The following is a 114,083-nucleotide window of genomic DNA, read 5'->3' on the forward strand; positions in this document are numbered from 1 at the left end:
AGGGGGGGGGTCCCCTCTTCAGATTATGACTGTTGCATTGTAATAAAAAGCTCCTTATAATTCCTCTTTCTTTCTTTCTTCTTCCCTTCCCCACAAGTGTGGATATTTGGGTTTTAACTATTCTACATGGACCTGTCTGTATGTTATAATATCCCACCTCCCCCCCCCTGCCCCATGGAGCCCGTCTTCCCCATCTTCACGACCCTGCGAGGTCGGCCAGGGCTGAGGGTGATCGCTTCTGACGCAAGGTCACCCCTAGCAAGCTTGGCGGCTGAACGGGAGGATTCGAACCCTGGTCTCTCTCGGGTCCTAGCTCAAGACCCAACAGACACACACACACACGATATCTGGCACTGCTGTCTAAAGGGTCCAGCGATGTCACACATGGAACAGACCACCTGAAACCATTAGGTTGTGTCTGACCTCAGCTGTCCTCCATCCCTGGCATCTCTACATAGGGCTGCAAAGGATTCCGTGCCAAAAGTCCCAGAGCTTGTTTTTATTCAGTATAAGGCAGCATCCTCTGTCCTGGGCCTTTTCTTTACAGAAAATCTGTGTTGCCCAGGTAGCCAAGAACTGGGTCCAGCGTTGGGAATTAGCCAGCATTCTGCAGAGCCAGATATCTCTGAACTCCCCATTACCAAGTCTGGATCAAACATCCTTTGGCATGCTCTCATCCCCATGCCTTCCTCCTAAGCTACAGCAAAATCACTAGCACAATTTATTGGGGGCTGTTTGCAGACATGAAGAATGACACGGGGTGGGGTGACATATCTAGAAGACACTTGGTGAAAATTGGGGGGGGGGTGTTTTTAAACTCGTTGCATCCTGGTGAAATGTCATCAGAGACTGGCGTTGCTCATGCCCTATCACTTTGCTCTTAACAGTGGTTCCCAAACTGGGGGGCGGGGGGCTCCTCCTCGGTTCTAATAATAGTAGTAGTAGTAATAATACATTTCTCATACCCAGCCCCAGCTTCCAACAAAATACAGCATCAAATATTAAAAGTTTCCCTGCCTTCAGATGTCTTCTAAAAGTCAGATAGTTCTTTATTTCCTTAACATCTGCTGGGAGGGCATTCCACAGGGCAGGTGCCACCACCGAGAAGGCCCTCTGCCTGGTTCCCTGTAACCTCACTTCTCGCAGGGAGGGAAGCGCCAGAAGGCCCTCGGAGCTGGACTTCAGTGTCCGAGCAGAATGATGGGGGTGGAGACACTCCTTCAGGGATACTGGGCCTAAAAGACAGGATTACCTAGCAGGGTCGGTTATTTCCAACAAGCCAATAAAGCAGTTTTTCAAGTGCAGATCATCCCACTCCGAGCAGACCCATAGAAATTAAAAGGACGTGGCTTATTTTTACCTATTCATTTCAGTGGGCTTACTAGTCTAGAGCCTTACTAGTTCCAGTTCAGCTCAACAGAATTGTAGCGTAGGAAGAGGGCGCTGAGGGTCATCCAGCCAAACCCTCTGCAGTGTGGGGACCGCAGCTAAAGAATCGCTGGCATATGGCAAGCCAACCTCCAAGGAGAGGGAGTGTTCTGAGTATTTCTGAACGTGCACAGAGTGCATTTAAAATCTTAAGAACCGGCAATAAGTAACTCTTTGTTCCTGCACTGCGGGGCGTTGGATTAGAGGGCTTCTAACAGGACGTCTAACTAAGCAGGGCAAGGACGTGCCTCGTATAGTTGTAGAAGTTATTTAAAAATAATCGGGAGCCAATGAACACACACACCCCAAAAAAGCATCCAGTACCTTAGCCCAGTTTCATTTCATCTGCCCTTTGTCCCTTTCTGTTAACATCAGAAATTTTGATGATCTGACTGGCTGCTTCTAATTTCTGTCTCCGCATTAGCTGTTTTGAGGAGTCATTTAAACCCTGTGACGGAGGCTATTTATTAATTATCATTAGCTATCATTATTTACATTTATATACTGCCTTTATTTTCCAAGGAGCTCACGGTCGTGTGTTTGGTTCTACTCCTACCTATTTCATCCTCACAACGCTCCTGTGAGGTCGGCTTCGGTGGGGAGAGGCAAAGCCCCACCCAGTGAACTTCATGGCTGCAAAGGGGGATTGGGACCCTAGTCCCTAACCACTACACCACACTGCCTCACATTGTTGGACTCCAAGTCCCATCACTCCTGACAATCCCTGGCCATGCTGCCTGATGCTGATGGGAATGTTGGGGTTTTAAAAAAAACAAAATTGTATATATGTGTTTGTGCGCGTGTGCAAAACAAACTGAAAGGCATAATAAAGGAATACTGTTACAGCAGGTTGAGGACAGCATAAAGTTTGACATTTCATTTCCATTTCACTTTTAATTTGTATCCCGCCTTTCTATATTTCTATAGAAAGGTGATTAACTGAAGAAACAACAAAATAGACAGCAAATATAAGACACGTAATAGACAATCTGACCCAATACAAGAAAGTGATGATTAAAACATAATTTTTAAATAAACAATTTGTATCAACTAAAGCAGTATTCAGTAATTCATTAGAATGTAATAAACAGTGAAGTATCAAATAAAGGGACGTGGGTGGCACTGTGGGTTAAACCACAGAGCCTTGGGCTTGCCAAAAAGAAGGTCAGCGGTTTGAATCCCCGTGACAGGGTGAGCTCCCATTGCTCGGTCCCTGCTCCTGCCCACCTAGCCGTTCAAAAGCACATGAAAGAGCAAGTAGATAAATAGGTACCGCTCCAGCGGGAAGGTAAACGGCGTTTCCGTGCGCTGCTCTGGTTCGCCAGAAGCGGCTTAGTCCTGCTGGCCACATGACCTGGAAGCTGTACGCCGGCTCCCTCGGCCAATAAAGCGAGATGAGTGCTGCAACCCCAGAGTCGTCCGCGACTGGACCTAAGGGTCAGGGGTCCCTTTATCTTTATCAGCAAATAATCATTAAATGATGTTGTTTAGTTGTCTTACTCATGTTTGACTCTACGTGACCCCATGAACCAGAGCATTAAATAGTTTTTTAAAATTACTAATCAATAAAATAGCAGCAAATCACAATGCATGAAATTCCACAAAATATACAAAACCATGGAAAAGGATCAGATTGAGAAACAAGCACACACAACTTAATTTAGGGATATTATATTTTTTTTTATATAAAAAAAACATTATCATTGAACTTGTTCCGAAACATTACCAAACGTACAATATTCTGCCTGAACCTGTTTTTTTTTTTTGTTTGTTTGTTTTTTGCACATGGGCAAATTTATCCTTTTCTCCTGGAAAGCAAGCCCTCTGAAGGCTGGCCAGGGTGGCGTGGCTGGTAGAGGGAGACCGCTGCCCACGTGCTTGGCATGCAGAAGCTCCCGGGTTCAATCCCTGCTGATGGTCTCCTCGCGTAAAGAGAATCACAGAATGGGAGAGTTGGAAGGGACCCCACAGGTCATCTAGTCTGACCCCCTGCGATGCAGAAATCGGCTGAGGGCGGGGAAAAGCCCTTTCTCTGCGTGGAGCCCTGCAGAGCTGCCAAATGGCTTGATGCGCTAAATAAAAAAGCAACTGCCCCTGTATTTCAGTTACAATCAGGGCCAGATTTAAGTTTGATGAGGCCCTAAGTTACTGAAGGTAATGGGGCCCTTTATATGTCCAGCTGTCCTTTGTCAACAACAAATTGCCGCTGTTTTTGTGTTGAATATATGCTATATGGTAATTTATGGGCCTCATAGGTATCTCAAGCCATTTGCACATAGCAAAATATGTATTTTATCAAAATAATTGTTGAACTGAAATACAATTAAGAAGTACAGTATATTAATAGTGAAATAATTATTAAGCTTGGCTTTGGAACAGACTTCGGGGTGGGATTTAAGTTTGAGAGCCAAGGGACCACTGTATATAGAAATGAGCAAATCAGTGATATTTTATGTTATGTACTGAGTTGAATAGGATCCAAACTGCAGCAGTCTGATTGGTCCTAGAACAATAGGATTCAAATTGCAGCAGTCTGATTGGTCCTAGAACAATAGGATTCAGAATGCAGCAGTCTGATTGGTCCAAGAACAATGCAGCAGTATGATTGGTTGGCAGGAACCACCCAATCCTGCTCCAGATTGAAGTGAATCCACAACCTGATTGGCTTACAGTATAATTCCGGAATTAGCCAATCATGTGCAACCCATTGTGTAAATAATGTATATAAAGCAGATACTGTGAGGGGACTTTCATTCATTCCTCCTCACCACTATGAGCTGAATAAAGAGCATGAAATCACTTTGCGACTCTGAGTATATTTCATTTTAGGAAGCAGGCGGGGCCTATTACTTACATCATAGTTTCTGAGCACAATTCAAAGTGTTGGTGCTGACCTTTAAAGCCCTAAACAGCCTCAGCCCTGAAGGAGCGTCTCCACCCCCATCGCCCAGCCCGGACACCAAGGTCCAGATCCGAGGGCCTTCTGGCAGTTCCCTCCCTGCGAGAAGCGAGGTTGCAGGGAAGCAGGCAGAGGGCCTTTTCGGTGGTGGCACCTGCCCTGTGGAAGGCCCTCCCACCAGATGTCAAAGAGGTAAACAACTACCAGACTTTTAGAAGACATCTGAAGGCAGCCCTGTTTAGGGAAGTTTTTAATGTGTGACATTTTGATGTATTTTTAGTCTTTGTTGGAAGCCGCCCAGAGTGGCGGCTTATTATTATTAGAGCCTACACAACACAAAACATGGTTGCTGCATGTGAGCTTTATTTTATTGGGTTTTTTGTCTTATATTTAGGAAATCTACATCCAGTGGTTTTTTCCTTTCAATTTTATGGGGGCCCCAAGAGAGCGGGACGCTAAGCTAGAGCTTATTGAGTTTATGCGTAAATCCGGCACTGAATCCGAGTCCGACACCCTGCGATGCAGAAATCAGCTGCTTGTTGAGTCAATTAGTAGTGTCGGACTCTTCGGGTGACCCCCTGGACCAGAGCACGCCAGGCACTCCTGTCTTCCACCGCCTACAGAAATAACAACAACAACAACAACAACAACAACAACAATTTTATTTATACCCCGCCCTCCCCAGCCAATAATAATAATAATAATAATAACAATTTTATTTATACCCCGCCCTCCCCAGCCAATAATAATAATAATAATAACAATAATAATTTTATTTATACCCCGCCCTCCCCAGCCAATAATAATAATAATAATAATAATAATTTTATTTATACCCCGCCCTCTCCAACCAATAATAATAATAATAATAATAATAATAATAATAATAATTTTATTTATACCCCGCCCTCCCCAGCCAAGACTGGGCTCAGGGCGGCTAACACCAGGTATAAAAACAATTGATTAAAATACAACTTAAAAACAAGATTAAAACACAACATTAAAATGCAGCCACATTTCAGTAGAAACTCAAATCAAAAACTTTTTGGGGATGAAAAAGTCAACTCTTCACCAAGGCCAGCTATCCTGACTGGTCCTACGAGGGCCAGAAAAAAAGCCAGGGAAACCAGCTGAGGGCGGGGGGAAAGCAACGTCTTTGTATTTCAGTTGCAAGCCTTGGCTAAGAGCCACGAGGGAGGGAGGGCGGGGATGCGCCTGCTCCCCAGAATGCCGCGCGCCTCTGCTCGTGTGGTTACGGTAACACGGAGAGGGCGGCCGGGGTTCCGATTGCTCCGGCAGGGGCGACGTCACGCCAAGGCGCCCGGCAGCGGCGGCTCTGACGTCAGAGGGCGCCGCTGCCCGGAGCTCTGGTCCCGCTTCCAAGATGGCGGCGGGAGCCGGGAAGGTGAAGCAGGACATGCCGCCGCCGGGCGGATACGGCCCCATCGACTACAAGAGGAACCTGCCCCGGAGGGGGCTCTCGGGTGAGGAGACTTGCCCACCCCGCCCCGCCCAGGGAGACGCCCGGACGCCTGGGTCCCTCGGAGGGGGGGGAGCGGGGGCGGAGGGGGGCTCAGGCAGCTGGGTCAGAAAGGGGCGGGGGGAGACCCATCCCCAAAATCAAGGAAAACAAGAGAAAGACCTAACTACCTGCCCACCCCCAACACAAGTCCTGGCTCCCCGAGTGGTGGGGTCCACTCTCAGTCGGCCCCCCTCCCCAGCCTGGCCCCCTGCATGGGGGGGGGACCCCTGAGGGTCGCCTGGGGGCCAGGATTCCTCTGCAAGGGGGAGGGCAGTCCGGGCCCCTCATGTCGTGGGAATGCAGTGGGACCTTGGTTCTCAAACAACTTGGAACCCAGCTTTGCCTTTTATCCTTTTTCATATAGCCCACTTGGTATTCGTTTCATTCAATTTTGTGCGACAAAACCATGGTAATGGAAATAGTATAATGAGAACGATTGGAAGTTTTAAGCAGTAATTTTTGTTTGATGAACATGATTTTGTATAAATGTTTCCCTTTTCCCTTCATCTTTTCTTTCTTTTCTTTTTCATCTTTTTAACTTTTTTCTTACTCTTATGTCATGATGTTTTTTCTTCTGTACAGAATTGTTCTATATTTACCTTCATTGTAAATGATCATTTACATCTGTATTTTAAACCAATAAAGATTTACCGGGGTGGGGGGGGGGACTTGGAACCCAAACACTGCAAACCTGGAAGCAAGTGTTCCGGTTTGCAAACTTTTTTCGGAAGCCAAACATGCTCCATTGGGAGTGTTATGCTTCCGATTTGAATGCCACACTTTTGTTTGGAGTGTTACGCTGAGGTCTGTTTGTTTTTGCTATTTATTTTGCATTTTTGTTTTTGCAGCTCTCTTTTTGTTTTTGTGACTCTGTAGAACCCAGTTCAGCTACTGATTGATTGATTGTATGACTGGAGTACATTATTGCTTTCATTTTATGGATCAATGGTCTCGTTAGATAGGAAAATCCATGTTAAATTGCTGTTTTCGGGGTTGTTTTTAAAAGTCTGGAACGGATTAATCCATTTTGCATTACTCTCTATGGGAAAGTGTGCCTTGGTTTTGGAATGCTTTGGTTTTGGAACGGACTTCCGGAACAGATTAAGTTTGAGAACCAAGGTACCACTGCATAGAGGTCAAGTCCTGCTCTCTTTTTCTTCTCCAAAGGGTTGGGGGAGACAAAATGTTCAGGGGCTCACATGTGTCCTCTCTTTCTTTATCATCTATCATTTGTTTGCTCGTTCTGCAAACGAAGCCCAAACAGGGCAGCATCTAAAGCCAACCAAATAACAATGAAAAATGCCCCTAAAAGTACAAGGAAAAACCTATAAACAAACATTTTAAGGCAGCACATACCAGTTCAGTAAATCAGTGATATACATATGCAATTCACAAATGATAGGGAGTGCTCAGAATCAGTTTTCGGGTACAAAGACAATAATCTTTACTCGGTCGAGCATTATAGTACTAGAACTGGCCATTGGAACAGCTTCTCAGCTTAATTTCGCCATCCAAAAGGGAATAGCTGTCAAAGCAGCCAGAACCTCAATGTGGACTAGTAACCTTAATTCAAAGGATCTTCGTATAGGCAATTGCTGAATGCTCTCACCCTTTTGTTTTGTGTTTCTCCTTCCCCAGGCTACAGCCTCTTTGCGATTGGATTGGGGACCCTCATCGTCGGCTATTACAATATAGTGAAGTGGAACCGAGAGAGGAGGTGAGTTTCTCTAGCCTTTCTGCTAAGTAGACGCTGCGTGGGAGATGAAAGAAGCTGAAACGACCCTTTTCTCTTGCAAAATCTAAGCCTCCACATCAGACTTGCCCACCTTCCATTGGAATCCCAGCAGCCAGCGGTCAGAGAATCGTAGGGTTGGAGGGGAACCCAAGGGTCATCCAGTCCACCCCCTGCAATGCAGGAGTCTTTTGCCCAGCATGGGGCTCGAACCCATGACCCTGAGATTTAAGAGTCTCATGCTGTACAATGAGGGTTGGGCATTGAGCCACCGATTCCCTGTAACCTCAGTTCTCACAGGGAGGGAACTGCCAGAAGGCCTTCGGAGCTGGACCTCAGTGTCCGGGCAGAACGATGGGGGTGGAGATGCTCCTTCAGGTATACTGGGCCAAGGCCGTTTAGGACTTTAAAGGTCAGCACCAACACTTTCAATTGGACTCTGAAACGGACTGGGAGCCAGTGAAGATCTTTCAGGACTGGTATTATATTATTATTATTATTATTACTACTATTACTGCTATTACCATCTTCTATTATTTATACCACACCCACCTGGCTGGGCTTCCCCAGCCACCCTGAGCGACTCCCAACAGATTAAAAACAGAAAAAAACATCAGACATTAAAAACTTCCCTAAACAGGGCTGTTTCCAAGTCACAGAGCGCATGGCAGTAGTCCAAGCAGGAGATAGAATCATAGAATCATAGAGTTGGAAGAGACCACAAGGGCCATCGAGTCCAACCCCCTGCCAAGCAGGAAACACCCTCAGAGCACTCCTGACATATGGTTGTCAAGCCTCTGCTTAAAGACCTCCAAAGTAGGAGACTCCACCACACTCCTTGGCAGCAAATTCCACTGTCCAACAGCTCTTACTGTCAGGAAGTTCTTCCTAATGTTTAGGTGGAATCTTCTTTCTTGTAGTTTGGATCCATTGCTCCGTGTCCGCTTCTCAGGAGCAGCAGAAAACAACCTTTCTCCCTCCTCTATGTGACATCCTTTTATATATTTGAACATGGCTATCATATCACCCCTTAACCTCCTCTTCTCCAGGCTAAACATGCCCAGCTCCCTTAGCCGTTCCTCATAAGGCATCGTTTCCAGGCCTTTGACCATTTTGGTTGCCCTCCTCTGGACATGTTCCAGTTTGTCAGTGTCCTTCTTGAATTGTGGTGCCCAGAACTGGACACAGTACTCCAGGTGTGGTCTGACCAGAGCAGATAACCAGGGCATGGACCAGCCTAGCGAGACAGCCTTCTGTCCCTTCCCAACTTCCTTGCAGATGCCTTCCTCTGTGTTTGACTACAGACTTATCAACTTTAGTGACCAATGTCATGGGGATATAACACTCCACTAATACGTTAAAAGCAAGGTTTCTCAAACTTGGGTGTCCAGCTGTTTTCAGACTACAGTTCCCATCATCACTGCCAGGGTTGATGGGAGTTGTAGTCCAAAAACAGCTGGAGACCCAAGGTTGAGAAACCCTGGTTAAAGAGTACTGCTGGAAAAGAGAAACAAGGGGCAGGATTCACCTGTTGTTTCATGCGCAGAACGCAACAGGATTCCTCCCTCCCCATTGTCAAACCCAGAAGCTGGACCAATCAGATGGGTGGGGCGTTGTTACTGTTGTGTTTCTCCCCTCGCCAGACGTCTGAACATTGAGGATCTGGAGACACGGATTGCCATCTATCCTCTTCTATTGGCGGAGAACGACCGGAGGTATGTGTGGATCCCATGGGATTCCTCTGAAGCAAGTGATCCGCCCCTCCTGGGTCCTTCCTTTCTCTATGGACATAGACCTCAGAATTCGTGAAGTTGTGGTGGGTTTAGAAGCCCCAGGGGGCTGGTTGTGATAGCCGCTGTGTCACTGCCCCTCCCCGAGGAGAGCCCCAAACGCACGTATTTGCCTTGAATCCAGTAAGCACACCCATAAACAAACCAGGGAGCAGTGTGTACTTCTTCTTCTTTTAAAAAAACTGTATATTGCTACATCAATAAAAAAATATATATCAAGGTGGTTTGCATCATTAAAACCATTGAAGTGTTTTAAATTGTTGTGATTGGGAGCTGAAGGTGCAGGGTGGGTAAGAAAATGGATTATTGTTGTTGTTATTATTAATAATCGTGTGTTGCTGTGTTATTTGGGTCAGTAGGACTGTGATCCTTTGCACAGCTTCCTGGGAGTAAGCTTTGTTCAGCTCACCAGCGTTCACGTGCAAATGCCCTCGTTCATTTTCTAAAACACAGAAGAGGTTTAGCCGAAGATGCAACCTTTAGCTCTTAATGCAAGTGTGTGCTTATTTAAACTGCCAGCGATTAGCAGGGACCCTATCAAAGGAAAGGAAAGATGTGCCCGGCCTCTTGCTCCATGCTTTTCGACATTACCTGGCTGTCTCTATCTATGCTCATCTATAGCAAGCGAACTCGAAAGCCTCATTATTGCTCCATTCGCTTGTTTGAGCTGGGAGAGTCTTATCAATGTTGTGCATGACAGTACCCACGTTCCATCAAAAGAGCGGGGCCCGGGCTCTCCTCAGAAATAATTATAGTCTGGGAGTCAAAGCACTGGCTCTGCCAGCTTTTTAGGTTTTTCCCCATAGAATTGTAGAGTTGGAAGGGACCTAAGGGTCCTCTAGTCCAACCCTCTGCAATGCAGAAATCTCAGCTGAAGCAGCCATGACAAATGGTCACCCAACCTCTGCTTAGTGGCCAGTAGCCTGCAAAATCCTTGCGTTATTATACCCAGGTCCTTCTCCAAGCAGGTGTTGCTGTGATAATTAGCAATGGATCAAATAAAAATGCAGATAAGCCAGCCTCCAACCCGCAGAAATAACCTGCTGACACCCGAGTAGATCCATTGAAATCAACAGACTTGTGCAACTCGGCTGTTTTCATTTTGTGCCTCACTTTCTTGTCCGTCTCTCATCTTCGCTCTTAAAGGACCCTGCGCCTCTTGCGGCAGAATTTGGACGAGGAAGCCAAGATCATGAAGGACGTCCCTGACTGGCAGGTGAGGACCGGCCTGGGGTTGCTTCTGGGGTGCAGTGTTAAAAAAATGGGGTTGCTCAAGCACTTTCCCACCCCCGTGGCCTTAAAAGAGCCAAGTCCCTTGTACAGTGGACTGAGAGCGTCCTCTTTTGAATTAGCGCTCCCCTGTGGCGAGCTTAGGGGCTCTCCCAAGCGACCAAAGAAGGAAGCTGCCAGACTGAGCTGCAGTGCCCCCACGATAAGTGGTCAGAGGTGGTATCACTTATCATAAGGATATTGGGGTTTTTTTTGTTCTTTTAAGTTCTTGTTGCCTGACCCAGGTGAGGCCAGCAGATTGTCAATAGCTTCTCCTCTTCCTCCCTGCAGGTGGGCGAGTCCCGCTACCACACCACCCGCTGGACGAACCCCACGCTAGACGAGCTCTACTTCCTGCACCCGCAGAGCAAGCAGGAAGAAATGAAATTCGGGTGCCAGTTCTACGTGTGAGCTGCCAGGAGGCGGGGAGAGAGGGCTGTGGGCTGGGCAGCCCGTTTCTCACGATATATTTCTCAATAAACAAATCTGGAAGGGAACACATTTTCGTTGTGTGTTTCTGTTGTGCTCCTTTAACCACCCTCCCTCTTATATCATAGAATCACAGAGGTGTTGGGAGCGGGCAAGATCTTGACCGGGGCTCCACGGATAAGGGTGATGGGTGAGCAGCTGAGAGGCCAAGAGAGAGGCAGCAAGGTTTAGTGCTTAGAGCAGGCATAGGCAAACTCTGGCCCTCCAGATGTTTGGGACTACAATGCCCATCACCCCTAGCTAACAGGACCAGTGGTCAGGGATGATGGGATTTGTAGTCCCAAACATCTAGAGGGCCGGAATTTGTCTATGCCTGGCTTAGAGCATCGGTCTCTGATCTGGGAGGCCAGGGTTCAAATTCCAGCTGAGCCACGAAGCTCCGTGGGTGGGACCTTGGGGGACGATCGCCGCCTTTCAGCCTAGTCTACCTCACAGGCCTGTTGTTCTGCAGATAAGATTCTCTCTTTTTCTTATTTGCCAATTCATATTTATTGGTATCTCCACATTTTTAACGGATCAATGCCAAATTACATCAGATTTAATGTTCTGCGGATGTGGTTAAGGGTTGTTGAGGAGAACTATCTTGAACTCTTTGGCGGACTAGGCAGAATATGAATGCCCCCAAAAGAGAAAAACATACAGAGGGACTGAAATTGGAAAGAATGCCATCTGGTGTGCTTTCACCACTAGAATAATGAAATGTGGTATGTGTGTGTTTACAGACTTGCATCCAGAAATTATGCAGCTGCTCAGGCACTGATCCTGTACACACTTATTCTAGGAGTAACTGCTCAGCCTTTGCCTGAGTAGATGTGGATAGGATTGTGTGGTTAGGAAACCTGTCTAAAGATGGTGGACTCTGCTTCCTTGGAGGTTTTTAAACCAGTTGGATGGCTGTCTGCTTGGGATTCTCTCTTTGGCTTCGCAGCGGGTTGGGCTAGATGACCCTTGGGGGCCCCTTCCAGTTCTATGAACAGTCACAGTCAAAGGTCCAAAAAGCAAAAAAGTAAAGCCAGCACACTGGACTTTATTTTATTTATTTAAGAAAAAAACAGACCCCCACAATCATGAATATATATATATATCTAACCTTGCAAAATAATTGGTTCAGCTTCAGTAGTAGAGCTGTTGAGATTCAAAGACATTGACTGGCTTGGGTTGATAAATTTTAGTGGGTTCTATTCTGAGCAGAGTAAAGTTCAGTTCAAACCCCTGTTATCAGCAAAACTTCTATGGGTCAGAATGGACCCATAGAAACCAATGATCTTAAGTTGTTTGTTTTGTAACAACAGCAACATCATCTTTAATAAAAGACCTTGCCGCAACTCAAAGGTCTGTGGCTTGTGGGGCTGAGCCAGCCCCATAGACAGACCTGTGGCACCTGCGCCAGGTGAACTTGCCAAGCATCCTTTCGGTGGTCACTTGGCTGGGCTTGAAATGCCGGCCTCCCTTCTTCCTTTCTGGAGCTTTGATGCTGGGCAGCTGCAGGAGGGAGCTTGCCTTGTCCCTGGAAGTGCAGAGAGAGAGAGAGAGAGGATGAATCTGTTCACCTTGTGGTCCACTAAGACCCTAGATCCTTTGCAAGCCAGGTGTGCCCCATCTTACATTTGTGCGCCTGGGAGAAATAAGTCTCCTTACCCACCATCCAGAGGCAGCTGCTCTTCCATCAAGAGTTCCTCCCGCAGCGAACTCAGGACTTGCGCGATCAGCGAGTGATGTCGGCTGGTGGTCGTCTCCTGCAGCCTCTGTAGCAGCAGTTGCGTGGGGAGATGGAAGTCTGGGGGGGAGGCAGGAGGCTGGGGAAAGTGGGTCAGGAAAGCGGGGGGGGGTGTGAAGAGAAAGAGGCAAGATAGTGTTTTAAATTGGGGGCATGTCCAACGCTTGACCCAAGAAGGTAGGAAGAGAGGCATGACTTTGCAGTGACAAGGGCATACCCTCCAATATTTCTCTGATGAAAATAGGAATGCCCTATTCAATAATAATAATAATAATAATAATAATAATAATAATAATAATTTTATTATTTATACCCTGCCCATCTGACTGGGTCGGCCCAGCCACACTGGGCAGCTTCCAACATATATGAAAACATAATAAAACTTTAAACATTAAAAAACCTCCCTCTCCAGGGCTGCCTTCAGATGTCTTCTAAGGGTTATCTAGTGACTTATCTCCTTGCTTCAAGGGTCGCATAACCCCCATATCCTCCCACATTTCTCTGATGAAAATAGGGACATCCTAAGGAAAAGCAGGACATTCCAGGATCGAATCAGAAACCAGGACGGTTTCTGTAAACGTGTGACTGTACCTGGAAAATAGGGACAGCTGCAAGGGTCTTCCCTTGAACATGTTTAAAGTGCATTCCGGTTGCACTAAGCAACCAGGCCTTGGATGGTGAGGGTACCAAGAAGAAATCTGATCATCCCTGGTTGAAAACCCATCCCCATCCTCATGCACGGACAAACTTGGGTCACAGCAGCACCCATATTGGGTGTGTGAATTTACCTTGATCGATTGCAATAGGTGGTCTTCTCCTAACTCTTGCGGCATAATCTTAGGCAAGGAAACAGCTTTCGGTTCATGGGTCAACGCGGCCAGCAGCGTGGTTTCCTCAAGCTCAGTCGAGTCGTCCAACTGAGGACAGATCTCTGGGGCCTTGCGGGTGCTCTCGGCGTAGGCACTGGGTGCTCGGAAGGGATCCCTGGGGAGCGGTGGCAAGATGTCCTCAGGGATGCTGGTATCTATGGAAGCAGCAGTGGCCATCTCTGAGATGTGTCCTCCTCCTTCAGTGGGGAGATCTCCAGTCTCCATCTGCAGATGTTCTTCATCGTTTTGGGAGTCTCTCTCCAGCATCTCTGGAGAAGAGTCCGAGAGGTCCAACGCTTTCTCCAGGATGGGTCTCAGGTCGACGAGGATCGTTCGGACGGCACGTTTTTCTTGAGAGTCTCCATTTTCCGCAGCGGACGAGGGAGGCACTGTGTGGCAGGCCGGGGCAATGGGCTCCCTTCTGTCTTCCGCCTCGGCTCTTCGGGTGCAATCCTGGCAGCGTAGGGGCAGATGTGTCCTCCTGCTCCTTTGGCCCAAATTGTGACCCTCGCTTCCTGGGTGCTGCTTCATGGCTGCCGCAAAGGTCGCGTCTTGCATCTCTTTGGGTGCCACTGAAATGGCAGATAATATTCTTTTCCATTTCATTTTGCAATGTAGTAAAAAATGATTTATTAATTTATTATTTTCACCCCACCCATCTGCCTCGGTTTCCTCAGCCATTCTGGGCAGCTTCCAGCATATATAAAAACATAAGAAAAATTAAACATTAAAAAAACTTCCCTCTCCAGGGCTGCAGAGAGAACAGCTGTAATGACAGATGGAAATTGAAACAGGAAAAAAACGCAACAAAAACAAGCACATGTACAGTTGCGCAGGGGTTACCTTTGGACCGGCCCTGGCGCAGAGGGACCCTGATCACGAGATCAGCCCAAACGATGCGCGGCGGCCTCGTTGTCTCATGGGGGCTCCAGCCGGCTGGCATCATGGCTGTCGTCTTCTTCCAGGGAGCAACGCACTTTACTGGTTTGGGCAACGACTGGTGGGAGCTGAGCGCAACGAGCATCCGTGCTCATTCACCAGCGAAGCAGCTGATCTCTGGAGAGATGCTCCTCCACGCAGCTGACCTCTAGCACAGCTGATCTCAGTGACCACTGCTTAGCTGATTTCTGTGCATGAGATGATGGGAAAGGAGGCGATAAGGGAGACCAGGAAAGATGCAAGGATGGCGTTGCCCACTTCTAAAAGATAGTCTGCCTTTCGGATAATTTTTTGGGAGGATGGTATTGGGGCTGGGACCCTTCAGCTTGTGTGGCCCTACCAGATCCGTATTGTGTGGCAGATTTCCTGCTTTCCGGGGCTCCGTTCAGTGTCCCTTTTTCACAGAGATTTTCTCTGCTGTGTTCAGACCCAGCTAGTATCTAAGCAATGAGGGCTGGAGTGCTTCAAAACACTCTGCTCACAAAGCCACAAAGGAAATAATGCTTAAATAATAGCTTGGCCACCCCGTGGAACAATATTTGTTTTTTCTTCCTGCAAGAATTGGCAAGGTTACCAAGGATTAAGGTGCGAGTCAGGACGGACAAGAGCTCTTGAATTTCATTCTGCTCCTTATGAGGATACATTATCTGCCTGTGCAAAATTAACAGCAGGATTAAGAGAAGCTAATGGTGTGTGTTCTTATGGAATAATGGTTGCCTTTTTCGGACTATATAAAGAAATGTTATGGTATGATGGAGTTGCAAACAGGATTTGAGCAATGAGCAGCAGGAGGAATTAGATTATAATAGAGAGGAAGAGCAACTCTGGAAAACGGGTGGGAAGTCAACAAAAATAAGAGAAAAGATTAAGTGTGTTTGGATTGTATAGGTTTAAAAAGTTGAAATTTAATAAAATATAATTGGGGGAAATATTATTAAGTGTTCAATAAATTTATTAGTTGCTTTTTCCTTTTTTGCCACAGCACTTACAATACTTTAATCAGCAAAACCAAACCCACGCAAGCATGAAAAAGCCAATCTAAAAGACAATTCTATTTTTTAAAAACCCAGATTAAAACATCCTACCCATAGACAGGTAAATGCCAAAGGTCGGTTTAAAAAGGAATGTTTTTTCCTGGTGCCTGAAGATCATGTAGCAATGGCGCCTCTGGGGAGAGCATTCCACAAGCAGGGAGCCACCACAGAAAAGGCCCCGTTCTCGTGCCCCTCAGAAGGGACACATACAAAGAGGGGATTCAGATGACAATCTCAGGGTCTGGGTAGGTTCATATGGAAAGAGTATTGTGGTCCTGAACTATTTAAGGCTTCATCGGTCAAAAGCAGCACTTTGAATTGGGCCCAGTGCAGCCAGACCAGGACTGGTGCAATATGCTCAAACCGTCTTGCAACCTGGCCGCTGAATTCTGCACGGCTGACGTGGCCACTAGAGCCCAGATAACAAAATTTGTATATATTCAGAATGATGAGGATTGGAATCTCACTTCTGGGGAAGCTTGCAGCTGAGCAGCTGCTCCCCCCCCCCCCAACAACCAAAACACAGACAGTGAAAACAAACAGTGAAAACCCCCCAGGCAGCTGATACATTGGATATACATAATCAATATAACATATTCAAATCAACCATATGTACAATTCTGTATACATTAGCACTCCTCCCTCCACAAGGTTTATTTAACTTTTAACATTTTAATTGCCCCAAATTGTTCAAACCTGCCCAAATAATTCAATATTTTCTCAAACCAATCCTCCTCCTTCTCGCTGACCTTAAACCCTTTCATTCTGTGTATCTTCACAGTTAGATATTCTAAAATTATAATATTTTTCAGTTTTTTCCTCCATTGGTTCACCTCTAGCTCTTCTGCATTTTTCCAGTTACTCGCTATAACCTGTCTGGCTGCAATTACCAGCAATTTTACCCATTTGCATTCCTCTTTCATTTCTAACTCGGTGCTACTCAGGCTAATAAGAACCATTAATTTAGATATTTCCACCTTCCTACCCACAATTCCCGCTATTTCTATACCAGTCTGTTTCCAGAATTCATTAACTAGCGGACAATCCCACCACATATGACTGTAGATATTTTATCTACTTCCCTTTTCCTTTTCCTCCTATCGAATATTCTTATTTTCCCTCCTACTACTTCCAAATTCTCCTGCTCAATACACCCCAAATCTGAGTGGCTGCTTTGTGGTAATAACTAGCTGCTAATAATTAAAGACATTTTGTGTTCTGACATTTTTCCCAGCTGGATGAATGGGTTTTGGCCATGTTTAGGGAAGCTTTTAATGTTTAATGTTTAATAGTCAAAATAAAAAATTCCACACTGTGTATCTGAAGAAGTGTGCATGCACACGAAAGCTCATACCAAGAACTAACTTAGTTGGTCTTTAAGGTGCTACTGGAAGGAATTTTTTTATTTTGACTATGGCAGACCAACACGGCTACCTATCTGTAAATGTTTAATAGGTTATTGTATTATTTTAGTGTTTTGTTGGAAGCCACCCAGAGTGGCTGGGGAAACCCAGCCAGATGGCCGGGGTATAAATTGTTGTTGTTGTTGTTGTTGTTGTTGTTGTTGTTGTTGTTATCATTATTCTCTTGGTCAAGGAGGGGGTCGCTTTTCCCAGCCCTCTCTCCAAGTCCATCACACCATAGCTGTCAACTTTCAGATTTGAAAATAAGGGATCAGCAGCCTCACCTGTCCCAGGGACAGTCTATGGGCTATCTAACAATCCGGGATAGCAGCGGGAAACGGCACTGGAATAAGGGAATTTCCCGCAAAAAAATGGAAGGTTGACAGCTATGCATCACACCATAGCTGTCAACTTACAGATTTGAAAATAAGGGACCAGCAGCCTCAAAAATAAGGGATCAGCAGCCAAAATAAGGGATTTTCAGAGCGCAGGTATGTTCGACTTCTGAGCCCCTCTGAGCCAAAGGCAGAAAGCCCAGCCAGCAGCCAAACGAAGCCTCAAGCGGTGGTTCCCACAGCGCAGCAACCCGGCAAAGGGGATGCAGCCAGGGAAACCACCGTCACCTCTCCGCTGGGAAGCGCTGAGCAAAGGCGAGTCCCCAGGCAAGGCGGCCAATTTGACTGGCACAAGGCATGCAAGCTCCACCCCCCAGTCGTTCTCAGACTCCTTATTGGGTGAGCAATACAGTTGGAGCCTCCCTCCTCCCTGGCCGGCAGGGAGGGAGGGAGAGGAGCTGCTTCCTTTGAAACCCGGGAATTTTAAGGGACATCATCAATAAGGGACAGCAGCAGGACACGGCGCTGGGATAAGGGACTGTCCCGCCAAATAAGGGACGCTTGACAGCTACGCATCACACACAGGAACCGAAGGGGTTCTGGGGCTTTATTGGCTTCTTCTCTGGCACCAGCTACAGAACATCAAGCAGCAAGTCCAAAACGTGGCATGTTCTCTCCCCAGGGCAGGCTAACCCCAAGATTTATAGGGGCTGGGGGATGCTGGCAACCAGGCGGCCCCATCCCATGCTCCCCCTTTGGGGACTGTGGCTGCCTGCCTGAGAGGCCCCATCCCAGGATCCCTACTGCCTGACAGCCTAACCTGGAGCTAGAGGCCCACCTGGCAGGGCTGTTGTGCAGGGACAAACTCGGGGAAAGGCAGGGGAAATGAATTGAGTTTGGAGGGGGAAAGAAGATCGGAATAGAGGAAAAAAGAACCAAATAAGTAACTGATTTAAATGGGCCTACTATGCAAATACTACGGCAGAGCCCTTCTTCCCCCCATTGAAAGCAAGACATTGCAAAAGTGGTTATGAGGTTAGCAAAGTGGAGAGGGGGAGGAAAGAGAGGAGGGAGGATGCATTTATTTTTTAAAAACACATATACATGTATGAGTATATTTTGCATGTGGATCACGTAGCTAGAATTGCAAAATGTCCCTTAGCAAGAATTGCAAAATATGGAACGCTTCACGAATTTGCGTGTCATCCTTGCGCAGGGGCCATGCTAATCTTCTCTGTATCGTTCCAATTTTAGTATATGTGCTGCCGAAGCGAGCACGTATGCTACATGCGCGCAGTTGCTATATAAACCTCGGTTGGTAGAAATGCTGTAAGGTCATGGTGATCACCAATGGAAAGCCATTATTTCCCTTTAGAATTTTTCTCGCATTTTTTAATCAAGGGAAATGATTCTGCGGCTCTTCTCCTCTGGAGTGAAGTTTTTTAAAGGAAAGTAGCAAAAGAATGGGAGAAACATAAAAGGAAACTTGGCATTGCTCTGGCGATGCATGATGGGGAAAGGAGGCGGGGTCTTCATAATAAGGCTGACGGGGCGGGTGAACCTTGGGACAAAGAGGTAGGAAAAGTGCTTCTGCGATGGGACATCATTTCCGGTTTTCGACCGCAGCTTCCGGTATTAATAGGTACTGGGGAATCAAAGAGGTCAAATGACGGGGGAGGGGGAGTTCTCCTTCGGCATCTGCAATAGCTTTCTTCACGACGCAGGTAGAAATTCAACAGGTGGAGGTGCATTCATGAAAAGTATTGTGTGGGTGAGTGGAGGAAGTAAAAGAAAAAATTCATTTTTTGAACATTTTCCCCCAACGTACCCAATCACATTCAGGGAGAAATAAAAGTGCTTTTTTTAACAAATAAATTGATCAGTCAAGACTCAAGCTCAGCTCATCTCCACCCTCTAGGACACATATTAATTCAGAGCCGGAAGCGTTGTATTACAGCCTCTCAATCTTGACCGCATCCCCTTTGGAGCTCCTCCTCCTCCTCCTCTTCCGCAGTTTAGACATGACGTTCTGCTAGAGGGTTTGCGTCCTTTGCGTGCTTTCCCAGAATCCTCTCCGTCCCCTCCCATTCTCCCGGCTCGGCGCTTCTCTCTCTACCTCTCTCTCGCCCCGCTGACGTCACCGCGCCCGCCGTGGTGGGCGGGGCGAGGAGGAGGAGGAGGAAGAGGAGATGGGAGGGAAGAGAACCAAACAAGATGGCGGCGGCCGTCGCGGACGCGAAGGGGGACTGAGAGGAGGCAGCTCGGCGGCGGGGCGCTCCTTCGCCGGCCCCCCCTCAGAGGAGGCGCCCCGAAAAGGAGGGGAGAAGCCGGCCCAGCTCGAGCCTCCCTCCCCGTAGGGCCTCGCTCCCGCCCCAGCCTGCTTTCCTGTCACCCCCCCCTCCCCACACCTATTGACATCTGTGGGGCGGCTCTCTCTCTTTTTTGGGGGGTGGGCCCATTTTTTTGGGGGAGAGTTAGTCCTCCTTCCTCCCTCGCCCCCTCCCTTGTATTTCTTTTTTTTTTTTTTTTTTGGAAAGGTGTCTGTTCCCCCACCCCCCAGTTCTGAAGGGGAAGGGTGTATATGTGGGGTTTGGGGCCCCCCGCAATCGCCCCACATCCATCTTCCTCCCCCCCTAGATTGGGGTGTTTTAAAATAGGCATATTCCTCCTCCCATTAATATCTTCCTTATATCTATCTTTCACCCCCACCCTTCGATTTTGGGGTCTGCTTAGCATTCCAGCCAACCCCCCCCCAAAAGGAAGGGGCTTTAAGACTCCTTTTCTCTTTTTGAGGCTGGCATCCCCCCCCCCATTCAACCTGTGCCTCTTCCCACAACGGTGGGATTTGGCAGCCCCCAACATCTAAGTCAAAGGTTCTAACACCCCCACCCCTTTTTCTTTTCCTCTCCCCAGCCCAACTTGGAGTGTTTTAAACTTAGGCATTCCCCCCCTAATTATTTTGCTAGCATAGTCTCTTCTTTGTCTGACCCTTTCCCTAATTTAAAGAAAGCTCCCCCCCCTAAGAAAACCCACAACTTGATCTCTTTAGGATCTCTCTCTGCCTCCCCCCTCGGAACCCTACCGTGTTGGACCCCCCCCATCGACTCCCTTTTGCTCTGTTGTCTTGGGGCAGCTCCTCTTCTTTCTGGGGACTATTAGTGTTGCACCCCTCCGACCCAAAAGTCCCATTTTATTCAGTCTCTCCCCGCCCCCCACCCCCGCTACCTTCCAACATTATATAAATTGCAACCTAGGAAGCTTAACATTCCCCCTCCCTTGCTTTCTTTGGGTGACTTTTCAAACCACTATTCCCCCCCCAAAAAATTTCTCCACCTGTTTACAAAGTTACTGAAACTTTTGCATCAGCCCATTTAAAAGACAATTTCTCTTTATCCTGCTGTGAGTGGATTTTTTTTCCCTTGTGGGGAAAAAAAGGGACTCTTATTTTTTTTGTTTTTTCGCCTCCCCCTCGGCCGCTTTTCCCCCACCCCCTGGAGAAACCTTACCAAGACGACCCCACAGGCCGCTTCCTGAGCACTTTCTGTTATCCAAATCTGAATTCGCCCGTGGAAAGCTAACACCAGTCTTGGAAAAGGATGTCAGAGAACCAAGGCAATCACCACCACCACCCAATGAACAATAATGTGGGGGGTAGGGCCCCTGCCGGAAACAACCGTGGGGTCCGCAACCTCAACCAGAACCCCCTCATCAACGTCCGTGACCGCTTGTTCCATGCCCTTTTCTTCAAGATGGCCGTCACCTACGCCCGCCTCTTCCCACCTTCCTTCCGTCGTATATTTGAATTCTTCGTACTTCTCAAGGTAAAGTTGTTTTTTTTTTGGGGGGGGGGAGGTTGACTGTGTTCAACATCTGAGGCCCTTTGTGTACCCTCTTCATGTGAGGGTGGCAACATGAGAACAGGGCCTTTTCTGCAGTGGCTCCTTGTTTGTGGAATACTCTCCCCAAGGAGGTTTGTCTGGCGCCTCCACTATATATTTTTAGGCACCATATGAAAACATTCCTCTTCAACTAGGCCTTCAGCTGATTAATATTCTACAGCTTTTTAAATGTATCTGTGGGAAGGGGTGGGGGTTGTTGTTTTGGTTCAATTATTTGGTATCTTGTATTTTGTTATGTGAACTGCACTGAAATCTTCTGAGGAAGGGTAGTATATAGATTAAATAAATGGATAAATAAAAGTCAAATACGTTGTGCTGCAGGGACCTTTAACTCAGATCAGGCCTCCTCCTTTCCTGGGTGGAGCAGAGACAAGGTGTGCAGGAACTAGTCTACGCAAAGTAAAAAATACATTTCTTGCTCTGCCCACTTTTGCCCCTGGCCCCACCCAGCACTGGCCGCTCCTGAAGGTTTCTCAATGTTCTCCTCTGCCTGAGAAAGGCTCCCCACCCCTTTACTTTCCACCTGCTGAATCCTAAATACTTCCAGTTTCAAACATACATTTAACACAGCATTTGCGCACAGTCACATGGAAATAATTTGTGGCACATAAATGTTGAGTTGGAAACACTTTCCCTCCACACTCCTCTCTTAAGCTTTTACAGGATTCGTCCTGATTGGTCGGTTGCAACATTTAACCGACACAGGCGATTAGCAGGGTTTGAAATTAGCAGGGCGCCAGGTGCATTTTGCGCCAAAATATTATCCATTTGCGAGCACCTCAAAAAATCTGGGTGCCATTTTTTGCGCCCAGCTGATGCTCAAGGATTACTGTAAAGTATGTGCTTTGAAGCCTCAAAGTTAAAGATAGACAATATGTTAAGGAGTTTAATAATAAAGAGTAGAGTGTTTTGAAAACTGAAGTATGGTACCAGTATTTTTTATTGTAAACACCAAATTAATGTGTGTTAACAGTTTCTGATAAAAACGTGTTATTAGCAATGTGTCTCATGTGAATTGCGTATTAGTTCATGCTTATCAAAATAACAAATAAAAGTTGCCGACCCCCCAAAATGGCGACTAGACATTCTGTTTTGGCGCCCACAGCCCAGGTCCCAGGAGCCATTTGGCTCCTAGCTTTTCCATCCCAGTTTTTAAGACTGGCAACTAGACGTTTAGAACTGCTGCGTTGCAGGGGGTTTAACAGGATGACCCCTGGGGTACCTTCCAACTTCACAACTCTTAAGAAATAGTTAGGTGGGGTTTTTCGGTGGCTTAACCACACACCAGAAGTGTTAGGAATGCTAATGTTGATATCTGCTGTAGCTTGGTTGTAGAGCTTGCAAAAGCTCCTTGTTTGATCTCCGGCATCTTAGGATAGAGTTGAGAAAGGCTGTTGGCTGGAGAACCTGTGCCTGTCATTGCGTTACAGTTCTGGGTTTGGATGGCCAGGTAAAAGGAAGTTTCTTCTCTGTTAACCCCACAAAAACAGCCCCCCTAGCAGAACCTATTGAGAGCTGTCAACTTGCGTAGACAGTTTTGCGAGTCCAGGCTCATAGAATTGCAGAGGGGAGCTTGTAGGTCATTTATTCAAGCTTCTTGCTTGAGGCAGGAAATCCTGACAAGTGCCACATCACTTTGTGTGGGGCTGCCCTTGAAGACTACCTAAAAAACGTCAACTCATCCAAAATGTAGCTGTCTGTTTACTGGCTGGCTTCCATTTTGGACTTGCCTGACCCTTGTTATACAACAGCTGCATTGGTTGACAGTTCATTCCTGGGTCCAAGGTGCTGATATTAGTATTCATGACTTGGGTACCAAATATCTAAGTTGACTTTGGCCGCTTCCCTTCAGACACTCTAGGGAGGGGTCTCTCACTGGAGGGGGGGGTCCCTCTTCGTAGTGCCACTGCCCTCAGAGTTTTAGGGTGGTGATGACTCGGGAGAGAACATTCTCTGGAAGCTCCTCCAAACAGTCAGCCAAAGTCTACCGTCCTGTAACTCCTTTGGCTCTACTCAACCCACTTGGCCAAGACTCAAGGATGACCAGAGTTAGAGTGCATCCTTCTGGGAGGGCTTCTGGGAGGCCCCGGGGGTCCCTATCCCTGTTGTAAACACTTGAGAACGTTTCCTGTTCATTCAGCCTTGCAAATCAATACACAGAAGCTAACTAGCCCACAAAAATTTTCAGTCAACAGCTTTTGGGGGGGGGGGGGTGTCCAAAAAACTTCCTCTCATCTTTGTGTGGTCTGGGATGGCCCATGAACTCTGCTGATGCCTCTATAGGACAGAGTGGGGTGTGTAAGTGTGTGGATGTCAGGCACTGGTTGGAGGCAGAGGGAAGGTGGGAGGTACCAGCAGAGGAACTCCCAAAGGAAGAAGGCTCAGAGCCTGGGGATTGGTGGTGGGACAGTGATTCTCATAGAATCATAGCGTTGGAAGGGACCCTGAGGATCATCTACTCCAACCCCCTACAATACAGAAATATGCCGCTGTCCCTTATGGGGATTGAACCTGTAACCTTGGCGTTATCAGCCCTGCACTCTAACCAACTCTAACCTTGGTCGGAGGGAGAAGAATGGGAAGAGGTAGAGTCAGAAGCTGAAGGCGTAACAGGACTAGTGAGCAGGGAGAGTCTGTGGCAGAGAGCAGTCCAGAATCAGAGGCGGAAGCTGCAGCAGGAGAGGAGGGAGGCCAAGATTATGAGTCCAGCTGGTGAAGTCACGGGTGTCTCCCCCTCCTGCTGCGACAATCTCCCCTCCCCCCTTGTCTCCCAGAACCAGGAGAGGCATGAAAGGGTGGAGGAGAGGTTGCCTTCACTCCGGCACAGTCTCTGATTGCGTGGAGAGGAGGGGACTTAGATGGCTGTGAGGAGGCAGGGACTTTCAGTCTTGGCAACTGATCCACGGGTGCAAGTCCAGGAAGGTTGACCCTCTGATAATGCCACTTGCTTGTTCAGATGGAGGAGAGAGAGACAGGTGCGAGTGTGCAGAAACTAGCCTGTGGCACTACTCTAAGAAGGGAATGCGGTCCTCGATTCCTGTTTCTCCTGCTTCTAATTTTTCCGCCTCTCTCCTCCCTCTTCCAGGCCCTGTTTGTGCTCTTCATCCTGGCGTATATCCACATCGCCTTCTCCCGCTCCCCCATCAACTGCCTGGAGCATGTCCGAGACAAGTGGCCGCGCGACGGGATCCTGCGGGTGGAGATCCAGCGCAACTCCAGCCGCGCCCCCATCTTCCTCCAGTTCTGCGAGAGCGACCGCTTCCCGGGTATGGTGGTTGAGGCAGCTGGCGGGGAGGAGGAGGAGGAAGAAGAAGAGGAGGAAATGAGCGTGGAGATGTTTGAGAACAGCTCCATTAAGGTAGGGTGGAGCAGAGCAGACCATCTCTAAGTGGGTGGACTCTCTCCTTCGTTAGCAGTTTCTAAACAGAGGTTGGACGCAGCTTTCAAAACTCCCACTGTTCTTGGTACATGGGAAGTATGGCTTTGCTTTTTGCAGTCTTCAGATGAGGACTAGAACATGTGAAAAACGAACATAAGATTTTAGCTGCCATTCATTCATTTTCAGCTCTGTATTCTTGTTATAAAAAAAGCCTGCTTAGACACTCGGTTTCAGCACCCATGACCTAGGTTTAAGGTGCCTTTAGCTCCTAGCTTTCATGTCTCAGTTTCTATCACTGGTTGGACGGCCACCTGCAAGGGATTCTTTAGCTTTGATTCTTGCATTTCAGGGGGTTGGGATGTATGAGCCTAAAGGGGTTTCTTCCAACTCCAGAGTCCTGTGATTCTGTAGGATGAGGACTGCCTTACCCACTGCATTCTTTTCCCATCTCCTTGCTGTGGAGATCCTCTTGGGTACGATCTGTCATCACTGGTTCTCCCTGCTGAGAATGCAAAACCTGGATGCTTTTGAGAGAGAGGACTTCTCAGTGGCTAATTGAGGCCCCAAGGAACTGTTTGAGAGCAGCCTCAGTTACAAGGCGTTGCATAAGCAACACCAACAGCTGGGAAACCCTAAGTGTGGACATTCTGGGCCTCTCTATTTAGCATTGGGGACTTTCCCCTAGGCCACGCACCCTCACCAGCCCTGCTCCGCACCCTCCTTGAGCATTTTTTGCCTGGCTGAAATGTGTCCTTGCACTCTGATCATGACTCTTGCTTCCCTAGATAGTGGAGCAGGAGAGCTGAAAATAATGCCAATATATTTCACATCTGGCAACCCATGAGCCCCTTTTGTTTCAGTTAGTACATGAGTAAACCAGTCTAAAAATCCCTGGGCACAAATTTTCACGGCCCTCCGCTGACTCTGGTGGCTCATCTACTAGAGGTAATGTATTTTGTGCCAACTCTGGAAGTGTGTACTTGATTCTGACAAAACTCAGCCTCCAAGATGCTCATTGTCTTTTAAAACCGTCAGACTCCTGTCCTGTCTGATTTCACTCCCATCTAGTCCCAGAGCTAGACAGTTACTTCCAGGAAGCCGTCGAGTAATGAATGAAAGCCCTATATTCTTGATTCAGAATTGGGTCCAGTTGTATCCGTACTTGGACGAAAACATGCTCCTTGATCTTGGGAACCGTCATGCAAAATATGGTTCCATATTATAAAGAGGTTCCAAATAACATTGTGAACAAACAGCTTTCCAAAAATATATAGGGTTTGTCTCTGCCTTTAGTCCTACTCAGAGTAGACTCGTTGAAATTAAAAGGTGTAACATTACAGCCTATCAATTTTAGTGGCTGTACTCTTGAGTAGAACTTTGTTGGACGCAGCCCATATAGTAAGTAAAGGGACCCCTGACCATTAGGTCCAGTCGTGGCTGACTCTGGGGTTGCGGCGCTCATCTCGCTTTATTGGCTGAGGGAGCTGGCATACAGCTTCCGGGTCATGTGACCAGCATGACTAAGCCGCTTCTGGCGAACCAGAGCAGCGCATGGAAACGCTGTTTACCTTCCCGCCGGAGCGGTACCTATTTATCTACTTGCACTTTGAGGAGCTTTCGAACTGGTAGGTTGGCAGGAGCAGGGACTGAGCAACGGGAGCTCACCCCGTCACAGGGATTCGAACCGCCGACCTACTGGTCAGCAAGTCCTAGGCTCTGTGGTTTAACCCACAGCGCCACCCACGTCCAGCCCATATAGTAAATGTATGCAAGTTTTTGGCAGGTGTCTGAAACAGTACAGTGAAGGTGTCTGCCTCATATCAAGAGGCAGGGAGTTCCAGAGGGCAGCTGCTGCCACATTGAAAGGTCTGTTTTTCACTAGTGCAGAAAAAACATTATGTGGTCCTGCTGGGCTGGGTTTTTGTTTCATTTCTTCCAAGCCCTACAGAGCCGGCAATAATTAACAGCTCCTCTTCCCCACCCACCAAACAGTAATTTCCTTTCCTCCCTTGCGATCGAACCAGCATGTAGTACATTAAAGGTTTGTTAAACCAAATTAATGCCTTGTGTGAACAAATTGCCAGGAGTCCCCGGGTGGCAACGCAGCTGATTTAACTCACTCAATTTACTCCTTAATTTCATTTAATTTTCTCCAATATGGTTCCTCTTTTATATATATATATTTCCATTTGCGTTGAGTGCAACCCAGAACGGGGATTAAATAAACCAGCTGAAAGCTACCATTTGCTGTCTGCCACCGCAGTTGTGCTTCGTATTAGACCTCATCTAGCCTTTCAGGGCTGGGGGACTATTTCATTTCTCTGTTTAGAGATTATTTTGCCTTGGGGGAGGTTGTTAGGAGGCTGCGGGGGCTTGAGTGTGTGTCTAGCTTCTCCGTATGGCTGTTTAAAGGTTGCTGCATGTTATAAAAGTAATTTTGGATCCTTAACGATGACGCGCTATTTCTCTGTGCCACAACAAATGCTTTTCCTGAGAGGAGCTGTCAAACGCAGCGTAAACGACTAGATTCTTTATCGCCCCCTGAGAGAAATGCCTTGTTGCACAAAAGTACAGAGGCAGATCCCGCAGATGTGACTGTGCATCTGCATTCTCATTCAGGGTTAGGCCGGGTGGGGTCCTCAAGATGTTACTCCCATTTATTTAGGCTCTTAGCCATGTTCATTATGCTGCAGACACACCAGGCTGCCATGATCTTTGACACCTGATATATGTGGTTGGTTGGCATCCGTCAGTCTTGGGAGACAATGGAAGAGTGTGCCTTAGCGGGTGGAATCAACCTGCTGGAGAGTTGCAGCTCCTGCTGTGGCTGCAGAGACTGAAGCGGGAGAGACGCACTTTATTGCAACCGGGGGAGATGAAGGCGTGTGTGTGTGTCTGTCAGGACTCACCCTCTTCTTCAGACTGTAAATGGTTTTAATGGTTTTGGATATTGCTTCTTTTAAATTGCTGCGATGTGTCCTGCAACCTTATGGCGGACAAATAATAATAATAGAAGCCAATGAGTTAGATCGGTGGTTCCCAAAAATACTGGGTCACTGCCCCCTTGGTTCCATCCCCAGTGCCTTCTACCCTACCCTATAAAAAGGTAAAGGGGCCCCTGACCATTAGGTCCAGTCGTGGCCGACTCTGGGGTTGCGGCGCTCATCTCGCTTTATTGGCCGAGGGAGCCGGCGTACAGCTTCGGGGTCATGTGGCCAGCATGACTAAGCCGCTTCTGGTGAACCAGAGCAGCGCACGGAAACGCCGTTTACCTTCCCACTGGAGCGGTACCTTTTTATCTACTTGCACTTTGACGTGCTTTTGAACTGCTAGGTGGGCAGGAGCAGGGACCGAGCAACGGGAGCTCACCCCGTCACGGGGATTCAAACCGCCGACCTTTCAATCGGCAAGATCAAGCGGCACAGTAGTTTATCCCACAGCACCACTCGCATCCCTTACCCTATAAAAAGCCCTAAAATTCAAAACAGTAACAGTTAATTGCACGTTTCGCCCCCCCAATCCTGTTTAAGCTATTTAATAGGACTGAGCGATACCTGGTTTCAACATTGTGATATATCGCCAGCTAAACATTGCAATCTACTGATATATCACAGTGTCTGAAATGAGGATGGAGCTATGTAGAGGCATTGGCTGGCTTCACATTGTAATTTTTGCATAGCACCCCCCCCCCCCCCACACACATTATGATTCATGATATATTGCCAGGTGAAAAACTATGCAACCAACATCATGATTGGGACTTCAGACCAGTTTTGGACAATACAGTACATCAATATATTGCCCAGTCCTATTATTTAGCTGAATTAATTCAACACAATGGATGAACTTGATCCAGTGATGCTAGCGTTTCAGAGTCTAGTGGCCATTTACACCTCCCGCTGCCCCCCTGCTGCCCCCTTGTCCCTTAGCATCCCCCCAGGCAATGCCCACTTTGGAAACCGCTGACTTAGGAGGACCAGTGGATCTGCTGTTTGGTAGAAGGCAGCTTCTGCGTTTCCCTGAACTCTTCTCCTCTGTTTCCGCTGATCCCAGTTTGAGCTGGATATCGAGCCCAAGGTCTTCCTCAAGCCCTCCCGCCTGGGCGGCGCCAAGGTGCCAGCCCCCAACGAGAGCCAAGAGTTCTCCTTCAGCGGCGAGCCGGCGTCTAAAGGTATGCAGCCCCTCAGCGAGACGGTGTCCCAGTTTGAGATGCTAGCCAAAGCAGGTAAAGAGACGACATTGCAGACCCTTTAAATAACCCTCCTTCCCACTCCTCACCTTTGCCACACCCTTCCCTTTGCACCTGCCACTTTCCTTTTCTTTCGGTGTTTGCCTCCTCTCCTTGTGTGTGTGGGAGGTTCCTTTTTGAGAGGGTGGGGCTACGGCAGAGAAGGCCCCGCCACCTGCGCACTCTCGGGGCACGCAGCCTTTGAAACTGACCCGCTCTCAATGACCTTAATGCCATGGAGAGGGGCAGGCAGCGATATTAAGAGGTCAAAAAGATGAACTTTTTATAGAAGAATGGAGGCATTGGGGGGTGGGGACTATTTGGAAAAGCACTACAAACAAGTTAAAAAATTGCAGGTAGGAAAGGAGCAGCAGAAGGGGAAAAAGTAATTGTATTAGAGGCATTTTTGCAATAGGCGAGAGTTTGATATATACAAAAACACGGGAGGTGGAAGTGGGAAGTCTGTCAGGAAACGAATGTAAGTATTTGATTTAAAGTCAATTTGTAAAAAATTGGAAATTCAGTAAAAATTGTATGGGGGGGCAGGACAGTGTCCTGAATCTCTCAGCGTTCAGTTTCATTGGACGTCCACAACTCCTAATGTTATGAGAGAGGGAGGAAAACTTTTCTCTTTTTTCGTGCCCTGCATTAATTTTACAGGCTTCTAGCATGTCACCTCTTATTTCCTTAACTAAGAACATCCAAACACTGCAAGCTTTCCTCATAGCAGAGTCATTTTCCCTGTCCTTTTCGGAACTTTCCCCAGCTCCTTGGAGCACCCAGCGAGGCTTCTTTTAATCTACAGCCATGCTGTGGTGAACTAGGCTGAGGCAATACCCCTGGGGGGCACCTCTGGTTTTCCATCCTCTTGGCCTTTTCAAAAATACCATTTTCTTTTCTTAAAAAAATCCTTCCAGTCTGGCCCCAGGAAGAGTACATCGTGGAATACTCCTTTGAATATGGGTTCCTTCGCTTGTCGCACAGCACCCGCCAGCGCCTCAGCATCCCTGTCATGGTGGTGACGCTGGGTAAGAAGCTTTGCTTTTCCGTTCAACTGAGGGTGGAGCTTTGTTTATTTGCAGTGCCTTGTTGGGGCGGAGGGAGGTAGAGCAGCTGGGTACAAATGTTGTTATTATTATTATCTCTCTCTATCTATATAATTTGTTAACGGGAAAAAATAGCTGCAAACATAATCAACAATTTAAATCATTAAGTGTCACAGCCTGGAAGGACAAAAGTACAAAGGTTCAGCAAAGGGGATAATGAAGCGTTAACTTGTACAAAGATCCTCTTTCCTGTGCTGCCACACTGAAAGATTGATTCCTGTGTTGCAGAAGGGAAACTGCCTTGCTCAAAACTCTACCTAGTGAGCTTAAATGGGTGGTGGCAAGATTTTAACCCGGGATTGCTCCTTGTTGCTTTTAGGCCTGCGTTGGCCACTACTTGGCCCCGCTTTTTCTTTTCCCTGTGCCATGGTGCCTCCCTCCCAAATCACAAAACGCCCACTCCTTCCCCTCCAGAAGTTGGAATCATAGAATCATAGAGCTGGAAGAGACCACAAGGGCCATCAAGTCCAACCCCCTGCCAAGCAGGAAACACCATCAGAGTACTCCTGACATATGGTTGTCAAGCCTCTGCTTAAAGACCTCCAAAGTAGGAGACTCCACCACACTCCTTGGCAGCAAATTCCACTGTCGAACAGCTCTTACTGTCAGGAAGTTCTTCCTAATGTTTAGGTGGAATCTTCTTTCTTGTAGTTTGAATCCATTGCTCCGTGTCCGCTTCTCTGGAGCAGCAGAAAACAACCTTTCTCCCTCCTCTATGTTTCTGAGCGTCCCGTGAAATGCACAAACACAAACACCCCTCGACTTGCTTCTTCGACTTGAAATGCACAAATGCACAAACACCCCTCGACTTGCTTCTTCCTGCTGCTATCAGCACAGCCAGTTTTCTTTCCGCCTGTTTTCACAAACCCTCTTCTCTATCTTCTCCCCAGACCCCACTCGAGACCAGTGCTTTGGAGACCGGTTCAGCCGCCTGCTCCTGGACGAGTTCCTTGGCTACGACGACATCCTCATGTCCAGCGTGAAAGCCTTGGCTGAAAATGAAGAGAACAAAGGTTTAGCATATGTATATAATTGGTCTCTGTTCTCACTCAGTTACAGATCTGGGCTGGGCTGTTGCAGTCTCTGTTGGGGCAGAAGGCGGCAAGTCCAACACTAGGTGGTGCCACAGCTAACTAATTGGACTAAGTCCACTTTGGGAGATCTTTGTTGCTGAAACCTCCTTGTTTTTTCCTCCTGTCCATCCCCATCACTGCTTCCTTCCCTTCCCTTCTGTCCATGCTCAGGATTCCTCCGCAATGTGGTATCTGGGGAACACTACCGATTCATCAGCATGTGGATGGCGCGGACCTCGTACCTGGCAGCATTCGTCATCATGGTCATATTCGTGAGTATTCTGTGTCAGCTCGTGGGCTGCTTTTCAGCCCCAGTAGATCTCAGGAGAGTTCTTGAACAATTGTTGTTGTTGTTGTTGTTGTTGTTATCTCAGGAGAGTTCTTGAACAATTGTTGTTGTTGTTGTTGTTGTTGTTATATTTTCAATTAAATTTGTATCCCACCATTCACCCTTAGATCTCGGGGCAGTCCACAACATAAAATTGCAGCAGCAGCAACAACAACAACAACAACAACAACAACAACAATAGTAATAATTTATTATTTATACCCCACCCATCTGGCTGGGCTTCCCCAGCCACTCTGGGCAGTATCCAAATAAATATTAAAATACTGTAATACATCAAACATTAAAAGCTTCCCTAAACAGGGCTGCCTTCAGATGTCTTCTAAAAGTCTGGTAGTTGTTGTTCTCTTTGACATCTGGTGGGAGGGCGTTCCACAGGGCAGGTGCCACCACCGAGAAGGCCCTCTGCCTGGTTTCCTGTAACTTGGCTTCTCGCAGGGAGGGAACTGCCAGAAGGCCCTTGGTGCTGGACCTCAGTGTCTGGGCTGAATGATGAGGGTGGAGACGCTCCTTCAGGTATACTGAAGAAGAAGAAGAGTTTGGATTTGATATCCCGCCTTTCACTCCCCTTCAGGAGTCTCAAAGTGGCTAACATTCTCCTTTCCCTTCCTCCCCCTCAACAAACACTCTGTGAGGTGAGTGGGGCTGAGAGACTTCACAGAAGTGTGACTGGCCCAAGGTCACCCAACAGCTGCATGTGGAGGAGCGGAGACACGAACCCGGTTTCCCAGATTACGTGACTACCGCTCTTAACCACTACACCATACTGGGCCTTTGAGGCCGTTTAGGGCTTTCAAGGTCAACACCAACACTTTGAATTGTGCTCGGAAAATAAGAGCAACAACAAATCAATGACCTCCCTCCCACAACTCATTTAAAAGGATATTGGATGTGAATACCCTTTTAACAGCCTCGGGCCTGTAGACCTGAAGGAGCGTCTCCACCCCCATCGTTCTGCCCAGACACAGAGGTCCAGCTCCGAGGGCCTTCTGGCAGTTCCCTCCCTGTGAGAAGTGAGGTTACAGGGAACCAGGCAGAGGTCCTTCTCGGTGGTGGCAGCCACCCTGTGGAATGCCCTCCCATCAGATGCCAAGGAAATAATGGAAATAAACAAGTATCTGACTTTCAGAAGAAATCTGAAAGCAGACCTGTTCAGGGAAGTTTTCAATGCTTAATGTTTTATTCTGCTGGGAGCTGCCCAGAGTGACTGGGACAACCCAGTCAGATGGACAGAATAATAATAATAATAATAATAATAATAATAATAATAATAATAATAATAATATCAGCCAAAGGCCTGGTTGAAGACGAACAACTTCACCTGGTGCCTAAAGGTGTACAATGAAGGAGCCAGCCAAAGTTCCCTGAGTGGTCTGTGGTTAAAATAATTGACTGAGAACCCAGTGAAGTTCCTGGCTGGGTGATATGGAGGGGTGCAGCTCAGAGGCCTTCACAACCAGCAATGAGGTCTGGATAATTACTGAAATCATCTTCTTCAAGGGGAGAGGGTTGTTCCATGACAGATCACAACACCTTTAAAGCATCTGCACTACTGACATTCAAACTTTGGGATTGTTGAAGTACTGTATATACAACAACAAATTAATCGATTTGTGCGACTCAGAAATTTTAGGCAGTGTGAACTAAATTCGCTTCTGGGGTCCCTCTGGAATTGGAGGCCCCGAAGCCTAAGGTTCATTAGTTTACTAGTTGAGCCACCCCTGGATCACAGAGTCGGAAGGGGACCCCGAGGGTCATCTAGTCCAACCCCCTGCAAGGCAGGAATCCTCAGCTCAAGCATCCATGTCAGGTGTCCATCCATCCTCTGCTTAGAAACCTCCAAGGAAGAAGATGATTAAATAAGCACTGACTATTAAATAGCGCTGGAGATAAGATTATTAAAAGCTAATTATTTGGGAGCTCATGTGTACAGTGCCTTCGGTATTTAATTCAGGCGAATGGGCAGGTGTCTGCAACTATTAGAATTTTGGTTGGTTGGGGGTGGTTTTTTTTTTGGGGGGGTGACACTGCCCTACATTCATAGGGAGCTGGGGCTCTAAAACTTGCCCACCCCTTCTCTTTTCCAGACTCTGTCTGTCTCCATGCTTCTGCGATACTCGCACCACCAGATCTTCGTTTTTATCGGTAAGTATTTCATCCAGTCTTGCTGGCTTTCCGAGAGCCCAAGTGGTCAGTTTGCTGGAGGACAGCAGTTTTCTTCTTTCCCCAACCCCCCGGGTAGAGGGTTCAAACAAGGCTTGCCACTTCGGATCAGTCAGCACCAGAAGGTCCGCAGTTCGAAGGGAACCTGAGGGTCATCATTCCTGCAATGCGGGAATCTCGGCTAAAGCATCCATGACAGCCTAACCTCTGCTTAAAAACCTTGACAACCTCCTGAGAGAGACCTTGTATATAACAGTTAGAGAATGTGAGGCCATTGTTGAAGCGGCTGCTCTGGCTGACCAGCTTACTGTCAATCCAGGTTCAGGGTTCTTGTATTAATTTTAAAAGCCCTGAACAACTTAGGCCCAGGGTTCCTCAGGGGCCTCCTGAGCCCTTATATTCCAGCTTGATAACTGACGCCACCTGCAGGAGCGTCGCTGGTCATTCCCCGAGTCGATGAGGCTGGTTTGACAACAACAAGAAACGGAGCCATTGTTGTAATTGGCCCAGTCCTGTGGAACTCCCTCCCACTAGAGCGGTGGTTGTCAAAGGGTGTCAGAAGAGAGAATGACAAGTGTGGCAGGAAGATTCAAGGGCAATCAAATAAATTTTGAACAGTTTTTATGTAACTGCGTTGTTTTATACTTTCTGGATCATATTAGGAAGTAGTTGTGTTCTATATTATAAAACAAGCACTGCTAGTCCCCCCCCCCATGTATTTCTTATTGATAAAAAGTTGGGTGTGGTGCGAGCAAATTTTTATTCTGAAAGTGTGACTCAGAGAAAAAAGTTTGAGAACCATTGCACTAGAGATTTAGCAGGTGTCTTCTGTGCCAATTTTTAAACACCTGCTGAAAACTTTTCTATTCCGCCCAGCCTATACAGGCGATGAAGAATGGTTAATTGGTGTCTAGCTTTTTACTTTTAATTGGGACGTGGGTGGCACTGTGGGTTAAACCACAGAGCCTAGGGCTTGCCAATCAGAAGGTCAGTGGTTCGAAACCCCGCAACGGGGTGACCTCCCGTTGCTCAGTCCCTGCTCCTGCCAACCTAGCAGTTTGAAAGCACGTCAAAATGCAAGTAGATAAATAGGTACCGCTCTGGCGGGAAGGTAAACAGCATTTCTGTGCGCTGCTCTGGTTTGCCAGAAGCGTCTTAGTCATGCTGGCCACATGACCCGGAAGCTGTACGCCGGCTCCCTCGGCCAATAAAGCGAGATGAGCGCTGCAACCCCAGAGTCGTCCACTATTGGACCTAATGGTCAGGGGTCCCTTTACCTTTACCTTAACTTTTTAATGGTTTCATTGCTGAAACTGCTTTGATACTTTTTTAAAAAAAGAGAGAGAGAGATGCAGTGGTATGATAATTTAACTTAATTTATTTACAAAGTTAAAAATAATATTTTGAAGCCAAGTTGTAGTTAGCACTAACCACAGTTTGTCGACCGAGACGTGCTAAACAAAATTTGGCGAAATTTGCAGCCTCTCTCTTGCCTCTGCTTTTCGCATTCCTTCTAATTGGAGATCAACCCTGGGGTCATCTGTGTTGAGGGGTTCCTCTTCTCCCACCTGGGGCTACAACTGCCTCCTCTCCTCTTGAATGTTTTTTCCTCCTCCCTCTCACAGTGGACCTTCTGCAGATGCTGGAGATGAACATGACCATTGCCTTCCCGGCAGCCCCGCTGCTGACCGTCATCTTGGCTCTCGTGGGTAAGGAGATGTCAGGAACTGCCTTTGATATGCCAGGCCCATTCATTCTGTCTCTGACATCTTGTGCACCACCTTTTCCTCTCAAGGAGCTCAAGGTGATGGGCACGATTCTTTCCCCTCCCCGTTTTATCCCCCCAGCAGCCCTGTGAGGGAGGCTAGGCTGGAAAAGAGTCAGTGGCTACTGGCCCCTGGTCACCCAGTCAGCTTCAGGGGCTGAGTGGGGATTTGAACCGGGTCATAGCATAACCTTAGGTCCTGAGCACCAGTTCCTGGGAATCACAAGGGGGGGAGAGTTGCTGCTGTTGCGCTCAGGCCCTCAGGGGCAGATGGGGGTGGGGGACTCCCTGGTCCCTCGTGGGGTAACTGCCCCTGAAGGACCAGGTATGCAGCCTGGGGGTCATTTTTGACTCACAGCTGTCCCTAGAGGCGCAGGTCCATTCTGCATCCAGGGCGACTGTCTGCCAGCTCCATCTGAGACCCTCCCTTCCTGCACACTGTCTTGCTAGGGTGGTCCATGCTCTGGTTATCTCCCACATGTGCTCTCTATGGGGCTACGTTTGAAGGTGACTCAGAAACTACAACTAATCCAGAATGCAGCTGCTGGGACCATATAACACAGGTCCCAAAGACCTGCATTGGCTCCCGGTATGTTTCTGAGCACAGTTCAAAGTGTTGCTGCTGACCTTGAAAGGCGTAAACGGCCTCAGCCCTGTAGACCCGAAGGAGCACCTCCCCATCATTCAGCCCTGACAATGAGGTCCAGCTCCAAGGGCCTTCTGGCAGTTCCCTCATTCCCTCCTTGCGAGATGTAAGGCTACAGGGAACCAGGCAGAGGGCCTTCTCGGTGGTGACGCCCACCCTGTGAAGCACCCTCCCATCAGATGCCATGGAGATAAAGAACTGTACAACTTTCCAAAGACATCTGAAGGCAACCCTGTATGGGGAAGTTTTTCATGGTTGATGTTTTACTGTGTTTTTAGTATTTTGTGGGGAGCCACTCAGAGTGGATGGGGCAACCCAGTCAGGTGGGCAGCATATACATAATAAGGATAATAATTCTCATCTGGGGCCTCTGATTGGTCACTGTGAGGAGAGGATGCCGGACTAGGACGGCCCTTGGCCGGATCCAGCCAGCTCATCTTATATCTCTCTTGGGACGCTGAGCTCCCTGATGACTTGCTGGCCTTCTCTCTCCCCTGCTCTCCACCATCCTGCGGCAGGCATGGAGGCGATCATGTCCGAGTTCTTCAACGACACCACCACAGCCTTCTACATCATCCTCATCGTGTGGCTGGCAGACCAGTACGACGCCATCTGCTGCCACACCAACACCAGCAAGAGGCATTGGCTCAGGTAAGGGCACACAGAGCTTCCAGTTCCTGGTGTTTATGGGCCTCTTTTCTCCCAGCCCCCTTGAGGTGGCCTGTGACGTCCTCCGTCCATCCCTTCTTTATTCATGCAATGGCTCTGCGAGATAGGTTGTGGTTCCTGCATTGCAGTGGGGTTGGGCTAGGTGACTCTGGCGTCCATTGCGGCTCTGCAATTCTTTGATTCTGTGAGAGGCAAGGGACAGGCCCCAGGGTCACACACAGTGAGCTTCATTGCCAAGTGTGGGACTTGAAACATGGTCTCCCGGTCAGCGTTCGAAATTAGCCAGGAACCAGGCACATTTTGCACCTGCCTGTTGTCCACTTGCGACCAAGGGAAGATGCCTGAGTGCCAGGATGGCGCTTGATGTCCCCACCACCTGGGGATCCCTGGATCTGGTCTGTGTTCACACACTAGCAACACATCCTGTAGAATTCTACCCATTTTATTTTATCTGCAAAATCAGGATGAATTTCAGGAACCAAAAAGTCATACTGAAAAATTCGATTTCCTGCTTCCTGGCACCAAAATGGCAACTAGGCATTCTGTTTTGGCAGCTGTAACCCTGGTTTAAGGAGCCATTTGGAGCCTAGCTTTTATTTCTGAGTTTCTAACACCGCTCACAGCTCAGTAACTGCTGCACCGCATTGGCTCTCTTCTGTGCCAGATCTGACCACTGAACTCAGCCCTGTCTGTTTCCAATGGTCCTTTATTTGGTTGACTTCCCAACCTTCTTCCACAATGTTTCCGTTCCCATCTTTCAGTTGTGTGGCATTTGAGAGAGAGAGGTGGATTTGAGAGAGAGAGTTTATTTCACTGTACTTACACTGTTAAATTGTAAGAAAAGAGCTAGCAACAATAACTTAAAACCTTCAGAAAGTTAATATAGCAATAGACTTGTAGTAACGTTCCACTCGCCCACGCTACCCCTCCATCACCCGACTCTGCTCTCCGGCCAGTCCAGGTTTCTTGAGTAGGTTGGCGAGGGAGTTACTTTTCTCAAACACAGGCTGAAATCACACCGGTAAGGCTGCCACCACTCCCTTTAGTTCAGGGGAACCCAGAGACACAATCCAGGGAGAAGAGTGTGTCCAATTAACCTGGCAATCCCCCCCCCTTACAAGCTGCATCCACAGGCTTGCAGGCAGAAGTTCACTCGGTAAAGCGTGACTAAGCAGAAGGCTTGGATTTAGCTATTCCCCCGGAAAAGGCACAAATACCAACAGGTTCTACTATAAAAGTTTATTTTAAAAGAATAACCAAAAACATTTTGAAAAACAACAGGCAGATCTTAGGAGTCTTACAAACATAAAAAACAACAACGCTGTACATTATAACTAGCTTTTACATACTCACAAAGGAACAGACTTAGAGTAGAGAGAGTCCTTTCAAGCTGTTGCGTAATGGAGCTGTTTGAGGATTTCCATTACAAAAGGACGTAACGACGGCTATCGATGAAAGTTACAGCCGGGCATCTTTGGGCATCTTTGCGAGTTACATAGCAATGGCATAGAGCCAAACACAAAACATCCCTTGATCCTTTTATCCCAAATTCAGACTCGGCGTCGCAACTTTTAGCCAATCAAGAGTCTTAATTTGATCAGCTCACTCTTTTGCAGCTGGGTCAGTTTTAGGTTTGAACCCTAATCAAAGGATCTTCCTCCCACCTGTGGAAATTAACCAGATCCCCAATTCTCAGCAATTTGAAAACAAACAACCTCCGGGAAGGAGGAAGAGATTCACACCACCAGCCCAGGTGTCAAACCTTCCATTAATCAAGGACCCCTTTCCTCCCATAAACCTCTCATGGCAAGGAGCCAAAAAGTCTGGGTTTAAAGATACACAGCTCCCTTTCCCAGGGTCCTTGCGGCTGACAAAGTACCCACAAGGCCACATTCTTTCACTTGACCAAGGAATGATTTTTCTAACAATGATAACTTTACCACAAGACTAGAAACAGATTAAAACACGCATCAACTTTCTGGGTTGTTGGCATCTGTCTGTCTCGAGAGACAACGGAGTGCGCCTCTGGGGATGAAGCCAAACTGCTGTGTTTGCAGCACCGATGTGACCTCCCTGGGGCGCAGGCCTGGGCTGCCCAGATGGCAAGACCCGCCTTTCAGCCTTGCTGGCGTCCAAAGGAAAGCAGAGCAAGATCTTTGGCACCATCTTGGCTGCAGGAGTTGCTGGAAGGAGGCGTACAAGACGCCATCCAACCGCATTAGGGACTCTGCTCTGGATTGTGTCGGGTTTATTCCTGAGCCTTTTCTTCTCCCAAAGATATTCCTCAAGGCAGCGGAGGTTTAGGATCAGAGTTTTCCTTCTCCCAGATGGGCTCCCTTCCCAGGCAGATTCCACAGACGCCCCCCGCCCTCACTTCCCTGCACAGCATGCTCAGAAATCCCTTTCTAAACAGGCATGTTTTTAGCAGGCGCGGAAAAGAGCACAGCGAAGGCACCTGCCTGGCATCAGTAGACAGGGAGTTCCACGGGTGCTGCCATGATAAAAGGTCGAGTTCTTATAAATGTGGAAACGGTCTTTATGTGGAGTCTGTAACAGGGGTAGCACAGCTGATCCAAGAGGTCAGTACCCATCATTCTGCCCCAACTGCAGCTTCAGATCAAGTGTGATTGAAGCCCTACGGAGCGTCTGCTACCGCAGTCCAGTATTGATATATGTGCTTTAACCCCCTTTCCCCCATGTCTCTGTTCCTCTCCAGGTTTTTCTACTTGTACCATTTTGCCTTTTATGCCTACCATTACCGCTTCAATGGGCAATACAGCAGCTTGGCACTGGTCACATCGTGGCTTTTCATACAGGTACGTTGGCAATTTCACCATGTTTGTCTGGAGTGCAGGAAAACCCATTCAGGATGTAGAACTAACCATAGCAAGGAAGCAGGATGATGTTGAACTCAGCAGGACTTTGTGGAACAGTAGAGGGAGCTGGGTGCATTTAGCCTGGAACCAGCATTCAAAATTTCCCAGGCGGATTTTGCACCTGGCTATTGGCCACTTGCAACCGAGTGAAGATGCCAGGATGGCTCCTGACATCTCCACCATCTGGAGGTGTTTGCCTGGAGATCCTTGGATATTGACTGTTTTCACACACTGCGGAATTCTGTCCGTTGTATTTTATCCGCATGATCAGAAAAAACAAATTTCAGGAGCCAAAAATGTTGTGTTGAAAAATTCAAGTTTCAAGCTATCTGGACCCAAAATGGCAACTAGGCGTTCCCTTTTCGGCAACCGTAACCTTAGTTTAAGGAGCCATTTGGAGCCTAGACATAAACATGTTTCATCATCATCATTATTTTATTATTCATGTGCTGTTCATTTGACTGGGTTGGACCAGCCACTTTGGTTGGCTCCCAACAAAATATTAAAAACACAATGCAACATCAATCATGATGAACATGCTACCTTCAGATGTAGTTCAGTTAGTTCCTTTTACTGTGTTGTGAAAACATCAATAAAAAAGTTCAAAAAAGGGGCACAGAATTCTGCATTCTTCAGTGCTGGACCTGGGTTATTTTGGTGGGTAAGCTTTCTTTTAAAAACACCCAGTTTTGCCCAAGGGGCTGGGAGGGGGAAGCAGGCAGCGGAATGGGCCACGATTCAGAAGGCTTGGCCAGTGTGGATGCCAGCCGTCTCGGCCCCCAGCTCACCCCCTCTGCCCCTTGCCTTTCCCACAGCATTCCATGATCTACTTTTTCCACCACTATGAGCTGCCGGCCATCCTGCAGCAAATCCGGATCCAGGAGATGTTGCTCCAGAACCAGCAGGGTGGAGCCCAGACCACCCTGCAGGACAACCTCAACAACAACAACACCGTTGCCCCCGCCGACCCGGCCGGCCCGCGGCCCCCCGCGGCTGGGGACGGCCCCCTGGCACCCGAGGATGCCCACACAGCAGCCGTCGTAGCCGCCACGGTGGCCTCCCTGGGCGACAACTTCAACTGGGTGGCGGAGACAGCCGTCATCGCAGAGGCCTCCTTCATGTCCAACCTGAGCGGCTCCCTCCTGGACCCCAGCGTTGCGCCAGAAGCCACCGGGCCCAGCGGGGACCTTCAGGACGTGGCGTCGGCCTCGAGCGTCATGACCCGCCTCCTGGTCAGCAGCGACCTCGCAGAGGCTCCTGTAGGGTCCATTGCCATCGAGGTCACGTCCACCGCTGGGGTTCCCTCACCAGGCGGATCGGCCTCTGCTGCTTCCGCCGCCACCCCCCTCAGTCCAGCCCGTGAGGACATCCCACAGCCTCCAGAGAGCTCAGCTGGCCGCGGCAAACCTCCGGACACAGACTGCCTCGCAGGCTGCTGTCCACTCGGCTCTGCTGCAAGCGGGGCCCCGGGCCAGGCCTCCGAGGAGGGACTCGCGCAGGCGGACTCCTCGGCGCCGGCGCCTTTGGACAGTGTGGCTGATGCGGGCCCAGATTCCCACTGCCTCTCCTGAGCTTCCTGGCGGACGGGATGCTTCTCAGTTCGACCGTCCATTGTCCCTGGGCTCACCTGCAATTCCTCCGTTGAGGAGGTGCAGAGCTTGAAAGGCCAGAGGGAGAGGGAGAGAACCTGCCCCCTTTCTTTCTCTCTCTCTCCCACCCCTTCTTCCGCCAAACCCAGGAAAGGAAGGCAAAAATGTGAATAAAAAAACGAGGGACTCACACGAGGGGTTCACCCCCTGCATCTGAAGAGAGTCCTCTGGTTCCTTCCTGTTGGGCGTACGGAGCCACAGCCCCCCGCCAGTCTCTCTGCCCCCCACCCTACCAAGCTTTTCTCAAATCATGGGACTCCTCGCCCCTCCGCCTTTGGTGTCTGCCGGAGATGTGGACTTAATTTTGCCCTGGAATTACTGCTGTTTTTCTGTGTGTGCTTCTCTGCTTTTGTCAGGAGGGGGCGCTGGGGAGGCGAACGAAACGGGTATCATGGCGAACTCTGCGTCAGGGGAGGGGCGAAAACGGGGGGCTGCTGGAGAAGGATTGAGACCCTTGTGCAGAAGGGGGCCCTGAGACGAACCCCGTTTAAATCTGGGGTTCCTGGCAGCCGCCGCTCTCGAAGATCTGTCATCCCAGAAGCGCTGGAGTCTTAGAAACGTCTGCCTGGCTTTTTCCTTTCCTTTTTTCCTTTTTAGCATGGGGGACACACTGCATTTTACTCTGAAAGAAGCCGCGTTTATAGATGCATATACGCACTTTACACTTTCAGAGTAAAACAGCAATAGGTCTTGTTAGAAGGGTGCTTTTAAAAATTAACGTGAAGGGGAAGATCTGGAGGTGGATTCTATCTCTCTCTCGCCAAGGAAGCCCTTTTTGGCCACTGGGGAAGGGGGTCCTCAGAAAGCCCCCCCCCCCCTTTGCAGTGGCTTGCCTGGTCGCTGGACTGTGTGTCGTCGTCCCCCCCCCCTCCTGTTTTTAACCTCTACATAGGAAAGCCCAGCAGTTATTTTGTTCCCAGAGCTCCAAGGATCTAGCAAGTTGCATCCTTAGCGACTGCGAGAGGGAGCAGCTCCTGATTTTCAGCCTGACATGGCCTTGATGAGAGAGGACCGGGTGGCTGTCAACACTCTTTCTAAAATGAGGGGGCTTTTTGGGTGCTTTAAAAATTGGGTGGTGTTTTGTTTCTTTTTTAAGCTGTCATTTGGTGAGAACCCTCGCAGCTCCCTCTCTCTTATGCCCTTGCACAGCTGTTGACAGGTGAACTCAGTTCTTGTGTTACGCAGCGTGGCAATTTAGGATTATTCTCCACTCCCCCACCCTAAAAAGTTTTCCAGCCCAGTGCCTTATCTCGTAAGCAGGATGTGTTTTGAAGAGTGTGCATGTCAAAAAATGCCACCTAAGTTCCTGGAAACACAAGAGAGTGGTGTGGGGGGCAAGGGGCACCCCTCCCAAAAAAGGACCCGCTTCCCAGGAGTCTTTGCCCATCCCTTTCTGCAGCAGAGCTGTACCCCTTAAATTGTGGGGTGTATGTGTGTGCGCACTAGCTGGGAATAGGAAGCATCGTAGAACGCAGCTGGCTCCAAACTTTTGAGTGCCTTTGTACTCCGGTGATCTAGCAATAGCAAGGGGAATTCCGAGGCTGGAAGGTTCAGGGGGTAGCACAGCTGGACCTAAGGAAACCCTGCCCCTATGACCTCACTGTCCTGCCACATGGTCCCTGGGAGCAGGCAGGAGCCAAGGACCCTGGGCATCTTAATTCTTATTTTTTTAGTTCTGCCATGAGGTGCAAAGTGCAGTAGGCAGGTACACCCTTAAGCAAGCAGCAGCCTTTTTTGAGACTGGAGCCCAGGAGCGTCTGTGAGATGCTCTGATTTTGCAGTCAAAATCACCTTGGGCTGCTGTGCTCTACCCTAAAGCCAGGGAAGGGAGAATCCCTTAGATGGGTGACGTGTAAGTAGTTTTAGTTTTGGGGTGGAGGGTGGGTTGGCCGACAACAAGCATAGTGGTGGTATTCCCCCCCCGACCCCCATTCATGTGCAATATGTTGGTGGGATCATTCGCTGCCCACCCACCCATCTCTGCTTGGCAATGGAGTGCTTGTATGCTTGTACTTGAACATTAGGGTTTTTACGTTGTAATCGTCAGGCAGAAAGGATTGAGGGGTTGAGAAAGAGAGAAGAATCACACCAAACTATACCAGGAATGAAGAGTAGAGTTCATTCTATTTAATGTACAAAAAAGTATGTATATATTATATATATTATATATATAATAAATACTATATCTAACAGCATTGCTTCCGTGCTCCTTTTTTCCCTTAACTTTGGGATGGAACAGAGTACGATATGGGGCCGGGGCAGAGAGGGAGAACTTCGCCCGCCCCCCAAGCCGTGCAAGATCCAGTCATGTCTGCAAGGCAGCTTCTGTTCCGGAGAAACACACAGTTCATGGAGTGCTGAAAAACCAAATCTCCATTTTACACACAATCGTCCCAAAATCAAACAGTTGTCTTCCGCTCAGCACCACAAATACTTGCTCTGCACCCCACAAAATCCCAGAATTAAACAAACGTGATGCTCGTCGCATCAGCCATCCCCAGCAGCCGTGTTTGAAACTCCCATTGTTCTAGGCGCGTTTTGTGATGGAATTTCATGAGCACGAGCAGTGCAGTCCTGAGCCTAAGATTTTTCAGCCTCCGCACTTCCAGCTACTCTCTGAAGACTGGAGGAGATCTTCTTAAGAATATTAGCGGGGTGGTCAGGGAAAGGTCTAGAGCATGTGAAAAATTTTTTAGCTGCATTCATTAATTTTCAGCTTTGTATTCTTGTTAATTAAACAAGGTTTAATGCACCCATAACCTAGGTGTAAGGTGCCATTTAGCTCCTAGCTTTCATATCTCAGTTTCCTACACGGCCCAGCAGCTCCTGTCCGCAGTCTCAGCCCGACCTCTGAGGGTTGTCTCCAGCAAAGGCTTTCTCAGAGCAAAACGGACCTAGATTAGTCACATGCATTGATTTCCGTAAGTTCGCTTTGAGCAAGTCTAACACTGGCCGCAACCCTTATTTCTTTGAAATGCTGTGTGGTTTATTTTCTCCACTCCAATGACCAAGCCTCAAGGAGTGGTCCCAACTGATCTTGGCGTCCTCTGTGAAGAGTTTCACCCGGTGGTTATCAGCCTAAATTGAACATGACCTGCCACGCTGCAGCCTGAAATCTGTGGCAACTTCTTGAGGTTATTTTGCCCCAACGTATAATCTGCAGAAACACCACCCTCTATATTCCAGATGTCAAGAATTCTAGACAGTTTTTGTGAGTTTCCGGAACACAGCTAGACAGAAGCAAACAAATGACAGAAGTTAGCGCATTTGTCCGTCTAGCTCAGAGGTTTTGAGACAGAGCCACTACCTGCAGACGCTGTTGGGCATCATACCTACAATCTTCTGCATGCAAAGGAGATGCTCTCCCACCTTCAAAATAGAAGTTCCTAGTCCTCATTATTCTGAGTAGTAAAGTTACCTTGCAGCTGGTCCAGCTAGCTTACAGCTCTACACTTACTGGCAGGGAACACGGCCAGCTCTACGTGGAAATTCAGGATTTGAACCCGGGACCGTCTTGACTGCGAAGCGGGTGCTGCGCCACTCAGCTACAACTCTTCCAAGAAACGCATCCTAATCTTTTTTTAAGAAGACGACAGAAAGCTGTTTTTTGGAGTCCTTAAAGTCTGCTGAGTATTGTAATAAGCAATGGAGCTAGTCTTTTGAAACGAGGCCAAAATCCGAGGCTTAACCACGGTTCCAAAGTTCTCTCATACATTCAACCCCCTCTAAATTTGTTTTATATATATTATCTGTCAACATCCAAATATTTGTAGGGCAGAGTTTGTAGGGCAGCAGCTGAAGAAGGAGCAAAAAGGGTTTTCTTGTGTGTGTGTGTGTGTGTTTCTTTCTGGCTGATTGCTGTTTTCCCTGTGTAAAGGTCAGAGGGGGCAGGGCTTCTGTTGAGGCAGGGGATTAGCTGTGGGAGGAGCCTATCAGAGTCTGAAGGGCAGCAGTTGAAGAAGGAGCAAAAAGGGTTTTCTTGTGTGTGTGTGTTTCTTTGAGGCTGATTAGCTGTTTTCCCTGTGTAAAGGTCAGAGGGGGCAGGGTTTCTGTTGAGGCAGGGGATTAGCTGTGGGAGGAGCTTATCAGAGTTTGTAGGGCAGCGGCGCGCGCCTAGCGGCGCGCGCTGTTAGATCCATCTTTTAGATTTAGGGGAGCTAGTTTCAAACGTTTGTTGAGGGAGATCTAGGTGTTTTTTTGTGTGAGGGAAGTTATTTGTCCTGTCTTCAAGCTTTTTATGATGGAGGACCTCTGTAGCCAACCCCAACGACACGATCTCAGGATGGAAGGGGAGGGAACAGCTGCAGTCGCCTGCGATTCCTGCGCAATGTTTGCCATCTTGCCAAAGGTTGCAGGCAGCTTTACCTGCAGCAATTGCATGTTGATTGCCCTCTTAAAAGACAAAGTCCAGCAACTGGAGGAACGTGTAGCTACGCTCCAAAGAATTAGAGAGCTGGAGCTCTTCTTGGAAGCAACAGAGCACACCGTCTCCACCAAGGAGGAGACAGGGGACTCCCCTGAGAAGGAGTCTAGTTCACCAACACAGGAGCCAGATATATGGAGAAACGTGACTCAAAGAAGTAGGAGGCCCAGGGTTCACTCTGATTGTTTAGAAATACACAATCGCTTTGAGGTCCTCTCCCCTAGCATGGAAGACGAAGAGCAGACTCCATTTGAGGATCTCTCCCTCATTACAGTCGATCAGGTATATGAAGACGAGCAGCAAAGTCAGTCCTCAGGGAATGTGCAGGCGACCTTGGAACGGACAGCTCACGGAAGAACCCCGACCAAACCCAAGAGGAGGCGTGTAGTGGTGATAGGGGATTCCCTACTGAGGGGAACAGAAGCAGTGATCTGTGGGCCTGACAAGATGTCTCGGGAAGTGTGCTGTCTCCCCGGGGCTAAGATCCAAGATGTAACTGAACGACTGCAAGGAATCATAAAACCCACTGACAAATACCCCTTCCTCTTGGTTCATGTGGGAACCAACGACACTGCAAGCAATAGCCTCCAGAAGATCAAAAGAGACTACGAGGCTCTCGGCAGGAAATTGAAGCAACTAAATGCGCAAATTGTCATCTCATCTATCCTCCCAGTTGAACGACGTGGCCCAGGGAGAGAGGGGGAAATAGTGGAAGTGAACAGCTGGCTTCGCAAATGGTGTAAACAGGAACGGTTTGGATTCTTAGATCACGGACTGCAGTTTCTTGAAGATGGACTTCTGGCAAGTGATGGGCTGCACCTCACAACGGTTGGGAGAAATGTTTTTGCCAAAAATCTCAGAAACCTCATCAGGAGGGCTTTAAACTGACTAATGTGGGGGAGGGAGACAGTGCTCCTGAAGGTAGGAGTCTATCAATTAATGAAGATGATCATCCAAATGTCATAGACCAAATGGAGCAAACAGCACGCGGACCTAGTGGTGGGAGGAAAAAATCCTTAAATAAGAGACACGGGGGAATGATTAATGGACTTCAATGTCTGTACACTAATGCGCAAAGCATGGGAAATAAACAAGATGAGCTTGAGCTCTTGGTACAGCAAACTAAATATGACATAATAGGCATCACTGAAACCTGGTGGGATAAGTCCCACGATTGGAATGTAATAATGGGGGGATACAATCTATTTCAGAGAAACAGACCAGACAAGAAAGGAGGAGGAGTGGCGTTATATGTCAGGGATGTGTATACCTGTGAAGAGATCCAAGATTTAGATCCTCAAAGCCAAAGTGAGAGCATTTGGGTCAAAATTAAGGGAGAGAAGAATAACAGAGACCTCATTGTGGGAGTTTACTATAGATCCCCAAGCCAAACGGAGGACATAGATGATGCCTTCCTGGAACAGATGGCCAAGCATGCAAAAGGAAGGGAGATAGTAGTAATGGGGGACTTCAATTACCCAGATATTTGTTGGACGTCAAACTCAGCCAAGAGCATAAGGTCAAACAGATTCCTCACTGGCCTTGCAGACAACTTCATTGTCCAGAAAGTGGGAGAAGCAACAAGAGGAACAGCCATTTTAGATCTGGTCCTAACCAATGTTGATGACCTGGTTAGTGGGGTAGAAGTGGAAGGATCATTAGGCGCGAGTGATCATGCTCTTCTGAAGTTTACTATACAGCGGAAAGGAGTAGCCAAGCATACTAGGACTCAATTTCTTGACTTTAAGAAAGCCGACTTCATAAAACTTAGGGAAGTGCTGGGTGAGATCCCATGGACAACAATACTAAAAGGAAAGGGAGTTCATGATGGCTGGGAGTTTGTTAAGAGGGAGATACTAAAAGCACAACGTCAGGCAATACCAATGAGACGGAAACATGGAAGGTGCCTAAAGAAGCCAGGGTGGCTATCTAAAGAACTTTTAACTGAATTAAGATTAAAAAAGGATGTGTACAAAAAATGGAAAAGGGGGGAAACCACCAAAGAGGAATTCAAACAAATAGCCAGCACGTGTAGACACAACGTCAGAAAAGCTAAAGCACAGAATGAACTCAGGCTTGCTAGAGAGGTTAAAAGCAACAAAAAAGGCTTTTATGGGTATGTTCGTAGCAAAAGGAAGAACAAAGAAACAGTGGGGTCACTCAGAGGAGAAGATGGTGAAATGCAAACAGGGGACACAGAAAGGGCTGAACTCCTCAATGCCTTCTTTGCCTCAGTCTTCTCCGATAAAGAAAACAATGCCCGACCTGAAGAATTTGGAGCAAATGATTCAGCAAAGGAAACACAGCCCAGAATAACTAAGGAGATGGTACAAGAATATTTGGCTAGTTTAGATGTATTCAAGTCTCCAGGGCCAGATGAACTGCATCCAAGAGTATTAAAAGAACTGGCAGATGTGATCTCAGAACCACTGGCAGTCATCTTTGAGAATTCCTGGAGAACAGGCGAAGTCCCGGCAGACTGGAAGAGGGCAAATGTTGTCCCTATTTTCAAAAAGGGGAAAAGAGAGGACCCAAATAATTACCGCCCAGTCAGTCTGACATCAATACCAGGGAAGATTCTGGAGCAGATCATTAAGCAAACAGTCTGTGAGCACCTAGAAAGGAATGCTGTGATCACCAATAGTCAGCATGGATTTCTGAAAAATAAGTCATGTCAGACTAACCTGATCTCATTTTTTGACAGAATTACAAGCCTGGTAGATGAAGGGAATGCAGTGGATGTAGCCTACCTTGATTTCAGCAAGGCATTTGACAAGGTGCCCCATGATATTCTTGTAAAGAAGCTGGTAAAATGTGGTCTTGACTATGCTACCACTCAGTGGATTTGTAACTGGCTGGCTGACCGCACCCAAAGGGTGCTCATCAATGGTTCCTCTTCATCCTGGAAAAGAGTGACTAGTGGGGTGCCACAGGGTTCTGTCTTGGGCCCGGTCTTATTCAACATCTTTATCAACGACTTGGATGATGGACTCAAGGGCATCCTGATCAAATTTGCAGATGACACCAAACTGGGAGGGGTGGCTAACACCCCAGAGGACAGGATCACACTTCAAAACGACCTTGACAGATTAGAGAACTGGGCAAAAATAAACAAGATGAATTTTAACAGGGAGAAATGTAAAGTATTGCACTTGGGCAAAACAAATGAGAGGCACAAATACAAGATGGGTGACACCTGGCTTGAGAGCAGTACATGTGAAAAGGATCTAGGAGTCTTGGTTGACCACAAACTTGACATGAGCCAACAGTGTGACGCGGCAGCTAAAAAAGCCAATGCAATTCTGGGCTGCATCAATAGGAGTATAGCATCTAGATTAAGGGAAGTAATAGTGCCACTGTATTCTGCTCTGGTCAGACCACACCTGGAGTACTGTGTCCAGTTCTGGGCACCACAATTCAAGAAGGACACTGACAAACTGGAACGTGTCCAGAGGAGGGCAACCAAAATGGTCAAAGGCCTGGAAACGATGCCTTATGAGGAACGGCTAAGGGAGCTGGGCATGTTTAGCCTGGAGAAGAGGAGGTTAAGGGGTGATATGATAGCCATGTTAAAATATATAAAAGGATGTCACATAGAGGAGGGAGAAAGGTTGTTTTCTGCTGCTCCGGAGAAGCGGACACGGAGCAATGGATCCAAACTACAAGAAAGAAGATTCCACCTAAACATTAGGAAGAACTTCCTGACAGTAAGAGCTGTTTGACAGTGGAATTTGCTGCCAAGGAGTGTGGTGGAGTCTCCTACTTTGGAGGTCTTTAAGCAGAGGCTTGACAACCATATGTCAGGAGTGCTCTGATGGTGTTTCCTGCTTGGCAGGGGGTTGGACTCGATGGCCCTTGTGGTCTCTTCCAACTCTATGATTCTATGATTCTATGATTTGGTCAAGTAGCTGCATGTGTGCCTAACAGGGAGCCTTTGGGCTTGCATTAGTTCAGATCTGTGGTAGTTTTGTTATTTTATTCCTGCGTTGCAGAGGGTTGGACTAGAGGACCACTGGGTGTCCCAACTCTGCGATTCTAGGAAATGAGATGATCCAATGCAATTCTGGCATCATATGAAGCTGAAAATGCTTGTTGCCCTGCCCTATAGTTGCTTTTTTAAAGGGAGATGCCAGCGACTGAACCGGAGGTGTTCTGTTGGACTACAACTCCCATCATCCTCTGTTCCTAGGCCATGTTGACGGGATCTAATGGGCACCGGAGTCCAATGTCAGCCAAACGTTCCCCATCCCTGATCTCCAAGGAGAGGAGACCTACTCTACACTGGGTGTTGCTGAACTCCCAACAGCACCACCAAGCATCGCTGAGGATGATGGGAATTGTAGTCAAGCAACACCTGGCAGGCTACTTGTATCATCCGTCTGCCCATCATTAGGAACAGGACCCTCTCTGGGTGCCCAAAGGCTAAATGCCAGCCTTCGCCAACCAAGCACCCTATAGAAGTTTAGACTACAGCTCCCATCAGCCAGTGCAGCCGTATAACACTTCAGCTGATGGGATTCGGAGTCCAAAACCGAGCTTGGTGCTGCATCAGTTGCAACGGATGAATTCAAGAGTGATGGCATCAGTGGCGTCTCAAAAATACATCAAATTATTTCAAACAGAGCATCTTACTTGGAATACAGATTGCATTTTGGGTTATTTTCCAAGTCTTTCTTACCTCCCCGCCCCCTTATAATCTCATCCCCTGTCCTGCATTTCGTATATCTTATGTGAAAGGCAATTCATGAATGAAAATAATATTACATCCTGAGCATAATCAGAACGGCTTCTGGCTAGGCTGAATAAAAAAACAAAGAGGTCTCTTTTTAATAAATAAAAAAATAGAACCTGCTACATTTTCTTTCCCCTGAAGCAGAAGGTATAATGAGCTCTGAAATGTGGGTGTACTGAGATTATTATTTTTAATGAATATTTGACAGCTGGGGTTTTTGAGCAAGGTGCTGTTATTTTTGTAATAAATTCTTCCAGCGGAGAGGGATTCCCCCCCCCCTGAATTTTTACCTTGTTTGCGGGTTCGGTTTGTGTTCCTTTTTCGAGCCTTTGCCTAGCCAGTAGCTAGGTGAGCTTTTGGGGTGATTGCTTGTGATTTGCATCATTAGAGTATTGCAGCATTACATCTGCAAGGAAATGGGGTCTGAACATCAAACCTCCACAAAACAGGCTCGTATATAGAGCACATCTATACCAAACATTTGAAGCAGCCGCCTTTCCATGTGGATGCCTGGAAACTGTAGTTCGTTAATGGTGCTGGACAATGTAACCCAGGGGTCAGCAAACTTTCAGCAGGGGGCCAGTCCACTGTCCCTCAGACCTTGTGGACTATATTGGGAGGGGGTGTGAACGAATTCCTATGCCCCACAAATAACCCAGAGATGCATTTTAAATAAAAGGACACATTCTACTCATGCTGGATTGAGAAGGCGAATGGGCCAGATCTGGCCCCCGGGCCTTAGTTTGCCTACCCATGCTGTAACCCAGGGGTCAGCAAACTTACCACACCTCGGGCCAGTGTCTCCAGCGCCGATTGCGCAGTGGACCAGAGGGCAGCACGTGCCCATATGTGTGTGCACACGCTATTTCCGGCGCACTTCTGGGTCGGAGGAGCACCGGAAATAGCTTGTGCGCATGTGCGCGGGCCTCCTCTGACCCGGATGTGCACCAGAAATAACGCTTGCGCATGTGCAAATAATGCTTGTGCATGTGCTCAAGCTATTTCCAGTGCTCCGCTGACCCAGAAGTGGGTAGCCGCGCAGCACAGCACCGGTAAGAGCGGGCGGCGGCAGCGGGGGTCACCGCGGGCTGGATAAACGAGTCCTTCAGGCCTTATCCGGCCCACGAGCCTTAGTTTCAGGACCTCTGCTGTAACCCTTTGAGGGGTGAACTACAGTTCCCAGGACTATTGAGGCAGGGGGAGCCGTGTGTTCAAATATATGGTGTGGATGTGTCAATAGAACAACTATGTTTCTGCATATGAACAAATTAGAATGGGAAGAACCTGAAATACTAATTTGGGGGGGGGGAAATCAACCTGCATGAGTTGGTTTTGAGCACACACCTCCTTGTGTGCTGTCTTGAGAGCAGTACATGTGAAAAGGATCTAGGAGTCTTGGTTGACCACAAACTTGACATGAGCCAACAGTGTGACGCGGCAGCTAAAAAAGCCAATGCAATTCTGGGCTGCGTCAATAGGAGTATAGCATCTAGTTCAAGGGAAGTAATAGTGCCACTGTATTCTGCTCTGGTCAGACCTCACCTGGAGTACTGTGTCCAGTTCTGGGCAGCACAATTCAAGAAGGACACTGACAAACTGGAACGTGTCCAGAGGAGGGCAACCAAAATGGTCAAAGGCCTGGAAACGATGCCTTATGAGGAACGGCTAAGGGAGCTGGGCATGTTTAGCCTGGAGAAGAGGAGGTTAAGGGGTGATATGATAGCCATGTTCAAATATATAAAAGGATGTCACATGGAGGAGGGAGAAAGGTTGTTTTCTGCTGCTCCAGAGAAGCGGACACGGAGCAATGGATCCAAACTACAAGAAAGAAGATTCCACCTAAACATTAGGAAGAACTTCCTGACAGTAAGAGCTGTTTGACAGTGGAATTTGCTGCCAAGGAGTGTGGTGGAGTCTCCTACTTTGGAGGTCTTTAAGCAGAGGCTTGACAACCATATGTCAGGAGTGCTCTGATGGTGTTTCCTGCTTGGCAGGGGGTTGGACTCGATGGCCCTTGTGGTCTCTTCCAACTCTAGGATTCTATGATTCCTGCAGTGATCTATTATGAAGCCACTATTCCATGTATATATCTTCTTATATGCATAAAAATGTAGGGTCCGCATCACCCAGCCCACAGTGGAGGATTTGTAGTGCAAGCCCAGATCTGCGTGATGACAGCCTTACAATATTATATATATAGGAAGATACATGCACATACACAGAGAATCGATTTAAAATGCTCTGTACAACCAGAGCAAAAGAACAGGCAGGTTGATTTCTCTTTCTAACAAATGAGCATTTAAAAGTAATACCAGTTTTAATGTGTTCCTTTTCATGTTACAAAGTTGTTCTATATAGCTATACTATTCTATTTTGCATAATTTTGATGTTCCCTTCAACAATCCACCCATATTTAACAGACACCGATCTGGCTCTTTCAATATGTGTTTGCAAGTGACGATTACATGGGTGAATTTTTTCACTCTTTCGTTGTGGGTCTTCTTGGAGGGTGCCAGCGTTGAATGAACTGTGAACTGGCTTGTTGCCTCTCAGCCTCAGTTTTTCCCTGCTGCAAAATGGGCACAGCAGGTTCATTCGCTCACCTACGTGCTGTGAGGATAAGCAGAAAGGATGAGGGGGATAATAAATTATACCAGCAATCTGAGGGTCCCCAATAGCTATGCCCCCCTCCCTTGTTCCAACTGGAAGCATTGGCAAAAACCAGCATCACATCTGAGCTTAATTATACTGTTGATTAATGAAAGCAAGACTTTTCTGGGAACTGATCTTTGCCCGAGCAATGATGTCATTTGCAATATGTCCTCTGCAACCTAATTTTGGAAGAAGCTTTCCACTTATTCTGCGGCTCAATCAAATCGCAGATCCACAAAAAGTCCCACTGCTCCTTGGCAAGTTAGTTAATCTTTGCTATAAGCTAAGCATTGCTAAACATGAGCTGCTTGATCAAAGCAGAACACCCCCACCCAGTTTTGCTAAACTGGCGCTGCCTGAACAAAAAGCCCACTAAACTCTGCACAAGCCCCTTACCCTGTCCTCCAGTTCTTCAAGTTACTTAGGCTAAACTTTGCGAAACCTGAGCTGCTGGCTTCAGTTGACCTTCGCCAAACCTGAGCTGCTCAACAGATCTTGGATTGTTCATCGTAAAATTGAGAATGCGATGGTATCCCAGCAGGAGACTGTGGCTAGTAGCCTACAGCACACTGGCAAGGATCTGTAAGGCCCAAATCACATGATTCCATTCTGGCATTCCTAGTCCGCTAGGCATTTCTGGTGTTATGATACCACTTCAAACAGCCTCAGTTTCCCCCATGGAGTTCTGGGAAGTGGAGTTTGTTCAGGGTGCTGAGAATCGTTAGGGTGCCCCCTATTTCCCTCCCAGAGAATTTGCAGTTCTCAAAGTGGTTGATTGGTTGTTAACCCACTCCAGGAATTGCTGTCGATTCTCAGTGCCCTGAGCAAACTACACTTTGGGAGAAAAAGCCAAGAGCATTTAAAGCAGCATGGCACTGCTTTATCTCTATAGTGCGGATTGGGCCCATGCCAGCCATTAAGGGCCACTCAAGGGAGGGGCTAGGGGAGGGTGCATGAAGAGTCCGTGTTGCTCCCACTGGCTCTCGATCTTGTCAATCATTGGTTAAGAACCTCTTTGGTAGCCCAGCCCCACAACTGCATTCGAACAGGAGGTGAGAAATGCTAGCAATCTGAGCCCAAACAATGCAATCTCTTAATTATTATTATTAATAATAATTGCCAGGTTGCAGCCTGATTAGGCCAAAAGGCTCTGAGCTGTGCAGGAAACCCAACAGGTCATCGTAAGGAATAAATGCATTAAAATAAAACCGCCTGCGGAAAAGCGAAGGAAAGGCCCTATCAGAAATAGAGCGAAAGCCTCCGAAATGTGAACATCTTAATCTGCCATTAAGAGAGTCAGACCATGGGGCGTCCACCCCAGGCATCGTGGGGGAGTCTTGTGGCCCTCCAAGAAATTGCTGAACTCCCAGCTCAAAAGAACTCGAGATGAGTTTTGCAGCTGGCTGAGGACAAAGAGAGGCATCTAGTCTAGCCCCCTCTCCTCACCAGATGCCCCCAAAATGCAAGCAGCAGCATCTCTCCCCCTGACACACACCGCCCCAAGGTCTCCAGCAACTGGGATTCAGAAGCGTGGCTGCTCTGACCGTGGACGCAGAGAGCACAGCTGTCCTGGCTCGTAGCTACGGCTGGGTGATATATCAATATATCATCCAAAACCGGTTTGAAGTCCATCTCGTGGTATCATAATTTGTTTGTGTGCTATGCAAAAATCACAATGTGGGACCAGCCAGTGCCTCTACATAGCTCCATCCTTATTTCAGACATCGTGACATATCTATGTATCGCAATGTTTAGTTGGTGATATCTATCACAATGCTGGAAACCAGACACTGCCCAGCCTCACCAGTGGCCCTCAATCGCCCTCTCTTCCTCCACGAATTTATCTGGTCCTGTTTTGAACCATCCAGACTGGTGCCCATCACTCCCGCCTCTTGGTCAGCAGCCCTGACCTCTGAAGAGGCCTTCCCTGCTCCCAGGAAAGAGTGCCTCTTCTGAACAGAGACATTTGCCCATCTCTCGTTTGACACTGCTGAGGACACCCACGGCTTTCCTGGTGTTGCAGGACTCCAACTCCCATCCTCCTCCTTGACCACTGGCCCTGGGAATGCTGGGAGTTGGAGTCCTAGGTGGAGGAGCTCAAAGACAACGGCCCTCCCAAGACCTGGTGTCACTGCAAAGGACTGAACCTCAGACTGCCTTCCTTTCAAAACTCTGTGTTTTGTCCCTGACCGACTGCATTCCCCCTTCCCTGACTGTTCTGCCATTCCAATATACGTTTCACTGGATCCTGCGAGGGACGGCACCTGGTGGCCGGAGAGTGCGCCAACTGATTGCTTGCAGGCCTGCTCCTATGTGCCCAGCCGCTGCTTGGCAAACCTACTGAGAACCAGCTTGCGGCGGTGAGATCTAGTGTGTCGGGGTCTGAACGTACGAACAAAGCAGCCTTATATATATATATAACGGCTCTCTCCTGGGACTCGCTTGCTACTTGAGATCTTCAAAAAAACAAAAACTGGCATTGCCGCGCGTTGATCCTGGAAACGTCTGCATGCAAAGTGCAGGCTCAGCACCCCACCTGCTGCAGCCCCCTCTTGCAAAACGACTCCGGGACACGTAGCAGAGTCAAGAGCAAACCTTTTCCCTGTGCCCACGGCTGGCCACCCCAAGCTGTATCCCAGCAGCGCTCAAGCGCAGAAGTCCTCCTGCAGCCTTTCCGAAAGTGTTCCAGAGCCCGAGCGCTCGTTGCTGTCCGTCTCCACAACTGGCTGGAGCCGCCGCGCACTGCCAGCCGGCGAGAGGTGGCCCCCGCCCCTGGGCATCACCTGTCCTCGTTGCTCTCCTTGATCAAGGCCTTGAGGGCGGGCGGCAGGCGGGGCGCCTTGGGTGGTGGCCCCAGCGCCACCATCAGCTCGCTCTTGCGCACCAGGGCAGCCCGCAGCTGCTCGCGCATGTCCTCAATCTTGCTCTCCAGCTCCTTCAGCTCCTTCTCTTTGTCCTCCTTGCTGCCCTGCTGTGGATCCTGGCCGTTCATGCAGTGCCAAACGGGGGCCTCTCGCTCCTCATCCGAAGCCTCGTCCGGGGCGTTCTCGATGTTGAAGTGGACGCGCTTGTCCTCCTTCTTCACGGCTGCCCGGCGGAGGTTGTTCCAACCTGGCTGGTTGGAGGGCGGCGGGGGCGGCGGGGGGCCCTCTGGTTCCTCTTGGCTCTTTTGGATGTTGCACCTTTGAGGGAAGGCAGAGAGGAGAAAAGAGGGAGAATTGGCTTTCTTTATGCATTCATTCATGCCCCACTTTTTCCTCCCAGGAGCTCAAGGCAGATCGTCCTCAACACAACAACCCTGTATACGGATGGCACAGTGGGAACATATAATAGAAGCATAGAACTGTAGAGTTGGAATAATAATAATTAATTTTGAATACATTATTGTATTTTAATATTATATTGAAAGCTGCCCAGAGTGGCTGGAGAAACCCAGCCAGATGGGCGGGGTATAAACAAACAAACAAACAAACAAACAAACAAACAAACAAATTATTATTATTATTATTATTATTATTATTATTATTATTAGAATTTTGTTATTTATACCCTGGCATATATAAAAACAAAATAAAATGTCAAACATTGAAAAACTTCCCAATACAGATGTCTTCTAAAAGTCAGATACAGTGGTACCTCGGGTTAAGAACTTAATTCGTTCCGGAGGTCTGTTCTTAACCTGAAACTGTTCTTAACCTGAAGCACCACTTTAGCTACTGGGGCCTCCCACTGCTGCCGTGCAATTTCTGTTCCTCATCCTGAAGCAAAGTTCTTAACCCGAGGTACTATTTCAGGGTTAGCGGAGTCTGTAACCTGAAGCGCCTGTAACCCGAGGTACCACTGTATGTTCATGGCCGTGAGACTTTTACATGCGCTAATGTGATGGAAGGACAAATCATGACCAACGATGGAAGAATGGCTATTAAAACTTATGGACTGAGCTGAGACATGTTTAATCAGAGAAAAGTCATTGTTAACATTTGTTAAAGATTGGAAAGATTTTGCGTGAAAAAGAAAAAGAAATAATGACATTAGGATTCAAGGATTGAAGATCATGTTTGCTTATAGAAAATAGCTTTGTTGAGTGAATATTGTTTATATTTGTAGCGAATAGATGACGCATCGGAAGTCCTTTCCTTTCTGAATTTTATTTCTCTCTCTTTTAACCTCTTTCTTTCTTTCTTTCTTTCTTTCTTTCTTTCTTTCTCCCCCCCTCTCTTCCTTTCTCTCTCCCAACCCCTTTCTCATTATTGTATTTAGATCAAAGTATTAGTTTGGACAAAAAGAGAGAGGAAAAAGCACAACAACCCTCTGAGGTAGGGAAGGCTGAGAAGCAGTAATTGGCCCCCTAGGTCTCCCTGTGAGCTTCATGTCCAATTGTGGGGGCACCGCTGGCTGGTTAAAGAGCTTGATGCACAGGCTCCCAAAGGAAATTTGCATAAGATTTGCCTATGCCAATTTACATTAGCTTGTGCTGGTTTGCATATTTGCCCTTGCTAATTTGGGGGACATTTGCATGACATTTGCCAATGCTAAGCTGCACAACGTTTCCCTGTGCTGTGTTGCATAACGTTTGTCTGTACTAATTTGCATGACATTTGCATATGCTAATTGCATGGAATTTGCATATGCTAGCTTATACTGGGCACCTGGTCAAATCCTGATGTGGAGTGGCTGCCTCTCCTACAACAGGGGTGGCCAACTCCCAAGAGACTGCGATCTACTCACAGAATTAAAAACTCCCCCTTCGGCAGATTGTGCTACAATGGAGGACGGGCCAAGGGGGCTGGAATCTATTCTACCACTGCTAAGGAAAGGGAGCCAGCAATCTACCACGATCTACCAAAACCTCGCAGGGATCTATCAGTAGATCATGGACCTGTTGGACATCCCTGTCCTACAACAACAGCCTCCCCCTTCCTCCATCACTACACTTCCATCTTTCTTAGTGCCCCCTGAGAAAGTCCTGCATCAGATAGCATGACAACAGCCTTACAATTTTATGTATATAGGAAGAAAAGCCCAATGGCATAAACTCCTCCTTAAAAGGTAAAGGGTAAAGGGACCCCTGACCATTAGGTCCAGTCGTGGCCGACTCTGGGCTTGCGGCGCTCATCTCGCTTTATTGACCAAGGGAGCCGGCGTACAGCTTCCGGGTCATGTGGCCAGCATGACTAAGTCGCTTCTGGCGAACCAGAGCAGCGCATGGAAACGCCGTTTACCTTCCCGCCGGAGTGGTACCTATTTATCTACTTGCACTTTGAGGTGCTTTCGATCTGCTAGGTTGGCAGGAGCAGGGACCGAGCAACGGGAGCTCACCCCGTCACGGGGATTCGAACCGCCAACCTTCTGATCGGCAAGTCCTAGGCTCTGTGGTTTAACCCACATTGCCACCAGCGTCCCCAAAGCTCCTCCTTAGCAGCCAATTAAATCCGGACAATGGAAGCCAAATTCTTTCCGGCTGCAAAATTTATCCCGAGATAAAGCAACAGAGTTCAGAGCAAGCAGCAAATCCGAGTGCGGAATGTTTCCTTATTTACCTTTTCTCCAAATTCAGCTTTTTGTTCCTCTGCTCCTCCAAACCCATGTTCAGCGCCCGGTGGATTTTCTGGCATATATTAAAAACAAATTAAGAAAGTAATGGTCAGGCCTCAGATTGGCTAGATAACATCTAAATTGGCAAAAAAACCACAGTGTCTCTGAGCATGTGAGGTGCATGCAGCTCCCACTGATACTCAGAAACATGATTTCCTTGGGAATCCTCAGGTTTTCACAGTTAAATGCTTTGCAATGTGAGCAGAAAGCAGGAAAGTGGTCCAATCAGCGTGCAACAGAACCATAGAGTTGGATGGGATCCCAGGAGGTCATCCACCCCAACCCACTGGTTGAAACCAGAAACACCTTGCAACGCCGCCCCTGCGAATTAGCTTTCCCTTATTTGAATTTAAGCTGCAAATCCTATCAACAACGCAAGCTTGGGAACTGGTTCTTTTGAGACACAAAGAGCTGGCTGGTCTCTGGCGGGCAGGAATTTTCTTCTTTGAAGACGCACCTGGGAGGAATGCGGTGGGTGGATGAACCAGCCGCCCTCCATCCCATGCTTAAGAGAGGGGAACAGAAGAGGAGGCCGCCACCTGTGGATCTCCATCCTGCACGGTCAGCATGGGCTTTGGCAAGTTTGGGAGGCAACCTCTTACCTGGCTGGTGTGAAGCCAGTAGTTGAACTTCTTCTTGCGTTTGATGCGAGGCAAGATGAGGCGGTAGAAGATGTGCTCTCCGAGGGAAGTCAGCAAAGAGCCACAGAGACCAATGCAAAGCAGGACAAAGAGACCCGAAAAGTGGTAGATGCCCATCTGCAGGGTCTGGGCAAGGAGAGAGAGACAGAATGAGCACAGCTCAGAGCCCACGCATACAGTGGGCACTCGCCGTATTTGGAGGAGGAGGAGCGCTGCCTACGACCCCAAGAACACCATCCCCACCGTCAAACATGGAGGGGGACATATTATGCTTTGGGGGTGTTTTTCTGCTAAGAGTACAGGACACCTTCACTGCATCAAAGGGACGATGGACGGGACCATGTATCGTCATATCTTGGGTGAGCACCTCCTTCCCTGAGCCAGGACACTGAAAATGGGTTGAGGATGGGTATTCCAGCAAGACAATGACCCCAAACACACAAAGGCCAAGTCCAACAAAGGAGTGGCTCAAGAAGAAGCCCATTAAGGTCCTGGAATGACCTAGCCAGTCTCCAGACCTTAATCCCATCAAAAATCTGTGGAGGGAGCTGAAGGTGCGAGTAGCTACACATCAGCCTTGAAGTCTTCCTGACTTGGAGAGGATCTGCAAAGAGGAGTGGGGCAAAATACCGTATTTTTCGCTCTATAACACGCACCTGACCATAACACGCACATAGTTTGTAGAGGAGGAAAATCCGTAGGCATGCCACCAGTAGGCATTCCCTCCATAACACACACAGACATTTCCCCTTACTTTCTAGGAGGAAAAAAGTGAGTGTTATGGTGCAAAAAATACGGTACCTCCTGAGATGTGTGCAAACCTGGTGGCCACCGACAAGAAACCTCTGACCTCTGTAATTGCCAACAAGGGTTTTGCCACCAAGTCATCTTTTGCAAAGGGATCAAATACTTATTTCACTCATTATAATGCACATCAATCTTTGACTTTTGTCTTCTGGGTTTCTGGGGGTTTTCCTGTTGTTATTCTGTCTCTCGCAGCTACAATAAACCTACCATTAAAATTATGGACTGGTCATTTCTTCATCAGAGGGCAAACGGGCAAATTTAGCAGGGGATCAAATACTTTCCCCCCCTTACTGTATCTATTATCATTATCTATTTATGCCCCCCCCTTTCCCCCAAGGTGGCTCTTCCCCTCCTCATTTAATCCCCCCAACCACCCTGCGAGGCTGGCAGGGCTGATGGCGGTGACTGACCCCAAAAGGCCACCCCTTGCGAGCTTCACTGCCAAGCGGGGATTTGAACCCAGGTCCTTAAAAAAAATTATTCATTTTTCTTTTTCATTCATTACACACATCTCAAATTCTTAACATTTACTATATATTCCTCCCTCCCTCCCCTGCTAGGCTTCCCCCAACTTCCGCTTCTGGTTTGTTTCTCCTTTCACCACTTTGCTGCCTCCTAAAAGAAAAAGTTACTAATAACATATTTATACAATAACATCAAACCTAAAAAAATGAGTACACCATATTATTTCTCCATCTTCTACACATTTTCTAATACTAACAATGTGAATGTTTATTTAAATCCTGCCATCAAGTCTATAGACTTTCTTTGTTTCTGCAGGTATAATGTAAAGGGTTCCCATTCTTTTTCAAAGTCGCTGTTGCCTTTTTCTCTTAATCTGTCTGCCATTTTTGCCAGTTCTGCATAGTTCATCAACTTCTCTTGCCATTGTTCTTTAGTTGGCATTTCTCCAGTCTTCCAATTTTGTGTAATCAGCATTCTCGCAGCTGTAGTGGCATACATAAATAGAATCCTCTTTTCTTTCGGTATATCTTGGCCTAAAATACCTAGTAGGAAGGCTTCTGTGAACCCAGGTCCTAGTCTGATACTCTAACCCAGGGATTCCCAAACTTGAGCCTCCAGCTCTTTTTTTTGGACTACAACTCCCATCATCCCTAGCTAGCAGGACCTGCGGTCAGGGATGATGGGAATTGTAGTCCAAAAACAGCTGGAGACCCAAGGGACCACAGACCCTGGGCGAGTGCCTGGAAACCCCTGGAGTCTTGCAGAGAGTGGGGGCTGGCACCCAACTTTTGCAACAATGCACAATTGTTCTTTAATTGTGTGCTCTGCAACCCCCCCTTTCCCCAGCCCCCCCCATACCTCGGTGACAGCAAAGACCCTCTTTCCACAGGGGACCATCTTGTACCATTTGTCGTGGAGAAGGTCCATGAAGCCGGACGATTTGTAGCGGCTGATGAACTCTGAGATGTTGGAGGTCAGGGGCGAGTTCTGGGGAAGGCCGATCCCGTAGCCTGGAAGGTGGCAGAAACACAGACATTTTGGTGGTTCGGCGCAAAAAAAGAGAAATAAATAAAGGGTGTTGCTGGAGGAACACCAATCTGGGTTTCGAGCATGTGCAGAGTGCATTCTGGTTCTAATATCAGTCAGATAAAAAATGTAAAGGGGAAAAGGGACCCCTGACCATTAGGTCCAGTCGTGGCCGACTCTGGGGTTGTGGCGCTCATCTCGCTTTACTGGCCGAGGGAGGCGGCGTACAGCTTCCGGGTCATGTGGCCAGCCTGACTAAGCCGCTTCTGGCGAACCAGAGCAGTGCACGGAAACGCCGTTTACCTTCCCGCCGGAGTGGTACCTATTTATCTACTTGCACTTGATGTGCTTTTGAACTGCTAGGTTGGCAGGAGCAGGGACCGAGCAACGGGAGCTCACCCTGTCGCGGGGATTGGAACAGCCGACCTTCTGATCAGCAAGCCCAAGAGGCTCAGTGATTTAACCCACAGCAGCACCCATAGCATCCCATAGCGCCACCCGCGTTCCATCAGTCAGATATTAGAACATAAAACTGTCGGATTTCAAGCCTTATCATAGAAACTGGCCACTCTCCAGGCACCCGGCTTGATCTCCTTGTTGACCTCCCTGTCTGCATTCCCGAGCAGGATCCAGGCTAGGTCACGATCGGCGATCCTCCTCAAATGTGAGAAGAACACACCACTCTTCCCTGCTCCCTGCTTCCCCCAGGGAGGGGAAAGAGACAGACAGAAATGTATTTACATGCCTTTATTTCTGTCTTTGCAGCATTACAGAGAAACGCGTCTGCTCTCTTCAGACACCAACAGCAGAGAGACAAACTCCACCTCCTGTACTTCCTGTACAGGTCAGATGACACTCTGAGCTAACATCCGGTGCTCAGCACAGTGAATAGACTGCCCCTTTGTTCTCACGGTACAGTCCCAAACATTCCTATCATGTTTTGCTTTCTAGCCAGCTGCAGCTCGCTGCTGCATTGCTCCTTTTCCGTAACAAAAACAAGGAGAACCCAACTGCTAGATCAGGCCAGTGGCCTCTCTGGTCCAGCATCCTCACCGTGGCCAAGTCCCCCTGAGAACCTAAGGATCCAGATAGACTGCCTCTGGACATGGAGCTTCCATTAAAATATTTTCAATATGCAATGGCTGCAGCTCGGACTTTGGTGGCAAAGGGGTGGAAGGAAGAAGCAGCGCCGACAATAACCGATTGGCATGTCAAGCTACAAGAATTTGCTGAAATGGCGCAGTTGACAAACAGCCCGAGAGGCAACTCAAAACAAAAATTTATGGATAAGTGGGATAGATATAAGGTATATGTTAAAAAATACAGCAAAGGTTCACTATCTATGCTAGCATTTGATTGACGTTGAAGAGAGACGCAGTTGAGAAATAAGACCAAGGGTACATATTGATATAGGAATGTATTGGACAAAATGTAAAGAATATACACAGTAATAAGAGTACATTCAATTGTAAAAAAGGAATATACAACGGGACAGACAGGAAGTCCAAAGTGTTGGTACAGATATGACTTTGGAATAGTTTTTTGTCCTTGTTCCCCCCTTTTTTTGTTATCTTTAGGTATATAAACTTTGTGTATACATTTTGTATACATGTTGAAAATTATATGATAATAAGCATTGTATTGTAATATGATATTCTTTACCGATGTAATATAAGAACATAAATAATAAAATAAAATAAAATAAAATAAAATATTTTCAAAGCCTGGCTGCCAGATAAGTCCAGTGGCCCATCTAGTCCGGCTCCTCTTCTCACAGTGGCCAACCAGAGGCCCCCAAGGGAAACCTGAAGGCAAGACACCCCCCCCCACAAAAAGGAGTAATTCTCCCCTCCTGTGGTTTCCAGCAACTAGCATTGCATTGCCACCTCCAACCATCCTGGCTAGTAGACATCCTCTGTGAATTTGTCTCATCCTCTTTTAAAACCAACCAAGTTGGTGGCTTCTTGAGGCAGTGAGTTCCACAGTTTAACTGCATGAAAGAAGTCCTTTCTTTCATCCGTCCTGAATACCCCAACCTTCAGCTTCATGCAAGCTGTAGTGTGTCAGGAGAGGAAGGAATACAGTGGTACCTCGGGTTAAGTACTTAATTCGTTCCGGAGGTCCGTTCTTAACCTGAAACTGTTCTTAACCTGAAGCAACACTTTAGCTAATGGGGCCTCCTGCTGCTGTTGCACCGCCGCTGCACGATTTCTGTTCTTATCCTGAAGCAAAGTTCTTAACCTGAAGCACTATTTCTGGGTTAGCGGAGTCTGTAACCTGAAGCATATGTAACCTGAGGTATCACTGTAATAACAACAACAACAGCAATAACAACAACAACCCTAAGCCAAACAACAACAACTTCTTTATATCCCGCCCATCTGGCTGAGCCACTCTGGATGGCTTCCGGCACATATAAAAACTTAATAAAATGTCAAACATTAAAAACTCCCTCCCCCCTTTCTCCATGCCACGCATCATTTTACAAACTTCCCGCAGGACATCTCTCACTCGTCTTTTCCCTGAACTGGGAAACGCCAAACGCTGCAGCCTCTCCTCACATTTGATCCGTTCCATCTGATCCTTCGTGGGGCCTTTTCTGAACTTATTCTATCCCCATTTTTGAGGCGAGGCGACCAAAACTGGACACAGGAACCTAAACATTTGGCTGTTAATCAGGAGGTTGGAGGTTAGAGCCCCACCAGCCCCACAGGGATCCATGCGACAGTCACCTCCAGGCTTGACTACTGCAATTCACTCTACGCGGGGCTGCCCTTGAAGCTGTCCCAGAAACTCCAGCGGGTGCAGAATGCTGCAGCGAGGCTCCTCACGGGGTCCCTGCCATGGGAGTGTATTCACCCAGTGCTTTTCCAGCTGCACTGGCTCCCGGTAGAATACAGGGTCAGGTTCAAGGTGCTGGTCTCGACCTTTAAAGCCCTTTGTGGCTTAGGGCCCCCGTATTTATGGGACCGCCTCTCCTGGTCTGCCCCCCAAAGGACCTTAAGGTCCACGAATAATCATAGTTTAGAGGTCCTGGGCCCTAAGGAAGTCAGACTATCCTCCACCAGAGCCAGGGCCTTCTCAGTGGTGGCTCCGACCTGGTGGAATGCTCTGTCCCATGAGACCAGGGCCCTGCAGGATTTAACCTCCTTCCGCAGGGCCTGCAAGACAGAGCTATTCCGCCTGGCTTTCAATTTGAACTTAGCCTGATCTTTATTCCCCTTCCTTCCCTCCCCCTCCCCTTTTTATGAAGATTCCCCGCTCTGGGATCCCACAGCTAATTCTCCCCTGGTCTCCTCGCTGGCCCAAACAGGACTAATTTAGCCAGCTAGCCCTGGTGATCATCTAATGTTTATTGGATGGATTTCCCCCCAAATTGATTTTTGAATTCTGAATTTATTGTTATTCACGTTTTATACTGCATTTTATGCTGTTTTTTGTTGCATCAATTAAGTGTTTTAAATTTGTTGTTAGCCACCCTGAGCCTGGTTTTCTGAACCAGGAAGGGTGGGGTATAAATAATTTTATTATTATTATTATTATTATTATTATTATTATTATTATTATTATTTATTGCAGGGGGTTGGACTAGATGACCCTGGGGGTCACCTTCCAACTCTACCATTCTATGATTCTACAAGTGTAGTCTGACCACAGATGGATATAAATGGTGTTACGGTACTGGCAGTTTTATTCACCATATCCTAGTGGGTGGGTGGGTGGATAAATAAGTCGATATGGACCGACAAGACAAATCTATTCAACCTTCCTATTGTTGCTGATGCAACTTTGCACCTTAATGTAACTGATCCGTAGAAAGAACTCTATGAACTGAAAGCAGAGACACTGTATGTACTTAGGTAACCCAAGGAAATCTTTAATAAGAACAAATTTTTTCCAAACCCATTCTCGTTTTTGTTAAAAATTTGTTTTTATTAAAAGTTTTTCTTGGGTTGCAAAAGTACATACAGAGCCTCTGCTTTCAGTTCATAAGAGTTCTTTCTACAGATCATTCATATTCAATATGAGACAGTAATGTCATAAACAGTCTACAGTTGGGGAAGAAAAAGAGGGAGGGGGGAGATTCTCTGACCTGTCAATCACTTCACCTTGGGGTCAAGGATACCCCCTGGCAGTCAACTCTCATTTAGGGTGGAATGTACACACTGGTAAAAGATTTCTGGAGTTAAATCTTGGCAGAAACACTAAACATTACTAAAGAAGCTATAGTTTGCTGTTCAAAATTAAAAGTCACAGAGTATTTTTGGCGATATATTGTCAAAACAATCAGTCTCCTCTTGACAGTCGTTGCCGCTCAATGGAAAACACCTCTCAAATCTTACACTGGCCACTTGGTACCACTCACTCTGGAATAGGGAGAAAATTACGCATAATTTGATATTTTGACAAGGACTGGAACCTCCTGGCGTTTTTAATGCAATTTGGCACTCCTTTACGCCATATAAAGCATCATTTTCACGGCAGCCCACATCACGAGCCTTGCAAATAGATAATCTGATAAAACTTACATTCTCAACTTAGATTTTGTTATTTGAACTCCTCTGCGACTGCACTCATTCTATCGTTTTCATCTTTCAATTTTCACCTGTTCTCTCTGTTTGATGTACGTTATAAAATGAAATAAAGAATCTTCTCCTCACCACACTGACAAAAAACCACCCCTCCTCTCTCAAAAAATATAAATCTGGCAGATGAGACTGGATCAATTATTGGGGAGTGGGAATCAAGCGTGGTGGGGGGGGCGAGAGAGAGAGAGAGAAATAATGGGTTCATTTGTATTCCGCTCGGCTCCCCAGTTTGCCGAAGAGCTAATGAGAAACAGGGAGATCAAAAAGCATTTCAGATGATGCTCCAGCGAGGGCAGCCTGGAAATAATTAGGGATGTCAAGAAGGAGCGAAAGCGTTAGGGGGTACTGGGTGCTCCTCTCCCCCACCCCTCCTCCACCTCCACCTCCACCTCCGTACCCCATAAACCCAAAGAGGATTTGCAGCAAAGTTTGCAAGGCCGCCCCTTGCAAACCACTGGCTGCTCCTGGGGCAGAGGGATGGGGAAACAGAATATTCCAGCGTGGGAAGGAGTGGAGAGGAAGTAAGAAACAAAAAATGAAACAGATTTTCATGCAGGAGCAGGGAGCTTCAGTTGCAGGGAACGGCTCAGTGGAACCCCCAAATGCTAGGCACAAGAGGTGCCAGACACAAACACTTCACCCAAACACACACACACACACACAAAACCCGACTGTGAGTTCTACTCAGAGAAGACTCCTTGAAATTCGCAGACGTAGGGAGTCCCACTCAGAGGCAACCTATTGAAATGAAAAGGTGGTGACTCACTTCAGTCCACTGATTTAATGGGGGCTATTCTAGAACCTAGGGAAACGGGTGGTGCTGTGGGTTAAACCACAGAGCCTAGGACTTGCTGATCAGAAAATCGGCGGTTCGAATTCCCATGACGGTCCCTTTGTTTGGTCCCTGCTCCTGCCAACCTGGCAGTTCGAAAGCACCTCAAAGTGCAAGTAGATAAATAGGCACGGCTCCGGTGGGAAGGTAAACGGCGTTTCCGTGCGCTGCTCTGGTTTGCCAGAAGCAGCTTAGTCCTGCTGGCCACATGACCCAGAAGCTGTACGCCGGCTCCCTCAGCCAATAAAACGAGATGAGCGCCGCAACCTGAGTCGGCCATAACTGGACCTAATGGTCAGGGGCCCCTTTACCTTTACCTTTACTCTAGAACTTATTAAGGTTCAGTTCAACTCACAGCACCACGGAGTGGGAGAGTTTGAGGGGACCCCTTTCACTGGAGGCTTTTAAGCAGAGGTTGGATGCCCACCTGTTGGGGATGCTTTAGCTGTGATTCCTGTATTTCAGGGGGTTGGACTAGATGACCCTTGGTGGACCCTCCCAACTCTACCATTCTACGCGTCTCCACAGTCTTGCTTCTCCGCTTCCCATAATGCTGGAGTAGACAGACCATTGGTCTGATCCTGTAGCTCTCCTAATGTTCTTACAAACCTTTTTTCAAACTTAAAGCCACATTCCTGATAGGTCACTCAGAAGAGCACATGGCCCTCAAAGAGGGGGGGGGGGCTTTCCCCTAAAGGACAGCTTGTGTGTGGGGGGGGGGTGTGAGAATGTGAAGTCTGCAGTCTCCAAAGGAGCCAACTGTGCCGCTGCGTCTTCCCGCCTCCTCCCCCCCAAGGAAAACAGTTGACCCCCGGAGAGGCATCTCTCATCTCCCGCACTTTAATATTTAACAGCCCCACTTAAAAGATTGATTGAGGTGACCCAGTTTCATTACGGCGAGATTGGGACTGCGATCGCCCCCCCTCCCGCCCCCCCCTTCTCTCTCTCTCCATCTCAAAACTCTTCCGCTAGGATTCCTCGCTAAATGAGCAGGGCTCGGGGAGCCATGAAAGAAGGTCCTTTGACGTTTCCCCCCAAACCTTCGATCGCAAAGGGTTTCCCGACGGTGAGGAGCTTGCAGTCGGAGTCGATGGACACCTCGTAATCGAGCAGAGACTTGTCCATGATGAAGGCATTCAGCTTCGGAGGGTTGGTCCTGATGAGGAGAGACCCAAAACCCTGAGTTAATTAAAACAGATAGAGCTAAACCTGAAGGTTTTGCAAGCAGACACCATAAATTATGAGAGGTATGAATTGCCCAGTCTGAATTGCCCTTGAGCCATATAACCCAGTTCTGTTGCAGATCAACTGACCTCCATTTCAGGGGGTTGAACTAGATGACCCTTGGGGTCCCTCCCAACTTTACAAGTCTATGTTTCCAGCTCCTTAGAGAACTGAGCGAAGCACCAAACAAATGATGGCAAACGGCGCTGAGCCTCTGTTGCTCCATCTTCAGCAAAGCAGCCATTCCTTTGCTGCAGAACGTTGACAGGTCAGCAAGCCGTGACCTTTGCTAAACCTGAATTGTTGCATATCTCAGACCTAAGGTATTGCAGATGCACGAACAGTAGTATATATTGTTGGCCTCCATCAGTCTTGAGAGACAATGGACTGTGCCTCCAGGTGTGAAGTCAAACTGCCGCAGTGACCTGCCTGGGGGGCAAACTTGGGCAATGTGTCTGGGGGTCCTGGGCTGCCCAGGTGACAAGACCCCCCTCTCAGCCTTGCTGATGGAGTTCGAAGGAAAACAAGGAAGATGTGAGCAGTGATTACATTATTACATGAGCACTGTTCCACAGCATTTGATATTTTCATTTACATACATTCATTCGAAATAAGATGGGTTTATGAAGCAATTCTATATCCTCCCACCACGCTGACAAAGAATTCTACGAAACAGTAGTCAATATCCGGAGTCACTGTTCAGTGTTGGACATCATATTGGCTGTATACACAAAGCTTCACAGCTTGTCTTTCATCATACACAGTCTGGTACCTCGCTTCATTTAAAGATTTTCAGAGACTTTGAGACTAAAGATTTCATTTTGTTATGGTTTGAAGGAATTCTATAAAGATTGTCCATTGCATGTGTATATGGTCATCGTGTTGCCTAGACATTGCTGATGTTCTCTTTGCGACACAGGGGTTGGTTTGGTTACCTACTGGCTGCAGGAGTTGCCGGAAGGAGGCGTGCAAGGCATCATTCAACTGCCTTAGGGACTCCACTCTGCATTTGTGTAGGATTTACTGCTAAGCCTGTTCTTCTGAAGATATCCCACAAGCAGTGGAGGTTTAGGGTCAGAATTTTCCTTCTTCTAGATGGGCTCCCTTCCCAGGTAAATGAGCCCCATCTGCCCCTCACTTCCTCCACAGCATGCACAGAGACCCCTTTTTAAACGGGCATGTTTTTAGCAGGCGCCGAAAAGAACACAGCAAAGGCACCTGCCTTCTTGACTCCTGGACCCACACTTGGTCTCGTCCAATTATTATTATTATTATCATTACTATTAAAAGGTAAAGGGACCCCTGACCATTAGGTCCAGTTGTGACCGACTCTGGGGTTGCGGCTCTCATCTCGCTTTATTGGCCGAGGGAGCCGGCGTACAGCTTCCAGGTCATGTGGCCAGCATGACTAAGCTGCTTCTGGCGAACCAGAGCAGCGCATGGAAACGCCGTTTTCCTTTCCGCCAGAGTGGTACCAATTTATCTACTTGCACTTTGATGTGCTTTCGAACAGCTAGGTTGGCAGGAGCAGGGACTGAGCAACGGGAGCTCACCCCATCGCGGGGATTCGAACCGCCGACCTTCTGATCGGCAAGTCCTAGGCTCTGTAGTTTAATCCACAGCGCCACTTTATTATTATTATTATTATTACCCCTCGCCTAACTATCTATCTATCCCATTATTACCCCATACACCCCAGCTATCTATCTATCTATCCATGGGTGTGGCCAGGATTTACCGTATGTCGTGGGGGGAAGGACCCAACTCATTACTCTTTATCTGGCTTTGTCTAGCAGATTCGGAATGAAATGTCTCCACAACCGTTGTTTCAAATTACTTTCTTTTGACCCCAAGTGCTCAGAAAAATCTGCCAAAACCCTTCTACAATTTCTGCTTTTAGTTAAGTATTTTTATTTATGTACTTGATTACAGAAGGGGACTACGCTCATGTATCTCTCTTACCTTTCCAACGGTACCTCTCCTGGCTGTGCTGGCAGCACAATTTCAAAAGATGGGTTTGTTTCGGCTTGCATATTTCTTGGGGGCGGGGAGTGTTGATTTGGTTGGTCTCCCTTCAAATGCAAACTGAACCGAGTTTCCCCACACACTCCACCCCCAACTCACTTGAGCATTTTGATGCCCGCGGGGGTCGTGGGGACACTCAGCCGCCGCATGTATTCGTGCATGTCTGGGAAACTCTTCTTGATATATTCCTCCGCACTGCTCTCCCAGACAGTCCCAAATCGGAATCCTTGCGACGGATGGTGCAGCTGCCCAAAAGCAAAACAGGGACCACATGGTGGGGTTTTTTTTTTAATAGAAGCAAGGAAAGTTAAAATCTTAATTCCTGCATTGCACAGGGTTGGGCTAGATGACCCTTGGGGTCCCTCCCAACTCTGAGGTTGTGGTCTGGGAGCAACAACAGCCGGACTACGGCATTAGTTGTATAAATGGCAAGGGCCACTAGGTGGAGCTGTGCAGCAGGCAGAGCTGTGCAAGGGCCAGTAGGTGGAGCTGTGCAGGTGATGCTGTGCCATGAGCTGTGCAGAGGGCAGTGCTGTGCAAGGGCCACTAGGTGGAGCTGTGCAACAGGCAGTGCCGTGCAAGGGCCACTAGGTGGCGCTGTGCAACAGGCAGTGCCGTGCAAGGCCAGCAGATGGCGGCACTCAGAGGTTACCAAACCCGGCACTGACCTTGGGGTCGTGAATCCCAGACAGCTCCTCGAAGGTCTTCTCTCCCACCATCACGGCAGCCAGGTTGGCGGTGTAGCTGGACAGGACCAAGAGGCAGAAGATGGCCCAGAGGTTCATCAGGAAGCGCCCGGTCCAACACTTGGGGGTCTTGCTGGAGACGGTTCGCCCAAAGAGGATGGCGTAGCAGAGGTTGAGCGCTGAGGAGTAGGAGAAGATCTTCATGCGGTTGCGCCCGTGGGGGGTCATCCCATAGGGACTCTTCCACTCGTAGAGGGTGAGGAACAGGGCGGTCAAGTGGAGAGCCACAAAGATGCCCACCCACATCGTCCAATGCAGCGGCCACATGAAGGCTCCAATGGGAGACGCCGTGTCCCGGATCCTCACCAGGATGCCCAGGCTGGTGGAGAAGAAGGGGCTGGTGAAGTCGATCACTTGGCTGCGGGCCGAGTTGATGCTGAAGGACGTCACTGCCATGTGGGCCGTCCCACTCAGGAGGTCCCCCACCAGCCCTGTCCAGCGGCCGTTCTTCCAGGCCCCGTACTTCCCGTCCCCCACAATGTAGAGGTCAAAGTCAAAGGGGAGGTCCTCGGCCAACTTCTCCAGGAGGTCAATGCAGTAGCCGTAGCAGCATTTCCGGTACTCGGCAGGGACTGAGCCGTTCTCGGAGTTGAGCTCGTCAAAGAGGGTGTCCAGCACGGCCGAGTCGTTGGTTCGGGGGTCCAGACACAGCTGGCCAGCAGGACAGTTGCCTTCTTCATCCACCTGCATAAACCACAGATTAGTATGTCTCTCTCTCTCTCTCTCTCTTTCTCTCTCTCTTTCTCTCTTAGATGTCAGGAGCCAGCCAGCAATAAAACACACTGTGCAAGTTGGAGTTAACTCTTTACCAGCAAAAACACGATCTGCACAGACTGATGAGCACAGCAGTTCACCCCCCACTAGGTCTTGCCCCATGGATCAGTTGCCAAGACTGAAAGCCACCCATAGCCATTTACATCCTCTCCTCTCCAGGGTTTTCCCCAAGCAATTGGAGACTGCATCTGCGTGCAGCCAACCTCCCCTCTGCACTTTTCATGCCCCTCCTGGTCCTGGGAGACAAGCAGGGAGGGGAGCTTGTTGCAGGAGGAGGGGGAGACACCCGTGACTCTTCACCATCTCTGCCTCCTGGCCTCCCTCCTCTCCTGCTTCAGCTTCTGCCACTGACTCCCCCTGCTCACTAAGCAACATGCCAGTCGGGCATGTGTCTCTGCCAGGGTCCTACTCGAGTGTAGGCTGATCTCCTGACATTAACTTGGGAGGCAGCAGTGGGTGCTGCCAGGCCTGCGAGGCGGGAAAGCTCCTCTTCTGAGCACTGGGCACTCAGCTCCCTGGCAGGCCTGGCACACAGCAAGCACAAGAAAGGCCATCACAGTGCCTGCCTGCCTGCCTGCCCAGCTGCCCACTCGTCTGTCCATTCCCAACTGGCTGACTGGGCTCCCTCGTCCGCTTGCTTGCTTACTCCAAGGCTGCCTCAGCTCCTGGCACCCAGCACCCCCTGGCCAGCCCCAGAGGCCCATTCGCCTGGGGAGCTTGTAGCCAGGGCTGCTGCACCAAACAGCTGTGCAAGCCTTTGGGAGGCAGAGGGGCAAGAGGGCATCAGAGGAGGAAGGGAAGGGAAGAGGGACAGAGGCCAGTGCTGCCCACTGCACCCCTGATCATCATTCAAGGCACCCCAGGGTGCCACGGCACACTGGTTGAAAACCCCTGCACTAGCTCAGCAAGGAAGTTTGGCTTAAAATGATGGCTCCGTCTCCTCGTCCTCGTGGGTTGTGTTCTACTCAGAGTAGGTCCGCTGAAATCAATGGGCATGACCAGTTTAAGAAAGTGGAACTCCTCTGAGTCTGACTTGGATGGACACCCTCCTCTGTGAGTGGTTAATGTGCATTAACAGCCAGTCATTCTGCACATTGACCAGCCTTCCTAGAGAATGTGCACATAACATGTCCATGTAGAGGGGACTTTGCACATTTCCTGGTCAGTGTAGACAATTACCAGCAGGCCTTGGGGAGCATGTGTATTTTGACTGCTTTTTTCTTTTTTCTTTTGGTACATTTCCCAGCCGTTGTGTATAAGGTCCAAGAGGCTGTGAGGAATGTTGCACAATGACTGGCTGTTGTGCACATTAACCCACACCTCTTACCCCTGACGTAAACAAGATTGCTTTTTTAAAAAAAGGCTTTTGAATAAATGCAGGCACTTTCTGGTTCGTACACACCTCCCTGGTGAAGACGAAAGGGTGCTCTACCAAGGTCACCACGCGCAGTTTCATGCGGCAAAACCCCTCTGCCTGGTTCCTGCGCTGCAGGTGCTGGGGCCACGTCCCCTCCTCCACCTCCATCTCGCCCCCTTTCCAGGTCCCCACTGTCACCCAGGTGGGCTGACCCACAGAGTCCCTCAGGAGGCTCCAGACTTTGTAGTGGCGATCTGTGTGGACGCGGGACGTGTTGTGCACGAAGACCTCCCCCATCTGGCCGCGGAATGACGTGTTGGCTAAAAACCTGGAACCGAGAGAAAGAGGGAGGGAGGGAGAGAGAGGAAAGCAGGAGGCTGGGTTCCTGGTAAGATACGCTGCATTCTCTCTTAAATTACATTCTCTCTTAAATTATAACATGCCGCAAATTTGATATCTTTTTTCCACAGCCATTCCCATTGCAATATAGATGGTACCCGACCCTGGTCAGACTGGCAAAAATGTATAAAAACTGTAGTGATGTCTGTTGGAGATGCAACAATGGGGCAGGAAACTTTCTACATATGTGGTGGGAGTGCAAAGAGATAGTGGGATTCTGGGAAAATAGCTATAACAAACTGAAAAAGATGTTTAGATTTTCATTTGAAAAAATCCCAGAATCTTTTCTCCTAGGCATCATGTCAGAGGAAATAAAAAGAATGCTCAGACCAATATTTATGTATGCAACTACGGCGGCAAGGTTATTGATTGCCAAAAATTGGGAAAGCAGCAGCGTCCAAACCAAAACAGACTGGCTATCTAAAATGATGGAATACTTCCATACTGCCGAACTAACAGGGAGGATAAGAGGAGATATGGTACAAAAAGTGAATAAGGAGTGGGCTATCTTTAAGGAATACATAAAAATTTATGTGGAAAAGGTAGAAATTCTGACAGATACTGAGTGAATCCAGAAAATGATTAGAGTGAAAGGAGAGTAAAGTTAAGATAGAAGAAGAGATTAAAGAAGTAATGAAATGTGTTTAAGCTAGTTGGGGGGAAAAGTAGCGTAACAAGAACGGCTGGAAGTCAAGTCACTTGGTGGGTGTCCGTGTGGGACAGGTGTGTAGGTATGTTGATATGTACAGTATAGATAGGCATTATATAGAGTAATGTAGGTATGTTTTATGTTATGAATATAAGGTAGTATGTTGTGTACATGTATTGTGTAATTGTGTAAATGTATATGTATGTGTTTTATATGTTAATAAAATTTAAATAATAATAATAATAATAATATGCTGCATTGGTTGTATATATAAACTTGTGGAACTACCTGCCACAAGAGAGAGAAAGGGGAGCAGGAGCATGACATTCCCGCTTGGCCGTGATGCAATAGTTGGATGTTAACTTGTGGTAGTAGCAGAGCCTTAAAACTGTCTCAGGAGTTAACAGGCAGTGAGTGCAAGCCCCTCCTGATGAGGAGCACCCAGGTTCCCAAAGGAGCCTGCGGATCTGGGCCTGCCTCCTGCCACTCAGCCTCCATGATGCCATCTCTATTCTGGGCATAATTGGATCAGTCATTCTCTCCCTCTGCAGGGATACAGCACAGCTGCCAGTCCTCACAGGCAGCTGCCCGTCGCAACTCTGTATGAGTCAGGGCTTGCCAGACCAGATCACCCAGTCCCTGCAAAGAAGAAATGGAACCACCTGCCCACAGGAGAGGCTGCCTGTTGCATCTCTGGAAGAATCCCCATTCTTAGCCTGTCACATCTCTTGACAGGTCCTTGTTTTGGGCTTGCCTCTGTGTCAGGCATCACCCAATCCATGCAGTGGTGACGCTCAATCACCTGCCCGTTGCACCTCTGGATGAGTGCCCCTTCTCAGTCTGCTGAGAACAGGAACTCGCACTGGCCACAGGTCTTCTAAAATGCTTTTTTGTCCTCCCCCTAGCCACCACAAATTTCTGGGACCCCCGGCTTACTCACTGGGAGAGGTAGCGCCCGGAGGACTCAGAGGCGACGGTGTGCTTGTCGTTGCAGTTCACCATGTTCTGGATGAGGGCGAGGTCCGGGCGGACATAAACGGCCCTGGAGATGGCCCTCGACACCAGCTCCACCGCGTCGTGGACGAACTGCTCCAGGGACGGCCTGCCCACCTCCCCGTAGGCTAAGAGCCCCAGGGGCAGCCCTTCCGTCCGAAGCTCGTCCACATTCTGGGGCTGCCCCAGCACCCAGTGGAACTCCTGGAGCACTCCAAGGTCCCTGGCCGTCCGGAAGACCAGCTGGGAGTGGCGGGCATTGCAGCCAAAGAGCAGAGCGGGGCCGGGAAGTTCCCGGTACTCCTCCAAGTGGCGGCGCAGGAGGCGGGCAGCTTCCTTCTCCTCGAGGAAGCTCAGGTCCACCACGGCCGTCCTCTCCAGCTCGGCGTAGCTGCTCCACAGGTCCACAAAGGCAGGGACGTCCCAGGCCTGGCACAGCACCAAGGTGACCTCGCGCCACTTGTTGGAGCGGAATATGTTAGCCAGCAGCTCCAGGAGCGTCTCAAAGTCGTTGCTCCGGTCCATGTGAAGGTGGAAGGGGTTCTGATCCGGGAAGGATGAGAAACAAGGGAGGAGGGTTGAATTATTTGAAGAGCAACTGTAATCAGCAAATTACGCTAGTAGGACTACAAGAAGTTTTCTAAGGAGAAATATATGAAGTGTTAAAGGTAAAGGGACCCCTGACCATTGGTCCAGTCGCGGACGACTCTGGGGTTGCGGCACCCATCTCGCTTTACTGGCCAAGGGAGCCGGCGTACAGCTTCCGGGTCATGTGGCCAGCAGGACTAAGCCACTTCTGGCGAACCAGAGCAGCACACGGAAACGCCATTTACTTTCCCGCCGGAGCAGTACCTATTTATCTACTTGCACTTTGACGTGCTTTCGAACTGCTAGGTTGGCAGGAACTGGGACCGAACAACAGGAGCTCACCCTGTCATTGCAGGGAGTCGAACCACCGACCTTCTGATCGGCAAGTCCTAGGCTCTGTGGTTTAACCCACAGCGCCACCCGCGTCCCATACGAAGTGTTACCAAGTAGCAAAAGAGAGAGATATTGATTATGAGTTTGAAATGTAATAGGGAAGTTAAGAAATGCATAAGAGATTAGACTGGAAAATTTTCAGACAGGATTGATGGAAGCCAAAAAAATTGAATAAGGTGTAAAAGTATGTTTAATTACTGTTGAAAATGATATGTTAAAAAACTAATTTTTTATATATATATATATATAAAAGAGAAACAAGGGGGGCCCGCGGGGAAGAGAGTTATTTGTTGATTTCTTTACGCAACCACGGCAACACAAATATTATGCGCACAAAAATGGCAGAAGGAGGTACCTGCCAAAGAAGAATGGCAGCTGGAATACGGAGAACCGGCAAGTTTTGATGTGCGAAATTAGAGATCAGAAAGAGACCAGTTTTAAAGAAGGTTGCAGAATACTTAAAAGCTCGGTGTAAAAATGTTAGAATGCAAATAGGATTTGAGTGAGAACAGCGGTGGGGTGGACTTTTTGTTTGTATAGTGAGATTAGGTGAAGGTCTAGAGTTACTATGACATTGCAGCATAAATTGAATTTTTGAGGGACCATGGAAGGAGGGAGGGAGGGAGGGGAAGTCACAGGTGGAATGACTGATAGCTAAATTTGAAATGTTGTTGGATTGTTTATTTAAAAGTAAAAAAAATAAAAGTCTGCTGCTGGGATCTCAGTCGGCAACAACGCAGGAGAGGGTGGTATTTGCTTCACGGCACCAGTAAGGAATTTGATTTTTTTATTATTATTTATTATGTATAAAATTTGCACACCGCCTTTCATCCACAGATCTCGGCGTAGTTCGCAACAGAAAATTACGAGATAAAAAAAGCAAAATGCATGATAAAAAATGAACCCAAAATCCCACCTCCCACTTAAGGGGCGATTCTATGGCAAGATCTGCAGGGATCTAGCTTAGGATTCAGTGGATCTCCAGCTCAGCTGGCTGATTCCTGTTTGGCCAGCTGTAAATCCCCAATCCTGGGACAGTCAAAGATATACAGGCATAATTTGTTCATCCTGGGCCAGAGAGGGGGACTTAGACTGGATCCTAAGCCTGTTCAGTTCTGTTCTGGCAACCCAGCATGGAACATTACAAAAAATTAAAATTGTGATTAAAATTGTACAACCTGATTAATATTCTACAGGCTGATTAATATTCTACAGCCTTTTTAATGTGTCTACAGGAAGAGGGGGGTTGCTGTTTTGTTTCAATTATTTACTTGTTTTTATCCTGTATTTTATTCCGTGAAACGCCCTGAGATCATAGAATCATAGAATCCTAGAGTTGGAAGAGACCACAAGGGCCATCGAGTCCAACCCCCTGCCAAGCAGGAAACACCATCAGAGCACTCCTGACATATGGTTGTCAAGCCTCTGCTTAAAGACCTCCAAAGGAGGAGACTCCACCACACTCCTTGGCAGCAAATTCCACTGTCGAACAGCTCTTACTGTCAGGAAGTTCTTCCTAGTGTTTAGGTGGAATCTTCTTTCTTGTAGTTTGGATCCATTGCTCCGTGTCCGCTTCTCCGGAGCAGCAGAAAACAACCTTTCTCCCTCCTCCATGTGACATCCTTTTATATATTTGAACATGGCTATCATATCACCCCTTAACCTCCTCTTCTCCAGGCTAAACATGCCCAGCTCCCTTAGCCGTTCCTCATAAGGCATCGTTTCCAGGCCTTTGACCATTTTGGTTGCCCTCTTCTGGACACGTTCCAGTTCGTCAATGTCCTTCTTGAACTGTGGTGCCCAGAACTGGACACAGTACTCCAGGTGAGGTCTGACCAGAGCAGAATACAGTGGCACTATTACTTCCCTTGATCTAGATGCTATACTCCTATTGATGCAGCCCAGAATTGCATTGGCTTTTTTAGCTGCCGCGTCACACTGTTGACTCATCTTATGATAAGGGTGGTATAAAAATCTAATAAATGAATAAATAAATACTAACTCCATCATGCGTTAATTAGACTTAAGCATGTTGGTTGTATGAAGCTGGCTATCCCACAGTTGTCTCATAGGTTTTTATTACACACACACACACACACACACACACACACACACACAATTCAACAATTCAACATCATTTCAAGTTTAGAACTCAATCATTCCACCTGCGACGTCCCGTCCCTTCCTCCAGGGTTCCCCCAGAATTTCAATTTATGCTGCATGTTATAGTTACTATAGACCAGGCATAGGTAAACTCAGCCCTCCAGATGTTTTGGGACTACAACTCCCATCATCCCTAGCTAACAGGACCAGTGGTCAGGGATGATGGGAATTGTAGTCCCAAAACATCTGGAGGGCCGAGTTGGCCTATGCCTGCTATAGACCTTGCCCTTACCACAAAAGAAAAATGGAAAGTTCACCCCCACTGCTGTTCTCCCTCAAACTCTACTTGCATTTTAACATATTTTACACTGAGTTTTTAAGTATTCTGCAAACATTTTCCTGTCGCCTTTAAAAACTGGTCTCTTCCTTATCTCTAATTTTGCACGTCAAACTTGCCAATTCTACAGTTCTATCAATTTCAGCTGCCATTCTTCTTTGGTGGCTGGGAAAACCCAGTCAGATGAGTGGCTAATAATAATAATAATAATAATAATAATAATATATAGGTGAGCCCCCAGCTGGAAGCAGAGCAAAGAGGCAGGCGGCCACTAGAGGTCAGCAGAGTTTAAGCTCACCTGTGCCAGAGATGGAAAAGAGAGGTGGACTTTTAGGAGGGTGGGATGTTTGAAATCCCCCTCCTCTCATCGGGAAAGGAATTGCAGAATCATGAATGTGGGCTAAAGGTTGCTGGACCATCTGGCTCTTTACGTCTGAAGACCCCTTCTGGATCTAATCCAGCGTCCTGTTCTCGCAGTGGCCGCAAGCGAGATTCGAACACAAGACCAACTCACTCCCCTCCTGCCATTTCCAGCAGCTGGAGTTCAGAGGCATCGCTGCCTCCACTTGGGGTGCAGAGCATAGCCAAGAGACTCAGGGTTGCGGGTTCAAGGCCCACGTAGGGCAAAATATCCCGGCATTGCAGGGGGGTTGGACTAGATGACCCCTGTGGTCCCTTCCAGCTCTGTGATTCTATGAACCTTCCTCATCTAGCTCAGTATTATCCACACCAGCAGTTCTCAAACTTTTCTTCTCCGGGTGACACTTTGAGAATAAAAATTTGCTGCATTGGAAAACAAAAACAGACAAAAAACACTGTGGAACGCCCTTAAAGAAATAAACAACTATCTGGCATTTAGAAGACATCTGAAGGCAGCCCTGTTTAGGGAAGTTTTTAATGACTGATGTTTTAATGTATTTTTAATCTTTTGCTGGAAGCTGCTCAGAGTGGGCAGGGTATAAATAATTTATTATTATTATTATTATTATTATTATTATTATTATTATTATTACTACTACTACTACTACAGCTCATAGCAGTACTTGATTAAGAACACCACTAATTTATCATATAATCATGGGGTATTCAGAAAGTATTAAAAAATGCAGTTATATAGGAACAGAGAATCATAGAATTGTTGAGTTGGAAGGGACTGCAAGAGTCATCCTGCCACAGCCTTTGAGAACCACTGATCTACGCAGATCCTACAAGTGTCCCTGTTCTCCCAGAAAAGTCCAAGATTTACAGAAGCCATCCCAGTTTCTGATTTGATCCCTACTTTCCCATTGGACACCCCTATTTTCATAGGAGAAATGTTGGTGGGTATGGAGTTATGCAACCCCCGAGCAAAGGAAATAAGTAACCATACCAGCTTTAGAAGACACCTGACAACAGCCCTGGATAGGGAAGTTTTTAAATGTTTTATTGTATTTTTATATATGTTGGAAACCGCCCAAAGGGGCTGGGCCAACCCAGCCGGCTGAACACGATATGAATAAGAAAGTTGTTGTTGTTATGATGGAATAGGATGCCCCTATTTTCACCGGAGAAATTTTGGAGGGTATGCAACAGCCCTCCAGGGTTTCAGAATTAGGGAAATCTCCCAGCCCTACCTGAAGATGCCACTGGGGTTGAACGTTCTACATGCCAAGCAGGCGCTCTGGCACTGGGTATCATCTCCTCACCCCACCCGAGTCCCATGTTGCTCTGGGACGTTCTGCAAGACTGGCCTGCGCTCTGTGCCAGCGACTCGCAACCCTTCTTTTACACACCAAGTCAAGGTTCCGGACCTCATCATTCTGATTTCCAAACTGGAGCAAATTGAGCTGCCTAATAGTGAGTCGGAACGCCAAGCTACAGCCGTCCCCCTAAAAATAAATAAAAATAAAGCATGAATCCAGCACGAGGCGTGAGAGTACGCACGGTTGGTTCAGGACGGCTTCCCTCATGCGCACATGCGTTGTTGAACACTGGGGGTGGAAGAGGAGCAATGCTCAGAAAGACGAATCGCCAGCCCAGAGCTGGTACGATCACGTCAAGGTCGTCTCCACTGAGCGCCTTGAGACACACTTATTGGTGTTTTCATTACTGTTTTTCTTAATAAAAAAAGTGTTTATCGCTTTGGGATGCTTTAATGGAAAGTGACTGATAAGCACAATGAAATACACAAAAGAAAATGTGCCTGTGTTTGTGGGTGATGCAGGAAATTGAGGTGGGTGGTCAATGGAATTGGAAACGGTAAGCACATCCCATGAAGACCATCATCACATGTGAAATGTCAGTTGCTAGCTAAGCAAATAGATCTGAAAAGAGCGCAGGGATTATTGCAGGGTTTCTATGGTGCCTGCTTGCTCTCAAGAGGCGGGGAGTTCCACAGAGCCACACACACAAAATGAAAAAGTCACAGTGGAAACCATTAGCCCCCTGCAATCGGAAACTGGAACGAAATAGCGACCAAGCAAGAGATCCTAATTCTGTTCGATGTAAGCAGCTCATTCGGTCTGCAGAGGCCTGGTTGAAAAAGTGTTCTGCCTCTTCTAAATCAGGGTTTTCCCAAATTGGGGTCTCCGGCTGTTTTTGGACTACAATTCCCACCATACCTGCTAGCTAGGGATGATGGGAGTTGTAGTCCAGCAACAGCTGGGGACCCAAATTTGGGAAACCATGTTTGAAACAGAGGCATTCTTCCACCTCCCAGAGAATTGCTCTTTTAAAATAGAGGTGTTCCTTTGTCTCTTGCAGGCGGCAGGAAATATGGAGGCAATGTCTCTTCTGAACAGAGGTGTTTGTCCATCCCTTGTAAATTCATTTTTGTTCCTCATAGAATTGTAGAGTTGTAAGGAGCCATGAGGGGCATCTATTCGAATCGTCTTTTGCCCAACATGGGGCTCAAACATGGGGACCCTGAAATTGAAAGTCTTATGCTCTACGGACTGAGGTATCCTGGCTTTAAAACAGGGCTGTCCATGGCGGAAATGACTGGCAGAATCCGAGACCAGGGAGAAGACTCAGTGGAAGAAGATTGGGGGAAATTTAAAACCTATTTGCAGAAACATTGTAAAATTTCTGAATGTTGATGACATTGAAATGAAGTGCTGGGGCTCTAGCAATAAGGTAAAATTTAAGATTAAACCAACAACAGATAAATTAATGGGCTGTGAATTTGCTGAACCAACTTTTAAAAGGGATACAAGAACGGGGGACGCGAGGAAGTCAGGAAAATATGTGAATTTAAGATATAAAATTAAGAAAGAGGGAATTTTTGTGTTTTTCCTGTATGTGCTTTTTCTTTTTATTATTAGTTTTTAATGTATGTATTTTTGTATTTTTGTGCTTAATGTTTGTATTGTTGTATTTTGTAGTCTCTATATTTTTCTTGTCTTTGTCCCTGTATTTTTTCTTGCACATTTTGCATTGTTAAAACTTAATAAAAAACTTTTTAAAAAATAAATAAATAAATAAAACAGGGCTGTCCAGCCCACCAGATCTCCTCCTTCGGCCGACTTTGCTGCTTCAGCCAAGTCCCAAGGAGAACCACCGGCCCCAGCTGCCCATGTCCAGAACTTTCTAATAGACTGTCTGGAGACAGAGAAAATACAGCACAATAAAAACCTCCTCTCCGAGTTCAACCATCATTTATATGGCTTTGGACAGGAGGCAGGAGGAAAACGGAAAGTGCCCAGGCAGCTTTTCCAAAGTTAACTCAGGCTCCGGACTCCGGGTGGCAACTCTGCTGCAAGAGAGATTTGTGGCCTGGATGGAAGCCCTGGCGGAGGTTTGCAAGATGACACCACACAAATAGGAGCTGCGGGTGCCCGTCTCTGTAGGAAAAGGAAATATTTGGGTATGGCACAAACCGTGGAGGGATGGGACCTCGTATTCAAAGGTAGGCACTGACTGGCCATGGATGTTCTATTGAAATACTGCCGCTAACCCAGTCAGATGGGTTGGGTATAAATAACAAAATGATGGTGGTGGTGATGGAATAGAACCCTGCTCCTGCCAACCTAGCAGTTCAAAAGCACATAAAAGTGCAAGTAGATAAATAGGTACCACTCCAGCGGGAAGGTAAATGGTGTTTCCGTGCGCTGCTCTGGTTTGCCAGAAGCGGCTTAGTCATTGTTATGTACTGAGTTGAATAGGATCCAAACTGCAGCAGTCTGATTGGTCCTAGAACAATAGGATCCAAACTGCAGCAGTCTGATTGGTCCTAGAACAATAGGATTCAGAATGCAGCAGTCTGATTGGTCCTAGAACAATGCAGCAGTATGATTGGTTGGCAGGAACCACCCAATCATTCTCCAGATAGAAGCAAATCCACAACCTGATTGGCTTAAAGTAGAATTCCGGAATTAGCCAATCATGTGCAGCCCATTGTGTAAATAATGTATATAAAGCAGATACTTTGAGGGGACATTCATTTTTTCCTCCTCACCACTATGAGCTGAATAAAGAACATGAAATCACTTTGCGACTCTGAGTATATTTCAGTCATGCTGGCCACATGACCCAGAAGCTGGACGCCAGCTCTCTCAGCCAATAAAGTGAGATGAGCGCCGCAACCCCAGAGTTGGCCACCACTGGACCTAATGGTCAGGGGTCCCTTTACTTATTTTCATCAGAGAAATGTTGGAGGGTACACATTTTCAGAGCTCAAGCACACATTTCCAGGCTGCCAAAAGCACTAAAGCAGGACTGGTGAGGGGCATGGCCCGTGGAGAGGGGGGGTGGCTTGGGGAGAGCCCTGAGGGTGGAGGGAGGGAGAGGTCTTGAGGGCCACATCAGACCCCTCCACCACCTCCTCTCTGATCCAATGAGCCCCTGCCAGAAGGCTGCGTAGTCTGGGGTCTAAAATTATCAAAGTGCAGGGCAGATGAGCCCCCAATCCCCAAATTTCGAAAGTGAGCCAGACTCCCAGAAAGTTTCTCGTTGTGCTGCTTATGGAGTCAGCCTCCCCCTCCCCAAATGACACACTTTCCAGCAGTAGTGATGGGAGCAGCGACTAATTGGCCATGGCAAAATCTCTAGGGGGATCATGCAATTATCAGAACCCTTCTTGCCTCACAGCTGATAAAGATCACCAGGAATGCCCTGGCGGAGGAAAGCCCCTGTCTCCTGTCCCCTCCCCAAACCCCACTCCGCTGCTACCCCATAAATATACGTCTGCAACTCCAGCCCTGCTGAGAATGAGGCTTTGGGGAGTCTCTGCAATGGATGTCCTTGAGATCGTAAGTGGTCAAAGCAATTATTTACTAATGGAAGCCGGTTATCTTTTTGGAGAGACTCAGCGGGACCCCAGGGGTCACCCTGGGCAAACATTTTCCTCTCTGCTGACAGGCTCTGGCTGCTTTTATTTAGCAAAGAGTGAAATGGCGGGGAGGACAAGGTGACAATTTGAGGCAAATGGATGCAGATTGACACAGCTATCTAGCTTTAATTGTGGGCCCCTCATTGTCAACTGGTGGTTTCCAAAGCTCTCAGTGAATGACTCTCACAAGAGAAGGGCTCTCCCCAAGGCCAGACGCCCCCCCCCCCAGTGTCCCTATTTTCCAGGGACAGTCCCGGATTTACAGAAGCTGTCCCAGGTTCTGATTTCTCCCCAGAATGTCCCACTTTTCCTTAGGAAGTCCCTATTTCCATCGGGAAAATGTTGGAAGGTATGGAGAAATGCGACCCCAGAGCCAAGGAGATGAGTTAACTAAACAACCTTTGGAAGACATCCGAAAGCAGCCCTGGATAGGGAAGTTTTTAAAAATGTTTCATGTTTTAATATACAGTGAACGCCCGGGTTGCGAACGTAATCTGTGCACGATGCACATTCACAATCTGCAGCATTCGCAAACTGCAGCAGCACGTCTGCGCAGGAGCAGGTTGCGATTCGGCACTTCTGTGCATGCGCAAAGCGCAATTTAGCGCTTCTGCGCATGCGCGGCCCCCGAAACCCGGAAGTAACCTGTTCCGGTACTTCCGGGTTTTGGCGGGTATGTAACCCGAAAAAATGCAACCTGAAGTGTCTGTAACCCGAGGTATGACTGTACAGTCATACCTCAGGTTAAATATGCTTCAGGTTGAGCACTTTCGGGTTGCGCTCTGCGGCGACCCGGAAGTAATGGAACGCGTTAAATCCGGGTTTTGCCACTCGTGCAAAATGACATCACGTGCATGCACAGATGCGGTGAATCACAACCCGTGCACGCGCAGACGCGGGTTGCGTTCACTTCAGGATGTGAATGGGGCTCCGTACCGGATCCCATTCATATCCAGAGGTACCACTGTATGCTGGAAGCTGCCCAGAGTGGCTGGGCCAACCCAGTCAGAGGGGCAGGGTATAAATAATATGCCATCATTTTTCTGCATTCCTGGGGGTTGGACTAGATGAGGCTCAGGATCCATTTGGAGTGAGAAAGTGCACTTTCAAAGACCAGGCATGGAGAAATCTACAGGCCAAGGGGAGGTTAACTTTCCCTGTGTTGCACCATAAACCGTGCTCAGCCCTGAAGCCACCTCTACCCTGTTTCAGCCCAACTCCTTCCTTCTCTCCTCTGCAGATGGGAGACCTCGCCTTGCCAAGCGATGACCGTGTTGACTCATCTTTCATTTGTTGCAGGAGAGAGATCTACGATGTCACTTTACCTTGGATCCAGAAGTTATCTGCTCCATAACGAGGCTATTTTTCACGGCAGAAGGGAGCGATGTCAAGGTAAAAAAAACCTCCGGAAAAGTTGCCAAATGTATTTTTTAAAAATTTGTTTTTTAGCTGGAACCTCAACACCTGCTGGGCTTCTTCACGGATGGGTGTGTGGCAGCGTCAGAGAAATGACTGTTGCGTTCTAAAAAGTGAGGCAAAGAAGGCAGGATGGACATTTCTAAAGATCTTGGGGAATTTACAACACCGCTGCTAAACCTGCCGTGCAAATTGGGCTTTGCAAGAACTTATTGATGGCCAAATGTTCTGCCTCCAGCATCCACTGTCTCTGAGCACAAGTTGCTGGGAGTGGCAAGTGGGGAGAGGGGCTGTGGCACTCAGGTCTCGCTTGCGGGGGGGAGGGGGCTTCCCCTTTGGGGTATCTGGTCGGCCTCTGTGAGGACAGTAGGCTGGACTAAGTGGCCCATTGGCCTGACCCCACTGCAGGGCTCTTCGGAGTTTCTTATGATTCCTCAGTGGAGCATGCATGAACAGAGGCAGTCTACCTTAGAACAGTGGCAAACAAGTGTGGGAGAAGACTATTGCTCTCACATGGATGGCAGTTAACAGATTGGGGTTAAATCCTGACAAGATACAAGTGCCGTTTTGTGGGGGATAAGGGGTGGGCGGGGGACTCCCTGGTCCTGAATGGGGTCAATGTGCCCCTTAAGGACCAGCTGTGCAGCCTGGGGGTCATTTTGGACTCACCGCTGTCCATGGACAGGTCAATTTTGCATCCAGGGCGGCTGCCTACCTCCCTGTCTGCACCCGGTCTTGCCAGAGTGGTGCATACTCTGGTTTTCTCCCGCTTGGACTACTGCAAGGCGCTCTCTGTGGGGCCACCTTGGAAGGTGACTTTGAAATGACAACTAATTCAGAGTGCGGCAGCCAAACTGGGGACTGGGACCACATAACACCGGTCCTGAAAGACCTGCATTGGCTCCCAGTACATTTCTGAGCACAATTCAAAGTGTTGGTGCTGACCTTGAAAGCCCTCAACGGCCTCGGCCCAGGATACCTGAAGGATACCCATCATCCAGCCCAAATGTGGAGGTCCGGCTCCGAGGGCGTTTCGGCAGTTCCCTCACTGTGAGAAGTGAGGATACAGGGAACCAGGCAGAGGGCCTTCTCGGTGGTGGCGCCCGCCCTATGGAATGCCCTCCCATCAGATGTCAAGGAGATAAACAAATGACTTTTAGAAGACATCTGAAGAAGGCACTGTATGGGGAAGTTTTAATGTTTGGTATTATGTGTCGGAAGTTGCCTAGAGTGGCTGGGGCAACCCAGCCAGATGGGTGGAGTATAAATAATAAAATTATTATTCTTATTATTCCGCTGTGGACTTCCCTTTGAGCATATGACTGGCTGCTGTGGAGATAGGAAGCTGGACTTCTTATGTGCTTAAATGCCACAAGAGCGCACCTCTCTACATCCAGCCCCTGGGAAACATGCACCTCACAGGTCTGAAAATGTGATGTTTGAAAGAGGCTGTGCTTTTCTTTTTCAGGTTTATTTGGAAACCTGTTTAAAATCGAGCCTTTTGCTTCTGCGCCGAGAGGGAATTGGTTTTTTTCTCCCTCCTTCCCCCATCGAGAACCTGTGAGCAAAATACAGATTGCCTATATTGGCTGCGGGGAATTGGACCAAAGGAAACCAGCGACGAGGAAGGAATTCTCTGAGATCACTAATGTCCTGGCGACAAGACAGCGCAATTGAAAGGAGGGGAAACAACAGAAAAGAAAGAATCAAATCAAATCAAATCCCTCCCTTTGCCCCCAGATCTTGGCAAGACCTCGGAAGGATATTACTATTTATCATCTTGGAATAATTCCTGGATTTTTCCAAACAGCAGCCTTGAGTGGCAAAGACGGAGAAGGAGACCTGAGCTTGTTTGGTGTCACAAAACAACCAACTCCTTCTGAAGCTGGAACCAGATTCCACCCCAATCTTTGCACCTGATTTGGCTATCTTCTGCTCCCCAAATCCAAAAGGCATTGTTGGGGTGTTGCTGTCCCTAGAAGCTGCAACAGACGGCTGCTGCTGTGACAAGCTCCCGGTGCCCCAGCACATATTGATTAGCAATTTCTTCCCCTATCCCCACTGCAATTGCATTCCCCATGCATTCAAGGAGAGTTGAGAGGGCTCCCTCCGAGTTTTGCAAAAAATAATAATGACCGATTTTTTTTTGCTGTCATCTGCTGGGAAAACAAGGGGCAGAGTCTTTGCACTAGGCCTTCCAGGGGGAGGGGGTGTATCTGTTTTGACCCAGGGTATGAAGAACATAGAACTGCAGAATTGTAGAGGTGGGTGTGACCCCCAAGTCCAGCAGGAAACATTTGCCCAATGTGGGACTCGAACTCACAACCCTGAGATTAAGAGCCTCATGCTCTACGGACTGAGCTATGCAGTAGCAAAGCTGCCGGTTCTCAGCTCTCAGAGGTGGTGCGGTGCAATGGGTAGCGTGGTGGAGGAAGAAGAAGCAGAGTGTGCTGGGTTCGAATTGCCTTCTGTCAACAAAGCTTACTGGGCAACCTTGGGTGCCTCTCTTTTCCTGAAACACTGCCAGTTAGTGCAGGTAACACTAATTTTGATGGGCCAAAGGATTTGAGCTTCTGGTAACCCTCTTCAAACCAGAATCTTGAGGACCAACCAACATCTTTTCATATTTTTTTTTTGGGGGGGGAAGGCCCCACAGCTCAGCAGTGAGGTCCCCTGCTTTGCACACACACAAAGTCCCAGGTTTGAGGCGTCTCCAGAGAGAGACCCCCTCCCAGCCAGAGACCCCCAGAGAGTCTCTGCCCGCCAGCGTCCAGCAGCCCTGAGCTAGACCGTCTCCTCCGATATAAATCAACTTCCCAGGCCGAGAGCTACCAAATCCTTTCCCGTTAAGAAACGAAATTAAACGCAGAACGGCCAAGAGCCTGGCACAGATGGGGTTCCTGGTGGCTTTGGGCTCATGTGTGCAGAGGAAGGATATCGATGTAGAATCACAGACTCGTGGAGTCGGAAGGGACCCTGAGGGTTATCTAGTCCAACCCGCTGCAATGCAGCTGCCCCGTACGGGGATCGAACCTGCAACCTTGGCGTTTTCAGCATTTACTGTAACCAGCTGAGCTATTAAGTGAATCTTCCAGTATCTATATCTATAGCTGTAGTACAGACCAGCTCAGTGGAAGGATTACTGACTCCCAGCATGAATTGGCAGAGGACTGTGGCAGGATTACACCCGCCCTCCCCTCTGCTTTCCTATCTTGATTTATGAGCCACAAAAGGGGCCCGGGGCCCAGAGTCTCTCTGAGCATGACATCCCATCAACAGGCTTCGTTCTTTTTTGAACAACTGCTCAGCTGCGCCTGTTTATTCCAGAGCGGGGCGATCGGACGCCTCTTGCATCAATCACCGGCATTAAAAGCCAGCAGGCAGGCCGACTGTCCTGGGCTGAGAGCCGAAAAGCCTAATGACAGTCATCGTTCCCCTCAATTAAAAAACCCACCCTGTTGGGTTGTGCCTCATTTACTGGGACTGATCATCTTGAGTAAGCAGTGCCTTTCATTTCAGTACGTCTACTCTGAGTAGGGATAACATTGGGTTCAAACTGAACAGGTGTGGGAAAGGAAAAGTTCAGTGTGTGTGTGTGTGTGTGTGTGTTCCCCCGAAACAGAAGGGTTTTACCCGCCCCAGTTTCCTGTCTCCAACAGTGGGGTGCAAAATGGACGCCCACTAATTCTTTGTCCGTAGCACCAGGGGGTAGACTACCCCCTGGATGCAGAGGCTTTTGCTCTAAAATAAGAACAGGGTGGGATGGGGGGTGGCCTTGCTGAGATTGAGGCGAAAGGACCACATCGTGCTTCCAAACAGGAGACAGATCCGTGTCCTCAGAAAGGACACTGACATGGAATAAAGGCGATGCTGCCTTCCTAGTCCCCGGCAGCTGGTGCTCAAAGGTAGACTATGTCTATATGGAGAGGCTCAGTTTCATTATAGAGTTGGAAGGGACCCACAAAGGTCATCCAGTCCAACCCCCTGCAACGCAAAGGCTAATAAGGAGCTGACAGAACCTTTTAAGGGCAGAAGCAATGAACTTACAGGGCTGTTGTTATTTTTTATTCCTGCATTGCTGGACTAGATGACCCTTGGGTACCTCCTCCTCCTCCTCATTATTAGAATATATATTTCTGTTCACTTCAAGAAGAAATACCAGTTGAGGTCTCCATCTAGTCCAGCCAGCCAGGGAAAGGGATACCCTTCCCTGATTATCCTTGACCACTTATTATCCATCCACAACCTCCCTCTTAGCACGGGTGTAAAATGGGCATTTGCGATTGACAGATTTCCCTCAAGCTTCCAGCTTCAGATGCAGCCGACCTCTCAAGGGGAAGGAGGACCAAAAAGGCAGCTGGCAACACTGATGATGGAGGAAGACGCTCACAGCCTTCCCCGGTCCTTTCTCTCCAGCCGAGATAGACTGCCCCTGCAATGGAAGTTCGCCAGATGTACTCACAACTCAGAGACAGCCTGCCCTGCTCCCTTTTGCCAGCCTCTGGTGCTCAGAGGTTGACTCCTCCCAAACACGGAAGCTCAGGGATCGATGTAATAAAAGGATTATTAATCATAGCTAATAGCTGCAGACAGTCCTTGCTATTTCTCCCTCTGCGTCCAGGACCCTCAGGTAAGATTGACCCCGGACATAACAGCCACTTGGGCTGCAATCCTTTACCTGCTTACTCAGGAACAAGCTCCATGGCTTCAAGTGGGACTTAATTCTGAGTGGACATGATTCCTGTATTGCAGAGGGTTGGACTAGATGACTCAAGGGGGTCCCTTTGAATTCTACAGTGCTATGATCCTATGCGTAGCCTTACATACAATTAATACAGTACAGTTGTATTAATAAGTTATGTAAGTAATAATAACTCTTGAATTATGAGAAAAGAACACAATACTGCATTATAAAATGGTACGGCGGCCACAATCACAGCAGTATTAATGAGTTATGCAAGTAATAAGAATAACAAGTATTTCAGGACAATAAAAAATAATAGATCATATTACGTTATTACCATTCGGAATGTAGCTGTAACCAGCTGTGGACTTTGCATATGATGGGTGGAGAAATATTTTAAATTAATAGCCACGTTTAGCCTGTGCGCTGCCTGGGTGACTCCAAGATAGACTGCTCCTGACTGTGGATGTTCCTAGACACCAACCATGCAAAGCTGTGATCCTAGCACTGCAAGGCGGGGCCTTGAGGTTCCTTCAAACTCTACAATTCTATTATTCTGTGAGCAGAATCCTGTGAGCAGGCTCTCTGACAGGGAGGGCTGCCTTCCTCCTTCCTCCTGAAGGGCAATGACAGCCTCATTTAGCTACCTGTCCCTGAGGCCTCTCCAAGGTAGACTGCCCTTGAATGTGGAGGTTCAACCATATAACTAATCAAAGCTAAGATTTCTGCACAGCAGGGTGGGCACTGCCCCACATGACCCACAAAGTCCCTTCCAGGTCCATCACTCAAGGAACCCAACCAGAAGGTCAGTTATTTGAGCCCAGGATGGCTGTGGGCAGGATTCCTGCACTGCAGGGGGTTGGGCTAGATGACCCTTCCAGCTCTTCAATTCCATGATCCCTAAATCCAGTGTTATTTTTATAGAGAAAGAGGCGCCAGAACTCACCATGAACACCTCCCTTGTTCTCTTATAATGGCAATGGGGGCGTAGCCAAGGGTGGCAGGGGGCAGCTGCACCCCCCTAAATCAAGTAAATAAGTACAAATACTTAACTAACTGACCAATTGTTTTGCAGAGCTCGGTTCTGCCTCCGAATCATAAAACCTGACCCCCACAACATAAATCCTTGCTATGCCCACATGAGAGGTTTCTGGTGAGTTCCAGCTGGAAAAAAGCCCTGCCCAAGTCCATCTGTAGCCTGCTTGCTCGTGGGCTGGTAGACTGCTCTTGCCCTAGGAGGCTCTCCACCGGGGAGGACTTTTTTAAATGAAAAAGCGGAGGTGTTTTTCTCCTTACCCGGCTCCTGAAGGGCATGGGGGTCTTCGCACTTTGTCCCCCTCTGCCTTCTTCCTCCTCCTCCTCCTCTTCCTCCTCCCGGATGCTGACGAAGGGGATCTCCAGGAAGGCGGCGGCGAAGTCCAACTGGAGCAGCTCCCTGCGGGACGCGGGGAAGGCGAGCACGGCGGCCACTCCGCGCACCACCAGCGCCTGGCACAGCCAGCGGGCCAGCGAGGCCGGGTCCCTCTGCCGGGGCGCCCCGGGGACCACCTCCAGGCTGAGGTTGTAGGGCAGCGCGGAGGTGGCCGTGCGGCTGGCGCGGGCCAGGGCGTTGCGCGCCCGGCTCTCGGCTTCGCCCGCGCGGGGAAGCAGGGCGCCCAGGCGCACGGTGTGCCCGATCCGTGCCAGGATGTGGCAGGGCTGCGGGTGCCCCCGGGCCGCCGGCTGCCCCGCCAGCAGCAGCGACAGGCACCACCAGCAGCAGAGCGCCCGGCGCCTCTCCATAGGGCAGGGCGCGCAAGGCGCAGGGGCGCGCAACCCCTGCGCCCGCCCCCCACCCGCGCTGGGTGGGGGGTCCCCTAAGGAGGCAGCCGGGAGGGGGTCTCCCAGGGCCCGCCCATCAGGGGCCGCGGAAGTGGGGCAGAGCAGGAGCAGCGGGAAAGAGCAGGAGCAGAGGGAAAGTGAGGTCCCCCCCGCCCTATCCAAACGCAGCCGCTGCCGCCGCCGCTGCGCCTCCGCTCCCGCGCTCTGGCTGCTGCTCGCTCGCTCCCAGGCGGAGCTGGAGGCTGCTCTGGCGGGAGCGCGCCGCTAGGGGCGGCAGAGGGCGACCCTGCCAACCTGGGGATGAAGATGGTATTTGGGAGATGGTGGCACCCTCGCCCGCCTAACGCGCCCCTAAGCAGCACACATATGGAGGCTGCGTCGGAAAGAGATGTCTGCGTTTCGGCGAAGGAGATGCAGACGGCGCGAGGCGAGGAAGCGGAGAGGAGGACGAGCCTGCCTCTGGGCATGCACAGAGCGCGGGCGAGGAAGAATCGCAGAAACCTAGAATGGCAGAGTTGGAAGGGTCATCTAGGTGAGGTGAGAGGTCTGCGCTTCGTCCAAGGAGATGCAGACGGCGCGAGGCGAGCAAGGAGTCTCTGGGCATGCACAGAGCGCGGAGAGGCGGCGAGGGAGGAGCCCCGCTGGCGCTGTGGGGAGGGCATGCGGCAGGCAGAGCATGTGCAGAGTGCAGGGGGGAAGGAGGGACGTGAGCTCGGCGCGCTCTGGGTGTGTGCAGAGTGCGGAGCGGGGAAAGGGGTGGAGGACTGAGGCAAAGCGAGGAAGGGGAGAGGAGATCGGAGATGCGAAGGGAATGGAGCATGTGCAGAGTGCAGGGAACAAGGGATCGGAATAGACGCTGCTGAGAAAGGAGAGGTTGAGGGCGGGCTCCAGCTCTGTGGGAAAGCAGGCTGCGCGCGTGTGTGTCCATGGGCACGTGCAAAGTTCGGAGAAGGTGCTAGAAAGGCACAGAGGTGGGAGAAGACTTGGGCTGGGGCGCACCAGACTGTTCCAGAAACGCGGGTGGGGGGGGGAGTGTCAGATGAAAAGGAAAAGAATCTCTGAGCATACACAGAGGGGCAGAGGGAGGCAGGGTTGGTGATGCCGACACTGGACATGGGCACCCAAAACCGCTAAAAAGATTGGCTAGCTCTGATCCAATTAGCCGAATTCACTAATAGAGGTCAGTAGGTACCAAGGGCGTAGCCAGGATTTTTGTTGGGGAGGGGGGCAGAACCTCAGTTAGCTATGTATTTTTATTGATTTTCGGAGGGTGGGCAGTTGCCCCCCTGCCCCCCTTGGTTATGCTCATGTTAGTAGAACAGCAGAATGGAGCCTCCAGGTTCAGAAGCAGTCTATCTTCGGAACAACAAATGCTGAGATCAACAGAAGAGGGAAAGGTCTTAGCTTTCATTTTGGCTGCCCACTGACAGAAGCAAGTTACTGGGTTCAGTGAAATTTTGCTCAGGTTGCGAAAAGTGGAAAGAGCTGCCCTGAACATATGCAGAATGCCGTGCCCCCCCCAAACTGTGTTCCTATTAAACTCCTCCTGTTCATATTTAGAGTCATAAAATTTATAAAATTCACAAGGATACTTTTAAAACTCATGTGATATACAAAAAAACTGGTCAAAAGACTGGTAAATTGAGATATATGTGCATTAATCTAGGAAGAAGCATTCGTCTCTCTTGCAAGGAAATGTATCTCCTAAAATTAGTAAAGGCATCTTCTAAAATGGTCCTTTTTTAGGGAAGACTCCAAAGTTGTTGAACTTTTTTAAACAAACCCCAAACTTGTTGGGCTTTTTTTTTTTTTACAAAAATGCCAAAAAACCCCACTATTTGCCTAAGATCCAGGATAAATTCATCCCCCCACCCCGGGCGTCAATTCCACTTTTGAAATCCCAGTAATAATTTAGCAGCCCTACTAAAATAGAAGCAGTTGTTGCACCATGTACTGCTTTGTGCTGTTTTCTTTTTTTTAAATTGAATTTGTATGCAGCCATTTTAATTAATTTTTAATTAAAATTAAAAAAAGAAAAAGAAAAAGAGCACCCTTCTATTTCTTGCCTGGGGCAGGGAATGCCTCTTTTTCAGTTGACGGACCCGTGACCTCTGGATAATATTGCACTTCGTGTCCCATCATCCCCGACTGGCAGCTAAGGGTGATGGGAGTTGGAGTCTGACAACCCCTTGAGCAGACGCACATCCCACCCCACTTCCCCGATTTACCCACACATTTGTGTCTTACACAGAGGGAAAGCAAATCCCACAACAAACAGGTCAAGACCCAAACTCAGGATTTTAAGCAGTCTGCAAATGGTGGTCAGCCATGACAGCTAAGTAGAACCTCCTTGTTCAGCCACAGTCTATCTCCGAATTCCAGGCGCAGGGGACGTATGAAGTGGGGAGGGCTGTGCCTTAACTGGGACCCCGGAGAAGGCCAGCCAGTCAAACGGCCAGGGATGAGAAGCGCAGACACGCGTGCGGAGCGTCAGCCACAAAAGGCTTTCGCTGCTCTCCTCCTTTTCAGCGGCCTGTTGATGAATGCCTTCCCCGTTCACTTCCCTCCTGTTTTATTTGGAGATCAATTCGCTTACGGCGGTAATTGTGTTTTCAACCTGCGTTACCCTTCGCTGTCACGGAAGCCCTTCGCGGACCACTAGGGGATTTTGGCAAGGTGGCGAAATATTAAAACGCCGTTAGAGTCCGGGAGCTGTGCGAAAGCACCACCTCCTCACCAGGCCTTCCCCATCTCAGTTCTCTGTCTCCCTTTTTTCTCTCACCTCACTGAATCTTTCAGCCTCCTTGCCTGTGGACTCCCTTAAGCCGCCCTACCAGATGATGGTGATGATGATGATGATGATATTTATATCCCGCCAGTCTGGCTGGGTTTCCCGAGCCGCTCTTACAACACATATAAAAACATACAAATATCTCTGTTCGGCTGCACTCACAAATCCTGTCCTCCTTCGTGTGGCGCTCAGTGAGGTTTTAATCCCAGCCAAACTTATACCTTCCCCTTCCCTCACAGAAACCAGACAGCTCACATTTGTGAGGTCAAAGCCACTGGGCTGATTGGTGCTGGACGCTTCCCCACCACCTAAGGAAAATACAACATATTCATAATAATTAATATCCATTGGATATTAATCATGTTTAGCATAGAAAAGAGGAGCCTGAGATGAGATATGAGAGCCATCTTCCAATATCTCAAGCAAGGGCTGTCACAGGGAAGAGGGAGCAAGTTTGTTTTCTCCTGCTCTGGAGGGTAGGACTCGAACCCATGGCTTTAAGATTCCAACTAAACCTCAGGAAGAACTTTCTGACACGAACAGCTGTTCTACAGTGGAAGGACTCCCTTGGGAGAAGGTGGACTCTCCTTCCTTGGAGATTTTGAAGCAGAGGTTGGGTGGCCCTCTGTCATGGGTGCTTTAGTTGAGATTCCTGCATTATGTGGGGTTGGACTAGATGGCCATTGGTGGTCCCTTTCAAATCTACAATTCTATGATTCCACTGTGCAGAGACGGGAAAACTGGAAACAGATTCTGAGTGCCATAAATAGCTTGACTGTATTAGTAATATAATATATATATGATAACACTTCCAATGTTCCATTTACTAGTTCACGGTTGCAACGGGCCTGCAAGGTAGGCTAATGTTCCCATATTTCAGATGGCAAAACCGTGGAGGCAAAGCAGAGTCACCAGGGTTAGAAACAAGCAACGTGAATTTCCAAAGTGAGATATAAACCGGGGGAATTCCTCGCACGCCACTGGCCCTGCTTTCTCAGCTTTAGGTCCACACCCTCCAACGTTTCTCTGATGAAAAAAGGGACACCCTACTTAGTAATAATAATAATAATAATAATAATAATAATAATACCCTTCCCATCTTGTTGGGTTGCCCCAGCTGCTCTGGGTGGCTTCCAACATATATAAAAACATGACAAAACATTAAACTTTGCAAAACTTCCCTCTACAGGGCTGCCTTCAGGTGTCTTCTAAAGGTTGTCCAGTTCCTTACTGGAGGGTTGCAGAATTTCCTGGACATACCCAGAATACTGCGGTCAGAAGCAGTGTCCAGGCAGAAATTAGCAAAATGTCCGAACGTATGGCAACCCATGTCAGCAGTGCCATTTTGGGCAATTTTACTTTTTTAAAAAGCTCAAAAACATCCTATTTATCTCCTTGTTTTGGTGTCGCATAACTCTATACACTCAATATCTCTGATGAAAAGTGGGACATTCTGAGATCAAATCACTTCTGTAAATCCAGAACTGTCCCTGGACAGTAGGGACAATTAGAGGGTCTGCAAGTTTCTAGATCTCAGGGCAATGAAGGGGATATGTGAGAGTCGGGGGAGATGGAAAAGTGTGCAAGACCTCCTTGCAAAGAAATTTGTGCCGTATTCCGCAGAATAAGACAGTTTTGTGGATGCACTTAAGATGCTCCTTTTTGTATGCAGGGCTGCGAAACTCTGGGGTTTTTGTGACGCAGAATTATTGCGGGTTTCCCTCCCTCTTGTTTTCGGTTGATGTTATCCTCCTTGTTGGAGCATTGTACGCAATAGCCCCGGAACGTGCTCTGCATGGCTAAAAGTCATAAGCCCCAATTGAGAACCTTGAATAGCCTGACTCCATTTAGCTTTATCAGTAATGAAAGAAAGAGAGAGAGAGAGACAGAGAAGCCGCCTCTTGCTAATTTTACAATTTCCTTGTAGCGCTTTGGAAAAGCCGGGCAACTCGGATTTCCTCACCGCTCCTGCAAAGCAGACGTCAAAAACGCACGGAAGGTTTTTTTGCACAGTGCAATTCAATATCAGTCGCAGCTGCCCCTTTCTCTTTTCCGAGCCAGATTCCTGCAAGTACATTGAATCGTTGATTCCACCTCCAGGAATAACATAGGACTGGTCTGGTTTCTTTTTTCTTTTTTAAATGAATAATAGAATCAAAGAATTATAGAGTTGGAAGGGACCCCAAGGGTCATCTAGTCCAACCCCCCGCAATGCAGGGATCTCAGCTAAAGCACCCATGACAGATGGCCGTCCAACCTTTGCTTAAAAGCCTCCAAGGAGGGAGAGTCCACAGCCTCCCACTGTGGAACAGCTCTCACTGTCAAAAAGTTTTTTCAAACGTTTAGTCAGAATGTCCTTTCTTGTAACTTGAAGCCATGGGTTCGAGTCCTGCCCTCCAGAGCGGGAGAAAACAAGCTTGCTCCCTCTTCCATGTGACAGCCCTTGAGATATTGGAAGATGGCTATCATATACTGTGGGACACAGGTGGCACTGTGGTCTAAACCACAGAGCCTAGGACTTGCGGATCAGAAGGTCGGCGGTTTGAATCCCCGCGACGGGGTGAGCTCCCGTTGCTCAGTCCCTGCTCCTGCCAACCTAGCAGTTCGAAAGCACATCAAAGTACAAGTAGATAAGTAGGTACCACTCTGGCGGGAAGGTAAACGGCGTTTCCGTGCACTGCTCTGGTTCGCCAGAAGCAGCTTGGTCCTGCTGGCCAGTAGAGCGAGATGAGCGCCACAACCCCAGAATCGGTCATGACTGGACCTAATGGTCCTTTACCTTTACCTTTATCATATACTGTAAATAATATTCTTTGGTCTCGTCTTCCTTCTGACAATCTCTGCTTTTGCCCACACAACAACCCTGCAGGGTAGGACAGGCTGGTGAAAGAGTGCTTGCCCAAGTGGCAAGTGGGCAGAATTGCTCCTGTTGTGGTCCAGTCCCACTGGGAGGCTTCTTTTGGGGGGCATCCGGTCAGTCATTGTGATAGCAGGACGCTGGATTAGATGAGCCCCTTCGGCCTGCCTGACTTTGAAAAGGCATTAGACAAATCCTTGTATTTTTGCCCAATTTCTATTAAATTTTAAAATCTTTACCTATAAATTCCAGATTCCAAATGTGTTGTGCGTTTCTCTTTAAGACTTGACTTCCTGTATTTCCCTCCATGCTCTTCTTAATCCCATCCCATTTGCATACTTCATTCTAAGACAAATTGCCTTTCAGATATTATCAATCTTCTAGTGCTGCCCATATTTCAAATTCTGCTCGCAAATCCACCTGGTTATGATATTTTTTCAGATATTCCAAAAAGGACTTCCATCCCTCCATGAACAGTCTGTCATGCTGATTTCTTATTTTTGCTCTTCATTCTGCCAGCTCCACAGAGTCCATTAGCTTTAAAATCCATTCATCTGGCATTAGACAAATCCATGGAGGGGAGGGGTCAGTCGCTAGCTACTGGTCCTGATGGCTGCCTTAGAATCTGAGGCAGCCGACTCTGGGTTCCTGCTGTTGGGGAGAGTTTTCAGTTGCACTCAGGTCCTCTTTGGATGGGTCTGGCTGTCCAAGGAGAAAATAGGATGCCAGACTTAGACCAGGGGCAAAACTAGGCTTTATTTCACCCGGGTCAAAGATCCAGTTTGGCACCCCCTACTCACAGTTGCATGGAACGCGGGTGGCACTGTGGTCTAAGCCACAGAGCCTAGGACTTGCTGATCAGAAGGTTGGCGGTTCGAATCCCTGCAACGGAGTGAGCTCCCGTTGCTCGGTCCCTGCTCCTGCCCACCTAGCAGTTTGAAAGCACGTCAAAGTGCAAGTAGATAAATAGGTACCGCTCCGGTGGGAAGGTAAACGGCGTTTCCGTGCACTGCTCTGGTTCACCAGAAGCGGCTTAGTCATGCTGGCCACATGACCTGGAAGCTGTACGCCGGCTCCCTCGGCCAGTAAAGCGAGATGAGCGCTGCAACCCGAGTTGCTCATGACTGGACCTAATGGTCAGGGGTCCCCTTACCTTTACCTTTCTCACAGTTGCACACACACATGCACACACACCCAGGCAGGGTGCCCCCCCCCAGCTACAGACCTGGTTTGGAGGAACCCTCTTTGGCGTTATCAGTTTAGCAGCCAGACCCTTCCCCGCTCCTTATCCAATTCCTGAATGGAGCCTCCATGGAGACAGGCAGTCTACCTTAGAACGCAGGAGAACCAGAACTTGAGAAGGCTATTGCCCTCAGATTGTGTTTGTGGGGTTTCCCATTTTGAGCAGCTGCTGGGAGGACAGGATGCTGGGGCCCCTTCGGCCTGACCCAACTGCGGGGGTCCTCTTAGGTCAAAAGAGGCCACCTTCTCCTGCCCCCAATCCTGGGCATGCCGAGCGATGATCCTGGGACCTTGTGCATGCAAACTGAGTGCCGAGCCTCAGAAAAGACAGTTGCACAGGGGTTAAATCCCCCCCAAAAAAACCCCTAGGACTTTTTGCAATTGAAAAACGCCCACGCCCACACAGATACCCCCTCCCTCTCCGCCATCAGACCCACATCCCTACCTATGCGCACTGGGCGTGTGACAACAGGTGGCGCCCAGCGGCAGCACTGGCACGGTGCGATGGGCTGTGCCAATGCGCCAAACGTCCGTCACCCACCCACCCACTCACCCGGGATATTGCAGCCTGCCTGCCCACAGCCAGCCAGCCAAATCTCTTCGGCAGATTCAGGGGGGTTAATGCGGCAGGATTGTAGGGGCACCGGCTCCCTGTCCGCCCTGGCTCCATTACGGATTCCAGAGATCTCTATTGTGGTGGCATTAATCCTGGCAGCGAAAAAGCCTTTTGGTGTCTATAGGTATTGAATGGGACTTGCGAAAGCCAGACCGTTTGGAGAGCTCTCTTTTTAGTAACCAGAGCTAAGCCCTCCTGTTATTATCACTCTCCGCCGCTTTCCCTCAGTCATGCACCGATGTGCGTGTGACCAGAATTCAAAAATCTAAGCCCCAGACTTCATTTCAGGGAGCTGGGGGAGAGCGGGGGGGGGGGATGTTTTCAAGAGAGTGCTTGCAGAAAGTCTTAAGGAGATCACTGTTCCCGGGAAGATGGGACTTTCAGAGAGGCTCAAACAAGCGTCTTGGAATGCGTTTCTTAAAGCAAACGAAAAACCCAAGCCCAGGAAGGATAAAACCAGCATATTTTTCCCAGCGTGGAGGGCTTCTGAAATGTCTCCTTGGATTTTGCAGTGCTGATCTGCAGAGCCTTGGGGTCTAGGTGGCAACAACCAGGGCCGCATTTAGATGAAGAGTGGCCCTGGGCTACTCCACTTGTGAGGCCCCTCCCCCCACCCTCGCAACTAGAAGAAAATGAAAGAGTGTTATAAACAAAATTAAGTGAAGCCAAGGATGGTGACGGGTATTTAAAATTCTACAATTCACAATTTCTCCTCTAAAGGACATAAGATGATACAGTCATACCTCGGGTTAAATGTGCTTCAGGTTGAGCGTTTTCAAGTTACGCTCTGCGGTGACCTGGAAGTAACGGAGTACGTTACTTCTGGGTTTCGCCACTTGCACATGCGCAGACGCTCAAAATGACATCATGCGGCGGAAGCGGCAAAACGCGACCCGCACATGCACAGACGCACTGTCGCATCTTACGTTCTCTTCGGGATGCGAACGGGGCTCCGGAATGGATCCCATTCACATCCCAAGGTACCACTGCATTATTAAATACCATGGTGATTTTTTAAAATGCATAAAATTAACAATGAAAAACTTTTGCAATAACTGTACTTTGTAAACCTTTTGTGGCCTAGGCACAGGGCCGTCTTAAGCATCCGGCGCCATGGTGCAAAGATCCCTCTGGTGCCCCCCTTTCCCAGAGTTGTCGACCTTTTCCCAAGCCTCTGTGGGGCTTGCTCTCCTCCCACGGAGGCTTGGGAAGGAAGCTGCCCACCTGCCAGCCATATGGTTGACGGGGCACAGCTGGCGGGTGTGCAGGGAAAGGGGTGGCCGCTGGCAAACCTGTGCAGCTCCCCCATTCGCTGGGGTACCCCTGAGAGGCCAGCGCCCTGGCGCAATGCGCCAGTAAGCCCAATAGGAATCATAGAATCATAGAATCATAGAATCATAGAATCATAGAATCATAGAGTTGGAAGAGACCACAAGGGCCATCGAGTCCAACCCCCTGCCAAGCAGGAAACACCATCAGAGCACTCCTGACATATGGCTGTCAAGCCTCTGCTTAAAGACCTCCAAAGTAGGAGACTCCACCACACTCCTTGGCAGCAAATTCCACTGTCAAACAGCTCTTACTGTCAGGAAGTTCTTCCTAATGTTTAGGTGGAATCTTCTTTCTTGTAGTTTGGATCCATTGCTCCGTGTCCGCTTCTCTGGAGCAGCAGAAAACAACCTTTCTCCCTCCTCTAGGTGACATCCTTTTATATATTTGAACATGGCTATCATATCACCCCTTAACCTCCTCTTCTCCAGGCTAAACATGCCCAGCTCCTTAGCCGTTCCTCATAAGGCATCGTTTCCAGGCCTTTGACCATTTTGGTTGCCCTCCTCTGGACACGTTCCAGTTTGTCAGTGTCCTTCTTGAGCTGTGGTGCCCAGAACTGGACACAGTACTCCAGGTGAGGTCTGACCAGAGCAGAATACAGTGGCACTATTACTTCCCTTGATCTAGATGCTATACTCCTATTGATGCAGCCCAGAATTGCATTGGCTTTTTTAGCTGCCGCGTCACACTGTTGGCTCATGTCAAGTTTGTGGTCAACCAAGACTCCTAGATCCTTTTCACATGTACTGCTCTCAAGCCAGGTGTCCCCCAAGGAAAAATGGCTCTGCCCAGGCAGGCCTGGAACTAGTTCCTATGTCTTGTTCCACTCTAAGGAATCACGTTCAGCCTTCATGGCATTTAACCATGGGTCAGCATGCTCTGAGGTTACCTTCTCTGAGTTACTAACAACAGCTGTATCTGCTTTGACTGTTTTAACAAACTCTTCAGCATACCTTTTGGGTGGATTACGCTTTGTGGCCCTTTCAGATCTGCGTACTATACGCGTGTCTTCCATGCTGGGCAGGCCGGGTCGTCCTCTTATATACCTGCTGGGATTGACAAGGCATCTGACCCTCACCTGAATCTCATAGCTCTCCTGTAGCTGCCTCTGATTAGTTATCATTTAACTCTTGGGGGAAATAATTAGCATCACACGTCATGTGCATGGAAGTTGCCAAACAACCAACTAGAACAGTGTTTCCCAACCACTGTTCCGCGGCACACTAGTGTGCCGCGAGATGTTGCCTGGTGTGCCGCGGGAAAAATTAAAAAATGTGAAAGATTTTTTTTTTTTGTCAAATTTTCGATTGGGGCGCCGTCACTAGATGACCCCTGGGGTTCCCTCCCTCCCGCTCTGCGCCTCCCTCCTCCTCCTCCGGGGAGGCCCTTCCTGGCTCTCGGCCAAGGCTTGGCGGCTGCCACTCACTCACTCGCTCGCCCACCCGTCCCTCCATCCCTGCACCCGTCCTCTCCCCCTCCGTCCCCGGCGCGGGGGCTGCCAGGATCCGTAGTCCCCTCGCCCTTGGGCTCTGCGCCTGCGCGGGGTGCGCGAACTACGTTTCCCAGCGTGGCCTGGCGGGCCGGGCGTTCTGTTTGAAGCGCTCTTCTCCCGGCCATGGAATGAGCGCAGCGGCGGCGGCCGGGCAGGCAGGGGCTCTTCCGCACGGACCCCGCGCAGCCTGCCTGCGCCCCCGCGGAGATCGGGTGGCAGGATGGAGCCCGGGGATCCCCGCGGAGGCGGAGCGGCGGAGGCGGAGGCTGCCCCCCAGGTAGGGCTGCGTCGGGGATTTTTTATTTTTGCAATGCTGCATCCGCGCCGGAGGGGACGCATCGGACCGCGGGGAGACCCCTTGGCGGGCGTGCAAGGCAATGCATGTGTGCAGGCGTTGCATGGAGTGCAGTGCAATGCAATGGCAACGCGGCGCCCTGCATGCATGCATGCAACTTCCACCGGCGCTCCGGACTTGGCAGGTGAGGGGGGTCCCCAGTGGGCGGCAGAGAGAGCCGGGAGGGCGAAGGGGAGCCGGGGGGAGCAGCGCTGCTCCCCGAGCCGAGCCCGGGGGGAAACTTCGGCGTCGTTGCGCCGGGTGTTGGAAGCGGAGGCTGGCGGGGGCCCCTCACCTGCAAAACCTGGTCGCCTCTCATATATTTCGTGCATTGCATTCATTGCCCGCTTTCTCCTCCAAGGAGCTCCCGGGGGCGTGCGTGGTTCTCCCCGTGTTATCCTCGCAACAACAGCCCTGCAAGGTGGGTCAGGCGAGTGGCCCAAGGGAGCACCCAGGGATTGTCCTGGCCAGGTGGGGTGATTTGAACCCTGCTCTCTGCCCGGTCTTCGTCCTCATTTAGCCCCCACATGTGCATGACTGTGCATGACTGAGGTTTTCCCCCCCTCGTCTTGGCTATGGTGTGAGTCTGTGCTGTTAATTAATGGGGTTCTGCCTTCGGAGAAGATGAGCCAGCCCTCAAGGAGGTGATTATGTAACTTGCTAGCAATTCATGTCCCTCCCGGCGTGACGCTGCGCGCTGACGTCACGGGGCTGTAATGGTGGTGTGCCTCGAGATTTTTTTCATGAAACAAGTGTGCCTTTGCCCAAAAAAGGTTGGGAAACACTGAACTAGAAGGATTACTGTTAATAGGACCAGTTTTCCTATAACTTGATATTACTGGATAGTTTTGATGAACTGCAAAAGCATTTTTAGTTTGCTTTCTGTTGCCACCCTGGAACTTTTCTTTATTAGTGCCACTTTGTTTTGTACGATTCCTTGCAAATGAAGGAAAACATCTTTTCTGCTTGTATATGTTGATAATATAGTTTTGATTACTAGGGACAAACAAGATTGTATGAAAACAAGATTGGGTGCAGGCCTGGCCAGGACATAGGCGTCCTGACTGTGACAAAGGTGACCTGTGTGCTTGCTTGCTTGCTTAACAGCTGTTGGGAACTTCAAGGTCCCTGCTGTCCCTTCTTATGGTCTTTGTACTAGACCTGGAGACTCCAATAGAGAGCATTCCATGTCAAGAAGGAGGGCAAGTGGACACTCTATCAAATGACAGGGCAGGAGTTACATGGAGCAAGGCCTTTTCACTTGTGGTGCCAATTGTATGCCTCGCTCTTCCCAGACCTGCTCTCTTTTGGCCTGTATTTTGGAGCTTTATAAATTAGGAAGACTTTGGAAGAACTGGTTGATAAATTTTATCAGTTGCTGACGTATGAGTGGATTTTATTTGCTGCTATTCTGTGCTTCTAGTGCACCAGGGTTTACAGCAGCATAATAGAGTTGGCCAGGATGCCAGAAGGGATACAGTTTATGAGCTTTCTCCATTATCTGCACAGCAGTGGGTGTTCAGTCAACAGTGCAAAGGCTGAACTGAAGCATTCCCTGCTGGTTACCTGCTTTCAGCAATAGAGGTCGCTGTTTGGTAGTACCCAATTCGTTAGCTATCAGATTCTAGAGCTCCCTATTGGTGGCTCTTAGGTAATTCACAAAATACAGAGTCCATTCATAAAACACAGTGTTCATTCATAAAGCAGTAACACAAATCTCCATTGCTACATATTGGGTGTATATTTCAGCGGTTGAACGTACAGGTTTATGGCCATGCTGTAGTGTAGTGCCTATGCACTACAGTGAATCAAAGGTGGCTGGGCTCATTGTCTCGGGGTTTGGGGGGGAAGAGTGGCAAACTGATTTCCAATGAGTGCCCCCTCTTTATTTCCATAACAAGTCCTTGAGTCTGTACTCTGAATGGGTGAAATCAGGGACCTAGAAGGTGCAGGGCTTGTCAGTCCAACCCCTGCACAGTCTTATCAGGGCTGACCTTAAGGCAGTTGGAGCAATTGGGCCAAATTGGGCCCCGTGGGTCGCTCCTAAGGGCCCCCCCGCACCAGGGCAATCTAGATGGATTTTATTTATATCTATAAGATTATGCAGACTTTGACTGTGAACTGGGCCCTACAAAAAAAAAAAATCAAGTTGTACCTCACTGCTTCAAATTGGGCCCCACTGGCTAGACCTAATAGTTGCTGGGCCTGAATTGCCCTACCCTTGCATGAAGTATTGGGTTTACAATTTTGGGAGAGGGGAGACTGCGGCACTGGGGAGCGGTAGGGCTGGTGAGGCCCCCTAGATTTAGAGGCCCTAGGCTTCAGCCTACTTAGCCTATACATAAATCCGGCACTGGCATCAACACTCTGTGTGGTGTAATGGTTAAGAGCGGTAGTCTCGTAATCTGGGGAACCGGGTTCGCGTCTCCACTCCTCCACATGCAGCTGCTGGGTGACCTTGGGCCAGTCACACTTCTCTGAAGTCTCTCAGCCTCGCTCACCTCACAGAGTCTTTGTTGTGGGAGAGGAAGGGAAAGGAGAATGTCAGCCGCTTTGAGACTCCTTCAGGTAGTGATAAAGCGGGGTATCAAATCCAAATTCTTCTTCTCTGGGTTCTTGGAAGCTCTGCTGTGGTTTTTTTGTTTTCTACAGGCCCGTGAGCCGTTGGACAGCGATTTCCTCCAGTTAGGGACTTCAGAAGAGGCTGCTGCATCAGGCTGAAGGAGCCTGCTGTGGCAGCCCTAACCCAGGTTTAAGGTTCTATTTGGCGATTAGCTCATATATCTGAGTTTTAACGCTGTGAGCTAGATGGGCCATTGGTCTGAGTCGTCAAAATTAGCCAGGCTCTAGGCACATTTTGCACCTGGCTATCGGCCTCTGGCAACCAAGGGAAGATTCCTGGGTACCAGGATGGTGCCTGACGTCTCCACCATCTGGAGGTGTTTGCTTGGAGATCCTTGGACCTGGACTGTTTTCACACTAACCCCCCATCCTGTAGAATTCTATCCACTATATTTTATCTGCACAATGAGAGTGAATTTCAGGAACCAAAATGCTTTTTCTGTGCAGCCTGAGCAGGAGCAGGGAACAGCGTTATAGCAAATTGTTGTCACTTGTCTTCACTTACCCCATTCAACTGCCCTGCTCATAGTTGGGAAGAATATTCCTACGTTATGAATGGTCCATATATTGTCACCATTAAGAAAAGCAGGTCAAATAGCCCAATATCTATGTGGATTGTCCCTGAATCAAGTGACTTTCCTTATTTTAAGTTCTCAAAGCTATTAACCCAGCTCAAGGTTGTCCTCTGAACTAGCCAGATCCTTAACGGAGAATCAATCAGAGTCAGTCGATCATTTGGATTTATTTTTTTAAAAAAATAATATTTATTAATAATTTCAAAATTACAGAAAAGAAAGAAAATAAAATAAAAACAACACTACAATACATAGGGGAAAAAACAAGAAAAAAACAAGACATAAAAACCAATGCAACAATACAGCAAAAAGATAAAAAAAGAAGGGGGAAAAAGACACAAATCCCATATTACATATCTTTAACTTCCATTTGCTTGTTTCATTGACCTCCTCACACCTCCCTTTTTGTATTCTAGTTTGATTGATTATTTCAGCAAATTCTTTCCATCTTTCTCAATTTTTACTAATTTATCTTAACAATTTAACCTATTAATTAACTCAACAAATCCTTTCCATCCTTTCCCCATATTCTGTTATTCAAATTACCTTAAGTTATTTAACCTTATCGTACCAAAAAATACTTTAGAGCTTAACGCTTAATACTCGATTATACATAACTCCTGATATCTTTTCTACTAGAGTCATATAGTTTCATTCCAACATTTTCCCTAATGTTCATTAATTTTAGACTAATTCCCTAGAAAAAAAAATTTCTTTATAAATTTTCTTCCAATCTTCATCCAACGTCTCTTCTTCCTGGTCTCGGGTCATGTCAGTCCTTACTGTCCATTCCATCTAGTCCATCAACCTGGTAATCTAATGTCCGAGGCCCTTAAGTCTCTTCCATGTCCCTTCTGCAGATCTTCTTCTTCTTGTTTATACTTGCACTTTTCCTTGTCTTTTGTTGGTCTCTTTCTTAGTTTCTTTCCTTTCTCGTTGGGGAGTAGGTCTCTGGGGGATTCCAACCCAAAATTATCTTCGTCTCCCTTCATCCAACCAGCCCATTCCCCAGAGTCCCACTCCCCACAGTCATCAATGTCGTCCAAAAAATATTTAAAAACATATTTCGAGGTCTCTCCAAAGTTAAGAACCTCCTCAGCTCCAGACTCCCCCTGGCCGACTCCAACTTCAATCTTCAAAGACAGCGGTTTATGCTCCTGTAGGGCCTCGGGTCTCTCCATTTGTATTATTTGAGGTGCAACCGCAACCTCCTCCATTATCTTCTGCGCTTGCCCAATCAGTACAGGTTCCTGAGTTGGTCCCTGAATAGTTTCTGTATCAATATTCCCTGTTTGTCCACAGTTATTAACCACAACAGTCATCAAATCCATTTTCTCATTCATCAAATCCATCTTCTCATGCATCTGTTCCAACAAGGCACTTGTCTTGCATAAAGCAAGCACCAAAACTTCCTCCCAACTCATATTTAGTCAAGGTCAAAAAGGACTGGTCCCACGATCTTAATCTGACAGCTGTAGAGTCCTCAAGTAGACTGCAGCAACGGTTTAGCAAGCTCCCTCTAGAGGAGACAATTTCTATTTGTATCCATTTTGTTTAAGGCAAGTCCAACAAAGGAAAATTACTTTCATTTTTCAGATATTTTGTTTCTTTAGAATGCAGAAGGCAACATTGGAATCAATTTATTTCTCTTCTTTAGCTATCTGTCAAAGTATTCCATTCACAGTCAATGAACCTCTCCAAGAATTTTTGTCTCTGGTACCCCGTTCCCAGGTTAGAGACGGTGGAAACATCTTTCCTCACTCCCTCTCCTGCAGGCGTTAAACAAAGACCCCCCCTTTTCTCCTGCTTCCAAGGGGGTTTCAGTAATTATAAATGAAGGAAATTTAAACTTTTTAAACGACTTTCCAGGCTTTAGCTTACAAGGTTTTTGCTTCAGTCTATGTACAAAAAGCAGAAGGCGGACTTCCTGTTTTGAACCTTCCCGCTTCGGTGCCAAATTAAGATATTTCTTGATCCAATTTTCTGTTTCTACTCATGGGTACTTGTTTTAAATCCAATTGTCCACAGGAAAAAGTCAGCGCTCTCCGGCAATGGCTGTGCGGCTTCACTCCGTGAAAGTAGCGATCAGTTTGCAGCACCGCGCCGCTCATCCCACTTCACTCCGGAGCCCCAAAATGGGGTTCCCGGTGCGTAGGGTGCCGAACCCCATGTTCCCAGGCTTCCTCCGCCTGGGATTTCTAGCGGGTCCCCACCTTCGCCGCAGCGGGAAGGCCCAGTTTCCACGGAGCCAGTTCCTCCGGTCGGAGGAACTCTGCCATTTGCCGATGGCGCTAACCCGGAAGTTCATTTGGAACATAAGACGTTAGAGCCACCTTGCCCCAGAATGGCAACGAGACATTCTGCTTTGGCAACTGCAACCTTGGTTTAAGGAGCCATTTGGCACCTAGCTTGTACAGTATATCTGAGTTTCTAACACTGGTTTGACTGGGTATATGGCAGCTTCTTCTGTTCCTATACTGGAAAAGAGGGGGGTGCTGGCCCAATATCACCCAGTGAACCTCAAGGCTAAAGGGTGGTGGGTGGGATCTGGAGACCCTCCAAGGGACAGTCCATAATATACAGAAGCCTTCTGATTTGATCCTGGAATTTCCCACTTTTCCTTAGGACGTCCCTATGTTCATTGGATAAATGCTGGAGAGTATGGAGTTATGTGGGACGTGGGTGGCACTGTGGTATAAACCACAGAGCCTAGGACTTGCCAATTGGAACGTTGGCGGTTCGAATCCCCGCAATGACGGGGTGAGCTCCCGTTGCTCAGTCCCTGCTCCTGCCAACCTAGCAGTTCGAAAGCACATCAAAGTGCAAGTAGATGTGCAAAGTGCAAAGTCCCGCTCCGGCGGGAAGGTAAACAGCGTTTCCGTGCGCTGCTCTGGTTTGCCAGAAGTGTCTTAGTCATGCTGGCCACATGACCTGGAAGCTGTACGCCGGCTCCTTCGGCCAAGAAAGCGAGATGAGCGCCGCAACCCCAGAGTCGTCCGTGACTGGGCCTAACGGTCAGGGGTCCCTTTGCCTTTTTATGGAGTTCATTGAATCATAGAATCATAGAATCCTAGAGTTGGAAGAGACCACAAGGGCCATCGAGTCCAACCCCCTGCCAAGCAGGAAACACCATCAGAGCACTCCTGATATATGGTTGTCAAGCCTCTGCTTAAAGACCTCCAAAGAAGGAGACTCCACCACACTCCTTGGCAGCAAATTCCACTGTCGAACAGCTCTCACTGTCAGGAAGTTCTTCCTCATGTTTAGGTGGAATCTTCTTTCTTGTAGTTATGTAACCCCTGAACCAAGGAGCTAAGTATAGGGAATGTAATAATGGGGGGATACAATCTATTTCAGAGAAACAGACCAGACAAGAAAGGAGGAGGAGTGGCGTTATATGTCAGGGATGTGTATACCTGTGAAGAGATCCAAGATTTAGATCCTCAAAGCCAAAGTGAGAGCATTTGGGTCAAAATTAAGGGAGAGAAGAATAACAGAGACCTCATTGTGGGAGTTTACTATAGATCCCCAAGCCAAACGGAGGACATAGATGATGCCTTCCTGGAACAGATGGCCAAGCATGCAAAAGGAAGGGAGATAGTAGTAATGGGGGACTTCAATTACCCAGATATTTGTTGGACGTCAAACTCAGCCAAGAGCATAAGGTCAAACAGATTCCTCACTGGCCTTGCAGACAACTTCATTGTCCAGAAAGTGGGAGAAGCAACAAGAGGAACAGCCATTTTAGATCTGGTCCTAACCAATGTTGATGACCTGGTTAGTGGGGTAGAAGTGGAAGGATCATTAGGCGCGAGTGATCATGCTCTTCTGAAGTTTACTATACAGCGGAAAGGAGTAGCCAAGCATACTAGGACTCAATTTCTTGACTTTAAGAAAGCCGACTTCATAAAACTTAGGGAAGTGCTCGGTGAGATCCCATGGACAACAATACTAAAAGGAAAGGGAGTTCATGATGGCTGGGAGTTTGTTAAGAGGGAGATACTAAAAGCACAACGTCAGGCAATACCAATGAGACGGAAACATGGAAGGTGCCTAAAGAAGCCAGGGTGGCTATCTAAAGAACTTTTAACTGAATTAAGATTAAAAAAGGATGTGTACAAAAAATGGAAAAGGGGGGAAACCACCAAAGAGGAATTCAAACAAATAGCCAGCACGTGTAGACACAACGTCAGAAAAGCTAAAGCACAGAATGAACTCAGGCTTGCTAGAGAGGTTAAAAGCAACAAAAAAGGCTTTTATGGGTATGTTCGTAGCAAAAGGAAGAACAAAGAAACTGTGGGGTCACTCAGAGGAGAAGATGGTGAAATGCAAACAGGGGACACAGAAAGGGCTGAACTCCTCAATGCCTTCTTTGCCTCAGTCTTCTCCGATAAAGAAAACAATGCCCAACCTGAAGAATTTGGAGCAAATGATTCAGCAAAGGAAACACAGCCCAGAATAACTAAGGAGATGGTACAAGAATATTTGGCTAGTTTAGATGTATTCAAGTCTCCAGGGCCAGATGAACTGCATCCAAGAGTATTAAAAGAACTGGCAGATGTGATCTCAGAACCACTGGCAGTCATCTTTGAGAATTCCTGGAGAACAGGCGAAGTCCCGGCAGACTGGAGGAGGGCAAATGTTGTTCCTATTTTCAAAAAGGGGAAAAGAGAGGACCCAAATAATTACCGCCCAGTCAGTCTGACATCAATAGCAGGGAAGATTCTGGAGCAGATCATTAAGCAAACAGTCTGTGAGCACCTAGAAAGGAATGCTGTGATCACCAATAGTCAGCATGGATTTCTGAAAAATAAGTCATGTCAGACTAACCTGATCTCATTTTTTGACAGAATTACAAGCCTGGTAGATGAAGGGAACGCAGTGGATGTAGCCTACCTTGATTTCAGCAAGGCATTTGACAAGGTGCCCCATGATATTCTTGTAAATAAGCTGGTAAAATGCGGTCTTGACTATGCTGCCACTCAGTGGATTTGTAACTGGCTGGCTGACCGAACCCAAAGGGTGCTCATCAATGGTTCCTCTTCATCCTGGAAAAGAGTGACTAGTGGGGTGCCACAGGGTTCTGTCTTGGGCCCAGTCTTATTCAACATCTTTATCAACGACTTGGATGATGGACTCAAGGGCATCCTGATCAAATTTGCAGATGACACCAAACTGGGAGGGGTGGCTAACACCCCAGAGGACAGGATCACACTTCAAAACGACATTGACAGATTAGAGAACTGGGCAAAAACAAACAAGATGAATTTTAACAGGGAGAAATGTAAAGTATTGCACTTGGGCAAAACAAATGAGAGGCACAAATACAAGATGGGTGACACCTGGCTTGAGAGCAGTACATGTGAAAAGGATCTAGGAGTCTTGGTTGACCACAAACTTGACATGAGCCAACAGTGTGACGCGGCAGCTAAAAAAGCCAATGCAATTCTGGGCTGCATCAATAGGAGTATAGCATCTAGATCAAGGGAAGTAATAGTGCCACTGTATTCTGCTCTGGTCAGACCACACCTGGAGTACTGTGTCCAGTTCTGGGCACCACAATTCAAGAAGGACACTGACAAACTGGAACGTGTTCAGAGGAGGGCAACCAAAATGGTCAAAGGCCTGGAAACGATGCCTTATGAGGAACGGCTAAGGGAGCTGGGCATGTTTAGCCTGGAGAAGAGGAGGTTAAGGGGTGATATGATAGCCATGTTCAAATATATAAAAGGATGTCACATAGAGGAGGGAGAAAGGTTGTTTTCTGCTGCTCCAGAGAAGCGGACACGGAGCAATGGATCCAAACTACAAGAAAGAAGATTCCACCTAAACATTAGGAAGAACTTCCTGACAGTAAGAGCTGTTCGACAGTGGAATTTGCTGCCAAGGAGTGTGGTGGAGTCTCCTCCTTTGGAGGTCTTTAAGCAGAGGCTTGACAACCATATGTCAGGAGTGCTCTGATGGTGTTTCCTGCTTGGCAGGGGGTTGGACTCGATGGCCCTGGTGGTCTCTTCCAACTCTATGATTCTATGATTCTATGATTCTATGATTCTAATGTTTAATGTTTTATTATGTTGTTATATATGTTGGAAGCTGCCCAGAGTGGCTGGGGCAACCCAGTCAGATGGGCAGGGTATAATAATAATAATAATAATAATAATAATAATAATAGCAACAACAACAATAATAATGGACATCTCTGTTTTCATTGGAGAAATATTGGAGGGTATAGATTTGAACCCTGCTCTCCCAGGTCTCAGTTGAACCACTTTGCTCCTCAAGGGCCAGGTGCAGAATGAGACCTTCTTCCCTTTTTCTCTTCTCAGTTCCAAAACTCCATCTCCACCTGGTCTTCAGGCCACACCCTTTCTCTAGCCACACCCAATCCTCCCAGGCCACACCTACTCTTCCCAGGCCACGCCCCCACCAGCCCTGCCTCACAGCTTCCTTGAGGGTTTTGGTCTGGCTGGTATTGTGTCCTTGGACCCTTGCAATGCCTCTTCCTTGCCTGGCTAGAGGGGGGCTCAGCCTACCGTCCAAAAGCAAACAATTTGCATTTGTGGCTCCTCCCACTCTTGCTTCTGGCCCCGCCCCCCAAAGTTGCCCAGAACGGATTGTAGACCTTGGAATGGATAATGTTTGCAAGCCTGATTTACAATGAACAAGAGTGCGTTGAAACTCTCCCTTTAACAGTTGACGGCTAAATAAAAACTCGTTAAGGATTAATTAAGTTTTCTACATTAATTTGCTCAGTTCGCCAGCAGTGGTTGGGACTTTGCAGAGTTTCCCCAAACCAATTACTAGGGACAATTAGTACTGCGAGATCAAGGCTGAAGTGTGATCTTCCCAAACAGGTAGTTTCTAATTACAGTGATATCTAATTACAGCAACTCTCATTCTCCATCAAACCCCCCTGGATCCCTCTTCTCTTCTTGTTCACTCCACACCCACCCTTCAGAAACATGAGACTTATGGGTTTGTTACATATGATTTTATTTTGGAGTTGTCTGTTTATTTTGGAGTTGTTTGTTGTAAAGAATGTATATTATGTGAATAAAATAATAAAGCGTTAAAAAAAGAGAAGCATTTCCTTTCCCTCGGCAGATCCACACACCTAACGCTGAAAGTGTGCGCCTTCCTGCAAAGAATCTTGGGAACGGTAGTTCCCCCCGCCCACTGCTGCAGCACCCAGAAGCCTTTGCAAACTACGCTTCCCAGGATTCTTCGGATGCGCTTTAAGTGTATGGTGCAAATATCAGAAGGCAACCCCAAATCAGGGAAGATAGCCATCTTCAGATATCTCAAGGGCTGTCACATGGAAGATGGAGCAAGCTTGTTTCCTCCTGCTCTGGAGGGTAGGACTCGAACCCGTGACTTTCAAGTTACAAGAAAGGAGATTCTGATCAGGAAGACCTTTCTGACAGAGCTGTTCAACGGTGAACGGTCTCCCTTGGGAGGTGGTGGACTCTCCTTCCTTGGAGGTTTTTAATCAGAGTTTGGCTGGCCACCTGGATGCTTTTGCTGAGATTCCTGCATTGCAGGGGGTTGGACTAGATGACCCTTGGGGACCCCTTTCAGCATGACAATTCAATGATTCTTCCTAGAACTACAACAAGCTGATCCCCCATTTCCCCCTTTTTAAAACATTTTCCTTTTTAAGGGGATCACTGCTGTTGCATCTACCTTTTGCTCATATTTTTACTTTTTAAATCCCAATTCCCTCCCACCCTTTCTTAAAATAATAATAATAAATAAATCTTTTTTCTCGCTTCTTCTCCTTAAAAACATGTCCCCCCCATTTCACCCTTCCTTTCTCCTTTTTAATTATTTTCTTTTCTAAGGGGGGCGCTGCCGCTACAGCTACCTCTTACTCGTATTTTTACTTTCTAAACTTTACTTCCCTCCCCCCCTTAAAAAAAAAACCTCTTAAAAACCGGCTGGTGACTGTGCAAGAGTGTAAGCCCCAGCCGAACGGATGGCTGCCCTTTCCCTCACGGAAACGGGTCTGACGGCGTTCCGAAGGCAGGAAGATAAGGGTCACTGAAGAACAATAGTTCATGTATTAAATCTATAACCAACTCTTTCTCCCAAAGGGGCCCAGGGCAGCATTTTTTAACCACCATGTGTGGTTTTCTGTTAGTATTATTCATAAAGGATTTTATTTTATCTCTTTAATAATCCGCCCCCTTCCTGTTTTTTGTCACATTTACAAATGAAATAAGAGCCACAGGTTTGCTACTCAGCCCCGAGGGACCCGCGAAGAAGTGAGCATCATGTTGGAATACAAATAAAAGTAGAATTTAATAAAAATGTAGGAAAAGAAATGGCCCGGTCCGAGCCAATGGGAGCTGAGAGCTTTTAAAGAAAAACTTCCCCTAGAAATTAGATGCATGGAACTGTTACGGAAGGGGGGGGGCA

The 114,083-nt window shown here is 48.2% G+C and overlaps 4 protein-coding genes across 8 annotated transcripts; 2 read left to right on the forward strand and 2 right to left on the reverse strand.

The window, feature by feature from the left end:
* Positions 1–5,652: 5,652 nt before the first annotated feature.
* NDUFA13 (NADH:ubiquinone oxidoreductase subunit A13) lies at positions 5,653–11,137 on the forward strand. The gene is made up of 5 exons (XM_082206798.1): positions 5,653–5,811; positions 7,488–7,566; positions 9,225–9,296; positions 10,518–10,587; positions 10,932–11,137. Exons 1-5 carry the CDS (start codon positions 5,712–5,714, stop codon positions 11,049–11,051), a joined length of 441 nt encoding a protein of 146 aa, XP_082062924.1. The 5' UTR covers positions 5,653–5,711; the 3' UTR covers positions 11,052–11,137.
* A 1,069-nt stretch (positions 11,138–12,206) lies between these two features.
* LOC309522895 (uncharacterized protein) lies at positions 12,207–17,618 on the reverse strand. Of its 3 annotated transcripts, XM_082206587.1 has the most exons (5): positions 17,508–17,618; positions 14,559–14,842; positions 13,635–14,287; positions 12,768–12,925; positions 12,207–12,636 (listed from the first exon to the last, which is right to left on the reverse strand). In XM_082206587.1, the coding sequence occupies exons 2-5, from the start codon at positions 14,737–14,739 to the stop codon at positions 12,456–12,458; spliced, it is 1,173 nt and encodes a 390-aa protein (XP_082062713.1). In that variant the 5' UTR covers positions 14,740–14,842; positions 17,508–17,618; the 3' UTR covers positions 12,207–12,455. The 3 variants fall into 3 exon arrangements, with proteins under 3 accessions (XP_082062713.1, XP_082062714.1, XP_082062712.1); XM_082206588.1 differs by lacking the exon at positions 17,508–17,618 and having other exon boundaries at positions 12,772–12,925; positions 14,559–15,160; XM_082206586.1 differs by lacking the exon at positions 17,508–17,618 and having other exon boundaries at positions 14,559–15,155.
* Positions 17,619–19,571: 1,953 nt separating this feature from the next.
* Positions 19,572–43,417, forward strand: TMEM259 (transmembrane protein 259). 2 transcript variants are annotated; one of them, XM_082206385.1, is made up of 11 exons: positions 19,572–21,247; positions 24,411–24,683; positions 28,758–28,929; positions 29,850–29,960; positions 30,929–31,051; positions 31,283–31,383; positions 33,545–33,602; positions 35,246–35,329; positions 36,550–36,682; positions 39,417–39,516; positions 40,392–43,417. In XM_082206385.1, exons 1-11 carry the CDS (start codon positions 21,023–21,025, stop codon positions 41,145–41,147), a joined length of 2,136 nt encoding a protein of 711 aa, XP_082062511.1. In that variant the 5' UTR covers positions 19,572–21,022; the 3' UTR covers positions 41,148–43,417. The 2 variants fall into 2 exon arrangements, with proteins under 2 accessions (XP_082062511.1, XP_082062512.1); XM_082206386.1 differs by having other exon boundaries at positions 19,573–21,247; positions 28,758–28,875.
* A 9,016-nt stretch (positions 43,418–52,433) lies between these two features.
* GRIN3B (glutamate ionotropic receptor NMDA type subunit 3B) lies at positions 52,434–91,765 on the reverse strand (the record flags this gene model as incomplete). Of its 2 annotated transcripts, none has more annotated exons than XM_082206287.1 (10): positions 52,434–56,214; positions 58,573–58,640; positions 59,230–59,394; positions 61,399–61,550; positions 68,028–68,143; positions 70,336–70,481; positions 70,905–71,666; positions 73,159–73,441; positions 75,102–75,697; positions 91,280–91,765. In XM_082206287.1, 10 exons carry the CDS (start codon positions 91,763–91,765, stop codon positions 55,812–55,814), a joined length of 3,177 nt encoding a protein of 1,058 aa, XP_082062413.1. In that variant the 3' UTR covers positions 52,434–55,811. The 2 variants fall into 2 exon arrangements, with proteins under 2 accessions (XP_082062413.1, XP_082062414.1); XM_082206288.1 differs by lacking the exon at positions 91,280–91,765 and adding an exon at positions 90,321–90,394.
* Between the last annotated feature and the right edge of the window lie 22,318 nt (positions 91,766–114,083).

This window comes from Podarcis vaucheri, assembly GCF_965113315.1.
Source record: "Podarcis vaucheri genome assembly, chromosome: 18".
Taxonomy (NCBI): Eukaryota; Metazoa; Chordata; class Lepidosauria; order Squamata; family Lacertidae; genus Podarcis; species Podarcis vaucheri.

Bases quoted from the DNA above. Each gene is read 5' to 3' on its own strand.
- NDUFA13 (XM_082206798.1), top strand. From the start codon at position 5,712: ATGGCGGCGGGAGCCGGGAAGGTGAAGCAGGACATGCCGCCGCCGGGC. The intron at 7,567-9,224 runs GTGAGTTTCTCT...TCCCCTCGCCAG, and splicing joins AAGTGGAACCGAGAGAGGAG to ACGTCTGAACATTGAGGATC. The intron at 10,588-10,931 runs GTGAGGACCGGC...TCCTCCCTGCAG, and splicing joins AGGACGTCCCTGACTGGCAG to GTGGGCGAGTCCCGCTACCA.
- LOC309522895 (XM_082206587.1), bottom strand. From the start codon at position 14,739: ATGCTCGTTGCGCTCAGCTCCCACCAGTCGTTGCCCAAACCAGTAAAG. The intron at 14,288-14,558 runs GTAACCCCTGCG...CTGCCATTTCAG, and splicing joins GCGCCAGGGCCGGTCCAAAG to TGGCACCCAAAGAGATGCAA. The intron at 12,926-13,634 runs GTAAATTCACAC...CACTTTCCCCAG, and splicing joins ACCTATTGCAATCGATCAAG to CCTCCTGCCTCCCCCCCAGA.
- TMEM259 (XM_082206385.1), top strand. From the start codon at position 21,023: ATGTCAGAGAACCAAGGCAATCACCACCACCACCCAATGAACAATAAT. The intron at 31,384-33,544 runs GTGAGTATTCTG...TCTCTTTTCCAG, and splicing joins TCGTCATCATGGTCATATTC to ACTCTGTCTGTCTCCATGCT. The intron at 39,517-40,391 runs GTACGTTGGCAA...CCTTTCCCACAG, and splicing joins CATCGTGGCTTTTCATACAG to CATTCCATGATCTACTTTTT.